Raw genomic sequence first — 137,710 nt, 5'->3', positions numbered from 1 at the left:
GCTGTTTGCCACAAGCTCCAACTAAAATCACATCATTATCATTATTTTTATATTTTTTCCAGTGAAACTAAATAAATCGTGACTCTTATCACAATCGCAATATCTGCCAAAAATAATTGCATTATTATTTTTGTTGCACATCGTTCAGCCCTCGAATAAATTAAAAAATAAAGAACCAACACTGAAAAACATCTATCACTATTTTATCATAGATTTTTTTTTTTAATTTCAAAACACATTTCTTCAAAAGTTAGTTTTTGTGTTACAGTGTTTTCCCGGGTGACACTTTCCATGACGGTGAAATCACATGCTAGCTGCCAGCTAGCTACAGACTCCTTTATCTGGACAGTTATTAAGACTGTGTTTGATTAGCTGCTACCATTAGCACTTGCTCTTTACTTTGACACTGCCACTAATCCAAGTGTAATTATTCTCAGTGGCTGAAATGAGCAGGAAGCTTTGTGCGCTCAGACATGGAGGAAATCATTCAAATGAAATGTCCTTATTGGATCATGAGTTTTACTCCCTGAAGCTACTGAACACAGATAAAAGTCCTTTGTTTTTTATACCACAATAGTTGGGTTGAGGTGGTGGAAACGACCTTCCAAGTGCGCAGATGAACCCTGGACATTTTTAGAAAGCAGTGCTCTGCTGCCTGAAGCCGCCGCTGCAGTGGTTAATATGCAGATTGTTTCTTTCCAGGGATCAAGTGACACCAAAACAGAAAGGTGACAGAAACCCCACAGGAGCCGGAGGGAGGTGAACGCCTCGAGGGAACAAGCACCTGCGATGCGAACCTGAATATCAAGCAGGTCTCAAGTGGATGTTAAATGCAGTTGTGAACATGAAGGTGTGAGTGTTTGTGTCTGTAGACACGGCAACTTCATTCTGTCTGATCATATTTCTTGTACATGCTGAATGAACTGTGTCTGGATTTCATTCTGATCCAGATTCAGCTGAATTAACATTTACCAGAGCAAGGATCGTATCAACATCCACACAGTGAAGTGATAGAATTCAAAATGAACGGTGAAAAAATATTCATTCATTCAGGTGTGTAATGATCATGTGGCTCAATAATCCTATCGTGTGAGACTGATGGATATAAATAAACACCACACTGTTTATGTCAAGATCAGTTTCTATACAAATCCCCAGTTTGGTTGTTTTAATGAAAAAATGTTGTACTGTAAACATTTCATTCCAAGGCTTCCTTGTCAAAATGGTGCAATATAAATTCTAAGGTTAAAGCGACCAGCTGAAATAACAACTCAAAATTCCTTGGAGACATTTTAGTACCTTAGTTATTTTGAATAATTTATCTCTAATTGCATGAATCACCGCTTGTCTCCCTTTAGACGTTTCCGAATCAGCTGAAAACAACTTCTTCACTTAATTAAAAAGCAAAACCTGCACAAATGTCTCTTTTTCTTCTTTTGAAATTCATTTTGTCTTCTTGCTTTTTGGCCTTTTGGTCTTGGCAGCTGCATCCTGTGAAACAAGAGGAAAGGATTAGACAACGAACAGACTCATAATTATCTTACATCAGCGCTAACCTCAATGGTGCCAATGCTTTTTCCATGTTTAATATTTGAGTGGTGTTTTACAACCCCTGACACTTTTTGCCTGAACTCCTGCTGTGTTTTTCTGTGTTAGGGAAATGTGTAATTTATAATGTGCTGATTGGTGCGCTCCAAACTGTTTTTAATGTATTCTAGAATTATAAAAAAGGCGAGTGCAGATGATAATTCTCTAAAATACAGCAGGATAATAAATATTAAAATAAAACGTGAAAACTTTTAATATTCATACAGCTCTTTCATAACTCACATGGTGTTTGCACTCTGGCTGTGGAACAATTACTCTCCAGTCCTGTGTAAAACTGGTGGTTCAGCCCTTATTGTCTCTGTCCATTTTTCTCCTGGATCCGTTCCAAGTTTCCAGAGAGTTTATTAATTTTACATTTACCTGTGGTAAAATAAATATTTAATACTTATACACATACATCAGGAACTGACCTGAATTGTTTTGTTTCTCACTCAGACAATAGAAAGTTCCATGTTTACTAGATGAAGATTTAAACCTAGAGCTGAGGGTGTACCTCAAGGGTCAATTCTGGGTCCTATTTTGTTTCCTTGTAAATACTTCCTCTTTTCCAAGAGTCTAGGTTAGCAGCATTACTCAAGATGGCAGCGTCGGCCATGTCCGTCAGTCCATCACTTCAGGTTACATCCCTGTTTATCCAGAGTCAAATAATATATGAACCATTTTTGTGATTGTGTCATATTTTGTCTCGTCTTAGTAATGGCTAAAAAGTGTTTTCTGAGGTCACCATGACCTTTCACCTTTGACCACCAAAATCTGATCAATTCATCCTTGTGTCCCAGTGAATGCTTGTGCCGAAATTTGAAGAAGTCAAGGCATTTCTGAGATATCGTGTCCAAGAGAATGGGACATACGTACGTCCAACCCGATGGACAACCCGAAAACAATAGCTGGCTCTGACTGTCGCCGGCGCTGAGACATAAAAATCGTGACAACTATAAGACGGATTAAGGAACACTTTAAAACGGCGACCATGAACTGCGACATCCCCGGTTTGTATCCAGCTGGGAACCTTTGCTGTGTGTTGTTCAACTCTCTCCCCTTGTTTTCTCACATCTTCCTACTGTCATAAAACAATTACTTGAAATAGATTAACAGTTAAAACATGGATGGATTCCCACGGCATTCGTGGTTCCCAGTGGATGAATACTAATGACTTTGGTAATCATCTGATTTTGTCATTGGTTTATTTTTGGAATGACTTCCCTTGTGTGTCTTGTGGTTATTTTACTTTCTGTATTTCTCCCTAGTGGGTTTCACCTGTGTTCAGTTACCCTTGCCTCCCATGTGTATTTAGTCTCTGTGCTCCCTGTTCGCCTGTTTCCCTGTGTCTCTCGCTCCAGTGCTTAGATTTTCTGTTTTACTTCTGTTGAGTATCCTCAGTGTCTCCATGTGTTTCTGTTTTTTGGACTTGTGTTTCTGGGGCCTGTGTCTGCATCAAGTGAGACTTTTGAGTGTTTTCTTTGTTTAATAAATCACCTTTTTTCCTCCTTTGGATTCTCTGCATTTGGGTCTTTGACACTACAAAACCCAAAACCAGGAGGTGGACATTTGTAAGATATCTTGACAGCTTTTGGGTGGATTGCCATGAAATGTGGTTTACGTCAGGGTGACATCTGAACATCATCTCAACTTTAAACATCACATCACAATGTCTTTTGAAATGTTTAATCTTCATTTTTGACCCGTCAAATCAAAAGACCCTGGATAGAGTTCAGTCAGCAAAGGCCGACAAAAACTAAACTGTTTGTCTTGGATTTGTTTAAATGGTTATTGCTTATTTTTAAAGAACTTCATGAACTGGAAACAAGCCGTTCTGCAGAGGTTGTAAGTCCCTCCGCCTGCAGGCAGTGGCCTCTAATTCGCTGTCAGGATGGGAATGAAATAAAGTGTGGATTTGTACAGTAAGTTGATGGAGTTTTGAAGTAGGATACGTTTAAGAATAGGTTTGCAGTGCCTTTAATCTATCTGAGGCAGCAGCTCAAGGGTGAATAATGCTATCTACGGAATAACTTCGCAGAACACAAGCTTCAAAGCAGTCTGGACTTAACTTCAGGCTGGTGAACACAAAGAGAAAGTGTTTGATCTCCAGAACAAGTGGCAACCAGACACTTCAAATGAACCAACGTAACATGACAGCTGCTGAGAAGTTACTGTGGAAACACAAAGCGAGGCGAACAGACATTCTATATATCAATATAATACATCTATAACTTACCTGTAACTACACTGTTCAAATACCTCTGACTCTACGGCAAGATTGGGCTGTAAGTCAACTGAACTACAAGATACCAGATGGTTTCCAGCATCAGAAAACTGACACCAGAGTCAAACTTGACAGATGATGTGTCAGAGGAAGATGACAGAGCAATATATATAAGAGTCCCAGAGTGTGTCTCACCGAGGAGGCAGTGTATCCCTCCTCCACCAGGATGTTCCTCGCACAGTTGTTGATGTGTTTGAAGCGGTCAGGACCCAACAAAATACCTCCATACCATCGAGACACCACCACCATGACGTTACGCACGTCCAGGATCTGTGGTGAGAGACAGACGAGCTATATGTGAAATGAGTGTGAATTTGAGGGAGCCAGGAAAGAGACAAGTATATTAAAGTCTGACATAACAACATTCCCTGGCAGCCATTTTCAAGCAGCAAGATATTTCACACCAGATGCGATACAGTGGATGAGTCTTCATTACGTACACCTGGCTCAGCTGCCAGTCTAAAGATTAACAGTTGTGTGTCTCCCACACAGTTTCACTTTCATCTGTGTGTTTAATTTCTAGCTCCGGGACATGTTTAGCTTAAAGAGAAAATTCAAGGTTCAACTTATTCATCTGTAAAATCATATGAAATAAAACCATAACTGTAAACTCAAACAACGTAAGAATATAATCCTCAAACCAATAAGACATGTTCAAAATAGTCAACCATAAAAATACCATTAAAACAATGGAGTAAAAAAAACTGCTAAAACTTCTCTAATCAATATTTTTCTATATCAATAATGGATTAAAAGGCAATTTTAAGATCTTTTTGTTGCTGAGACTTGGGGATGTGCAAGAACTGTTTTTGTAATCACCAGTGGGTCAAATGACTCGATACAGTTAATTATCACCCTCAGCTCTACAGGCTGTTTCAGTGTCGTTTACCTCAGTTATGATTCTCCCGCAGGGAACTTTGCTGTTTTGGTTTGCAGCGTTCTCATAAGTGTTCTTTCCAGATGCAGCAGCCAGCTGTTTTCATCAATAAAGCTCAAACCATTGTACGCTACCTGTCCCACACCGACACCGAACAGCAATCAAACAATCTCTCAGGACGTGGTTCAGAGTACAAACAGAGCAAATAGGAAGGTGAATACTGGGCCTATTCATCAGGTGACTCTAAATGAATGCTAATGTTGCTTTTTATCTGTAAATAAGGCAATTGTGTGCATTTAACAGCAACTAGGTGTCTCCTTTGACTTCCTTGGGCTAATCTTGTCCTCTCTACTGAACATGCAGTGATTCATTGACATTAATCTCATCAAACTGCAAGTAAATAGAAAATAAAGTAATTCCACACATATCAGACTATTCCTTTAAAATAAAAGGGATGATTTGGCTCAAATGACTGATCTGTCATCTCATCTGCATCTGGCTGCCGACACTATTCATCACTATTCATCTTTTATTCATCAACTCACACTTCCACATTCACGAGCAGAGAGCACAAATATCAATGAGGAAACGGGTGTGCAATGAGATTTGAGAAGAATGGATTAAGGAGAAAGCTCTTCATGTAAATTGCTCAGCACACTGAGAGAGTCACAAGTAGAAGATTAATCAGTGTGTTGAGGGAAAAGCAGAAACACAGCGGACCTGATGCTATCACTCCAGTTACAGTTGGTCAGTCAGCTGCAGGAAGCGACCTGAGTGACCAGATAGTACGTCTTTTAATCTGCTCTTATGTCCACGTTTAAAACAAGACAAAGTGAAAACCTAGCATATGGCTAGTTCACATATGGGTGTGGGCAGGATGCCATTTGAGAACCCCCCCAGTCCAGGGCAGAATTTCTTTTCCAGTCTGACCATCTGCCTTGTCCTTTCCTCATGTGGACTCATTGGGGATGTGATCATACACAATAAACAAAAGCTTAAATGCTAATTTAACATACCAGAATTAAATCCCCATTTCAGCACCACGGACAGCACCACACGGCCACGGCCTGCCAAAACAATTATTCATAAACTCCAATATTTATTAGAAAATAATCTCAAAATGCGACAGCACAACGAGCTGTCAACATAGAAATAAAGAGACTATTGTCATAAGAGAACGAGCGCCGACAGTGAGAGTCCATTTCTGATTTTGTTGTTGTTTGCACTATAGACTGTCCCTGAGCGAGTACCTATCATTCATTCATTGAGAGAGACTGGGCTTACATATGTAATCAATCCTCACCAATGCCACCCGAGCTGTCCATATATATAAAACAGGGAAATTAGAAATACGAGGCCTGTTACCTTCTGTAGTTGAGGTAAATAAAGGTCACTATTTGAGGAAATACAGTGGTTGAATACAGTTGTAGATCCACTGATAACACGCCCTGATGAAGTAACTGAAACTGTTTGAATCAAATTGTTTTTAAGAGCAACAGCCAATGGGAAAAGTCCAACATTTGGCCGACCAATGGTGTAACTTCATCACTCACTCACTCAGTCACGGACTTTTGTGCATGCAGCACCCAAAAACAGCATATATGAGGGGATGTGGCTGAGTTTGCATTTGACTGATGTTTTGGTTTAAAACACTAGTTGTGTTGACAGCACCATTATTCAGATAAAAAGGGATAAAATACTAACTTAAACCTGGCCACTTTGGGACAATGCAACAAGCTAGAAACACAACAGTCATATTATCACTTTGTGCAGTTGATCCATATGTGTTAGCAAACTTTTTATCCATCCAGCAGACTCATTTGGACTCATGTTTCTGGCCATCTGACAACTGTGAGTCCAATACTCCCTCTCTTTTAGCTCTCCTCTGGTCTCTACCAACTCCTGGGGGAAACATTTGGCTCTTTACTTTATGTTGACCAGCTAGCCGCTAACTGTGTCTGTCTGCAGATGGGTACATTGTACTTTGGACTTATCAAAGCTTTTTCTTCAAAACAGTTGCCTGCATTTGTCAACAAAACTAATGTGGGTTGTGAGAGCGAGTCAACAGTCAAGTTACTGCCTTAAAACCAAAACAATGAGCTGAAAGACACAACAATGCTGAGTACAGCTGAGGACAACCACAGGGTTGGTGATAATTCTCTATGGTTTCCCCACTACAGACGACAACTTTCACGTTGCACACAGTCATCTGAGCCACTGTTGATATAAGAAAATATTATCAGGGCAGCTTTAATGTGAAGAGCCGTGACATATGCATGAGGCTAAAAATGTTTCCTGGGGCTGAAAAATAGATTAGAGATAGATAAAAGTTGCATACTCCTTTGCAAGCTTCAGCAAGTTTGTAGCATTTTTTATGAAAAATGTGTCTGACTGTTTTGGAGGGAACACTGTATTAGTCAAAGCTTGTTTCATCTGAATTCTGAGCAACAGATTGCTGTTTCTGACACACACCAAGAATCCAATGCAGTATTTCACACAGATTTCTCTCTCTAAAAGGGTCACAGCGGTCGAGCCGACTGCCGCCATCTTATGAATGAGTATGAACTTTAACTTGAGTCATAAATCTCATCTGGAAAAGCGCTGACACGACTCTGGACCCTCCGGTAATGAGGATCACAGAACGACTACAAGTCATCACCGAGCTCCGATTACAGCAAACTTTCTGTTTTGTCACAAACCTTTCACTGGCCTTCATTCAATATCACAGGGACACAAAAAGTGTGTGGACAAGTGCACATTTTCGTGTTGTGTGGGTGTGTGGGTGCGTATGAATCATAGTGTCATCTGACAGCACAAGCCAGTGACAAGTGCCTCTTTGATATGTGAAATGAAAAGATTAATAACTGTGAAGTTACTGTTGTGGGAGTGATTCTCCCTGGAGAGTCACAGAGTGGAAGTTTACACATTATGGAAATACTTGTGTTGTGTGTTTTACTTGTGCAGTCATGTAAAGACTCTGTGTAGTTAGTCATACAGTATGTTTCTCAAGCAGCACACTCACATAAATTAAAGCCTGGCTCTGGCTTCAGGATGAGCCACTCAACATGTTCACACCATGACTCTGATTCAGCAGAGACCATGATAACGATGTGCTACAATAAGATCAACCCTACCCGGCTAATGAACGTAACATGATGTTAATTACTTATCAAATATCGCAATTAAATCTTTCTTAAGCAAAGTGGTTTGACTCGGTGATGTTTTCATGATATAATGAATTTCAACTAATGTGACTAATGTGTGCAATTAGTCAAATAATCACTCAGCCAATCAAAAGATGAATTGGAAACTACTTTGATTGCTTTTGCCTAATTCATTTTTCCAAAACTTTTGCTAAATCCAGTTTTTCAAATACAAGGATTTTCTGCTTCTCTGTGTTATATCAGTTTAAATCAAGGAATTTGGGTCTTTGGACTTTTGGTGGGACAACACTGGGATATTGGCAGTTGGTCTAGCACCATCATTAGGTTAAAGTTTAAATATTGAACACTTTGGTTTATTATGGTTTATGAAAAATTGCAAAACTAATAACATTCCCATCAAATTCGGTTGTACTTTATTTATTATTATTTATGTTTATTGTTAAAGACCCCCTCCGATGAAAAAATACAAACAAATAAACCTGAAACCTTGTCAGTACAGAGAGAGGGAGAGAGAGTCAGCATAGCACAGCTGCTGACACTGTGTCAGCCACTGACAGTTACAAGCTAACAAACAACATAAACAAATAAAAGATGCTAAATATGCTAACCGCTCTGATCCGTCTGGTTCTGGTCTCAGACTCCTCCTCTGAGTCTGGGTCTGACTGAGGCTCAAACATGTGGCTGAGTCTCTCTGATGTTTCCTCCTCTCACCATCTTCATACTCTCTGCTCTTTCACCTGTGACCGAAGCCTTGTCAGTACAGAGAGCGAGAGTTAGCATTAGCACAGCTGCTGACACTGTGTCAGCCACTGACAGTTACAAGCTAACAAACAACATAAACGATTAACTTCGCCAACCGTTCTGATACGTCTTCTAGTCACCGATTTTGGTGCATAACAAACTCCTCAACAAACTCCTGAGTGGCAGGACGCGCTGCTCTTTCTCCTGTCAGTGAGAAAGTCACTTTTTATGAGGGTAAACCAAATTAAAAAATATATGAATCATAGCAGAGAATTTTTACATAGTTTAAAACATGTTATCAAATGCTCGCATGCTAACAAACTAAGATGGTGAACTCCAAACACTCTACTCATACTAACTGTACACAGAATACAGTCAGCTGGCAGTTTATTAGGTACACCTAGCTTATACTTTGCAGTTGTAGATAGTTATAATGTTCAGTGTTTGTTGAGGCAGTAAGTATTTGCTGCTGCAGCAGTAAGTAAGAGAGATGTTGGTTCAACTTTACCACAGACAACATGAGGTTGAAGTTGACTGTCGGAGGCAGTGGGAAGCTCCTGGCTCATAACTACCCCAGTTTAAAAGCCACAGCAGATGCCTCATTATGCAGACTGAAAATGAACGAGTCCGCCTGGAGCAGACACCAATTAAGGATGCAAAAGCCAAAGTAAAGTTGGATGCAGCAAGTAAATTCAGCAATGTTCTTCTGATATTAATTCTGGGAAAAGCTGTGAGTACTGCACTGATTCATCAGCTCTTCTGGCAGTTTTTTCCTTTTTAAGAAAGGCAACAATCAGTTTAGTATGCAGCAGAAAGAGTCATGTGTTTGGTGGAGGTCAGTGTTTGTGTTTTCTGAATAGAATGATAACCTGCAGTAAGTGAAGCAACCTCCCGCCTGCAGCTGTCTCCCCGTCGTCCTCGCAGTCCTGCAGGAAGCTGTGCTTATCCTCGCAGTAAATCCTGTAACACACACAGTCACAGCAACTTGGCATTAAAACATGTCTGGGCAGAAAACGACGCTGTGACACCGGCAGCCTCTTCATCGGAAAAGTTCTTTTTTTTTCTTTTTTTTTTAAAGTGGTCTAAATGTCAACACCCCCCCCCGTGAGTAATGACCACCCAGACAGTGCATCAGCAGCTCCACATCGACTTCATTAGACTATGCTAAAAAACACTTTCCCACACAGGCAGGCATAAGAAAACACACACACACACACACACAGAAAAACATACACTCACGTAATACACAACAGTCAGAAAAAACCTTCATTTCTTTTTGACCTTTAATTGCAGTAATGTGGCCTTTAGAGAGACAGCCAGGCCTTCGATCATCTAAACTTATCTCATGTTTTCTCCACTAATGAGACACGACATGAAAATACCCTGAAGCTGTCAGTATGATTTACATAATACAGTCATGACAGATATATCTACATAGTACCAGTCAAAGGTTCTGGACCCCACTGTGCACATATCTGCCCGTACTGACCTGTATGCATAAATATTATGAGTGGCACTGGCGATCTTCTTGTTCTCGTACAGCTTCTCCAGAACCATTTTCACCTGCATCACACACAACAGGTAGAACGATGAGCAACAGGACACATTCACCTCTTCACTCACACGCACTTCTACGTCAAAACACCTCAGACACTCAGCAGGAGCCATATTGTTTTCAGGTTAGGGCTCTCATTCCCGTGGACACGATATCTCAGTAACAAATTTGGCACAAACATTCACTCGGACTCACGGATGAAATTATTAGATTAGATTCATGTTTTGACTTATGATTAGATTTTGGTGGCTAAAGGTCAAAGGTCACAATAACCTCATCAGTTTTGGCCTTGTGAACACAATATCTCCATAACACCTTGAGGGAAATTCTCGAGATCTGGTCAAACATGTTTACTATATTTGCTTATTTACTGACTCTTCAGTCTAGACGCCTTATTGTATTATTTATTTGTCCTATTAACTTGATCTATTACTTTTCTTTCTTTTGTTTATGGCCATGAACAGCAGGTGTGAGGGCGGGAAGGATGTTTTATTTTTTGTGTTTTTCAGTCTTTACTTCAGACACTGTATCACACCCTACAGCTGCGGTACTGACGCAATATAAAAAAAAGGAAGTTGAAGATGATGCAGTATCTGTGCAAATGACTTCAACGTGCCGTCTGACTCATGCACAAAACAGCCTGTTTATGAGTCACATTTCATACAAACAAAACTGAGTTTGAAAGGCTAAAAATAGATTTTAACAGTAAACTACGATTCTGACTTTCCCTCCTCGGCCTCTCCAGTCATTTTTCATTTGTCTCAGTTAACGATGAATTTCATATTTCCAGTGCTCCTTTAAAAACACAACACCTCTGCAGTGTTTGTATTTGTGTCCCATTGCTTTCTGTTTCTAACTGATCCTCAGAGATCAGTGAAGGCAGAGTGTTTCAAGTGAAGACAGATGCAGTTTAGACATTAAGGTTTTTCTTTGAGAACTGAACACTTCCAGATTATTACAGGACAACATGTAAATCCTGTGCAGGCCTCAGTTTCTTCAGATCTGAATTAACAGCTGCGTCTGTAAATGTTTTAGTCCAAATAGCACTTGACAGCAGGTGGAAGCTTTTAAGACGAGCCGGTACGTTACTGAAAGGTCAGAGTGAGAAGATCACGCAGGAACGAGCCGGACGAGGTTTCAATTAGAGAAAAATCTTCCTCCTCTAACAGCCTCGAGGAATTTCTACTGAAACTTGAACAAGCTGATGAAAATAAAGTAATTTTATAATTTAGAAAAACAACAGTAGCTCATGTGCTGTACCTGTCTGGGAGTCACCACAGGTGCCAGGTGAGGCTGGAAGGTGCTGCGTCGGTCTGTGATGGGATTTCCGTGTTTAATCGGAGGCAGCTCTTCACCTGCACGATGAAAGGTCGGACGTCACACCTGTGAGTTGTGTTTTAATTTACATCTCTGAATCCAACACAACAAAACGAACGGTACCGTTCGTAGGATCCATGAAGAGATGTGCGTTTTCTGTGTTCAGCTTCAGAGTCCTGAAGTCAGGTATGTCTTCATCGTCATCGTCATCGTCAACCTCCTCAGACGTCATGTTCACCTTCTCTGGCTGATTCACTGAAGCACGTCGAGAAGAAAACATTATGTCTTGTTAAAGGAAACCTGGTGCAACCTGAGCAAAGTAATTTACCTTTACATGACCTTAACACTGACACAATGGTCACATGACCTGTTATACCAATCAGACAGTTCACAATGGATGATATAAATTACTAGAACCTAACTAATCTATCTATCTATCATCACATCCAGCCCCATGATATATAATCCAGGGTTACAGGGTGAGGCTGTTACATTTCTGTTACTGTCAATAAATCCTGGGAAAATACCTCAACCAACAATTTGTTAACCCTTTCTTCCAGCACTAGACAACTTCCCCAGCCTGTCTCTGGCTCTCAGCCCTGATGTCAGTGGTTCCTGCTGAAGATGTAAATCTTTGAAAATGTCAAATAAATTGGCTGTGAATCGTTCCCTCCTTCACTCCGCAGTGTCTAACAGAGACTCAGAAGTCAGCAGTGAATTGAGATTTCAGCCACTTGCTAATCATCATCATTCAGCGTCATCACTGACAGCTGCTGAGTCGCACAACTCCAATGTTCATGCCTGTAAAATATGGAGCATTGCATTGTGGGATAATAAGCAGAAAGTAGTGAACATGCCGTGGACATATAGAGGATTCAGTCACACACTCACAATTCAGACATGACAGACATGAATACGGTGCACTATCTGGTTCAGACACAGACGAACTTTCATTTTCAAAAAAGCCTCAGTAATGATCCTCAACCAGGAGGAAAGAGAGAGACATTTACTGCTGTGAGTCTTTGTGGCAGCAGGGTGGTGAACACCACAGCGGCTCACTGCTGCGGTTTGGAAAACAGTCAGGAGAATAACGTCCTCTGGGGACGGGGTCACGTCCTCCACGTTTTCACTGTTTCAGACAGATTTTTTTTCTTCCTAAACTCTCTGAATATTCGTCTGTTACTGTCCGACCACCACAGTCCACATGAGACGAGATCTGATGACAGTGTCGGTACACTCATCAGAGCCGAGTTCAGTTATTATCCTGCACTCACAGCGATGAGATGAAAGAGTTCCAGCTCTCAGGCGACATGGTGAAGGCTGCGGCTGAAACCAACACCACAGCTCTGTACTACGAAGCAGGTTCAACAAACCCAGGATAACGTTGAGTTATCTGGTTTAACTGATCCTAACATTGACCATCCTGGATTACCTGTACTGCAGAGCAGGTTATCACCTTGTTTTAATATGAGAAGAGACGCTGATACCTCAGTTGTATCGACGTCATGAAGTGAGAATCAACAAGGTGAAATGTAAATAATATGATCACATGACTAGATTAGAAAAGAAACAGAAATAATTTTCAATGATTAAAATCAGTGTAAGAATAAACTGTAAATAAGAACAGGTATCATTATTAAGTTATAAGTTATATTTATGTAGTTAATTTATATATATTAAGTTAAATAAAAAGTTAATGTCAGACTGTTTCTGCTGCAGAGAGAAGAAAAGTAGCTGATATCTGATGAGTCAGTCTGACTGAAATGTTCATTTATAATCCTGAAATATTAATTATATATATAATTATCAATTTAACAGTGTGTGGATCGTTGTTGGTTTAGTTTTTATTCTGAGCTGCAGTGATGAAGAAGAGTAAAAGCTTCATCCTGTCCATTAAAGAATCTGTGTTCAGATCAAATGAAGATATAATAGTTATTTTATTTCTATTTTGTGAGATAGAAATAAATATAAACTCTCCTCTGTTTGTTAGAGACCCTGTTTGAAAACCAGAGTGGACACATGGAAAGACTCAACAGGAAAACAAACACTGATTTATATAAATAGCTACTGATCCTATTATTTATCACTTTATTGTAAACTCTCTAGTTCCCATCAGGATCCGGTAGGAATGATGACTCAGTGTTTCCAGCGATCTGATTGGTCAGTAGTTTGGCGGGTTTTGATCTGATCCTCTGAAGTTAACCTGCTCCAGAGCAGGTTAGGAGTTCAGTGTCAGTTACCATGGTGATTTATCCCGGTAACAAGAGAACCACCGTCGTAGGACTGACAAGCCAGAGTTAAACCTGAAGTTACCTCGATAACCTCAGATCCTGCTTCGCAGAACAGACCTCAGAGCTCAACAAAAGCCTTTTTTTTTCTGTGAATATTTTTGTTTACGTCTGATTTTCTACTGAAGTGAATGAATGAATCACCTATCAGGGAAACTAACAGAAGTTAGCAGAGGATTTCACAGACAGTACTTGTTAGTTGGATCAATTCATTCAGTTTTTGATAATGAGAAAAACACCAGACATCATTTCATTTTCTCAACAACAAGTAACGGAGACCTCAGACGACCCAAAGACAGGAAATGGCAAAGTTGAGCTGGTTACAAATCCAGAAAGCTTGCTGTGATAATGTGAAGCTGTGTAATGTCTGCACTGTTTATTCTGTGCATGTACTGACACACGCATGCACGCACGCACGTACGCACGCACGCATGCACACACACACACACACACACACACGCGCTGCCAGAATTAATCTGAAGTACGTGGGCCTTCATATTTATGTGAACAAATCTCTGCTCTCATGTTTTTTTTTTTTTTGCTCTCATTCAACCGAACTTCATCATCAGACCCATTATTTCTCTTTACTTTTCATGTCCTCGCTGTCATGTTTACTCCTCTTTCATTTCCTTTTCTGTGAAATGTGGGTCTTCAGCCTTATCACCCCCCCACACACTTCTCTCTCTCTCCCTCTCTCTCCCTCTCTCTCCACCATGTCTGTGTCATTTGAATGGGAACAAGCCGTCAAACCTGCAGCTCTGCGCTAAAGTGCTGCAAACAGTCACACTTATTACCACATGCTTTGCAGAGAGAGGGCGATTTGTGCTCCACAACAAAGAGAAGGATAGTTAATGTTTTTCAGGCTTCTTGTTGTTGTTATCAAGGAGACCATCTGCCTTAATAATAAAACACTGCTGGTCTTGGCTTTCGGTAACAGACGACGTTACATAGATATCTATCTTAATTCAGTCAGACACAGCAGGGTTTTTTAACGCCCCTACAGGCCTGTTCGTCGAACAGCTTCAGATCACAGCAGATAGCTGGATCACTGAGGCAGGAGCATCTCAGCAGAACCTCCATGGACGACAGTCCATTCATCTGGACTGTTTGTTTTAAAGAAATGATCTAATATTTGACCAGGTGAAGAACAATGTGTTTGATCAGACCTGGAACTGGAAACAAGTCAGCTACAGAGTGTTAGCATTAACATTAGTTCATGCTACTAAGCTACAGCTGCTAAAACTTGCGACAGACAGTCGTCATTATTAGTTATTGGTTAAATATGAGAAGCCTGATCTGTGGACAGTGAATTTTGAGTGGTGCATACGCTGGACAGGCGTAGCAACAGTAACTAAGGGGGACAGGCCTTAACAACCTTTCAAGTAAAACTAATGAGTGCAATAAAAATGCCTGCACTCGCTGCTCTACAGCAAGCTCTGCTGCGCTGATAAGCGTCTTTCAAGTGTCATTTCAAGCCATTATGAACTGCTCATAAAAGTGCGACCTTCAAGCAGGAATTTCATTTTTCACACCTCACCTGTTTCCGAGCTCTGGGATTTCTCCACCAGGAATTCTCTAATTTTCTCCACCCACAGGTAGAGGATGCTCTCCCCCACGTGCTCCCTGTGGAGATTCAAATATTTTGAAATATATGAGGGAGGACCCTCAAAGAGACACAGACTGCCAGGGAAACAATGGTGAAAGGCCTTTGTTGTCACTCTACAGTACGTCCTCATGAAGTCAGACATTATGAGAGGCACTCACACATAGAGGTCTTCCAGGCTGTTTGCCAATTTGGCCCTCTCAGGGCCTCGCAACCACGCCGCACTACAAAAGCCGAGAACAAACAGAGGGTTATTGAGCAGGACGAGGAGTGGGTTTTTGAGTGGCATGTTGTTGTTCCATCAGTTCATCAGATCGCCTCGAGATTACGTTTGAAAGGCAAATTGACTTACTTGATCTGGTAGATGGGAGGGGCTGCGCTCGGATAATCGGGCGGGAGAATTATCTGATCAATTAGGGGGAAAAAAAGCATCATAAACGTGATTAAGAACAAACTGCAGAGACGGACACGTGACTGATATGTAAGGTTTTTTTTCCTCTACCTGTAAACATGCTGTCAGTTTGGGCTCGTCTAAGTCGTTGGATATTTTGATGCAAAATATTCTGGATGCTTCATCAATAACACACCATTCATCACCGTATATGGAAGACAGAGCCTCCACCTCTTCAATCTGAAGAACAGAAAACCATAACAAATACAAAACATCAATGTGGGTCTGTAGACTTCAAGTTTGAATTAATCCATAAAGTCATTTCAGCGTTTGGACCAGTGATGTGCTGAAAGCTTCGACTGCACATACACATCCACAGCACACAATACTACACCACGGCTTTAACGCTTCTGCTTTAATCCTCAAAGTCTTCCACCATCTGGACAATAAAAATATTCCCTCTGCTGCAGGACAAAAAAAAAGACTTTTAACTAATTCCACCAGTTTTGATTCTGTTTCATAAACTCCCCAAAAAAAGGTGGAATAAGGAAATTACATGTTTGTGCTCAGTTTGTACATTATATTTATATTTATATCAGTGTAACCTATTATTCTTTTATATTTTCTTACAAAATAGCATGTTAATATTCTTTTGTCAGACAAAAGGAGCAAAGAGACGTGACACCTCTGGATACCTGGACAGGAAATGTAGTCGAAGCTTTTTATAATGTGCTACAGATAAAATATTTTTTCATCCAAATGGTCAGAAGTGTCCTTGACGGTTGTGGAAATACCTTCAGAACAGCGGTACGTGTTGTTAAACAGCCTCCTGTGATTTTCAATGATTTCCTTTTCCGCTGTGATCTGAATGTAATGTCAGTGCACGAAGAAGCACGAGCTGGAGCTGAACTACACGACAAAGACTCTGGGTGAAAAAGAAGCTCCGTTAAAGCTAAAGGTTTAATGATGTCTCCTTATAATGGTGTTAGTGTGTGTTGTTTTCTCACTCTGTTTTGGCTGCACTGTGCTGATGTGTGGCCTCTGTGCAGCCTCAAACATCACAGGCGTCACTGTTAATGAATCCAAGCACCTTGGGAGAAACCTGCAGTGTGTGTGTGTGTGTGTGTATTCCTCTTTACTTTATGGTCTGTGCACAGTTGCTCATGCATGTGCATTTTAATTATAGCACCATTGTGATTCTCAGACTGATATTGAAAAGGTTTGTTTGTGCCATTCATTTCAGACCTGTCAGCTGCTGGACCTTTGTCACACCTGCCCACAGCTGCTGTGTGTCCAATACGAAAGTAAACAGGCAGTAAACAGGCAGTAAACACAACTTGTCAGCCTGTGTTGAGTCTATGAGAGGTCCTCGGAGGACAGACATCTTACTTGAGACTGAAGATCTCCTTCATTCTCCGGGTTTAAGATGTCGGCCATTTGTTCACTTCATCACCGAGTGTCAGCTGTTAAAACGTGAAGAAAAGAGAACAGATAAAACTTAAAGCACGTGAGCTACATGTATAACTCCAGCCTGCATGTGTGGAAGTATAAACTACTTCCGGGTTTTTGTCTTCCGGTTTCCACCACTCAACAAGAGACGAGGCGCTTTGGAGCGATTTTGCAGCACAACGAACGAAGCAGTTTCCTGTTTTTACGATTCTTCGTTAGAGCGCACGTGACGAGCAGCAGCGCGCGCGACTTCCATTTTTATTCTAATGCTATTCTGCGTTTGAAATAACTTCCCGAGCTTTTATTTTGAAAGACGCGAGCGATCTGCCCGGGTGACTTCCGTCGAGCGGAGATCAGCTGATGTCAGTGTAAACAGAAAACAGAGGTATGCGTGTGTGTGACACAGACAGCTGGATTCCGCCATCGGTCAGATCCGCGTCGGTTGGAGACGGTAAATGAGGAGTGTGTGTGTCAGTGTGTGTGTGTGTGTGTGTGTGTGTGTGTGTGTGTGACGGTGTGATGTCGGTGCTGCAGTAGAGCAGCAGGAAACGGCTCAGAGGGGCTTAAATCATCACATGCAGCTTCACCGGGGGCCTGAGTGAGAGGACTTCACCTCACTGGACTGGACCAGCACAAACAGTAAGTGACTGACTGGCTGTTTTTTTTACAGGCTGCTCATCATTAGGTAATATACTGACACAGCAGCCTGTCTGTGTCACCTGCTCACAGCTGCTGCAGACAAACACCTGGCTTCATTTGTCTGACTGGGAGGAAAATAGTGCTATGAAATATATAGATTACATATGTAATGAGTTCATGTTTATTTGTGATTGTTCCACAGAATCTGGGAAAAACAAATGTAAAATTATCATGTAGCACTGGTGGAGGAAGCAATGTTTTAGTAGAAGTTCCCATACACTGTAAACATGCAACATTACAGTGAAAACCATAATCCTAATCCTGTTTAAGTACAAGTACAAATACTCATTCTGCAGAGAAAGACACTGTGACTGATTTATTATATATCACATCTTAATTGTTAATATTGATGTAAAAATGTTCAAGTAGCATTTTACTGTTGTATGTTTTTTATATGTATATGTGCATATGTTTATATATTTGGTGGTTCATTCCAGTGGTTCCCAATCAGGGTTCTGGGCCCCTCCCAGGGGTCACAAGACAAATCTGAGGGGCCATGATTAATGAGAGAGAAGAAGAAGAAGAAAATTCAACACATTAGTTTGAATTGTTTTGGACTTTTTAACTTTTTCTTGTGTAAAACTTGATACTTTGAGATACGAGGGAACGTTTGCTCCAAATATTATAATTCATTATAATCATCAAAATAGTTGGCAATAATTTTCTGTCAGTTAAGTAATTAATCATTTCAGCCAAATGTCCATTTGTAAACAACAAACAATATGATCTGCCTTTATTGATTTTTTAGAGAAGCACATCGCATTAAAAAGCATTTATAAAGAAACACTTACATTCGTTTATTAAAGATTACAATCATTTTGCAGTTGGAAAATAAAACAGTCAGAACTCAAACACGAGTCAAATTAAACGACAGATCAAACACTTTGATAAATGAATAAAAACACAAGTGAAAAGAGATTTTATATATCGACAGCAGACACTTGTTCTGCTCTGCAGTCACGGTGTGAAGAGGGAGTGTCTGAACGTCTGTTACTCAGACTGAGCTGACAGTAGAAAGACAGGCTGAGTGACCGTTAGTGTCACCTGCTCCACAGTCCCAGGTAAACCTGTTTCAGAGCCAGCAGACGTTTTCTTCCCCGTGCTCTGCAGACGTCACGGTGACGGCGTCTGAAGTGTGTTCTGTGCTCGGTGCGGGTCATGAATCTTCCTCTCAGCCACATGACGGTTCATAACACTGCAGAAAGAAAGTGCTCTCTTCTCTGTCTGTGCAAACCAGTGTTGTGATCCAGAACGTCATGTGGACCGAGGCGGGAGGACTCGTTTCCTTCCTGTAAGGCTGGTGACTGACACCTTTTGTAATAACTTTGATTTCCCTCTTCTCTTTTTACTCAACTCCTGACACAAGAAACTCTTGTGACTTTTTCCTCATGTGTTCTGAAAAGGGAAGGACAGTAAACAATCAAAACTCAGGCGACTTCTCCACACTGAACATGACTGGACGGTTTTCAAAGGTTCAGTCCACTGATTTTACACATCAAGTTCAGTCGACTCATCACAGCCAGCACTAAAACCACTGGTCAGCTGGCTGAGTGTTGGAGTTTCCTCATTGGTTGTTGTTCTTTCAAAATTGATAGTCACAGACTCAGAGTTGCCAACTTAGCGCACTAGTCGCTCGATTTAGAGACTTTTTTTTTCTTTCTTTCTTTTTTAAATAAAATCCCGAGTGACAAATCTACCGACTTTTTGGACAAACTGTTAGAAGAGAGTCTCCAGAGAGGCAGAGCAGCAGTCTGTGACCCAGACGAGACTGTGCTCTGTCTGAGAGACAAAATATACAGAGAGATGTTCTGTCTCTTCTAACTTTCTCTCTGACTGATTTTACTGTGAATCCAGCTGAAATCACAGCTCAGACTTCGTCTTTCATTTATGCGATTGGTGATTTTTGTCGGACGACGTCGTGGTAAAATTTTAGCAGCAGCTGGTTCAACAAGAGAAACAGAAAAACGTGAATGAGAACAGCTTCATTGTGAATTCATCTGTATTAAAATAATGTATATGTGAGCACAAAGAAATGAAAGCAGCTGACACTAGACTGAACGCAGGATATTTACAGCGACTCCACAGCAGTTTCAACTATATCCTCACTTTCTCTTTAAAGCAGCATAAATCTCCCGTAGCTGCTGGATTTCTTGTCAGAGACTCAGAAATGTGTCCTTCTGAAAGAATCTCTTTAATCACTGTTGAGTCACAGAAATAAAAAGCATTTCCTGTGCAGGGGTCCATGGAGGAGCTGGACCCAGAGGAGCAGTTCCTGCGCTGCGCCAGGAACGGAGATCTGCCTGGGATCCAGAAGCTCCTCATGTCCAAGATCAGAGAGGAGACACAGATCAACATCAACTGCAAAGGTACATGATCACCACATGGGAGTAATGTCTCCGTCACAGTCTGTTGGTGTAACGCAGCGTGTAACGTTTCCTCAGGAAAAAGTAAATCCAACCTGGGCTGGACGCCTCTTCACCTGGCCTGTTACTTTGGACACAGAGATGTGGTGGAGGAATTACTCAAGGTAGAGTGGAGGTTTTAAATCCTGCTCCACCATTCTCTAGGTGTTGCATGAGTGCACGGGTAACGAGTGTGTTGTTGCGCTCTGCAGGCGGGGGCAGACGTCAACTTGCCCAATAACATCGGAGACACGGCGCTGCACAAAGCCGCCTTCACAGGAAGAAAGGTACCTGAATGCATCGTCACTTCTCCTTGCAGATTTTAAGTTTCCTTCTAATCTTTGCGTCTCTTTGTTGATAGTATGATTTTGTGCATGCATTTATTCATCCATTCAGTCAATCAATCAATCAATCACTGAATCACGTATTGATCAGGAGGTTGTCATGCTGCTGCTGCACTATGATGCATGCGCTACTGTCATCAATGGGACAGCACAGATTCCCAAAGATGTCACTCAAAATGCAGAAGTCAGAAGCATGTTGGAAGGTGAGAGAGACGTGTCGTCATCTAAGAAATTTCATAAAAGCTTTTTTTATTGTTTATGTTGAATTTTAATATTCATACAATTCGTTTATATAAAGTGTAAATTCTGAAATAGCACATTTTTCCTTGTTCGCCTCTGACGCCAGCGGCTGAAAGAACAGAGGAGAGGAAACTGGAGGAGAAACTTTTGGAAGCTGCACGAGAAGGAGACCTTCCAACTCTGAATCAGCTGGTCAGTGTCACATGTATTTAAATCTCACATTTTGACCAATGAGGACGTGGAATGTCTGGAGCTTGTTTGGGGTTATTCCTGAAGTTAATGTGGTGCAGGAAAAGGAGCAGTGTTAAATTCACTTTAGATTTATTTGTATCTGAAATGACAGTTACACACTCAACTGTCTTCACATGTTCACAAGTCACGACAAGTCCAGGCGGCGACTACGCCCTCGTTAGTCACAACAACAGAACTGGCAATGACAACCTCATTAATAAAAGCTCTGGAAAAAACTAGAATCACCTCCTCGTGGTTGTTTCCCTCCTCCACTCAGACCATCCCTGTTTATCCAGAGTCACATAAAATATTAAACATTTGTGTGAAATTTTGTGATTGATAAATTGATTAATGATTAATGCCTAAAAAGTGTTTTGTGAGGTCACACTGACCTTTGACCTTTGAGCTTTGACCATCAAAATCTAATCAGTTTGTCCTTGAGTCCAAGTGAATGTTAAATTTAAAGAAGTTCCCTCACGGCGTTACTGGGATATTGTGTTCACAAGGCCAAAACTGCTCTCTGTGAGGTCACTGTGACCTTGACCTTTGACCTTTGACCATAAGTTACAAAAATATAATCACTTAATCCTTGAGTCTCAGTGAATGTTTGTGCCAAATTTGAAGAAGTTCCGTGAAGGCGTTACTGAGATATCACGTCCACGAGACTGGGATGTGCTCTGAGGCAGAAAGGGATGCCTGTGGGAGTCAAGTTTTCCCGCCTTTAGTCACAGTGAGAGAAATTAAAGAGTTACGCTTCAGGTCCTACTTTCACTCCTTCATTTCTTAATTGCATGAGAGGAAACCCACAACACTTGTGTCCACACAGCCTGTCGTCTGTTCTCGTCCCGTGTGTTCACTGTAGCTCAGCAGGAAGAAGCTTCCAGACATCAACTGCACAGACCTGCTGGGTAACACGCCGCTGCACTGTGCAGCCTATCGCGGCCAGAGGCAGTGCGCCCTGAAGCTGCTGCGGAGCGGAGCCAGCCCCAACATCAAGAACAAGAACAGTAAGACGCACCAGTCACAGCTGGAGTCAGAGTGTCACAGCGATGTGTTGCTGTGGAAACAATCCAGAATCTGTTTTATAGTTTAATATATGTTTTATGTAGAATATTTTCAGCTCTTTATCTTCATGTGAAAACAGCACTTTCCTTTGGCACTACATTTTTTTCAACCGCTGAACCTACGGCGTGCACTATATCACGCCGCTTTCTGATTCACTCAGCTGACCTGCGGCTGACCTGCGGCTGCCCCGCGTAATACTGTTTTGTACTCAGTAGGTGCGTAGGAATACGTTTGGTTCAGCGGTTGAGAAAATGTAGTCCTGCACGGCGGCTGTGGTGGTGACTGGCAGGATTTATCGTTTGGGGGCGGGGTGTAAAAATTTGAAAAATAATTTTCATTGGACACAAAATTACCAGTAGTTGTACCAAGTATGTATTCATCCTCACTGGAAAATAGTCCCCAATAATTGCACTAATTACTCCTGTTTGAGAAATGTTAGGTGAATACTACAGTGACCAGCTGAAATCAGTTTAATCACTTTTAAACATGAAACTATGATTTACAACTGAAGTAAAGGCAGAGAGAGCACTGAGAGACAGACTGATGTTGTTGGTTTACATCTTTTCTTCTGCAAGAAAAATCTAAGAAAAACATGAAATAACACCAGGCTCATCTTTTCATAAACCATACGTCTTCACATTCCTCAAAGACCAAATAATTAGATTCCTGGTCTTGGTCTGAACTTATTTCACAAGGTCTGTCTCCATTTTTTCTTCACTCAAACAAAAATATCACCTGACTGAGTGAGCGGCTTTCGTTTCTGCAGAAATGGTTTTTAACATTGAATTATTTTTGCCAAAACAAAATGTTATTTCTTTGACTTTTTATCAATGTTAATAACACCTAGACAGTACTGTCCTCACTGTGTGTGTGTGTGTGTGTGTGTGTGTGTGTGTGTGTGTATGTATGTATGTGTTGTGTGTCCATAACGCTCAGACCAGACAGTGTTTGACCTGGCCAGCGATACAGCAATGAGGCAGGTCCTTGAAGGCAGCGTTCATCGAGTGAGTCAGACAGTCGACTTCCTTTGATTCGTTCTTTGATTTGTGTTTTTACTTTCTTCATGTCTCTTATCTTTACATTGCAGGGTATGACCCACCACGTCAAGAAGTTCGAGGGACTCCTGTGGAAGGTGAAGTCAGGGAGAACACAGTCCATCACACAACAAAACAGAGATATTATCTTTATATGTTGCATTTAGAGACGCTCCTTCAGAAAACTTCAGCAAACACACACACGTTGCGATACGTTTCGTAACGTCTCATATTATCCACATGACCAGGTCACAGCACGAGTTTACAATCAGCAACTTTAGCATTAAAAAAACAGGTGAACTAAAATTTTGTCGAAGCTTCATACACAAAGCTACAGTAAATTAACTACACAGTTTATCTACTACTGCTCCTCTACATGTCAACAAATATTTCATTTAACAACACATTAATGTCATCTTTATTGTGATTTTATTATAATTGTACAGTGAGAATATGGCTGAGGGCCTGTCAGTGTGTTTTTAATTAGGATTATAATTATCACATGAGACACTGCACAACCTCCGTGTGAATGTCGTTTTAATTATTTAGTGTTTGTCAAAAGAATCGAGGATAAAACTCTGCCTGTCCCCAGGGGTTTAAATGCTTTTATTCTGAAAAATAACATTTAAAAGAAACCGAATAGTGTCAAGAAAAGCTGAAAATGAGAAGATTGCAGCTGCTGACATCCATTTATTATTATTTATCAGCTGTTGCCTCTGCACATACAACACCTCCACAGCACACATGCCACCCCTTCCACGCGTGAACTCTCTTCTCATGACATTCAGTCTGTGACACTGAGATGCTGCAAAATGTTACACACACTGCAGGTAGTGTAAGTTTTTGACGCGAGTGAGAAAAACACAGGTGTAACTAATAACCTTAAACGGCACTTAACGAATGCAGACATCAGCAGAGTCGTTAAGGACTTTTAGTCTAGTTTATTATATAATGGCTGAGTTTAATTTGGAAAAAGTAAACTAGCAAAGACGGTAGTTTGTATTATTGTTGCGGCTGGTTGACGCGAGGTGCTGGGACGCCACATCTGTCCAGTTATCTATCCACAGAAGAAAGGCTACACAAACATGTTTCATTAATTAATTAATTAATTATATATATATATATTGTAAAAATTATTATGAAATGAAAATAATAATCATGCCATGTGCCTCGTAATCATGTCAGCATTTATTTAAGAAGTGGTACTTTACCTGAGCTGAGCGTTGGTTAACATCACCTTTAGTTACATCCTGTTTTGTTTTCCTGCGTCACTGAAGTTTTTAAGCACCAGCCGCTGATGTTGTCGACATGAACACAAATTTAAACCTGTAATAATATTGTAATATTTATTTCTTTATTTATTTCATTATTTGTTCTGTTTGTGGTTGTAAACACAACACTGACATATTGACACATTTTAGCTGGTAAGGCTAACATGTTAGCAACAGTTACCGGGAGTCATGTTTCTGTCAGATTGGAAAATGTAAGTCCAATATTCATTCTCATTACAGCTGTTTTTAGTCTCCACCAACTCCTGATGGAAATGTTCAGCTGCTAAAAGCTCCACTGCGTTGACAGCTAGTTGCTAACTTTGTCTCTCTGCTGGTGCTGGTGGCGTACACTCAGTTTTATGTGGTAAAATATTGATAATTGCAGCTTTAAGGACGCAAACCAACAATGAACTTATTGTATCCTGATAGCAAATATTGTTGCAGTTGAGAGACAATCCCTCATTACAATGAAAAACAACCACTGTAGTTCATTTTGACTCAGTTGCACTCTCACTGTCCTCATGCTGGAAATACTAGTACACCAAATGTGTAGTAATCCCAGTTGTAATTAGCACTTGGATTCTGTGTGAGTGCCATTTAAAATTCAGAAACAGGCAATTAGGGCGGCTTCCAGGAACCACAGAACTGAAACCCCTAAAAACTGACTTGATTTTCACTTCTTGCTGAGAAATCAGTGTGAGAACGAACCTCGACAAATCTCGCTCGTGTGTGTGTATCAGAGCTGTTCTGTATCTGCTTGTTTTGAGCATTAGCAAAGCCTGTCTGAATGGAGCATAAGGATCATGTGTTCTCTCAAGTTGCTGCGCTCACCATCAGCCACCATTCAAATCAAAAAACACTGAACAGTAACAGAAATCACTGAGAATCAAACCGCTGGTTCTTCTCCTGTGTGTCGTCCTGCAGAGCTCCAGGTTCTTTGGCTGGCGCTCCTACTGGGTCGTCCTTCAGGATGGAGTTTTATCCTGGTACTCAAAACAGTAAGTGCCATATCTCACCTGGTTCTTGAAGCAGACATGTGGAAACACCCCCACTAAAGATAAATGGAAGTACTGCACACTTTTGTCTGGGAGGGTGGTGGAGGTGATTTTATACCTCTGCAATATGTTCCTGCAAAATGAAAAGACCTCATCATAACAGATCGTTCTCTTTCATATTAAGGTCGGATGCAGCTTCTAATGTCAGACGTCAAGGCTGTAAGTCCCTGACACACGCCCACTGCTTGGTAAGCCAACACTGACGGACTGCACGCAAGTTCTTAAACCACTGAGTTGAATTTGTGTGTGTAACTTTCTCACCAGGCGATGTTCTCATTCCCAGATCAGAGCCAAGGATCACTGCTTTTTTACCCTCAAGTGCTTCGATGACAGCGTGCATCACTTCAAGGTGTCGCCTAAAAACGACCCCGAGGCAACAAGGAAAGTGAGTTTCACTCCTGACTGTCTTTGACAAATTATTAACATTTCTTGTAGGTCTGTTTTTACTTGATACATTAATATATATTACCTGGTTAGTGACCATTGATTGTACACCACTTTTCATGATGCATTGTGGGATACTATGACGCCACTAGGATATGTAATTCTCACTGTACATTCAATGGTGAATTCACTATATAGTGGAGTAAATAAGGAGACGTGAGGGATTTCAGACACAGCCTTTATCTCCAAAGTCATTCTCTGACTTTGTTCTAGAAGGTTCCACCTGTGAAGCACCAATCAGAGCTGAGAATGAACACAGGAGAACCAAGAGAACCAATCAGCTTCCTCGTTTTTACCGTGTCAGCTTACTGCTCTGTGACGAAGCATTAAAGGAGCGGGAAGATTATTAAATGTAGCTGGATCTAATGTTGATGATTTATCAAAAACACTGTAAATCGTACTGACAAAAATTAGTAATTTAGTCATATCTGAACAAGCTGATTTTTAACATTACCCGCAGAGCTAGATAGCTAGCTTGCTAAGGAGAAATACATAGCTCATGCTAAAGATTGTTGGCAAGGAGCACTACTATTATTTGTATCTCACAGCAGTGAAGAAAATAAAATTTTAATATGTAATCTGAGATAAGTTCAGTTTCTCGCTGCTGGTTGTTGAACATTTTAGCGCTTTGATGCTAACTGTACAATGCTGCCTAACTTGATTTAGATGTTTAAAACTTCAAGCTAAATTTTACCGTAATGTTTATTCAGGGGGAGAGTAAGATGAGAAAATTCATACTACTCTCATGTCTGTTCAGCCAACAGCCACTTAGTTTAGCTTATTTCAGCTTAGCTTAGGTTAGCATAACAACAGGAAACAGGCAGAAACTCTTTAGTCTTTACTCTTCAGTCTTCGTACGGATTAAACATAACAAACAAACAAACAAAAAACCTTTTAACGTGTCAATTCGTAAACTTTAGAGGTGAGAGAGCCAGGCTGTGTCCCCCTGTTTACTGTCTTTGTGCTAAGCTAAGCTAACAGGCTGCTGGCTAGCTTCATGTTTAATGGACAGATATGAGAGCAGTATCAATCTTCTTGTTTGACTTTTCTCTAAAACGCAAATAAGCATATTTCCCATAATAATACATAGCTAAACTGTTGTCAGTGCCAGTGTCAGAAATATCTTATATCATAACTCCCTTTTAGTTGTTATTAATTTGTTAGATTTTTTTCCTCTTTTTTAAAACTTTGGCAGCTAGCTATAATTATAGTTTCATTATGTTATTGTATCATAACCTCAGTTGTCAGTATTAGGTTCTATCTGTAATCCACCTGATGTAGACAAGCCAATTACACGATTTTATATTCAATATTTAGAATAACTTCTTGTTGCTTGTTACTCAGACTAAATGTTTTGCTCTTTACCTCACCGAGGTCACAATCTGCTGATTAAATCACGAATGTGTTTTAGTTCTCATGACAAAGAAAGAGAAAACTCGGTTGTGGTTTTGCAGGCGTGGCTGGAAGCGCTGGAGGAGCACTCGGCCTACAGCACACACTACTGCTCCCAGGAGCAGGGCAGCGAGGAGGAGGAGGAGGAAGCGGTGTCACTCGGGGAGTTAACAGACTCACTTCAGGTGACTGTAATAAAAAGATCAGTAATAAACATGTCGTAACATAGCATAGCGTAATGAGCTGCAGTGCTTTTGTTGGTCTGTAAATCAGGCAGCGGAGAGCAGCCACAGGAAGCTGGAGAAGGAGGTGGCAGCTTTCCTGTCCATGTTGAAGAATGACAAGCTGCTGGCAGAAAGTAAAACCTCTTATTTTATTGTCTATTAAGTTTTTTAGTTTTTTTAAACACACACTTTGACACATAAACACACACATGAAGTCTGTCATTACAGGTTTGCTGTGTTTGTTTGTAGCTTTTCTGAAAGCATGAAAAAAAAAAAACATTCAACAACCTGAACTTCACATTTGCTTCAGTTTTGCTTTTTAAGTTGCAGAGACGACTTTTTCATTTCAGTCATTACTTTGTGCCAGTGGCCCCTCATCAGTGTGTTTGTCCCCTCAGGCTTTCCGTCCTCCGTGCTGCAGAAGATGGAAGAAATCTGTGAGTTGTCCAGTGAGACCAGCTCCAGTCTCAGTGTCTGTCTCGGCCTCTTCTCCAGACAGGAAGGGGTGAGTGTCTTTGTTTGACGGCCTGTCAGGTTTCTGTCTGCTATACCATTGATGTTGCAATATTATTACATACAGTACCAGTTCCCCATTCATGGGAACGTGCGCTCAAACTTTAGAGTAGCTCTAAAACTTTTTGCTGCCGACCCAGTAAAATGAAGGTGAAATGGATTTTAGCGACATCTGGATTTCATCTTTTTCAAGTGTAGCAATCTTCACAGCTCCCAAGGAAAATATGTGAGTGAACTGACCATTAAAAAAACAAATGGAGACTATAAATACTGTAATCAACAGGATCCTTACTGACTGCAACCTGCAGATATATAATCATGCTGTTTTTAAAGAAAACAAAACATGTTTCATAAGGAAGTGTCGGCTCACGTCACACCTCCTCATGAAAGCAGCTCGATGCAGTGCAGTGATTATAAACTGTCAGACGGGTTTTCTTTATGTGTGATTCAATGCATTTGATTAATGAAAGGTTCAGTGGGCAGATTACATCCCACCACGGACAAAAAAAGAGCTGTGAACATGGAGGAATTGCTGTATTATGAAATTTTACATTGTGATATTGACATAGGTGTGATACTGAACATCTTCTGGAAAATCTATTTAGAAAGTAGGAATGTCTGATCCAGCAATGAAATACCTGCCACATCAAGATGTTTCATTATGTTGATGCAAAAATCATAAAACCAAACTAAAAGTCTACAGCCAAAGCATCATGCTGTACTCTGTCAGAGGTGCTTTCGACTAAATGCTAACATGCTATCAGTCACCATGCTAATACGATGATGTTTAGCAGGTATAATGTTTTAAAACAACCTTAGTTTAGCATGTTAGCATGCTAACAATTCATCACTAAAACATGAACGTCTGAACCAGATTTCATGAGAATCCTTCCAACAGCTGCATTTCACTTAAAACCACAAATGTCAACCTGCTGGTGGCGCTAGACGAAAAAACTGAGGATGACCAAACTCCGAGGGATTTATCCTCTGAGGACCATGAATGTTTGTACAAAACATCATGGAGGTCCATGTGATGGTTGTTGAGATATTTCAGTCTGTACCACTGAGTGTTTAACTGCTTCCATGATCAGTCCTGTATTATATTAAGTAGCTATCACAATATAAACCCCGTCACTGAATCTGACAGCAGACACATTTGTAAAGTCCCTCAGGACATCTTCATATAACCGGCACTAATGCTCAGCGCTGCGTCCACCGCGGGACTCACTGATCAGTGCACGTTGCACGTGCGCGTGGACGTGAGCATGGAGATTGAAAAGAGATTGAAAATTGTCTGAATAACTGAATCTAAAGTAATGTGGTTGATGATGTGTGAAATGTGCGGCGTGTATCAAAGAGGTTATATCTCATCACAATCCTAATGTCTCCTTTTCGGCGTCGCTGTGAGAGCGAGAGCGTCTTCTCTGAACCTGATTTCTATCTGGACGTCACATCAGAATGAGAATGAGACTGAGAAGCAGCGGAGCTGCTGCTTTTGATGCATCGCCACGTGTGAATGCGATGATGAATGCGCACTTCAGTTGTTGAATATGTAAATCGAGGTGTGTTTACCTTCATGTGATAAAGCACAGAGTGAGGCTGTTTTTCCAGGCCATGCCGCCCTCCTGACGCCTGTCATTTCGTGCGTCTAAAACATGACATTTGCATATTAACGCAGACTAAGACCCTGACAGAACTGTTGGACGCCAAAGTCTGAATCTGTCTCAGTCATGATGTGCACATGAACTCATGTTTTCTCCTCCCACTCGCACAACACGGCTTCATCTCACGAACCAGAGAGCTGAATGTCTCCATCTTTAAAGGAGACGGCGCCGCTGGTGTCAGAGAGGCTGCCAAAAACCATCTGACCTTTCTCACTTTAAAAGCCAGTCCAGCGCTTTCAGAGCTCACACCTGGGCCGGGCCTCGATCGCTCAGCTGTGCAGCCTTTTGAACCGTGATCTGCAGAAGCAGACGGGCGATAAAGGGCTCAGAACTCAGTGTGAAAAGGTCTGTGTTCACCAGGAACAACTCGAACATGTACAGCATATCTACACTGTGTGAATGAAGCAGCGGGGCCTGTCCTCATTCTTTCCCCCCTGAGAGGAAAAGGTACTGAATCACTTCCAGCTCCTGCAGCGCTGGTTTGCACTTCAACACCTCCTGTGGGGGGGTCGAGCAGCAGGAACCTTCTCCTTAGAGCTCAGTACAGTGCAACAATGGCAAATGATCTGTGGTCTTTAAAACAGCACTTTCTCCCCACTTCACCTGACGTCCACCTGCTGGATTATAAATAACCATAAATTCTCCTTCTGTTGTGTCTGTGACAGTCCAGAGTGAAACACTCTTTAACTTTGTAGTTGAACAAGAAACAGTGAAGTGTTTTTCAGAAAGGCGCAGCTGCATCTTCACGTCATCATCCCTCATGTCTCCTGTAAAATGGAGGTTTGGTGGATGGTTTATATCTGAGTCTGTTACCTGTCATTTGATCCGCCTCTCCTCCACGGGGAGTCATGTTCTCATCAGGCCATTTGAGACGGCGGCGTCACGGCAGCTGTTCACCGGTTCAGGTAAACATGGCTCCAGCTCCGTCTCTCTCCATGGGACTGGTAATGAGAGGACAGAGCAGAGGGAAGGGTCAGTCAGTCAACATGACCCGCTGCCATCACGGCCCGTCCACTCACACACATTTACCTTCTGTTTGTAATGAGAGTGCGAATAAAACATTTGGGAGAATATTTATTTCTTCTCAAATGTGGAAGATACGATTCATGTTTCTATGGGTGATTAATCTCTGTCTCTTTGACTGTGTGTGTGTGTGTGTGTGTGTGTGTGTGTGTGTGTGTGTGTGTGTGTGTGTGTGTGTGTGTGTGTGTGTGAGCTCAGGTGCGCAGTCTGAAATTGGAGCAGGAGGTGGAGAAGAATAAGATCCTCTCGGAGGCGCTGCAGACTCTGGCCACAGAGCACCACGAACTTGAACAATCCGTCGTCAAGGGATCTTCGCCGCGCAGCGTCCTGAGCGAGGATGAGTTCCACGACGCCGTGTCTGGTGAGTTGACGAGTTCTCAAACACGCTGAGGAGACGCAGGAGATCCTGTGAGCGCTCACACTCACCGCTCTGTCATTCACCTCTAGGACGCCGGAATACTTTTTCCTGCCGGTGAATGTCTCTGGTATGTTTGCCGCTCGTCAGGCGTGACGTAAGCTCCAGTTGCCTGGTTGTGCTGAAAAAAGAATTTCCACATGAATTCTTGTTTGTGGTATGAGACGCCTGCATGGTGGAGTGACATTTAAAAAAGATGCTTAAGGATTTTTTCAGCAAGACGACAAAATGTTGACCTTGCTGGAGTTTGCTCTTGTTTTTTTTAGTTCTGTTTATTTAAACAAAAACTTTTCTCTAATTTGATACTGACGTGTTGACAGCGTGTTTAACCAGCAACACGCATGAAAGGAAGTGAACATGTCAAGACTGAAAGAAATATAAATCCATAGAGCTGCATGCGTGTTGCTGAGCATGATTGTGTTGATCATGATTCTCCGGTGTGAATCATCATTAATTGATTTTGTTTGCGTTATGTGAACAGCAGCCCAGGATCAAATTAAACTGTGACCGTACAGACAAATACAAATGTGATATATTTATACTTAAATAGAGAAACAGAACTAATGTACATTTTGAATATTAATAAAGCAGAAGTGAGAAAAATAATTATTTTTTGTTTTATTTTTCTGATTTCTGTTTTCATGAAATTGATGATGATTATTAAGTAACTCATTTGCATTTGAGCCCAATCAATAAGTGTTTGAGGGTGATACAGATATCAATACTGGGGATCAATAACCAAAACCAATTATAATTTATCAGCTGATATTCTGTGTGGTGACAGTCAAAGGTCAAAGGTCAAGCTCCTGTGAAGTTTTTGACAAGATTATGGCAGAAAAGACAATTATTATTATCATGATGAAGTGATGACATTTTATATCCAAAAGGTCAAAGGTCAACTTCTCTGTGACATCATAATGTTCTGCAGAAACAGTCCAGGCTGTTATTTAACTCAGGAACAGAGACGGAGATTGTGAACATATTTATATTTACATGTGTTTGTGATTCTGGTTGAGGAGAAGAAACACTCATCAAACATGTCAGCTGTTTGACAGATTTTCTCCGTGGTAACAACATAGCAACGTAGCAACATTAAGGCTACAAACAACCCATAATGCAACACTCTATAATAGACCGCGTTACTGATGTTGTGAACATGTGATTGTGTAGTCCACTTATTCAAACCTAATTTCCAGAGAAAACTTTTGTCTTGTTTTCAGCCAATGAGAATTCAGTTGTCAGCGCTCTCTGGTGGACAAACTATGTAACGGAGACACTGCTTATTTTTGGCATTTCGACGCTGCAGTTTCTTGTTACTAATCTCATGTATTTACAGATACAGATATATTTATTTGCAGGAAGCAAAACCAGCCGACACTGTCTGTAATTGCTACCATGCATGTGTTGACCCTGGTTTTACATCAAACTATAAAAAATTGCAGCAGCTACTGGAATAAATCCTTTTAATTATATTCCTCTCTTGAGTTTATGCTCTTTAACAGGTGATTTTTATCCAACCTGAGAGCTGTCTTCACTCTGAAACTGTCTGCGTTGCCTCCTTGTTCTTAGGAATCTTTAAAAACATTTCGTGACTCGTCTCTCTGTGTGTCGCTCTCCGTCAGAGTCGGACTCGGAGCTCTCCCTGAGCGGCTTTGAGACGGTGGCCAGCCATTCGTTTGAGGAGGACGAGGAGGAGGACGAAGGCTCTGTCATGCTAAGCAGCCCTTGCAGCAGCCCCACCAGCATGTTGCAGGAGGATCACCATGGCGACAAGGACGAGACTCAGCCCAATGGGATCACAAAGCACAGGTCAGTGGTGCCGAATGCCCCCGCGGTCTCCTAAATGGACCTCTGACCCCCCAGTGCTTTTATCCTCCTCTCATCAAAAGATGAACAAACTCAACAAAGCGCCGTCTCCTCGTATCGCACTCTTATTGTTGGGTTTTTTTTTTCTTGCTGTAATAAATCTGTGTCAGGCTGTGTGATATTTCACAAACCGTGGTTGTTCAGTGATTTTTCTTTCTTTTTTACATCGTCTCTCAGGTTTTTCCACTTCATACTATGAATAATTTAGAGTCGGAGGCGGCCCCGGTGAAGGCGGGAGAAAGAGTTGTGTTGAAAGAACGCAGCTCTGTGTTGGAGTTGTTAAATATTGATAAGGTCACAGTGTAATGCAATAATCAGTCTGCAGTATGATCCCATGTTGGCTCGTCCCTAAAGCAGCTTTTAAGAGCATTTATAATTTAATTATTATATGAATCACTCATGTTCTTTTCACCTGGTTCATATTCCATGTTCTTGTGATTCTAAATATATTCTCCAACTCTTTTACAACAGTTTGACCTGACACACAGATAAATGCTACTGATGGATGATTCCAAGTCTTTTGATATTGTCTCTCTGGGCTTCGCTCCAGTTCATCACACAATACATCAAAGGCTTTTATATTCATTTGAATTAGAAATGACACTTTGACAAAGCCATTAAACGTCTGGTATATTTGCTCTAATGAAAAATGCCTATTTATAGAGAAATTGCACAAATAACACAAAGTCAATGCGTCATTCACTCCAGATAGAGGTAATACAAGTGTGTGTTAATGTGTTGTTGTTTTAGGACCAGTTTACCTGCACCCATGTTTTCAAGAAACGACTTCAGCATCTGGAGTATCCTGAGGAACTGCATTGGAATGGTGAGAATAAAGATCTATGTTGTTTTTATTAGCCGTGCTAGCAGCACAGCTTCAGTCAGTCAGTCAGTCAGTCAGTCAGTCCCCAAAGCATGAGTGTCATAGTTTTAGTTTTTAGTGAAATGTCTCAACAGCTACTGGATGGATGACCATGAAATTAAACGAAAGAAACATTCATCTTCATCTGAATTAAAACTTTTCATCAAGAACAATAATCAGGTCAAACTTTTAATTTGTTCAATACTTTGGGTTGGGTTTTGCCCCCAAGTGGACAAAAAAAATAAAATTTAAATGGAGAACATGGCACCAGTTATACCTGCCTGACATCAGCACGTTAGCAAGAATTAGCATTTAGCTTAAAGCGACACTGTACCTAAGTATAGCCTCACAGAGTCACTGAACTTTCAATCATGTTCAACATCTTCTCAGAAAATATAACTGTAATGTGTTGTAGCATATGTAGCATGTGTAGCAGTCTGTAGTATGTGTAGCATATGTAGCATGTGTAGCAGTCTCTAGTATATGTAGCATATGTAGCATATGTAGCATGTGTAGCAGTCTGTAGTATGTGTAGCATATGTAGCATGTATAGCATGTGTAGCAGTCTGTAGTATGTGTAGCATATGTACCATGTGTAGCCTATAGCTTGTGTAACATGTGTAGCAGTGTGTAGCATATGTAGCATGTGTAGCATATATAGCAACTGTAGCATTGTGTAGCATGTGTAGCATCTGTAGCCTATACAGCTTGTGTAGCATGTGTAGCATGAGTAGCATGTGTAGCCTATATAGCATGTGTAGCAGTGTGTAGCAATGTGTAGTATATATAGCTTGTGTAGCATGTGTAGCATATGTAAAATGTGTAGCATATATAGCAACTGTAGCAGTGTGTAGCATGTGTAGCATATGTAGCATCTGTAGCCTATACAGCTTGTGTAGCATATGTAGCATGAGTAGCATGTGTAGCCTATATAGCATGTGTAGCAGTGTGTAGCAATGCATAGCATATATAGCTTGTGTAGTATGTGTAGCATATGTAGCATTATTAGCATGTGTAGCAGTGTGTAGCAATGTGAAGCATATATAGCTTGTGTAGTATGTGTAGCAGTGTGTAGTATGTATTACATGTGTAGCAGTCTGCAGTATGTGTAGCATATGTAGCATGTGTGGCATATGTAGCATGTGTAGCATATGTAGCAATGTGAAGCATGTGTAGCAGTGTGTAGTATGTGTAGCAGTGTGTAGCATGTGTAGCAGTATGTAGCATGTGTAGCAGTATGTAGCATGTGTAGCAGTCTACAGTATGTGTAGCAGTGTGTAGTATGTGTAGCATGTGTAGCAGTATGTAGCATGTGTAGCATGTGTAGCAGTCTACAGTATGTGTAGCAGTATGTAGCATGTGTAGCAGTATGTAGCATGTGTGGCATATGTAGCATGTGTAGAGTATTTGCTGTATAGGTTTCTGTGTTTCTGTGTTTTGCGATTGGATGTTGAAAGAGTCCAGGCACCATAATCCTGACAGGAATGTCAGAAACCTGTTACACTCATTAATCTTACATCTGAAAATTATAATTTCTAAAACCGAATCGAATAGATTCAACACAAAACTTACATAGAGATGTTTTTGTCCAAACTGACATACAAATGAGGCACAGACACTGTTACAGGACCTTTGAAGAACATTGAGCCTTTTCAACACTCAGCATGAATGTTAGACTTTCCAAGGATTACTGTGTGCATGTTATGAAACATCGTCCTTCTGTTCTTCCCCATGTGTCTTTCAGGAACTCTCCAAGATTACAATGCCGGTCATTTTTAACGAGCCGCTCAGCTTCCTGCAGCGTCTGACAGAGTACATGGAGCACACGTACCTCATACACCAGGCCAACGCCTCATCAGACTCTATTGAGAGGATGAAGGTAGTTCCTGAACACATCATGTGCAAATGCTTTCAACTGCATCAAATATAACTGGATTTTAACTGTATTATTCCTTCAGCTGTGGAGTTCAGTGCATATGACTGTGTGTGATTGTGTGTTCAGTGTGTGGCTGCGTTCGCCGTGTCAGCTGTGGCCTCCCAGTGGGAGCGCACAGGTAAACCCTTCAACCCGCTGCTGGGAGAAACGTATGAGCTGGTCAGGTAAGTGGGATCATTCAGCTCCTGCACTGATTATATATTAAAGTTAGCAGACACACAACACAGCTGTGACCCCCCCCCCCCCACTCCCCCAGAGACGATCTGGGCTTCAGGCTCATATCGGAGCAGGTGAGCCACCACCCACCAGTCAGCGCCTTCCACGCTGAGGGCCTGAAACAAGACTTTGTGTTTCATGGATCCATCTACCCCAAACTCAAGTTCTGGGGCAAGAGTGTGGAAGCTGAGCCCAAAGGCATCATCACGCTGGAGCTGCCCAAGTAAGAACGTCTGGCTGAGTAAAATAAAAATGTTAATCTTTTACTAACTTTATCACCTCAAGCTGTTGTTGTTGTTGTTTCTCTCCAGGTACAATGAAGCCTACACATGGACAAATCCTACATGTTGTGTTCACAACATCATTGTGGGCCAGCTGTGGATCGAGCAGTATGGAAACGTGGAGGTGATTAACCACAGGTAAGAGTAAAACTGTTGAACACTGTACTCAACTAAAGATCAGATTTTAATGTTCTGAGGAAGTCTGATCAACAAGGAGGGAAAGACAGAACAGATGAGTGTTGACGGTGACGTGCTGTCGTTCTCTCTTCTCACCCAGAACTGGTGAAAGGTGCTTCCTGAATTTCAAACCTTGTGGCCTTTTTGGCAAAGAACTGCACAAGGTTGAAGGATATATTCTGGACAAAAGGTACGGCTCCCAGTGATGTATGATGTTTAAACTTCCTCTCCAGACAAGTTTTAAACTCTGTAAAGATCCTCGGCTATGATTCATATTTAGTTTAAAATATTCACACATTAAATCTGGTTCTGAAGCTCGTCTTCTCTGACTTCCTGATTAAGAAATCAGGATCAGGCCTTGTGCCCCCCCCCCTCATTAGCATGTATAACTTTATAAATAATAATAATAATAATTAACTTTATTTGTATAACACCTTTCATACAAGAGATGTAGCACAAAGTGCATCACATGAAAAGACTTGAATGAACATAAAAACTTTAATGTAAAATGAAAAATGTTTATAACATAACAGCAATAACATAAATAATAAATGACATGAATAATAAAATAAGTAAAAAATAAGATTACATAAAGCATAATATCAGTAAGACATCAATACTTACAACAGCATTTCAAAGACGAGCAACATCAGAGCTGGTTCAAGGCTGAGGTGAAGAGAGAAGTTTTCGAGCTTTCTGTTAAAATAAAAACCTAAAGTAGTGATGATGGAGCAGCAGCTGCTTTGAATTCCTCAGATGTGCTAATGCAGCGAGCAGCCAGAAGAGACTCGACTTGAAGAAAATGACTCGTGAGCATCTCTGCACACACAGGATTACTCACCACGAGTGTCAGAGAAAATACATTCTCCTCAGTGTTAGCTGGATCACAGTCGCTGTCATACAGATATTTTATCAAACTGATGATGAAATATTTTCCTTAATACTCCTCCATTCTGTCAAAGCAAAGATGATTCAATAAGTCTTTTAAATATGTTTCATTTGTAAATCAGGACTTTAAAAATTAAGATCGGGTTCATCACAATGAGCCAATTTATAACTCCCTAAGTGTGACATCAGAGCCCATTATGAAATCAAATCATCATGCAAATGATCAATTACCAATTCACCCAATTAATAATTCATTGCCACCAAAACCGTCTCTTGAGGGACGTGGGCTTGAGTCCAAAAACGAAAAATGAAATGAGAACAAATGGAGAAGGCAGCTAACAGCTAACATGTGACTGAAGCAGACACAGGAACAAACACAGAGCAGCAGATGGTTCAGTCAAACATGGACGACACGCAGTTTTTAACACGACACAGCTAATGACTCAACATGAATGACTGGAAACAAGCCTTCTGCACAACCTCCAGAACAAGGCTGAATATGCAACATGAAGTACAGAGATACACACAGACACACAACGTGACAGTGAGGGAAGTTATGTAGAAACAAGATGCCGATAACGAGATAATCTGATTTAGATTTTTATTTTGGAGATTTCTTATCTGTTGAACGTTTGAGGCTCAAACTGACAGAAGTTCTCATCATGTTATCTGCATGCACGTGTTTGCTCCACAGCAAAAAGAAGCTGTGTGCTCTCTATGGGAAATGGACGGAGTGCCTGTACGTCATCGACTTCGCCGCCTTCGAGGCGCATAAGAAAAATGACAAGAAAGGAGCAGAGGAGAAAAAAGGCAGCAAAGCGGTACGAAGTGTTTTTCTCCTGAACAGCAGGGAATCCCATCATGAGTCATCGTGTGGATAACTGTTTGACCACTGAGCTGATGGAGTCAAGGAGAAGGATCATATCAGAAGATCTTCACTATCATCCACAGTTCATCACTCTGTCAGTGAAGTACAGTATCATTATGCATCTTGCAGAGAACTTATTGCATCGTTGTGTGTGTGTGTGTGTGTGTGTGTGTGTGTGTGTGTGTGTGTGTGTGTGTGTGCAGGGCTGCAGCGAGGGTCAGGAGGAGCTTCCTTCACCTGCTGCAGACACTGTGCAGGTGATTCCTGGCAGCCAGCTGCTGTGGAGAATCGCACCCAGACCGGCCAACTCCGCCCAGGTCCGTCCCACGATAAACATTCACAAGAGCATCGCCTCGACACCAGGAAGTGTTTTTTAACGTGCAAAATCTCCTTTCATTCCAGATGTACAGCTTCACGTCGTTTGCAATGCAGCTGAACGAGCTGCACAAGGAGATGGAGGGAGTCATCCCTCAGACCGACTGCAGGCGGAGGCCGGATATACGAGCCATGGAGAACGGGGACATCGGTAATAATTATTAGTGATGTACTGGAACTTAAAAGTAAATAACACTCTCACTTCAGTCTGAGTATTATTATTATTATTATCATTATTATTATGAAATAGATATGGCCAGTGAGGAGAAGAAGAGGCTCGAGGAAAAACAGAGAGCTGCTCGAAAGAACCGCTCCAAATCTGAAGAGGAGTGGAAAACAAGGTGAGATCAGATGAACGTGTCCTCTCTTTCATCAGCTGATGTCTGCAGTCAGTTCTCATTGTGACACGTGAGTGTTGTCTTTGTTACTGAGAGGAATATTAAGACGACAGCCTTCATCAGTGTCTATAACATGGCAATAATTGATATTTAATATGAATAAATGGTGAACAGTTCTAGTTATCCTTACTTAAATTTCTTAAATATACTTTATATGTAGTTTTCATTGTGGCTGAATCCAGTTTCCTTCCTTGATGCTGGAATTTCATCATCTTGACTTTGTTGCTTTGACGTGTTGGAGCTAAATTTCCATTTTCTCTTCACTTGTCTTTTCTGTTGCGTCCTCGCTCTGCTGTGAAGGAGTCCTGCGCTGGGTCCAAGGTTAGAGCTGCTGGCTGTTTTCACTGTGTGTTTCCAGACACTTCTTACTCTCTTGATGTGAATGTGTGTTCAGATATGACAGAGAACGACTTGTGATTAATCTGCTCTTCCCTCCACCAGCGTGGCAGCTCCACTTAGTGGCACTAGACGGAATTAACTCTTAATGTCACATGACAACCCCCCCCCCCCCCCCCCCCAATGTTTCCCCTCCTTCCTTTTAAATATTTAAAGATTATTTAAAGATATAACAAGACTAAATTCAAACGATCAAACCGTAGATTACCTGTAACCCCATGATGAAGCATGACTGACCTTCCCTCCTCACTTCATCTTATTTGTTTGGGATCTGATTTTGTCACTGAATGTCACTGAATGTGTGTGTGTGTGTGTGTGTGTGTGTTTGTGTGTGTGTGTGTGTGTGTGTTTTCAGGTGGTTTCAACAGGGACAAAACCCCCACAACAGCTCCCAGGACTGGCTCTTCTCTGGTGGGTACTGGGACAGGACGTACAGCGAGCTGCCGGACATTTACTAACGGACACTTCCTGTCCAGTGTCGTCCGTGCCGAGCAGCGTCAACAGTTTTTTAATGGAACAGCTACAGTAACTACAAGCTGTATGCAAACAGTGTACTTCAACTGCGTGGCCTTATTCTACTTTATAATGCTGAAACTGCATCAAAATGTCAATAATCAATATTTAAAAGGTCTGAAATGTAAAGTTGTTTGACAATGTTTTTGAGATGTAGTATTTGTATTTATACTGAGACCAGACTGTTTCTCTCCATCATGTTTTCAGCACAGTGGAGAGGTGCTGATGATGGTTTTAGTGTCCATCTGTCTCTTTTTAAATGTCCATAATAGTGTGTCGACTCTGGCTGTATATCTGTGCACATACTTCACACGAATCCGACCGTCAGTGACCTCATCACGCCGTTCACATTTCCTCTGGACTCGTGTTAAACTCACTAAACCGCTTCCAGTTCACTTCATATGAGATGGATGTGGGTGTCGGCCATTTCTCCTGATACAGTGAAACACACTATATTTTCTGCACCACTGTTACACATGTGATCTGAGTTTAAGAATCATCTGCCACGTGTTTTGTTTGTTTTTATCTCGTCCACTGAATCCTGTGTCTGTTATGTTTCATATATTATAACACACATAAGACTGAGTTCTGTAAAGAGGTTTATTAATAGTTCTGCTGAAACTCTAAAATCTGTGCATCATACAATCTGTCAGACTAAACAAAGCGGGTTGGGGGTTGTAAGGTCACGTGACATGGAAAATGTAGAATTTTAAGGTGTTTTGCCTCCATTATAGTATTTTATTGCAAACCTAAATAAAACACTTCAGTGCATTCATGAATGTTTTTACTGTTTCTGTTGGGTATGCTGGGAGTGCAGCACAAGTGTCAGAGAAATCTGCAGATGAAGTGTGACCTCTAACTCAAGGGCCGGTGGTTCGATTCCTCATGTCGAAGTGTATTCGGGCAAAATACTGAATCCAAATTTCCCCCAATGTGTCACCAGTGTGTGAGTGTGTACATATATATATATATATGTAGAGAAAAGAGCTGTATGACGGTGTGTGTGTGTGTGTGAATGTAAGATACAGTGGGAACATTTGCAGTATTACAGCAGCACAGAGGACAGTACAAAGAAAACTGCAAAATGTCAATATCAACACTTAAACTAGAATCAGCTCCTGGTGGTTTTTCTGCCTCCTTCTTCTTCTTAAACATAAACTCAAAACGTTCGTCTTCAGCTCGGCTTTTAATGAAATATGGTTTTCAGTCATCAGTCACTTATATTGTTGGAATCATGATCTAAATTGTATTTTATTCAGTCTCTCTCTCTTGTTTGCTAATGTTATTATAGCTTTTTAAATCTATTATATTGTATCTCATAGCTTTCTTACTTGGGTGTTTGTTTCCACCTCTGGATACAGATGTTGGTGAGTAAAGGAACGAGGTTTGAAGCTTCTAGACTGGTAAGTAAACAGTCTGTTAATGCTAACGTTAGCTATGTAGCAATAGCAAAACAAACTTCTTAACATTTCTCTTATCATACTAGTACTACACACTACTACTAACTAGTTCTACTCTGTAATACAAGAACAATGTTTTTACTTTAGGTCTGTCTCCCTCATGGACACTTCCACATCAGCTGGTGGCTTCTTGCCTGACCTGTTTCTTTGTCAGGCAACAGAATTTCAAATGTGGGTTTTGTGGGTTTCACGTCATCAGTGTTTAGGGCATCCATCGATGCTCACGGGATCAACCACCCTGGGTTGTGTCTCAGATGCAACAGGCCAGTCATTAACCTTAATGTTTCGCAGGCAGCCCACAAAGGGTGAGGACACGGGGACATGACTGGACTTCGTTGTCCCTGAATGGAGAAAAGGAAAAGCAGAAAAAGAAAGAATCTGGTCAGAATTTATTTCATAAAAAGTTGATTTTCTTTAAAAGACATTCTGTGAAATGTTTGATGGATTTACCTCCGATGTAAAGTGAATCCTGTGACTGTGACATGGACACGAAGGGGACGGCCTTCTGCTCAGACACGGAGTCCACCACTAGTTTGATAACTTCATGTTGTTTGGACACTGATGGACAAGATCACAAGAATTTAAAATTTAGAGCCGCTCACATATGATCAGGTGATGTCAGCGTGTGGAGTCATACCTGTAACCATGTGAAACTTTCCATCACACAGGCTTCCACGAGGCGTCACAGAGACACTGACAGCGCCGCTGCCGTCCTCCACTTTAACACCCACCTGGTAAAAGACTGCAGTCAGTGAACATGGTTGTTTAATTAATGTACTTTTTAATTCTAAGCGCTGAAAGGTTTTACCTTGTTTTCCATTAAGAACACATCAAGGCCGGCCTTGTCACTTCGAACATGGAAGAGAAGACCTGTCCGGTACTGAGGACGCAGCTCGAAGGACAACACAAAGTGGGAGCCAACACTGAAGTAATTATCTATAACACACATATTATTCATTAGACGTGAGCGTTTGTTGTAACCTGTAATACATCAGGATCAAAAGAATGAAACGTCAAACCTAAGACAATGTGACCTCCGCCAAAGTACGTCCCCAATTCTGTGAGACTGTCGGGACACGGTAGAGTTTTGTGGCTCCCCTGCTGTTCCTCCACAGCCACATTATTCATTTTGAAATCCCGTATACAGCCGGTAATGCTGTTCATGGGAACGTTGTGTTCCTGTGGGACGACCAGGAGAGAAGAGAGGGGCTTATGTGGGCGGGGAGATCTCCAAAAAATAAAATCTCAATACAGTCCAACCAGATATCAAGATATACGTGTTTTCACCAGAGGAACATAATTATAATCTTGTAGTTTCAGGTGTTTTTTAATTACATATAATTATAATCTTGTATTTTATGTTTCAGGTATAGGTGATGCTGCCACTAAACAGCACGTTTTATTTGTGAGATGCCAAGTTTCAAAACAGTGAAATGAGGGTCGGACAAAAAAACAAAACAAACAAAACTGTTTTTCTCCATAATTATGAAAAATGTTGTCTATGGCACGAAATCATGATGTTCAATATTATCAAATATTGGCCTAAACCTAGTCGTGTGTGAAAATGTGTGACAGGCTGTTAAATAAATGGTCCAACAGTGACGGAGGTTTGATACAGACCTTGATGGTTCTGTCTGTGGGATCAACTCCCAGGTGCACGGGGCTGAGCAGGTCCAGAGATGATCCCTCATTGTCAGGTAAGTGACCATCAGTCACACGGAATCCATCAACCAGCAGATGAAAAGTGCTCTTCTCCACACTGAGCTCAACCTACACACACACACACACACACACACACACACACACACACACACACACACACACACACACACACACACACACACACACACACACAGGTAAAGTGACAAGTCGTCAGCATAAAGACGTCAGTCAAACAGATTTTAGGTCACTATCACTGTAATGTACAGGAGACTGAAATGATATAACTCTATATGTGCAGTAATTGATCGTTCACAAAACCCCGCCCCCCAAACAGTGATTGGCCAATCACAGCTTACTAACTTGATTTCTCCTATAGACTACCACTAGAGATGTCTGTAAACTTAAACATGACACATTTAGCATTAAATAAGGTCAATTATTACTCTTCAATTTTAAGAATTTTGAATCCATTCCTTTACATTTGAATAACTTCAACCTATCAAAGCAGGAGAAACAGTAAAGCAAGCAAACCTGGAAGCAGTGTTAACTAGCACAGTAACCTAATTTCATTGTTTTCAAATTAAAATAGTTACATCAAAGATCCTTTTGCAGGGTTTTTGTTTTAAAGCAAATGATCTAGAAATACTAAAAATTCAGCTGGAGACCGTCGTCATAGTTAAAGTTAGCATTATCTTAGATTATAACTACTGCTCATCAACAGTCAGTGGCTGGAATTTAAAAACAATCTGCTTCTGTTATCATTGTAAACTACGTGCAAGCAGGCCTAGCAACAGTAACCAAAGGGGGAGGGGCTTAGCGAGCGGTCAGTTACTCTGTGCCAGGTCCCGTCGTTACTCTTCTGCTTGTGCTGGATGATTCTGTTTTGTCCCAGTGACATCTTGATCTTGCCGTTGGCCATGTACAGCGCCAGCACGGGTACGACGCCCCTCCCCGCCACGTGCAGGATCAGCCCATTGGACGACTTGGTCTTAACGTCGAGAGAGAAGTGAGGCCTGAGACGCAAGCGGAGACACAACGGTGAAGTTTCATATGAATGAATATATAGTTGGTTGGCTGAATGAATGAATGAATGAATTTAAAATAACCTGTAATTAAGCTCCTTTTGTGGCAGGGTGTAACTGAGCCAGCTGTCTTCATCGTAGAGCTGGTGTTCAGCACGGTGCGCTCCTCTGTTTCCACACGGGCCGCCTGCAGGGCCGCCTGCAGGAGGCTGAACCTGACAGCAGGTAGAGAAATGACCTGCATCAATAACCCAGCACTAAAAGCAAGAGGAGAATCACGGTGCTGTGGGAAGGGCGGCTTGTTGTGCTCACAGGTTTGTGACTGCGGTGCTCTTGTGGTGCGCTATGGAGACTGGACAGGCCAAGAACTGTGTCTCCCGTTTGTGAGAATGAGCTCAGATCAGCAGGAATAAAGCTCTGCTCCGGTCTGCGGCAGAGATTTCCATAAAACGTTAATTGATGTTAACATTAGGAAAAAGTGACACCACGTTAGAGCAGCTGAACCATTAAAACAACGTTAACAGATTTCCAAACCTCCTTGTATAAAGATTGGAGATCCAGGCTTTGAATTTCTCTCCAGGCGAGTTTTGATGCTGTGGCCTGACGTGATGTGATTGTCCTTGAATCACATTCACATTATCAATGCTGAGCTCCAACCTGAGAAAATCATGACGGCTTCAGTGATGCGCTTTTTCAATTTTAACTGAGGTAAAGGTGCAAGTGTTGGCAGGAGGACTCATCCTACCCTGTGGGCCTCCTCACTGCAGACAGGTAGTGCCAGCTTCCATCGCTGTATCTTCTATCAGACTTCAAGGTAAAATCACTGCTGCTAAATACGACACAGCCGTCAGCCAGGGACAGCCGAAGGTCCTGCGAGAGGATCAGAGAGTAGTAACAGAGTCGTCTCCATCTGTTGATTCTCATTTAAAAGCTGGATCCGGTTTACCTGAGAGCTGCCGCTGAGCAGAACACCGTGTCTGTCCGAGGACCTGAAGCCCAGAGAGACTCTGACCGGCCGTTCATCCTCAACAAGCAGGGAGTCGATGGACAGAGCCGAGGACAACGGAGCTGCACGGACACCCTGCACGAGCCAGGAACACACCTTTACATTCCTCTCTAAATACTGAAGTCTCCATTACTTACTTTTCAGTTTCAATTTAAACTTTGGCTTTTAATTTAAACATTTTCATTTTGAATTTACACTCCAGGATTTTAAATTTCACTTTTTATTTGTACATTACCAATTCACAATAATATTCTTCTTCCGTTTCCCTTTTTCTTTTTTGACATTTCATTATGTTAAATAAGAATAATTTTTTTTTATGCCTCCGTGCCGGCGACAGTCAAAGCTGGAGGCCATTTAGTTTTCGGGTCACCCATTCTCATGGACACGATATCTCAGTTACGCCTTGATGGAACTTCTTCAGATTTTGCACAAACATTCATTTTGACTCAAGCATGAACTGATTAGATTTTGGTGGTCAAAGGCCAAAGGTCAAGGTCAGTGTGACCTCACAAAACACTTTTTAGCTGTTGCTCAAGACTTCACACAGCGACTATTTCACACACATGGTTAATATTTTCTATGACTCTGGATGAACAGGGATGTAACCTGGAACTAGTCTGAGTGGCCGAGGGAAACAACCACAAGGGTTTTTTGACTTTCTATTTTTCTTTTAAATTTGAATTATTCTTATAATAAAATTACGCTTCATACAGTGGTTGCTGTTAAACAAAAGTTACGTAGTGTCACATCCTTTTTTTTAAAGTATTGATCCTGTGATAGACATTTTAAAGCAACGTTAAGTCAAATACATTAAACTTAGCGCAGTCATGTATATCATTGTGTTTTGGCAGTTTACCAGTAGTGAGACGGGACATCCATCTCTGACACCCAGCGTCTTGTTGTACTCCACGATCTCCCCGTCTGCTGTCAGGTGATCCACACATCCTCTCAGCGGTGGAGCTGTGATGTTGTGCCTGACATTCAAATCATAGTACGGACACAAACCAGTGTGTGAGAGGCTAACCTGAGGAGCTAAAGCTGTGACGCTGCACGGGGTGGGGTCACTTCTTGGTAAATGATTTATAAGACCATCAAAAAAGCTTTGCATTAGATTAAGTCTCTTAAATATTTATTTGTTAAAGAAATGTGAAAGGAGTAGAGAGTATAGAGTATCAGCAGGTCCCCTCTCTCACCTGTTCACAACGTTCAGGTAAAATAGGCAAATCAACTGAAATGATTTTAATTTTAACAACAAATTAACACAAACTTTTGTCTTTGGTGGGTCATAGTAACAACACTGGAAATACATTTCATGCAAAGCATTAACATCTCCTGTATGGAGTAGTATGGGCCGGATTTGTTTTGTTACCTCTGCCTGAGCCGTGCTGGGAGACCCCCCACGTAATAACTCCTGTAGTTTGTAGGAATGTGATCTGTGGAGATTTGCTGCGGTCCGTACTGCACAATAAACTTGTCTGCGGTCGTGATCGCAAAGGGTTTGTCCTGAGACAGGAAACATACTTTTAGTAGACGAACACGCATTCAGACAGCTCGCACTGCGTAATGTTCACTATGGAAAGTAACTAATCTTAGATCATCTTACGATGAGAGACACTTTTTCAGCAGTCTGAGCTCGCCGCTCTCGACCGTTTTGTTGTCCCTGAAGCACCAGGAAACCTCTCTTCACATACAGCCAGAAGAAAGACTCCTGTAGCAGAGAGACCACATCAATCATACATCTGTTTGTAGACCGAGTATTTGACTGGTGCTTCTGCAAATCTGTTCAATTCAACTAGAAACCTCATACTTCATTTCCAATGTAGAATAACAAGGCGTCGGTCTCTCTGCTGTTTGTGTGAAATCTGAACAATCTTCTCGTTCTCTTGTCCGGCTCCTTAATGAACGCCAGGCGGTAACCTGTCCCATCGTAGTAATCAGACACCTCTGACTGGGGAATCCTAAACAAATAAAGAATTATTTCTTTATTTCTCTATGTTGTAATTACAACAACAAAGCTATGTACACATAGTGATCTGCTTTAAACCTTACTTAATATGAGGCTGCTTTGCATCCATGTTGACTGCATGTTTGTAGTTGAACAGGCAAACAGGATCGTCATTGATGTAGGAGAGTTTCATTGCTCCTCTGTATTTGGGGTAACGCAGCTCCAACGGAGGCTAAAGGAGTCAAAGGAAGAAAATGCCGACATGTCATGAATGAATGAGTTAGCACTGAACAACCATGTTTTCATCAGTGGTGGGCTGATGATTTGTCAGATTTCTGGTTCATTTGTGATTCTCCAAACTCATTTCAAGGACTCAAACAAAAGACTCAAACAAAACCCCAACTTCATCTTTGCGCTTAATTGCTCAATGGGACTTTATAGTTTGTGCCAGTTACATCCAGAAGTTTACTTCTGCCGAGAGGAGGAAAAAAACGATGAAAAGTTAGACATGATAAAAACTAAAATAAATTAGTATCAGGTATTAAGTCATAGTTATGAGATCGTGAGATATAATTAATTACTAAGTCAAAATAATGAGTTATTAAGTTATAATGAAAATTATTACTTAGTAAATCCAAAGTACGAACTGCAGTACTAACCCTAAATTAAAATTTTAAAACATTTTAAAACAAATTAAAATAATGAGATGAGATCAAACTTATGATTAATAGTAATTAAGAATTTAGATTTAGGAAGTCACAAACATTTGGAGTTTGAGTTATGATATCAAAATTATGAGATAATACGTTAAAATGTTCATATTTTCATCGTTTGTTCTTGTCTTGGTGGGGGTCAGGATTTGGGGTTTTGGATGTTGTATATCTGAGATTTGGTAAAGAACAAGCAGGTTACCGTGAAGTCGTCAGGATAGCCGCCCACGTAGACAACAACACTGTTTACATCCAGGTCGAGGACGCCGGTCGTGGTGTTTGGAAGGTTATGATTAGGAGCGAGACTGACGGGCTTCTGCGATGTGAAGTTCTTCGTGATGTTCACTTCGGCGTCTTGGTAAACTCTGCAGGAGTTGTCAACATGGAGATAATCAACATGGTGATTACACCTGTTGCAGTACATTCCCCTCAGAGAGTCATGCTCACCTGTGAAAGATGACCCTGTCAAAGTCTGACGAGTTCACATTGGTGGTTGTTGTTATTTGGCTGGTTTCCACCTGATGGACGACTCCACCCAACTTGTAGACACAAATCAACACACTGTGTCTGATCGCCATCCCAATGTAGTCTCCGGACGCCTGGAAATTAAAGAGCAATGACAGACATCAACAACAGAAATCTAAACAGGACTGTATGATTCTCTGTATATACGAAGGAGGCAGACTCACGTCCTTGTTGCCCAAGTAGAAAACGAAGAGGTCGACATCTCTGTGTTTGTGTTGCCGTCGCCTTCGTCTGCGGTCGGCTTTGGAGGGACTGTTTCCACGGTGATTGAGAAGCAGATCGACGGCTGTAAACGCTTTAACGTCCTCCAGGTTCCCCGGAGGACGAAGCTCAACATGACCTTTTCCGCTGAAAGTGGTGGCAACGGAGAGCTGTAAGAGGATCAGATGACAAGGGCTTTCATGTCATTTGGTCAAATTAAGTGATTTAAAGTAAGTTGAGTAACAATAAAACCAACTTAAAAACGTGGTTTTACCATCTGTCCATTATCAGCTTCAATGTCACCGTTTTACTCTTGTCCCACATTCAGACTTACAAGGTTTTAACAATTAAAGTTTAAAAATATTGTTTATCTGAAAACTTTTACGGTACCTGAATAAAATCATACTCAAATAATCAAAACACATTTTAGGTTTTGTTGTGAGACGGTTGTCAACATTAATTTTGACACAAAATATAGCGGTCACACAGTATCACCGTTATTTCCACCACAGCCAAGTATTTGACGGAAGTAATTCTAACCTTTTAAGTGTATTTAGCATGTATCACATGTTAGCTGTCAAATCAAAGCTAACAAGTTAAGCTAGCTTGTTTTTTTTTCACAAAATGTCCTTTTGGCCACACGTCCCTCTGTTTTGGAGAAGACAAGATGCCAATTTAAGGGAACAGTGAGACATTAGATTTGTCCTTTAGTCACATTCAGACACTCACACAAACACACAGCTTTTCTTAACTATAAAAGCTGCTCAGTCGTCGCCAAAAAGTATTGATTATAGCTTCTTTAAATCAAAGCTGACAGGTAAGAAACAACAAATTAAAAGCAGTGTCTTACCCTGTTGACAAAGTTTCTCGTCTCCTCTATCAAGTCCTTGATTCTCCTGATGCTTTCTGTCATGTTGGCACTAGGTGGCGCCTTCCTGATGAGAGCCTCAACTTCAGTGAGGGTGTTTGACAACACGGGAAGAGATGCGTTCAAGTTCTCCACTGAAACACAGAAAACAAACCAAACAAATATCAAAAAAAAAAAAAAAAGATGGGTAAAATGATGTAATGTTATATTTTAAGGACACATTCGTACCATTGAATACTCACATGCCCGTTCTGCATCAGTCAACTTATCCTCCATATTCACAATGACATTGGGCAACGTTATTCTTTCCACTTCCTGGCTGATGTTCCTCAGTCTCTCTGTTGTGTTTCTGACGGTGGAGTTCGACGCAGTGGCAGCTGTTTTCACAGACTCTATCAGGACTTTTGTGTCGTCTGAAATCAAAACACCAAGATGACCTGCTGTGTTTGTAGGTACTCTGCATAACCTGATATTTCTTGTCTCCTGTGCAGCAGATTTTGAGTGACCCACCGACCTCCTCTGATGGTTTTGAGGTGATCACTGACGGCTGAGATGACCGTTCTCAGCATTTCTCTTTTTCCCTTCTGCTCCTTGACGTGTCCTTTGTTGGTGTTCACTGTATGTGAAAGCGCTGTTCAAAAGAAAATGGAAAAGCATTTAATCTTTTCAAAATTAATATAATTCTATGTGGCTTGTTATAAGTGATGTTTTTTTTTTACACACTTTCCAGGTCCTTCTGAGTGCTGTTGGCTTCTGCTTGTACATGAGTTGAATTATCTTTGAGTCCTTCAGCCCTGTTGACGTCACCTCCCTCCTTCACATCCTAATTAACAGGAAGACAATCATATCATTATTTTTGATGAACATCATTGACTTAAACTTTCCATATTTTACACTGGTGTTTTATTTGAAGTGTTGATCCATAAGAAGATTTATATCTGTTGTTTTAAGAAAGAAAAACCATCTCAGTGTAGTTTTACATCTCCTCTCTCAGGCAGATTTCAGGTAAAACTCAGATCCTGTAAAGTTGGACGCCTGGTCCAGGTGGGCGGGGCTTCATCGGGACATCTACCTTTATACTACATGCACCTGTACCATTTAGGTGTTCATCGAGCATGATTAATATCACCTGAGTTACCTTTAAGGCTCGATCAGCAGCCTCTCTGGACTGATCTGCTGCCATCTCCGACTCATCTATGACACTGATGATGTTGTTATAAGCTCCTTGATGCGGCACGCGGAGCCGCTCAGTGCTGTTGGTAGCATCATGACGCGCTCTGCGACACACACGATGGTGTATTAATGTCAACATAAACACAAAATAACATGTGTCCCCGTTCTTTCTATCTTTAAACTCACTGTTGAAGTCCTGCTGCAGCTCTGTGAAGCTGCTCTGCACGCTCCTCAGCCTTGGTTACTACATCCACTTTGGCCCTAATGTGGAGGATGATGTTAAGCTTCTTGAAGAGTTCCCGTCTGGCGCCATCTACTGGAGCTGCATGATTCCCAAACTCCTGCAATTCACACACAGGAAACTCAGTTTGCGCGGTTTCAAAACTCGTCCCGTGGAGTCGTGGTGGTGAAAGACGCCAGCTTACTTCTTTAATCTCCTCCAGCATTAAGAAGGTGTCGGTGATATTTTTCAACAGATCTTTTGTCATTACAGTCACAGGAAGGAGCGTGTGTCGCTCTCTCTCCATCTGAGTTTGAAGATGCTGGAGGATGATGAACAAAGACAGTTGAAGACATGGGTTTGATACGACACATTTAGTAAAAGACATGTCAGATGAGGCAGCAAGATCCAGTCAGTGGATTTGGATGAGAAGAAGTAATGGTAGCTGGGGGCCCAGCAGGGGGAGCACTTAGGATAGACAGACTCTTAGGAGAAGCAAGGAAGAAAATCCAGGAAGAGGAAGTGTTTTTAAGTGGGGGGTGTGGCCTGTGTGAGCCTCTTTGAGACCATGCGGTTAGTTCAGGTGAGTTGGTTTGTTTGTATTGCTCTGAATTGGTCTGTGGTGTGTCTCTGACTGTCTAGGCGAGTTTGTTTGTTTTAGGTGAGTTGTTGGAGAGTGGGGGAGTAGGGGGAGGTAGAGCACAGCCTAACCCGGCGGGGGAGAGCTAGCCCAAACAGGCACCTCTCCCTGACTCTACCTCCCTCATTCAAAATGGCCGCCATTTTCTCCAACTGGTTAGGGGAGTTTGTTTGCTGAATCTGCTGGTGTGTTTTGTCCTAGTTGATGATGTTGTGTGTGGTAGCATAGGCAAGGTAAAGGAGAAAATAGTTGTGGTGTGAGGAGCAGTGATGGCTGGCATTAGGGGAGTGACTCTGGGACGCCAGTGATCACTGTCTAGCCTCCTGGAGGTGTCGTGGGACCAACTAGACGAAACACTGGTGAAAGGAGGTTCCCACCTGATGACCCCAAAGACATGTTAGTTATCACTGCTCATTAGTCTGTGTAGCTGAATTAATAGTTATCATAGGGCTTAGGGAGTTATTCACTGAGTCTGGTCCAGTTTTTACAGCACAAGTTTCTTGTGTTTATCCTAAATTAAAAGAGCTGTGTTTCACCTCACCTGCAGATGCTGTAGGGAGGTGTGACTCTTCAGGTTGAGGCCCTGTGTCCTGTAGACTCTGTCCTCTGCCTCTGACAGCAGCTCGGCCAGTTCTCTCAGGGAGGAGTCCGAGGACATCAGAGAGTCTGAGGTCTGGCTCAGGACAGCCGGGACGGTTTCCACAGGAACTGTCATGTTGTCCCTGATTAGGTTCAACACTGAGGAGAAAGTGCAGATTGGAGCCAGTTACTTGTTTAATTAATTTGTCTTATTTTTGATTGTCTTCTCTTTTGTTTGTTTGTTTATTTATATTATTTGCTTCTTTTGCATAGTTATTATTTTTATCTCTTTGGGTATCTGAGGTTAATTAGGAAGGCAGGCAGGTTTAGGACCAGCATGCACCTGGGCCCTTTGTTCTTCTGTTCGCTGCTTGTTTGAATGAATAAATCAAAAGACAAACACGATGGCTTTGTTTGGACAGTGGATTCTTTTGCCTGAGTAATCTTCATCCCATGGTGCATCAGTGGCCTCTTGATTTCATGTTGCATTTGAATTAGTTTGAAGACAAATAGTCACTCCAGTAATTATTGGATATCAATATTGTCAGAGGTTCCTTTTTTCTTCTATTTCTTTAATGTATTCTTAAAGGAATGGAAGAACAGAAGACTTGGTTAAAACTCACTAATAAACATTATATCTTCTTCCTAGAGCCTCTGCTGATTGCCTTGCAACCTCATGGTGACGACAGGATGTCAGACCCCCGGTTGATAGTAGGTGGATTTATTTACCATTAAACAGAGCCATAGATATTTATGTTTGCAGTCTTTCTGCTAAGCTAACTAGCTGCAGGCTGTAGTTTCATATGTACCGTCCAGACATGACAGTGGTATCCATCATCTCATCGAACTCTTGACAAGAAATCATTAAAGAGAATGTCCCAAAATGTCTTTTTAAAATATTGTTATTTTCCTGCATTTCACTTTTGGTGGGAAGGTTGAAAATCTTACGCTTCCAGATCAGCTTTAGTTTTGTTGTTTTTGTTCATCAAACCGAGACGAGAAGCAAAACAAAGAAAAACAAAGCATATGTATTAGTTACGGCGGTCGCAGCTTCAAAAGTTGCAGAATATAATTGTTTGTGAACTGAATTTCGGTTCATGTTCGGACGAGGAGCCAAACAGCAGCGTGACCCGCCTCTGCACCTTTTTATCCATGAACTGAACACAGTCTTTACACCAGAGACAAACCAAGACATAAATGAAAAACTTCTCACAGTTGCGTGCCTCCTCCAGCTCGCTGGCTCTCTGAGCAGTGCAGCCTCTCTCTCTCAATTCCTGCACGATGCGCTGAGCCTCCTCCATCATCCTGACTTTGTCGTTCTCTGAGAGAGTGATGGCTCCTCCGGGTTTCACCTCGGACAGCTGCTTTATCAAATCTGACAAACCGACAGTAAGAGACTCACTGTTGACAGAACTATTCATTCAGTTTCCTGAACAAGTCCCACAAAGTCTGACGTTACTGACCAGAGTTTAGGAAAACTGCTCAATGCTACGAGTTTTTATGAAATCCGTTAATGTGAGATGTGACATCACCTTCAGACAATGCGAACACATACAGTCATATTTGAACGATGTACCTGGTATTACTGTGAAGAGAAATGCAGCTTCATCATCTGCCTCCAATATAGCTCCATTCACATTCTGCAAAACCTTCTCCAGATGTGATTCAGTTTGAAGAATCTGGAAATTTAATGAAAACAGCATCAAGACTTGTCATGTGTTTCCAGATACGTTTCTGTTCACTGTTTACAGAGAAAGAAGACAGATTCTTCATGAAAGAGTTTCATGGTTTCTCATGATTCAAACAATAATTTACATTCGTTAAACTGTTTATTAAAAGCTGTAATTATCCTCCTAAACTCCTGTTTGACTTTCACTTTGATTAGCTGAGGAAAAATCACCTCGTCAATCAGGTGACTCAAGTCCTCTCCAACAACATTCACATCTTCTTCCAGCTGTTTGACCTTTGGGTCCAGGCGTCTCACAGCAGCGCTGTAGCTCTCAACCAGGATCTGGAAAACAGCAGAGGTGAGCAGAAAGAAACAGTGTCATGTGATATAAATATAACAGGAATTGTGATTTTTTTTTAATTTTTTGCCAAGGTCTTTATGGAAAATGTATGTACCTTGGATTCATAGACGTTAACCTCCCGGTTGTTCAGTGTGTGTGAACCAGAGTCAAGACTGATGCTCTGCAGCTGCTGCGTCAGCCAAGCCAGATCATTGTCCATCTTGTCCAAGTCCACCAGTAAAGAATAGGAGCAGCTGTCACAATCTGTCAGTAAATACAAGGAGAGGATGAAACACAGGATATCTCTAATGCAATATTAAATCACTTACCCCTTTAACACATAGTTACTATAAATGTATATTTACCTGCATTTAGAGAGTCACACATGCTGTCCCTCCAGTTGCAGGGCTTGCAGCTGCCTCCCTGCACCATTGGGTTGCCGCAGTAACCGTGTGCACATCTTAAAGAGAGGACAAATGAGAGGGAAAAAGCTGCTTTTAAACTTTTGTACTTTTAGTGACAGACCTACTTACTAAAATAATGTGTGTCGCTGAGCAGTGGACAACAGGGATAAGGATGCACCTGATGACAATAATGCTGAAATGTAAATAATGTACATGGTTGGTTGTGTGTGTCACTCACTGAGCTGCAAACAAACCTCTCACATCTGTCTCCAGTGTAACCACGTTTACACAAGCAGTCAACTTCTCCTGAGCCGACGTCCAGACAGGCCAGAGCGAAACTGAGAAAGAACAAATAAGATGTTCAAACTGATCCAGTAGAAAGATCATCAGAGCTGTTAATAAGAAGAGACTGACTTGTTCCATGTGAAGGGACACGGACAGGCACGGCAGGTCCTGTTGGCTGCGTTTCCATGGTAACCCACTTCACACCGCTCACAGCTGTCACCAATGGTGTTGAACTGACAGTTCTGGAGGTTAGTTGGATGAGACACAACACGAACAACATGCCACAACTTGCTGTCAATCAACAAATGAACATGTGCCACTGTCTTTGTGTGTGTGTGTGTGTGTGTGTGAGTGAGTGTGAGTGTGTGTGAGTGTGTGTGAGTGTGTGTGAGTGACCACCAACCACACAGTTCCCTGTATGCTCATCACACTCATTGGAGAGTCCGTTGCAGCTGCAGGGCACACACTGACCCCTGTACGGTCCAGTCCATTCTCTGTAGAAGCCAGAGCTGCACTTCTGTACGGACACAGAGAGTTAACACAAGCTAACACCTCACCAGAACTCCTATGGTCAGGAGGAATCTGTTATCACAAAGTAATCAAGGTCAGGCATAGAGATATAAACGGGTATAGTTGCATAAAGTGGCATGTACAGTTCAAGGCCATTATGTAGCAGGATGAAAGTTCGAGCATGTAAGGTTGAGCTTTTTTATACCTGTGGTAGAATGAAATGCATGTCTGATGGTGAATGTGGGGTTTGCTATAGATGATATGATCTCTTATCAGAATAAAAAATTCAATCTGAATGATTTCTTGACCTTGTTTTGCACCAACATCATCTAAATGAGAAAAAGTAACAAAGATACAAAAAGCTCTATGAACAACAGAGCTGCATTACCTGAGTAACAGCACCTGCTGGTTGGTTGCTGAAGGAAGGATCACACAACTTTTTCGTGATGTGTGTCTTCTGACGGATCGCAGTTTGTCTCTCACTCCAACACTTTGGCTGTTTCTGAGCAGAGGGGCAAACCACAGCAAAGCAAAGCAAAGCCGACCACACTACAGCCCAAAGTACAGATCTGTTCCAGTGCATTATAAGTTATTCAGTGACCCGTTTGAGTCTAGCAGCAACACAAAGCCTCTGCCTTTCCTCCACCTCAGGTAAACCTTGTAGCAGGTGAACCTTGGAGCTTTTTATATGAGACACATGAAGAAAAGCTGGACTGTGAGAAACAGCTAACGTAAAGGAGTATAGGCTTTCATGCAGGAGGGTTCAAAGTTCAATGAGGTGTGGTTGCTCTTGCAGACATAAAGTGCGGCATGCAACAAGAAACACTTAGAAGAAAATGGTTATCACTTTATTATCAGTCTGTTAAAACACTTCACTTGATCCAGTAAGTAACTGATATTAAATGTATTTATGATGATCAGACAAAACTGAAAAATGTACTTGCATTGAAAATAAACCACAACTGTGGAGTCCTGAAAAACACTTAAGACCTCCAGGCTCAGATTTAATTAATTTATCAGATAGAACAGAGGGGCGGGGCTTACTTGCTAGCATTAGCAGCTACCAATAGATTGCTGATTGCGGGGTCAGCCTTCTGGTTTCCACCTTAACCAGTTCATCCCAGGTACATGCGTGTGTCTCATATCTTGTGATTAAGTATAATGTGTATTATCATTTCATGCAAAAATAAAATTCATTTTTGATCCAAAACCTTTTTCCTCAAGCCAGTGCCAAGTACTTCCAAGCTCCTGGCAACACCTGCCAGACAGAGCAGGAGGAAGAGCGAGTTGTCTTCCCTCCCAGAGACCAGGAGAGGCAGCCCAGGTGACAGTTCAAGGCAGCGACGGGGAAGAACACCTCCTGTCCTGGGAAGGAGAGTCTCCAGAGGTGAGAGTCACTTCAGATATCACTGTTTCCTCTAATGAATATCAGATCTATATTCACACACACTGCTCTCTGATTATCTTTCAGCTGTCTTCTTGGACTGAACTCGGGCCCTGCAAACTGGGCCAGTGTTAGCCGCCTGCTGGAGGCCGTTTGCAACCAGCTCTGCGTCTTCACCCGGTGGCCACGTGGTCCATGATTTGGATTACCTTCAAAGTAAAAGTCTGAACATGGTAAGAGGGAATTATTGGCTCTGTTGTACAAAACCTTATACAATTTATACTGCCTAACACAGAAGCACAGACACTTTCAAAACAAGAGTCTCAAAAAGGTAAGAGGTAAGGTAGGTCATAAACGTTCGATCTTTGAAGCGATCGTCTATATGGGGATATAGTGGTATAGCTTCATTGCAGATCAACTTCTCTAAGTGCATGCACGTGTGTGTGTGCGTGTGTGTGTGTGTGTGTGTGTGTGTGTGTGTATACATGTCTTGCTGTGGTTGTGGGGACACATTTGTTTGAAACCATCAGTGTGAGGTTATTGTGTTCAGTCGTCACAGCTTCAAAAGGCTTTTTGAGGGACAGCTGCAGTGACTGAGGTCAGTGTCAGGATGAATCTCTATGACATGAATGAAACTGAAAGTAACAGACGGATGTGTTCACCTCACACACTCTTTAGTGTGAACTGAAAACTGACAGTTCAGATTGTGAAGCAGTTGTCAGTGTAGTACAGCTCATGTACATTAGTTTTATTCAGAACTTAATTGTCATTGAAAAGATGTTTTCTTTTATGGTAAATGGTGCACAAACACACAGACTAGTAAAGTCCAGGCAGGAAGAGAACAGCAAGAAGCTCCTGGGTTCAGCTTCAACCCTGGTTCTTTCTTGTAGTGTTGCATGTTCTCCTTGTGTTTCCTCCAGGACTCTGATTACTAGAACAAAGACATGCACATTTAATTCACTGAGGACTCTAAGTTGTCCATAGGTCTGAATGTGTGTGTGTGTGTGAGTGTGTGTGTGTGAGTGTGTTGTTGTTGTTGTTGTTGTTGTTGTGTGATAAACCATTTTCCTGCTTTCCTCCCAGTGCATGCTGGGATACATTCCAGTACTTCAAACTTTTTTGTTTGAAGTTTGATGTGATGAAAAAAGTTACATTTCATCCAGAATCACAAAGTTTGAATGTAGAAGTCACATAAATGTAAAACTAATAAGATTCACCTGAAATTACAGAGAAGATCTTTAAATTGTTCATATGGACATTAACTTTTATAATAACAAGCTACATTTTTAATTACAGATAATTTCTGTCATTTTACATAGATTTGTATTTAATTGAAGAAAGCAGAAAAAATACAGTATAAATAAAACAATAATTTTTCTTCACAAAAATGGGAAATAAATGTAATTCATTGTTATTGGCATAATGCTTGAAATAGAAGTTTGTTAATTCACAGATAATTTCTGTAATTTTACAAACTTTTGTACACAATTTTAAAAAACAGAAAATTACTGTAAAATTCTCAGTTATTTTCTTTAAAATTAGGAATTTTTTTACAGTGTAAGACTATAACGTGTATTGAACAAGCTAGATAGAAAGCTACTGCTACGTACATTTACCTACAGCGTCTCAATTGACTCGATTAGCTTGAGTGACGTGGGGGCAGAGCATGGATGTATTATATATCCATGGGGCAGAGACGTTAGGGCAGCTCCACTGATGGAGTGAGGCAGGTAAACTAGACCTTAAGAAATGGTACGGTCCATTTTAGGGGTGTCTGAAATCATATCACAAAATTCTTCCAGGCATGAATATTTCGCACCCTGCATGTCATCACATCAAATATTTGTTTATGGAAACTTGGTGAGTTAACTGCTGACAACCTATCCAGTCAGGAATATGGCAGCACTGGTGCGTGACAATAGTTGAAGGACCTCTTTCTATTTCTTCTGTACTGTGCCTTTCACTGCCCAGTGGCATTTTTGTTCTCAGGATTATTCATTTCATTCAGTGAAGACTTCTATTGAAGAGTTTTGCAGCAAAGAAGAAAATTCACATCCAGTTTGTACCATTGACTCTGTAGCTGTAAGCAAACCATGGCTCAGCTAGCTATAGGCTAACTAGGCAAACCCACATCTCAAAGTTTACTAAAGTTAAAGGACCAGTGTAGGATTTAGGGGCATCCATTGGCAGAAATGGAATACAATATTCATAATTATGTTTTCATTAGTGTATCATCACCTGAAACAAACAATCTCTGTGTTTATGTTAGCTTAGAATTAGCCCTTCATATCTAAAGAAGGAGTGGGCAAAGACCTGTCTCTACCATGCCTTTGGTTGCCTGATATTCCTCCTTTTTCTTCATGCCTAAAACTAACCGAGTACTAGCCAGTCAGAGTCAGGGGCCCTAACCTAACTTAACCTAACCCTTAGGTGGGGAAAAAATAAAGAAGCAGGTCCCCTTCTATGGAGCTTGCCATGTCACACTGTCATGTTTCTACATTAACCCAGAGACAAATCAAACACTGGCTCTATTGAGCCTTTTGTGTTGTTACGTTACCTGAAGGTCCTCCACACTGGATTCAANTGAGTGACCACCAACCACACAGTTCCCTGTATGCTCATCACACTCATTGGAGAGTCCGTTGCAGCTGCAGGGCACACACTGACCCCTGTACGGTCCAGTCCATTCTCTGTAGAAGCCAGAGCTGCACTTCTGTACGGACACAGAGAGTTAACACAAGCTAACACCTCACCAGAACTCCTATGGTCAGGAGGAATCTGTTATCACAAAGTAATCAAGGTCAGGCATAGAGATATAAACGGGTATAGTTGCATAAAGTGGCATGTACAGTTCAAGGCCATTATGTAGCAGGATGAAAGTTCGAGCATGTAAGGTTGAGCTTTTTTATACCTGTGGTAGAATGAAATGCATGTCTGATGGTGAATGTGGGGTTTGCTATAGATGATATGATCTCTTATCAGAATAAAAAATTCAATCTGAATGATTTCTTGACCTTGTTTTGCACCAACATCATCTAAATGAGAAAAAGTAACAAAGATACAAAAAGCTCTATGAACAACAGAGCTGCATTACCTGAGTAACAGCACCTGCTGGTTGGTTGCTGAAGGAAGGATCACACAACTTTTTCGTGATGTGTGTCTTCTGACGGATCGCCGTTTGTCTCTCACTCCAACACTTTGGCTGTTTCTGAGCAGAGGGGCAAACCACAGCAAAGCAAAGCAAAGCCAACCACACTACAGCCCAAAGTACAGATCTGTTCCAGTGCATTATAAGTTATTCAGTGACCCGTTTGAGTCTAGCAGCAACACAAAGCCTCTGCCTTTCCTCCACCTCAGGTAAACCTTGTAGCAGGTGAACCTTGGAGCTTTTTATATGAGACACATGAAGAAAAGCTGGACTGTGAGAAACAGCTAACGTAAAGGAGTATAGGCTTTCATGCAGGAGGGTTCAAAGTTCAATGAGGTGTGGTTGCTCTTGCAGACATAAAGTGCGGCATGCAACAAGAAACACTTAGAAGAAAATGGTTATCACTTTATTATCAGTCTGTTAAAACACTTCACTTGATCCAGTAAGTAACTGATATTAAATGTATTTATGATGATCAGACAAAACTGAAAAATGTACTTGCATTGAAAATAAACCACAACTGTGGAGGCCTGAAAAACACTTAAGACCTCCAGGCTCAGATTTAATTAATTTATCAGATAGAACAGAGGGGCGGGGCTTACTTGCTAGCATTAGCAGCTACCAATAGATTGCTGATTGCGGGGTCAGCCTTCTGGTTTCCACCTTAACCAGTTCATCCCAGGTACATGCGTGTGTCTCAGAGCTTGTGATTAAGTATAATGTGTATTATCGTTTCATGCAAAAATAAAATTCATTTTTGATCCAAAACCTTTTTCCTCAAGCCAGTGCCAAGTACTTCCAAGCTCCTGGCAACACCTGCCAGACAGAGCAGGAGGAAGAGCGAGTTGTCTTCCCTCCCAGAGACCAGGAGAGGCAGCCCAGGTGACAGTTCAAGGCAGCGACGGGGAAGAACACCTCCTGTCCTGGGAAGGAGAGTCTCCAGAGGTGAGAGTCACTTCAGATATCACTGTTTCCTCTAATGAATATCAGATCTATATTCACACACACTGCTCTCTGATTATCTTTCAGCTGTCTTCTTGGACTGAACTCGGGCCCTGCAAACTGGGCCAGTGTTAGCCGCCTGCTGGAGGCCGTTTGCAACCAGCTCTGCGTCTTCACCCGGTGGCCACGTGGTCCATGATTTGGATTACCTTCAAAGTAAAAGTCTGAACATGGTAAGAGGGAATTATTGGCTCTGTTGTACAAAACCTTATACAATTTATACTGCCTAACACAGAAGCACAGACACTTTCAAAACAAGAGTCTCAAAAAGGTAAGAGGTAAGGAAGGTCATAAACGTTCGATCTTTGAAGCGATCGTCTATATGGGGATATAGTGGTATAGCTTCATTGCAGATCAACTTCTCTAAGTGCATGCACGTGTGTGTGTGTGTGTGTGTGTGTGTGTGTGTGTACATGTCTTGCTGTGGTTGTGGGGACACATTTGTTTGAAACCATCAGTGTGAGGTTATTGTGTTCAGTCGTCACAGCTTCAAAAGGCTTTTTGAGGGACAGCTGCAGTGACTGAGGTCAGTGTCAGGATGAATCTCTATGACATGAATGAAACTGAAAGTAACAGACGGATGTGTTCACCTCACACACTCTTTAGTGTGAACTGAAAACTGACAGTTCAGATTGTGAAGCAGTTGTCAGTGTAGTACAGCTCATGTTCATTAGTTTTATTCAGAACTTAATTGTCATTGAAAAGATGTTTTCTTTTATGGTAAATGGTGCACAAACACACAGACTAGTAAAGTCCAGGCAGGAAGAGAACAGCAAGAAGCTCCTGGGTTCAGCTTCAACCCTGGTTCTTTCTTGTAGTGTTGCATGTTCTCCTTGTGTTTCCTCCAGGACTCTGATTACTAGAACAAAGACATGCACATTTAATTCACTGAGGACTCTAAGTTGTCCATAGGTCTGAATGTGTGTGTGTGTGTGAGTGTGTGTGTGTGAGTGTGTTGTTGTTGTTGTTGTTGTTGTTGTGTGATAAACCATTTTCCTGCTTTCCTCCCAGTGCATGCTGGGATACATTCCAGTACTTCAAACTTTTTTGTTTGAAGTTTGATGTGATGAAAAAAGTTACATTTCCATCCAGAATCACAAAGTTTGAATGTAGAAGTCACATAAATGTAAAACTAATAAGATTCACCTGAAATTACAGAGAAGATCTTTAAATTGTTCATATGGACATTAACTTTTATAATAACAAGCTACATTTTTAATTACAGATAATTTCTGTCATTTTACATAGATTTGTATTTAATTGAAGAAAGCAGAAAAAATACAGTATAAATAAAACAATAATTTTTCTTCACAAAAATGGGAAATAAATGTAATTCATTGTTATTGGCATAATGCTTGAAATAGAAGTTTGTTAATTCACAGATAATTTCTGTAATTTTACAAACTTTTGTACACAATTTTAAAAAACAGAAAATTACTGTAAAATTCTCAGTTATTTTCTTTAAAATTAGGAATTTTTTTACAGTGTAAGACTATAACGTGTATTGAACAAGCTAGATAGAAAGCTACTGCTACGTACATTTACCTACAGCGTCTCAATTGACTCGATTAGCTTGAGTGACGTGGGGGCAGAGCATGGATGTATTATATATCCATGGGGCAGAGACGTTAGGGCAGCTCCACTGATGGAGTGAGGCAGGTAAACTAGACCTTAAGAAATGGTACGGTCCATTTTAGGGGTGTCTGAAATCATATCACAAAATTCTTCCAGGCATGAATATTTCGCACCCTGCATGTCATCACATCAAATATTTGTTTATGGAAACTTGGTGAGTTAACTGCTGACAACCTATCCAGTCAGGAATATGGCAGCACTGGTGCGTGACAATAGTTGAAGGACCTCTTTCTATTTCTTCTGTACTGTGCCTTTCACTGCCCAGTGGCATTTTTGTTCTCAGGATTATTCATTTCATTCAGTGAAGACTTCTATTGAAGAGTTTTGCAGCAAAGAAGAAAATTCACATCCAGTTTGTACCATTGACTCTGTAGCTGTAAGCAAACCATGGCTCAGCTAGCTATAGGCTAACTAGGCAAACCCACATCTCAAAGTTTACTAAAGTTAAAGGACCAGTGTAGGATTTAGGGGCATCCATTGGCAGAAATGGAATACAATATTCATAATTATGTTTTCATTAGTGTATCATCACCTGAAACAACAAATCTCTGTGTTTATGTTAGCTTAGAATTAGCCCTTCATATCTAAAGAAGGAGTGGGCAAAGGCCTGTCTCTACCATGCCTTTGGTTGCCTGATATTCCTCCTTTTTCTTCATGCCTAAAACTAACCGAGTACTAGCCAGTCAGAGTCAGGGGCCCTAACCTAACTTAACCTAACCCTTAGGTGGGGAAAAAATAAAGAAGCAGGTCCCCTTCTATGGAGCTTGCCATGTCACACTGTCATGTTTCTACATTAACCCAGAGACAAATCAAACACTGGCTCTATTGAGCCTTTTGTGTTGTTACGTTACCTGAAGGTCCTCCACACTGGATTCAATTGGTTGCAATCTGCAACCTCACCACTAGATGCCACTAAATCCCACAGACTGGTTCTTTAAACTTGACAAAAAACAAAACAACCTTTATAATGCTAAGACTAATGTAAGACTAAGCTACTGTAACAAAGTTTTTGCTGTCAAAAGTCAAAAGTCAAGAGTTTTGATTTTATAAACTCTTAGATAGCATTTTCCATATTTGGTGAGTTTGACTTATTAAAAAAACATTTCAAAGGCTAATTGAATCCTGTGTGTACCACGTCCCTGAGAGAAGAAGTGAGCTCACTGTAAAAGACTGATGTGGGATCTTCCACAAAACATCTTCAGTGTCAGAAAGGTTCAGCAGAAGCTTTAGAGGAGATGTATGACGGGACTCTAGAGATGATATGTAGGAGAAATGATGATGTTGTTCCACTGACAGACCAGAGGAGGAACTTAGTATTAACACTCGACCCTGAAGCATCTTAGCAGAATCATAGGATAGGGTACAGGGCGTAGCTTGCAATGCCACAAGTGTTTCTGCCATCCCGGACCATTCGCATGTAGCCGCCTTCGCCCCAACTGGATCCCCAACTATAAACAAAAGGGCAAAAATTCATATTAAAACAAGAAACACTTGCACATTACATATAATAGAAAATGTAATGTTTGATCACTTATCCAGAGTCATTCTGACCTGTTTTTGATGATCCAGTAGTCTTGGCCTCCTTCAGAGCCGTAGCCAACCAGCAGCACCGCGTGACTCAGGTTGTTGGGGTTACAGTTGGGCTCATCGTATATTCCTGTAAATTAAATATGAACCTGTATTAAGTGATTTCTTAAAGTCCCTTAGGGGCAGTAGAGACTAGCTGTAAAAGAACAGTTGTTACACAGAAACATGATCTTTCTTCTCTCTTTCTTTTATCATGTTTCTGGCCACATGAACCTTCTTGCCTTTTAGCGCTGGTTTGCTCTCCACCTCTACTCATGAGTAAAATGTCCAACCTGTACAGTAAGACTGCGAACCAACACACCAAATCAACTGGTGGAGTCTGCAGAGGTGGGTGATGTCACTCTGAGCAACACCTTCTATATAGATGCATTGACCCCTTGTTAATATAAAAGTATTGGTTATAGCTGCTATAAATATTAGATAACCTTCTTTTCATCGCTGACATGATAATTGTGTGGTGGGAATATTTTTAACCTGAGCTGTAGAACAGAAAGCTTGAGTGATCTGCATCAATGGCTACTGTGATTGGACCAATGGTTGCCACGGCGTCAGCCAGAGCCTGCTCATCCCCTTTGGGTATGAACCTGTAGTCTTTGATATGAGCGGCTGCGAGTCTGCTGTCGTAGTAACAGGGCTGGGTGTCCTGTTCAGAGAAAATCAGGAGTAAGTGTTAAGAGCATGCTGGAAACGGACTGATTTAACTGCTCTGATGGGGGCGGAGCCAGCAGCCTCACCACTGATGTGTAAGGGTAGGTGCTTGTCGACTGCAGCCCGTTGTTCACCACATAGTCGTAGGCGTTGGCCATCCAGGCTCCGCTGCAGCCGTAGGTACCGTACGCCCTCGAGCAGTCCACCAAGTTCTGCTCACTCAAGGACACGAGCTGACCTGTCCTCTTGTATATTTGTCCCTCGATAGCTCCTGTAGTGCTGAAGGCCCAGCATGAGCCACAGTAACCCTGTGAAGAACAGTTAAAACAGTGACTTGAAGGTGGTCACGATTCAGCCTGAATAAAACACACTCAAGTGAATGTGGGAAGTTCTTACCTGGTCTTTCACCTCAGTGACATAACCCAGGTTCCTGTAGTCGACAAACCAGGCATCTAACTTCCTGGCATTGTCACGCAGCCTCCGGGCAGAGACGGTCCTCCCTCTCTTTACAAACTGGGTGTCTATGATGGCACCTTGCAAAACCCGGTACTCTTGTCTGGTCTATGAACAGAGAACATAACGGAGATTGTTTTGCAACGATTCACATTCTGTTGAATCCGTTAATCAACACAACGTGTCCCCACAGATTGATACCACTCTGATGTCGATACGCAGCTACAGCCAGCAGCTTAATGGAGTCCAGGTTGACTTTGACTTTCTATACATTCATTTTCATCTTTGTTAACACCTTTTAAATTGTCCTCACCCACATGATAAGGTGATGTTTTATTTTTTCTTTCAGTTTGTCTTCTCATTTGGTTAATTTGAGTGTACAGCTGGCAACAACCCCCCAAAAATACTTGAAAAATGACATAAGCACCTATAAAAATGTACAAATGTTTAGTGGTAAGCACTCAAAATATCATTACATTATAGTTCAGGGTTGTAAAAAATATTGTTTCACTACTTACACACAAATACAGCAGAAAAATATAAGAAATAAGAGTATGATAAACTCAAATTACATGTAAAGTGATTCTGTCAGGACTAATTTTTGTGCTTGTATGTTTTCAAATCACTGAAAATATTAATAATTCACATTTTTTAATGTATTATGGTCTACAGACATAAATGAGCTACAGTGATATACTATGAATAAAACATGCTCATTGTATTCCCCAGGGAATAGACAGAACCTGGAAACAGGGGAACAGCTGGTCTGGCTCTGTTCATACAGATTAAACAAAGAACATACATAATTAAATAGTGAGAAACAGTTTTTACTTTGGTTTGTGATTGTGAGCAGATGCTTTTACAAACACAGTGAGGGAAATGCCAGTCCTTACCAGGTCTCCATATTTATTCATGGCCATAGTGAACGGCCTCATCCCCATAAAAAACCCTTGATTATTGTCTTCAATCATCCGCATGTTCTCCTCCCAGATGGCCCTCCTCTCCATGTCGTCCTGCAGGACGACACCAAACAACATCAAGACAAACTCACGCACACACACACACCTGTTGTTGGTGGGGATGGAGTCAGTCTCACCATCTCTTCGTGATTGATGCCATGGCTGTTCTTCCAGATCTCCCACTTGGTCGGGACCGCCTCGTCCGAGTCTGACGCTGCACGCCACGGGCCGCACAGCAGCACCGAGAGCAGAGCTGCTCTCAGCAGGAAGCTGCTCTGCTGAGCTACAAGAGCAGGAGTATCACAGTTTGTAGATTTGTTGTGATCACACTGTTTGCAAATTGTTCATGCCATTTACAGTAAACTCAGTGGAGTAACTACTGGGACACTGTAATTGTTGTTTTCGTTGAACACTGAAATTTGGATTTCTGCTCAATGTATAATTAAATACAACTTCTCTGCTTTATTTTCAGTTTCTTCCTTTGACAACATGATGCTCTCCAGCTCTTCCTGGATTAAATGTGCTTTAAACGTTTTAAATTGTAGAGTAACGAGACAGCTCCTTCCTCCTGTAAAACAGCAGGATGTTTGCTCGAACAGTTGAAATCATTTCAGTCATTTCTTAACAGGGTTGATTCTCAATGAAAACCTGAGGCTGATGAGACCCTGCATGTTGAAATGTACAGAAAAAACGTCATTCTTATGACTGGACTCACTTAAATGTAGTTATACATAAAAAAAAATATACACCTGCCATCATATCATAAGTGAGGATTATAGGATTTTAAAGGATCCTGACACAGATTAAAGTGCTGCAGGTTAAGTTAAACTTTTAGACTTTCACTAGTTTAATTTAGAAAAGGTTCATGTTCCTTAAAGCTTCAGTGAAACTTTAACTAACCTAGAAGCCAACTTTATGTGAAACCTTGTCACAGTCTCTCAGGTTTCAGATGAAATAAAAAGCCTTGACCATCTTACCTGCATGGATGTGAGTCTGTTTTATTCCCATGGTCTGACAGCGACTCTGGACAGCGATGCAGCAACAGACACACTGTCAACCTTCCTTATAAAGCTTTGCAGTAAGTACATGCCCCTACTCTACTTTTACCGAATCCCTAAATCAACACTTGTGGCAGCACCTGAGAAGGATATTAGTCAACAAAAATAAGTTGCTTTCGCTGCTCCTCCTCTGTAATACCTCATTATCATTTAGAGAGAGCGAAAGCTGCAATTTCATAAATCCCTCAAATGCTGGTTTATAGTTGAGCACAACACCTGACATATAACTTTCCAAAACCAGGTGTGGAAGAAGTACACAGATCCTTTACTACAGTAGAAACACCAGTACAGTGATGGAAAATATTCCATTATAGCAACAACTTCTGCATCAAAATCCTACTTAGGTTAAAGTGCAGACGGATTACCAGCAGAGGAATTGTTGTAGCTCAGACTGGTTTTAACAACTTTACATGCAGTTCTTGTTCAGTGGTTCCCAACATTGGGGTCAGCCCCCACCCAAGGGTCACAAGATAAATCAGAGGGATCGAGAGATGATTGATTTTTGTTGAGTTTGTTTTTTGTCATTTATGCCTTCACTAAAGCAGGGACAGTGGGAGAGAGACAGGCTGGGGAAGAGAGAGAGGGGATGACATGCAGCAAAGGGCCTGAATGGTATGAACTCTACCAGGGCGCCCTATTGTCTTTGAATTTTTGTCACATAATGTATAATTTGACATCTAACTCTAACCCTGACCCGTTTACAGGGAAACTGCTGACAACATCAACATCCTATAAACCTGACTGTCTAACCACCTGAAACAAAGCAATGCGTTTTATTTAAAAGTTCATCCATTTTTTAGAAATGTTTTTGCATTTTCTTTAAAGCTGAAAATCTTAATCTGTGAAGTAACTAGTAACTGCAGCTGTCAGATAAATGTAGCAGTAAATTTTTAAATAAATGCACCAGAGCAGAGATATAAAGTAAGATTAAAATACTCAAGCACAAGACCCTTAAAATTATAACTAGGTACAGCACTTTGTTAAATGTGTTGACTTGGTTTAGACCAGGTGTTCTCAAAGTGGGGTCCTCGAGGGGGTCCCCAGCAAAGTTGGCGATTTATTTTCACTATATCTCCATCTTTATGAAACACTGACAGAATGTTTGGTCCTGGGTTTCAAACACGGTCTGTAATAAAACATCTAAACATAAGAATCTTATGAAAAGCGGGTCTGTGGTCTGATTTGTGTCAGTGTCGGATCCTCCATGTGAGAAACTTTGATCCATGAAGTTAAACCGTATCCATCCGCCCGGCTCCTGGCTCACAGTGGAGTCCGTGCGTGTGCGGCAGCGCCCCCCGGTGGCCGGCTGGTAACCTCCGTGCAGCAGTGACTGCGGAGGATGAGCTCAGCTGACCGTGTGCCTGTTATTATGTCCCCGGACGGCCGCCGCCAACACCCAAACACAGTGCGGCAAAACAGGCGAGTGGCGCTCAGCTCAGCGCCTCTAATGAACGAGTGCGCAGGAAGAAACATGAGTCACGACTGAGGTCTGCGCCATGTCTTTTAAGGTAAACCAGCTTTTTTCCATGCATCGTGCATCATGCAGGCGGCCGCAGGCCTGGAGGTGCAAGGAGGAGACAGATCACACCTGCTTCCTGTCAGACTGTGGACGCCTTCACTCTCAGGGTTTATTCAACGACGCGATGCATTTACCTGAGATGAAAGTGTCTGTTAACTGACTTCAGTGCAGTCTCACAGTCTAGCTCTGTGTGTGTGTGTGTGTGTGTGTGTGCGTGCGTGCGCGCGCGCGCGCGTGTGTGAGTATAATATGGTATCATATGGCCTGTAGTTCAAACATAAACCTGTGACTGTGCACGTGTGTATTTGTGATCGATGCAACAGCAACTTAATTCAGATCTCCTCAGCTTATTCAGTGTGTGTGTGTGTGTGTGTGTGTCGGGGGGGGGGGTAATATGGTGTCATGTAGTCCTACTTGAATTTCAAACATTTACCTGTGACTGTGCATTTGTGTTTGATGTAACAGCAACTTTATTCAAATCTTTTCTGAGTGTGTGAGTGTGTGTGTGTGTGTGTGTGTGTGTGTTTGGTCAGCTGACACACCTGATTAATGACTTACCTGTCATTCAGTACCAGACACTTTAAACCCTCTGCACTCTCTACTGTTGTCACTGTCAGTGTGTGTAATACTGTAATGGTGGTTTAAGGTCAGCGGTTGTTGTGTGTATTTACTCCCCAGAAGGAAACACCCCTGGCTAATGCCGTGTTTTGGGCGGCGAGGAAGGGGAACTTGGCTCTTCTTCAGCTGCTGCTCAACAGCGGCCGCGTGGACGCAGACTGCAGAGACAGTGTATGAACACTGCATGTCCTGGCTGCTCAGCTGCACGCTTTAACCATAACCCAGCTGTGGTAGGGAGACAGAGGTGTAGTGCATGTGTGTGTGTGTGTGTGTGTGTGTGTGTGTGTGCATCACAGTTTCACATCCATATTATGTTTTCTGTGCCATCATGATAAAGAGTGAGGGTGGAAAATCTGCATAATCTAGTAGTTTCATTGCCACATTTAAAGCAGTTTCCAGGAAGTCGTCCTGATAAATTAAACATATTATTGACACGTTTCTTTTCAGTACGGGACGACAGCGCTGATGGTGGCGTCGTACAGCGGCCATTATGACTGTGTCAAAGAACTCATCATGCAAGGGGCTGACATCAACTATCAGAGAGAGGTATGATGGGAAAATAAATGGCCACCACAAAGAAACAATGAAACCAATGTCACCGAAGTTGCCAGATAGAAAGTTGAAGGTCCCAGGAAGTCACTGCTCCCATTCAAGATATAGTCAAGCACATAACCCCTTTTCCAGTCTGTGTGCTAAGCTAAGCTAAGCTAAGCTAAGCTAAGCTAAGCTATCAGAGACTCGAGGGCTCCTGGACAACAAATAGTAATCGTCTGACACGTGAGCAAAATGATTTTTACACTTTGTGCTGAGTAAACAAAGTTTCCTGTATTTGCGCTAAGCTAAGCTAACTGGCTGTGAGTGGAATCCAGAGGCAAATGAAGCAAATGTTTGGGGGACCCCCAATGGCAAAGGGGTCCATGATGGCCCCTCATACTGGCACATTTTGCAATGACAACTCTAAACCCCTTTAAACCTAAACATGAAGACACTATACAGTCTCTGCTGTTGCCCCAAAGCCCCTCGAAGGGGGGCACCTGACAATGTGTGCTGTAGGATTGTCTGTGTGTGAGGCATTCAGGGAACAGCTGTAAATTGTTGCGTCTGGCAATAGTCTGCATGTGGGGGTGGAGGGTGGGGGGTTCTTTGATGGGCTTCTTTGCCACCAGTGGTATCAGTTTATTGAAGTATTAAAGTCAAACTGTTGCTTTAAATGAAGCGTCTGAAATGTTCGTTTCATGTTTGAAAAGTAGTTTGTAAGAAAACACCTGGTTGAGAACAAGAAAAGATTTGCAAAGATTCTTTCACATTGTCAGCAGAGTGAGATCAAAGAGTCCTGAACTTCATTTTAAAGCTTTTTTTTCTGTTGTGGTTCAAATTTCAAATCCATTTAAAGATGAAACGTTGTTTTCAACATTGTCGTAATGACATCAGCAACTTTTTCTATTCTCCTCTCCAGACTGGTTCCACTGCCCTGTTCTTCGCCTCGCAGCAGGGACACCATGACGTCGTGAAGCTGCTCTTTGAATTCGGTGCCTCCACTGAATTCCAGACAAAGGTATGCTGCAGTGCAGGTCACCGTCCTCGTCACACTGGGTGTGATTGAGAATGCTGCGATTACCTCAGACGGTGGTTCAGAGTGTTTCATGTGGAGATAAATGAAGCGCAGGGTGTTGCTCAGGCTGCAGCGCTCGCTGCTGACTCTCAGCTTTAGTTTAGATTCTGCTGATGGAGACACTTGTTGTTGTTTTCCTCATGTTTCTGTGGCAGGACGGAGGCACAGCTCTCACCGTCGCCTCCCAGTATGGACACTCCAAGGTGGTGGACACCCTGCTGAAGAATGGAGCCAATGTTCATGACCAGCTGAATGTGAGTCTTCAGCTCCCCCCCCCCCACGTGGCCCTGTGCTCAGCCTCTGTGTCTGATGGTTAGTTTCACACAATGTCCCGGCAGCTGGAATCCAGCCTCTCAGGTTTCTGCAGACAGCTGAGTCAGACACGACTGACATTTGGCAGGATCAGTGTTTCACCTGAGGCTGTGGAAAACAACCGACAACAACAAGTATAACTGTACATGAAGTAGTAGTCATGTAGTAATTTGTTATAAATACACTTCAGCTTTTCAGACAGGTACAAGCCAAGTGCAGGAGACAAGTAGGAGTATGAGTATCACCCTGTGTACGAGATGGTTCTCTTTATGTTTCAGGATGGTGCCACCTCTCTGTTCCTCGCCGCTCAGGAGGGTCATGTGACTGTGATCCGTCAGCTGCTTTCATCTGGGGCCAAGGTTAACCAAGCGAGGGAGGTAACGTCCCGGCACAGTTGAAAGGACACAGTCCCACAGTGTCTTCTTTCACATCTCCTGCCTGCATCCACCCTCATATTCTCATTTTTATGTCCTTTTGTCAGATTTTTTTTTTTCTGGAACCCACCCGCCACTGCGCCCAAGGCCCCAACGCCCCACCGCCCCCAACCGCCCCCGCATCCCACGTAATTCTCCAGGACGGCACTGCCCCCCTGTGGATGGCAGCTCAGATGGGTCACAGTGAGGTGGTGAAGGTGCTGCTCTTGCGTGGTGCAGATCGGGATGCTGACAGACAAGTACGCAGTTCATTTATGAAATTACACATTCTTGTCATTTACTCACTTCGTCCCAAACACGACCAAACAGACTGAAGACATCATGTGAAAGAACTGACAGTAGTTGTGGTTATAGCTGGTCAGTGTGTTACCTGCAGATTCAGATCAGCACTCTCTCAGTTTGGAGAAGCAGCAGCAGAAGCACAAAAACAGTGTCAGTTGAACTGCAAACTTTATTGACAATATTCCCTCCACTTTATCAAACAGCCCTTTCCTTTGGAACTACATTTTCTCAATCGTTGAACGACCGTATTACTACACACAATCCCACTTCAAGTAACACCAACTATTCCTTTAAGGTGCATTTATTTATTTGGTCTCAACCCTGTCTCACAGTCTTAATCTCTGGCAATTAAAACAAAGAATCATGTGACTACTTGTATGTTGAAGGAATCACTGACCCTGAAGAACCTCAGAAGAACACAACTCAGAACATATAGAACATATGTCTAGTCGTTTTAATGTGGAAAAGTTACAGATTATAACTTTAATGTTGCCTTTAAAGCTGGATGAGAAATGTAGATGTGTTTGACCATCTACCGTTGACAACTGAGGAAACTTAATAGCTGAATAAAGACCATGGGAAAAGCTATATAGGAAGCCAGTAAGTGGAACTTGAGTGGAGATTATTTAAGAATAATTGCAATGTTTCTGTGTCTTGAGGATGGATCCACGGCGTTATTCAAAGCGGCTTTAAAGGGACACAACAGCGTCATCGAGGAGCTCCTCAAGTTTTCTCCTTCACTCGGCCTTCTCAAGGTAGAGCACACTGTCACAGACATCCACCTTTTCTAAGGAACTTTTGGACTTTCTGGGTGAATAACCGTATTTACTTTGATTGATTTCCCTCTCGTGTCTGCACACTAAATATAAACCTACCATTAGCAGCTGGTTAGCTTAGCTTAGCTTAGTGGAAAGACCAGGAAACAGCTAGCTTAGCTTTGGATGAAGGTAACGAAATCCGTCCAGTTCCTCTGAAGTTTACCAACATTGCATCTCATCAGCTCAACCTGCACAATGGGATAGAGCCAGGCTAGTTGCTTTTACCTATTTCCAGCTTTTGTGCTAAGCTAAGCTAAGCTAACAGTCTGCTGGTGGTAGCTTCATATTTAGTGTATAGAGATGAGTGGTATCAAACTTCTAGTAACCGTCTCGTATTTTCTACAAACTGCTCATTTAATATTTACTAGGGCTTCACAATTATTCGAAACATTATTTTTATAAAGGTAAAATGTGTCACAACAGACCATAAATGAAGCGTTGTGGTGCTATAGAGACGCCTCAGCCTTCAGATCATACTCTCCAGACGTATAGGAACATGTTTGTTTGGTACAAGAACAACAACAATCTCATCATCATCATTTTTATATTTATTTTTCAGTGAAAATGACCATTCCAACTGAAATCGTGACTCATATCACAATCACAACATCTTCAGTGCAGGATAAAGAGCAGATTTATATTTAGCATTGAGTGGAGAATACACCACCTCTCCATAAGCACTGTGAATACATATGCTTATTGTCTCCAGAACGGCTCCACTGCCCTCCATGCTGCTGTTATGGGCGGAGATCAGCGAACTGTTCAGCTGCTGCTCGGGGCCAACGCAGACCCCGCCCTCCCCAACAAGGTGAGACGTATTTTAGATCTGACGGGTCATAAACAAACAAGAAAAGAAGAAACTTCAGCTCATTTGATTTTTCTTGTGTGTGTTTTGCAGAGTAATGAACTCCCTGCAGATCTTACAAAGAGCGATCGCATCCTCAAAGTTTTACATCTAAAACTCTTGAATGGAGACAGCTGATGACAACCCCGGACCCCCGTCCTCCTGCCTGCCTGAACCGCACTGATGTGAGGGGAAAATAAAGCAACAACACACTGTCGAATCTACTCAACCACATGTACTGTACATGGTGCTTGCTTCTGATTGCTGTCATATGTTGAATAAACCTGGACTAAATACTCAGCAACACAATGTGCGACCAAACTGCATCTGTCCTCCACCTGCATCGTCTCCTTTAAGCTGGTGTTCCACAGTATATGCATTTATTTTTCTTCACCCCCCCGGTGTTGTAAGATTTCTAGATATTTTGCACACTATTTATTTGCCTTTTTAATAAATGTAATAAAGTGTAAATTTGTTAATTAACGCAGGAGTGGCAGCGTGCATTTATTTGATGGATGAGGATTGTTTTATTTTGAAAGGTCACAGAAGAATATTATCTAAAATATGCAAATACAACAGAAAAACAATGATATATATTATAAAAACACTATTATTTAGTTCCCACAAATACTCACTAGAGATCAGTATTGTTAAATGTACACCTGTAGGCTATAACTCAGGTGTAACTCACCTGTAGCTTGGTTGAATTTATTTCCGGTTCTTTCTTTAAAGTAAAAGAATTAATTCTAAACATTTACATCCACGTAGTTCCACCTGAATTATTTCACTTGTTTTAAAAGGCTTCACTTTAGTTTGAGTGAAAATACAGAAGAAGAAGACAATAACACTGTCACGTGACCACCGCGGAAGTGACAGTCAACTTTTTCCTGAAGCGGAAGAGAAACAAACGTTTAGGATGTTTTTCGACTGACGTTCTCACAAAATGAAATATAAATAACAAGTGACAGGAAAACGACGGGAGACAGTTTGTTTAAATAGTTTTATTTTGAGCTGCAGACTGAAGTTGGACCGACGTTGGACCGACGTTACCAGAGCTGATGGCCGGAGGTAACTTACAGGTGAGTGACAGACTTTGACAAAGCTGCTGTTACATAAGATCCGATTTTAATCATTTTAAATCAAACTAAAAACTACGTACTTAAACCTCTTTATAGGGGTTTCGATTAATAGCTAATGGTTTTATTAACGATTATTGAATCGCGCTTTATGGATCAGTTAATCGACTAATAATAAGAACAGTATTTGGGGTTGCCAGGTTGTGAAAAATCTCTTTTGTTGTTGTTTAACCTTTTTAAAGTGGTGGAAAGTAACTGAGGACATTTACTCAATTCCTGTAGCGCAGTAAAAGTTTGATGTACATGAGTATTTGTTCAGACCGAACTTCAGCAGCTAAAATTATCTGTCAGCTTTAGTTCCTGGTTTCCGGTCCGCACAGAAATTTAATGACGAAATGTATATCACATGTATGTCCTTATATCTAAAGGGATGTTGCCATATGTGTCACCTATGAGGGGGTATATTATTATCATATATATACATATCCTGTAGATATAAGAAGATGTACATTTATAACATGAAATATGATGATTCTATATGCTGATATATCTTTTTCTTTTTAATTTCATATTCGTTTTAAACATGTTTATCTTCTCATTCAGACTTTTTGAACTTTGTGATGGATGTATATTTACATAACACGTGTTTACAAAGTAAGCCTAGATACATAAACATACATATTTGTATTCATTTGTGTATGGGAGGTTTATGGTTTATATTAAAAAAAACATAACACAACATAACAACATGCGCTGTTGAAAATCAAACCAGTGAACCTCTTAGAAACCTCCTAGAAAAAAACAGGGTGTATTTGAGGCGCCTTTGTCATATTTGAGATGTCTGAGCAGCTCCACCAAACACTGATTTACCTCTCTAAACTCCTCAGGTGGGTTCACTGAAGTAACTGTTCAAATCCTCAAACGTGTCCAATAGTTCACAAAAACGGCGGTTAGAGAAAAGTCCAGAATACTTCACAATATAATATGATCATCTCACGACCCCTCACATCTTTCTGGTGACCTTTTGGAAGAGGCCTGACCCTTAGTTTGGGAACCATCGGACTAAAGCACCGACCTGTACATAACATTCATGTCATGATTGTTAATAATGATGCATATAACAACCATAAAACCATTGATAATGTAATATATGATTTGATTTGATATAGTAATAAATATTTTTCTGCAGAATACTTTTACTTTTGATACTTTAATGATACTTTTATAAGCAGGACTTTTACTTATGATGGATAACTTATACTGTTGTACATATTTTACTTCAGTAAATGAGCTGAGTACTTCTCCTACCACTAAGGCACCTTTTATAAACGCTTTACAAGTTGTACTAATCGTTTTCATCATTAGTCAGTATTATTTAATGGATTACCAACATGTGTAAATAATTCATTAACCATTAATAACAGTGTTTATTACCTCTTCTTAGGAAGTTGTACCCTGAATTCTTCTCCTCCGTCTTGTCTGTTGTTCACAGAAAGCGATAGATCTGGCCAACAAAGCTGCAGAGGAGGACAAAGCCAAGAACTACGAGGAGGCCCTCAGATGTTATCAGCATGCAATACAGTACTTCCTTCACGTTGTCAAGTGTGAGGAACCTGACTTATGACTTATGACTACCAGTGTTTGATTTTTACAGCATTTGTGTGATTTTCTGTTTTTACACTTCACTACCTCCATGATCTAAGTCTCTTAGGGTCGTACTTTCATGGCGGAGCAACGACCAGCCTGAGTTTTGTTCATTTCTCAACCTTGAAATTTACTTTATTTCTGTGGCGAGCGCAGGGCGGGTGCAGAGTGAGATAGAGTTTGCAGAACCACATCTGTTTCCTGCTCTCACTCTGGTGATTTTTATCATTAAAAGAAAACGATAGATGCAGCAAACGTGCAGCAATAATGCAAAAATGATTCTTAAAATGTAAAGAAACCATCATGTAATCACTCCGCAGCCAGTAGTGGCATAAATCAGTCTGCATTCGTCTATAAATGAGTCATTATTGCAGTTGCTTTACACTGTTTGAAAAGCTTCTGCAGCAGGAAACACCCCATGCATCTCCATCTTTATTTTACTTTATTTAAGTAACATGTCATGTTTTATTCTTGAACGCTGTTGTGAGCAGTTCTGAAGCTGTTGCTCTTTGCACTGCTGCAGGTTCAGGAGCAGAAGTCCACACAGTGACACATTAAAGTTAATTGCTGTGTTGTCGCTGCAGATGAGGCCCAGGGCGAGAGAGCGAAGCAGAGCATCAGGGATAAGTGCACCGACTACCTGGACAGAGCCGAGCAGCTGAAGGAATACCTGAGGAAGAAGGAGAAGAGTCCTCCAGCCAAACCCGTCAAAGAGTCCCAGTCTGAGGACAAAGGGTGAGACTGATCAGTAAGAACGTGTGATGAGTCCCAGGTTTTGTTCTGTTGTGACTCTCTTCAGCACTTGTTTAAATCCAGGCTCATGAGGAGCCAGTAAAACTTTAACATTTTGAAAGTTGCATTGTTTACGTCCATGCTAACTATCTTGCAGTCTTCTTCTCTGACTTTGTTGGCGCTTTGTGAAATGTGTGTCACATGCACAAGAAGGAACGAACAAGATGTGGTTCCACTGATAGCTGCACTGCTCTGTGGCACCTTTAAACCCACAAACATCAGTCATTTGATTCATTTATTTAACCTGAATTAGACTTCAGATTTGTTGAAGTTTGTTTCAGTAAATTGTTTAACCAGAAGTATTTTGAACACTGCCTCCATTTTCCCTATAATTAATACTTTGATGAAGGTATTCGCACATCCACCTGTCTCCGGTGCAGGTGTGTTGGAAAGTGTCACTTCAGTCTTGAAAAGAAAAGTATCTCGCACACTGCTCTCGCTCAGCATCACAACTTATTGATCATCCAAACGTTTCGGTCTCTCGACCTTCGTCAGAGATGTTTTAAACAGTTATTACAACCATTAATACTTAAATAGCTCCACCCACCTCATGTCAGGGTGGGTGACAGTTCATCCCTGGTGGGAGTGTCTATCAGTCATTGACAGTGATTTATGATTGGTTATACATGCATCATGTACTGTTTACACTGTATGTATATACAAGGAAGAGAAATATATGTATATATATAAATAAATATACAAAAAACTATATATATAAACCTGGGGCACACAAGATGGGTAAGGTGGAAATGCAAAGTGTGAATAAACATGATGTGATCTGTTTTTATTTAACGCCAGGAGTGAAAGTGATGAAGGCGAGGACAAAGAGAAGAAGAAGTTCCAAAACCAACTCTCAGGTGAATGACGCAGTGTTTTATTAATATGAAGAGAGATGCAGCAGGTGAACAAGGCGTCACAGTTAGACGCTCTAACTTCAGAGTCATTTTCAGTCTTTAAAGTGTTTGTCACGCCCCTCCCTCACAGGTGCCATTGTCATGGAAAAGCCAAACATCAAGTGGGACGATGTCGCTGGACTTGAAGGAGCCAAAGAGGCGTTAAAGGAAGCCGTCATCCTGCCGATCAAATTCCCTCACCTGTTCACAGGTGTGTGAACCTGCAGCTGTTAAGCTCCTGATGTGTGTTGATGTGAACAGGATTTAATGATACAACAACTGCTTGTGTAGGAAAGCGGACTCCTTGGCGGGGGATCCTTCTCTTCGGCCCCCCAGGAACAGGGAAGTCCTACCTGGCCAAGGCGGTGGCCACTGAAGCCAACAACTCCACCTTCTTCTCCATCTCCTCCTCCGATCTCGTGTCCAAGTGGTTGGGGGAGAGTGAAAAGTGAGGTGCTCTCCTACACCATGATGACGTGATGGAAATATGAAACACCTCTCACTTCTCCTCCTCTGTCTCTCTCCAGGTTGGTGAAGAACCTGTTCTGTCTGGCTCGAGAACACAAGCCATCGATCATCTTCATCGACGAGATCGACTCCCTCTGCGGCTCCAGGAGCGAGAACGAGAGCGAGGCGGCGCGCAGGATCAAGACGGAGTTCCTGGTTCAGATGCAGGGTGAGCGAGAAGAGACACCCGACCGTCTGAGCTCAGATCAGAGAGGCTGGACTCTGTTTATAAGTGTTCATATGTCATCCTCCTCTCAGGTGTTGGAAATGATAATGAGGGAATCCTGGTGCTGGGAGCCACAAATATACCGTGGACATTGGACTCCGCCATCAGGAGGAGGTTAGTTTGACTTATATAGAAATGATCCCTACCTACTCACCTGTCAGGTGTGGGTCCAGAACTGTGTTAGTCCAGATTTGAAATATGAGCTGATTGAATCTTTTGTCTGTGTCTTAGGTTTGAAAAGCGGATCTACATCCCTCTGCCTGAGGAGCACGCACGCTCCTTCATGTTCAAGCTGCACCTGGGCTCCACCCCCAACGACCTGACGGAGGCAGACTTCACCACTCTGGGCAAGAAGACAGACGGTTACTCTGGGGCTGACATCAGCATCATCGTCAGGGACGCCCTCATGCAGCCGGTCAGGAGGGTTCAGTCAGCCACTCACTTCAAGAAGGTAAGAACACCTGGGCTTGTTCTCCTACCTGTCCTCGAACCCTGCGGGAATCCAGCTGGAACATGTGGCTCCAAAATAAATCGGATTGTTTTAAGTTGGTGCCACTTTCATTCGACCGTCCAGCTTTTAGTTTTACAGCCTGTAACGTCACAGTTTTGGTTCAGTCTCAGCTTCTCTTGTTTTACAGCTTGTTTCTGCTGCTGCTGCCAAAAAATGAGACTGCAGGTTCACCTATGAATATTTGTACCTGTCAATAATACTGTACTTTAATATAAACCATACACTGAATGTGGACTCTAATATAAGTGGAACTGCATGAACACTGGGAGATATTAAACACACATCATTTGAAAAATATGAATTTTAAAAGTATTTTCGTGCTGAACTCGTCTGTCTGACTCACCCAGTTAACAGTGTGTTTACTGTAAGTGTTCTGTGTTTCTGCTTCCACACACACACACACACACACACACACACACACACACACACATACACACACGTTTAGGTTCGGGGTTCAACTTGGAACAATCCGGGCGTTGTGGTGGAAGACCTCCTGACTCCATGCTCGCCTGGAGATCCCAACGCCGTAGCGATGACGTGGATGGAGGTTCCCGGGGACAAACTTCTGGAGCCAGTCGTGTCCATGGTGAGAAAAGACTCGTTTTAATTCGTCGTATGTGGATGAGTGTTATTAATGAGCGCAGTGATCAGGACGTCTTCCTCCCGACAGGCTGACATGCAGAGGTCGCTGACGAGCACCAAGCCCACGGTGAACGAGCAGGACCTGGACAAGCTGAAGAAGTTTACTGAAGATTTTGGTCAAGAAGGCTAAAACTGTTCATCCTCTACTCATGAGTACGACTGCAAATAACAATCATTTGCTCTGTCAGTTATGCTTTTGATTGATCGATTCATCTTTTGGTCTGTAACAGGAGCCCAAAGTTTCTTAGTCCGGTCGTCAGAAAAGCCCAAAGAAGTCGTGACAGTAAGACGTGGAAAAAACAGAAAAAGCAAGTGGATGTTAAACTGAAACGATTAATCACTGATCAAAATCTTAATTGATCACTTTTTTGTCAGTCTACTAATCAATTAATCAACTGTTTCAGCTCTATTTACGGCTTATATATCAATCCACTTAGGCTCGTGTTTACATCCAAACATTTGTAAGGTTTCATATTTCTTTTATTTACTTGTTGATTCTGTTTTATCGAACCAAAGTTACGATCTTTATTTTTTTGAAGAAAAATTTCTGTCTCTAAATGTAGTTGAACATGAAGTCAGTGGGTAAATGCACCTTTCCAACACTACATACCTCTTCTTAAAGTGATATGAGGGGGAAGAGTTTGTTTCAGGGTTTAGATTTTAGCCAATGGGAAGTCGTACTTTAACATTTTGAAAGCCTGCTCTCTTTAAAACTTGTACGTAACATTTTACTGGTTATTTTTACCCTGAAATTTTTTGGCATATTCATATTTAGGTGGGAGGTTTTTTAAAAAGCTGCATCAATGAACAAACTATGTGCTGCACACAAAACTGTCATTACCAGCGGTAAAGAGGGATTTCTGGGTCTCCATGGTTACTGAACTTTACAGGACACATAACGTAGTATTGTACATTATTGCTTCTAAAAGCATTTCTAAATTTTGATCCATGTGCCTGAACATTGACCCACAGCGTCTCTGCACATATTTCCTAAACTTTCAGACGTCGTGTTCTGAATTATTTATAGATCCTAGATTTATAGATCGAGCTCAAACTGCGTTGCCTTTATTTAAGAGAATATTTGGGGTTTACTGGGGTTACATGAATAAAACTTAAGGTGGTCGTTTGCACTTTTGTTGTATCCTACATGACGTGTTCTGTGAACTCAAGTCTCAGGGTTAAATAAAGGAAACAAGGAAACAGGAGTCATCGTTACCTTTGTGAATATACAGTATTTAATAGTTAAAATACATCTCTTAGTTAAGTGTCATACATTTTTATTTTAAATGCAGGTAAATCATAATTACCAGCCACAACAGCAGGAATATTGTTTTCACCGTGTGTGTGTGTGTGTGTGTGTGTGTGTGTGTGTTACTGTAACGACCCACTAAGGAGGCAGGTTTAGTCCTTTGGCAGGTGTTTATGTCTGTGGACAGACCTTGTCGCCACGTCAGCATCACAGCTGAGCTGGACAGAGGCAGAAAACTTTACAGGTGTGTAGTTGAGATCGAGATGAAATGCCGAGTTTGAAGATGTGTGTGGTCCGACCGTGAGTCTGACCAATAATGTAGTAATGTGTCAGAACGTCAACATGTTGCTGGGCGTCGCGGCTGGTTGATCCCATCACATGATGGTCTCTGGTTTAATTAGTACATTTGATAAGAGAAATTAAACAAGTTTCACATCGATTTACGACCTGTAGAAAAATGACATCAGAGCTAAGCTGCTTGCACAAGATGATCATTTGCAAAACTGAAATAATTTTGAGTCTGAAGAGTCTCAGACTTCCCTTCAGTTAGCGTTGTCAACGAAGATGTGCAGTATCTTAAAACAGACCAACATGTTTTCCATTTAGCAGAAGTTGCTATTTTAAAGTGATTAAATAAACTCATGATTAACGTGAGTCATGGAGATAGAATATCAAATCATTTGGAGTGAAAGTTCAGTCATGGCCAAGTGAAATGCAGCGAAATCTCAGGAGGTCTGTGTGTCGTCGGATAATCCATAATTCATTTGCAATTTAAAAAGGAAAAAAACCTGTTGTTTTAAAACCAAAACAGAAAAAGGTTTGAGGCAATTCCTTTTATCATTATCAAATGAATTCGGTTTTAAACCATTAAACCATTCTCCTGATTTTATTTTTTAATTCAATTTCATTTTTAAACAAAAAACAAAATCACTTGGTCTATTCGTTTTTTGTTTCCAAACAAAAAGCTTTGTTTTTGTTTTTGTTTTTGCAAATTCTTTTTTCCATTTCTCATTTTGCAAAAGACAGACAGGAAGAGGAAGTGAAGCGTTAGTGCTTTTGGTTTTGACATAAACAGATTTACAGGTTTTGTTTTTAAATTACAAATGAATTATGGATTATCCGATGACACCCGGACCTCAGGAGATTAACCTGATCAGTTCTTTGTTCATACCGAAATAAAAAACCTAAACACCAATTCAAACACACTGCAAATGAAATGAAAAGTGTGATTCAACAGCTGCCAATGAAAAATGGACCATAAACCACGCATGCAAATATATGTCAGTCAAGAGGAGTGACGTCCCTTTTCAGTTCAAAGCACATCATGTAAATGCCGCCGTTTCCTCATGCACAGGATTATTTGTGGTGAAGACAACATCAGACCTCCATCACAACCAGATTCCACCGAATAGGTACCTGAAAATGCTACAGTGAAATGATTATTGCTCTGTGTTCTCATTCCTATTTACACAACTCTCATCGCATTGCACTCTGTCGCCACCACAAATAACCCGAGGAAACGCTACATGTTAAAACCAGGCCAGTAAAACATGTAAAACAAAGTCAAATAAGGTCGAGTAAACAAATAAACACAAAACCTGGACTAAAAACAAACAACTCCTGAAAGTTACAGTTCTGCAAATATAAAAGGACAAATGGTCCGTGAAACAGAAACAAACCTGACTGAGACGTTAGCTGAAGTGTACGTACGAGGAGGAGCGTCTTCCTGTCATTTAAATAACTCTTAAACGTGAATAACTTGTATTTTTTGGTTAAGAACATTCATATTCAGACGACACAAAGGGAGTGGGAAAGTGCCGCACAGGGCATATGAGAAAGTGCTAACAGTATTTACTTCATGTACAGGACACAGAGGGAGCAGTTTTCCTGCCCATCACAATCATGCTTCATCGATGGAAGTAGCCCGACAGACACGTTTCTCTCCAACTCATGTGATGGCACAAAGAAGAAGCCGAATGCTGTGAAGACAGAGGGGGGCGCTGTGCTACTACATGTACATTAACCAAGACACTAAAAGACGGAGAAGAGGGAGCCCAGTGCCAGACCGGTCGCCGCTCCGGCGAGCATGCCCAAAGCTACGTCTCCTCCATCGTCGCGCTGGCGCTCCCGAATAATGACATGGTTCACTCCAGGAGCAGCGTATCCACCTAGAGAGAGACACAGACAAATGAGGTCTCGTTTAAATTTGCAATGCTGACATTTAAACTTGCTTTGATGAGCTCTGGATGTACGGAACATGGATGAAACGGTGACAACAAACCACTTATTAATATATTTTCAGGGACGGCAATGTCGGCGCACCGCTTCTGTCTAGACTGAGTTGTCTCACCAGCTACTGGGTGGATAAATTTAATGCTCACATGAGGCTGCGAAACAATGTAAGGTAGAGAACTGTTATGTTTTGAACAGGGTACAAACAATCTAGAAAGTATAATAAGGTTTATCAAAGATTCAATTCAATTCAATTTGAGAAACTTGATGCATTTTTGTAAACGGCTCTTTTCCATGTCACAGAGTTCAGTCTCACTTTCAGTGTGATGGTTTACTTCTGCACAGAAATATTTACCTTGGTACTGATAAGGATACGCAACAGCGTAAGGCTGCCCGTCGGCAGAGTACATGATCTGGGTGGCATGTGGGGGAGGCGCAGCGTAGTCTCCATACGGGCCTGGAGCATAAGCCTGGTGAGAAGTGACAGAAAAGAAAGATGTCAGTACTGACAAACCCTTCACAACACTAAAGAGTCATTTGATTTAGCATTAATTTCACTAATGCTATTTAATGGTGCTTTTAACACTTCTATTAATAGACCAGTAGATGGCAGCAGGCTGTAACACTGTTGTTAAGTAGCTGTTTTTACTTTCTGATTTTACCTCGCTCTATAGCTTCGTTTTCCCTTAAGAAGGATCATGTCAAGCTGAACTGCAAAGTTTAATATTCACAGTATACACAGCACTGAAAAGCCAAATCCTTTTCAGTTACTACCACTTTAAAGAAGTCAATTAAAAGCGTCTATTATTGATATTTCTCCTTTACCTGAGATTTCCGTACCCAAAGTCAGAAATCTAATCATATATCTCCAGTTTTATGCATTTAACACGACGCCTGTCTGCTGTTATGAATGTGAACACTGACTGATTATTATGAAAACAAATTGTTCCTGTAAAATATTAGAAACAATCCTGTTCATAGAGTCACATAAAACTGGGTTTTAACAATTTATTGTAGAAAAAATTATAACATACAGGTATATTGTCTATGCCTTTTACCTGAGGTGGGGTAGCATATTCCGAGTAGGGGGGAGGAGCAGATGCCATCACTTCCTGTGCAAAGCTGATCTGAGGCGTAGCAACCACCTGAAAATAAAAAACAGCACAAATGAGACGGCGGCTCCTGGATTTTGAGTGGGTCACAAATAAAACTGAGCTACATGACGTTAGGACAAACTGTGGAGAATTGTGACAAAATGAGTAAAGACTGTAATTGTGTTGTATTCGGGTTACCATCAGAGAGATATAATAAAAAACAGACTATGAGTGTTGTCTCACACAGACAGAAACAAGATAGAAAAATATCTGTGGCCTCCAGTCTTTTGTTCTGAGTCTGTCTTAGATCACAGACATAATATTTAAGTAAGAGCTATTTGTTTAATAAGACAGATAAAAACAAACAACTTCCTGTTCTTATTTTGGAAAACAAAGCAAAACCCAAGTTGTTTCAGATGTAGCAGAAACTCACTGCATTAATTCGGGCATCCTGAAGTGCCATGGTCCATGCTCTGCAACAAAAAGTAGAAATGTAGACAAAGACCTAAAATTAAAACATTCAACTTCACCAACATGGAAACAAAAAGTTGTGCTGCCTTACAGAGCATCATCTGCACTGTCTGCACACAGGCTGATGACCCGTCCATCTCTGCACACTATCTGGAGCAAGGCATCACGCATCCTCCCCTCTGGTGGGTTCAGCTCTGAGAAGCAATACAGAAGGACAAACAGAAAGTGGGCAGGGTTAAAAGTAAGAGCAAAAGTTGAACTATACTGTGAGTGTGAGCCAATAATGATAAGTACCTTGACATGCAGCAGAGCTGCGGATGTTAATGCAGTCTACCCTCATGTGAATATCATCCTCCATGTCACGCCGTTGTTGATCATTATAGAAAACAAGTCGTCCATCAGCCCACAAGTCAAACCAGTTTCTTTTCCACCGGCGCAGTATGGTACCTTTAAAATGTTAAAGTCAAGTTCCGTACAACCTGAATTCATTTACACTGGATTTCAAACCGAGTGTCACAGAATCTTTACAACTCGACAATAATTGTTAAATGCTGTTAGATCTGTTGTGGCCATGTGTATGTGACTACTCACTTTGTCGATGGAGCCAACCACTCTTCACCATGGCCATCTTGGAGACAACACCTGTAACAATCAAATGTGTGTACATAAGACAGTGTCTGTTTGATAATGACACAAACTGAGGGCTGATGAATGGGCGTGGCTTAGCCACAACCTCGTGACTGTTAGCACTATTAGCATACATCCACAAAGCTATTTTCACAACAATATGTATTATATATATATATATATATATATATATATATTTAAAGATATAAAACTGAGCACAGTAGTGTTGTTTGAAAGCCACTAGAATTGACTGTCAGGAGGGTTGTTTTGTAACTTAATGTGAGCTAGTGAACAGAAACGTTGACACCATATGTTTATTCATCACAACATTAGTAGAAGCTAATGCAAATAATCGTCAGTGGTAGGACTTTACAGTGTTTGTTAAAGTCACGTTAATCAGTTAGTTGGTCACTTATTTTCCGTCTCACGGCACGATAGCTAGCTAACGGTAACTGATATTAGCATCAAGTAGGCCATTTGTGAATAGATTACCTCATTTCTTATTAATAAAATATGGAGTGGTGACAGTGTTGAATAACTGATACTGTAAGCATACTGATTGACCTAGTAATAACATGGGGCAAAGATAACTTTAGCTGATGTTTCTTCTGTGGCAGCCTATAAAACAAAACGTAGCATTAATCGAAGTTAGCTAACGTTGTTTGAATAAACATGTCAGTAGCGAGCAGACCTGCTAGTTCAGTGTTCATAGTTGGCAAATACACTGGAACTACTCTTTGTAAACAAGAGAAATAGTGCTTTAGTTACTTACTGTATTATTTGTATGTTCGAAGAAAAGATGAAATCTGTCGTGAAGATACAGCAGACACGGAAGTGAGATATAAACAAAACACGATGCCCTCCTTGGAGCGGAAAAGCCTGGCCGATAATCCGCGAGGACACAGCCCGCACACTGCCGTTATTTTCTCGACGAAAGTTTCCGTTAGCCCCGCCCACGGAGCATCTTCACGAACGTTCTGTCTCTGTGGAGAGGGGGGCGTTTGTTTTGAATGACGTGACTTATCAGCTGACGGCGTTGGAAAGTGCTAGCAAACGCAGCGTGGGCGCGCTCGTTAAAGTTCCCCCCTAACCTGGCGAGTCAGGTGTAAATTCCTGTTCATGGGGGTTTTTACCGACAGCGAAGGGGCTGTTTGGCCCAATGAAAGTCCTAAAAACATTAAATGATTAGCATATAGTTGTTCTGGGATTGAATCTCTTGTGAAATAGATGTTTTCTCAGCTGAGTGAAGTACACACTTAGATGGAATAAATAACGTGGGTAGGGTGTATAAGATGTAGTAAGTACTCTAACAGTGGAGATAATGAGTGAAAAGTTTTATTTGATTTATGCAGGATGACACTCGCACATAACAGCTGGAGACACCGCTGTGCGGTGCGCATGCGAGTCACAAGCGCACACAAGCAGAGAAGTTGTATCCTGTACGGGTTCTGGGTGCATGTGTCCTGGAGGGAAACTGATTCTGCCTGTCTGCAGTGGTGAGCGCCGTTTCATTCCCACCCGGAGAGCCCAATACTGCTAACAGAATCAAGTAACTCCAAGCCATTGACCGACGGGCGACCCGGGGTTACGAAACAAGCCCAACAGCTCTCCGGCCAACAGTTTGAGACCTAACCAGAATAACGCAGAAGCTAGATAGCTAACCTGAAATGGCGACGGCAATATACTTGGAACATTATCTTGACAGTGAGTATCTGGGGACACAGTGAACTATTATCAACATTTCCCCGCGTTCTTTTCTTTTTGCGGTTTGTTTAGTTTGACAGTATCGAAGAGTTTTCGCTGGGCGGATGACTGACAGCAGTACAGTGCGTTAGCAAGTAGCTGTTAGCCAGCGAGCTAACGGTGGTGACCTAACTAATTAGCATCGCGATATAAATTTCGCTGTAACAAAGTTAGGCAAACTCTCCATGTGTAGTGTTGAATTCAATCAGATGCTAATATAACCGCTAGCTGGACTAGTGTCACACATTAACGGAGTTAACCGTTTGTAGTTAGCAAGTGTCTGTTTGGTGTTCTGTCACATCGATATGGCTAGTGGCTAGGTAACTAGCAGTGGTTATATAAGGTTGTTTAACGTGTTAATGTCATACTCAATTTTATATAACAGTGTCCAGTTTAGTCATCATGTGTGTTTGCTTTACGATAGCAGACACCATGCATTTGATTTGCAACCTGTTGGTAACCGCGTTTCCCCTAACCATTTACGCGCCGGGGCGGGGTGTTTGAAGTGCGTCACATAATGTAAGCACACAAACTGTGACAGTGGGAGATGGGACTATACTCTTCGTACTGTGGTGGGTTTCAGTTGTATTATATAACACATGCTATATTTACCTAATTGCATATTCAGATTTTCTTTGCAAAGCAGCCGGTGCATCTTGAACTCACTGGTACGATTATGAAATCATTAAAAAAACAAAGCTTTAACCCAAATGCATGTTAAATGTAAATGATGGTGAATGCATTGCAAGGCACATATAGAAAATCTTCGCTCGCTGACTTTTATTTTTAATAATTTTATTTCTTAATGTAATTAATCTTTGTATCACAATGGCGTTTTATTTTATTATGTGTATTGATGGTTAATAGTTTGCAATTAATCACATTATATTCTCCCTCCTTAAAATTGCATTATTAGATTTATTTATTTATTTTTGCACATGCTTTTGAAGCATTTCCCTGTGTCTGTGTTTATGAGCTCAACCATATACATCAGCAAATAATTAATTATTGCAGGTTTAACATTCAAAAATCCAGTTCAAGACGAATTGTAGTTATGACACCACATCAGTTGATTGAAAAAATGAGTGTAGTGTATGTCTTCATTGCCTTCATCCTGATGTCTGTCTCTTTCAAGGTATTGAAAATCTACCATGTGAACTACAGAGAAATTTTACTTTAATGCGGGACCTGGACAACAGGACTGAAGGTGATCATTTGTTCTCATAAAGTTATTGTCATTCAAATGCTATCTGGATTTGAAGCACCACTCACACATGGTTTACTTGTACAGGTGTTATCAGTTAACTTGCGTGATTAAACCTCAGGACAGTGTGGGTGTGCACAGACTGAGCTTGTTTTGCATCTGGACAAGCACCTTTATGATTTTTACTAGTTTGTGAAGTTTGGTGACTTCATGGCAGATGTTGTGATTTGTCATTGAAACAGAAGCACAGGTGTCAGTGATAATATGAACAATGTGTCAGTTCCTTTAACTGCCCAAATAAACCAGGCCAGTGAGTCACAATGTACACTACCAGGATCCTGGAACTGGCACACCTAAACAGCTATTAATTACACACAATTACACTGCTACAATAACTGAAAACATCTGTACAGATGTTGGTTTTGCAGGGTCTTTAATTATAGCATTCTTTTGTTGCACCTTTTTTTTTTTTTTTTTAATCAATATCAATCAATTTTGTTTCCCCAACACTATCATAATCATGTTGTTGTGCAGAAAAGAAAGGAGAGATTGACAAACTGGCTGAGGAGTACATAGCGAATGTGAAGAACTTGGCGTCAGAACAGAGAGTGGAACATCTGCAGAAGATCCAAAACGCCTACAGCAAGTGCAAAGAGTTCAGCGACGACAAAGTCCAGCTTGCAATGCAGACATATGAAATGGTCAGTCTGAAACACACATCTGGTCACAAAGTTTTATATGATCAATATGTTAAATATAAATCTTTTGAGTTACACTGTGAATTTTAAGTGACACAGAATGTGTTGAACAGTTTTTGTAAAGTATTTTTGTAATTTGCAAATGAAACCAGTCCCAGTCAGGTTCTAATCTACATGAAATCCTTTTTTCATAGGTGGACAAACACATCCGCAGACTGGATGCAGATCTGGCGCGGTTCGAGAATGAGCTGAAGGAGAAACTGGAAGTGAGCGGCTATGAAAGTACAGACGGAAGAGCACTGAAAAGTAAGTTGGGTGATTGAAAGGTGTTCATAATAAGACATTGCAAAACAGATGTATGCACATCTGTAAATATAAATATTTTTTCACAGAAGGTGATTCGCGGGGGCTGAGAGAGAAACGTGGATCCAGGGGAAGAGGAAGGAAAGGTTCTGATGAAGATTCTCCCAGAAAGAAAAAGATGAAAAACAGGTAACATGCTGGTGGCTCAGTCAGGCCAGGGTTTACTACATATCAGCTTCCAGAATCTGAACCACACTTTTTATTAGACCTGAAACACCCCGTGTTAGTTCAGGCTGCCAGAGATTCACTAATTTTAAGCTTAGTTTAGTCATGTTTAATTCTAATCAAGCTCTGTGTATTGTGTCTGTCTTCCAGTCCAGACTTGAGTGACGCTCTCCTGCCCATGCAGCCGTCGGACGTTTTAGACATGCCAGTCGATCCCAATGAGCCTACGTACTGCCTGTGCCATCAGGTGTCGTATGGGGAGATGATCGGATGTGATAACCCAGATGTAGGCTTACATGTTTTGTTTTTTTTAATTAAATCTGGCGTGTTTCTTAATTATCAGAACCTCTTTCATCGCCTATTTTTGCGGAAGATTCAAAACACTGACGCTGTTTTTCATCTGTGTTTTCAGTGTCCGATCGAGTGGTTTCACTTTGCTTGTGTTGATCTCGCCACAAAACCCAAAGGAAAATGGTAGGAACCCTTTTTTAAGTATTCAAATGATGTTAAACTAGAGTTGTTCATACAAAGATATGGAAATGCATTGCTCATCATTTTAATACAGATGACTCCTGATTGTCCTCTGTGTCCTAACACCTCTTTCCCTCCCCTCTCTCAAATCTCCCAGGTTTTGTCCAAGATGCGTCCAAGACAGGAAGAAGAAATGAGATTTATTTTTCAGAAATACTTAACTGATAATGTACGTACTTTTGGTGTAGTTTAATGGTGTAACATATATGTATTTCAGTTCCTATCACTCTCCATAGAAAGTGTGGGTCATACAGCTTCTCTTCAAAGGCCTAATCCGGATTTGGAGTGTAGCTACACTTGTGGCGACATCATCCTCCCCTCTACTGCCTTTCCTTTGTTTGTGCTATTGGATTTTAAGATCACTCTTTTTTTCCATTAGCTTTCAAATAATTAATCCACCTATATGCTATTTGTGTAAATTTGCCTGCGTAGTGTAGTTTAAATTGCACAAATGATTGCCAATCAGAGAGTCCTTCTCCTCAAGTCATATATTTGTGTATATTGTCATAACTAACGTACTCAGAAATCTTGGATTGTGGCTTTAGTATACTTGAAATATCAATTTTATAAAGAACTATTTTTTAAACAAATTAACAGCCTGCTGAGAAAACAGTTTTAATCACGTAAATCCACCCAAATAATGGTGGTAAAAGGAATTATGTGTCAGATTTTCTGTTACTACCTCCTTAACACATCAGCACTGCATAAATGACTGCAATTGATACCAATGTAAAAAAAAATGTGTTTTGATTAGCTTAAACCAAACAAGCAATGTAAATTAATTCTTTACTGATTTTCAAAAAAACCTGCGACATCTTTGAATGTATTGTGGTACTAATGGTCAGTCAGTCAGTCAGTGTCTCTTGTCAACTGAATGAGGTATTTAAGCACTTTGAATGAAATTTTCCCCTGAAGAGCTTTGATACTGCAGGCTTGGTTTTATAATATAGTTTATCTCATCTAAAACTTGGCCATAGTACATTGCTTCAAACCATATATGGAAATATATATATATTTTGTATGATATGAAATAATATTTTGTGGACACAGTTTTTTTTCCAAAGATATATTTGTTGTATTGCTTACTTATTGGTGAACACTCAAATTTTATTTAATAGGATTTTAGCATCTTCTTTCTTTCATATTCAACTGTGAATGTCACTCATTTAGGTGTAAGCCACAAATAAAAGAGCCAAAGTCTTTGTATTTTGTAAAATTCAGTATTTTATACCAAATAAATATTCACTATTAATCATGAATTATTTCATTCTTTTCTTTCATTGCAGTATGAAATGGAACATAGTTTTACTTAGTGGTGAAACTATCATCATCTACCCAATATTATTAAAATAAATGGTATTTGACTTGCAGCACTCAAAGCATGATCACATTACACATGGAGAATTTGAACACGAACATTTTTTTCCACAACAACATTCCAGATACTTTTACAGTCCACAGACTTCGGATTTCACTGAGAACTGTTATTTTCCAACGAAGAACAAAAACTGTTTAAACTACTTCTCAATGAAAACTATTATAGCAAGGTGTGTGGATAATTCAGAAAAACAGAAACAGTGATTCTGGAGAGTCTGTCCTGTTTGGGAATGTTTGAGTGCCGTCTGTTAAATTCCATTGTTTTGGGATTGAACAAAACAAACTGTAACTAGAAGAAGCAAGTTTTGGAAAGGACTGGAGAACAGTTAGTTAAAATTCATCATCAGACTCATCATCCCAGCTGCACTTTTCCTGTGTGGGCTTGCTGAAGTCCACTTCCAGGTCATAAACAAAGTCTGGATCGTCTTTGAGCCTGCGGTTCTTCTCAAACACTTCATCCATTTGGCCCTTTTTGCGAGCCAGCTCCTCATCGTCCAGTTTGTTCAGGTCTTCATCAGGGTCCACGTGGAAGGAGGCCAGACTGTGCTCCAGGCTGAAACCCTGCATGTGATCTCGCAGGATGATGTGAAGCTTCTCTAGCTGGCTCTGAGAAACACCCTCCAAGTAGTCCCTGTGTCGAGGATTGTTCTTCAGCCTTTCAGCTGCCATGCTGTAGTCTGGAGGTTAGGAGAAGAAAGAAATAGATTATAGCATTATGTACATATTCTGCTGATTCTGTTGCCGCACAGCTTCCTGTACAATGTCCTCCAAAGTGATAGGAACCAAGTACTTTTGCACTGGAAGTCTTCCTGCCCAGTTAGTTTGTTATAACTTGATCAGGCAGAATTGTATTTGGGAGTATGCATCATGTACCGGCAGCATGTAGCACAATATCAACTCAAAGAATAAAAATTATGATTACAGGCCTCAGGATAAGATTCAAAAAATGAAGGGGCCTCCTTAGAGTCTTATCCTCATAATTTTCATGTGGTCTCATTGGTGCATATTCCCACTAAATTGCAGTAATTCAGGTCACCAGAGTAACTGGCAAAGAGTAAATCTGGGGTCTTGAGGGTCGCTGGGGTCTTGAGCTCAGTAGTACTCGTCCACTGCGCCTGTGGCTCTTTTTCACCGAGCATCTAAACTGAACTAAATGTGGTGATATAGCGAGATAATAAACAATAACTGTGTCAGAGGGCATTGGCACCCACATCCATGTCTACCTCTATTCTGATATGTCCTGACTTATTACATGGGGCTGGGAGATTGCTGTGGTTTAGGTCGTGTTATGTGTATAAAAAAAACAAAACAATCATCTTTTTTCTTACCAGAATACTTTGAGAAGTTCCGCACAGGTATGATTCTTTTTCGCACCTTCTTGGTTTCGGCGTGTTGATAAATTAAAACTATGGACGGAGGGGAAAACTGCACTCCACATCGCTTTGCCTCGAAAAGCATCTTCTCTTTTTGTCTCCAGCAGACCTGGTTTCAGCTGGGGGGGGGGGTTAAACCTTTTCATTCATGATAATAATCAATAGTTCATATGAACATTTAACACTTTAATTTGAAAAAAGAAACTGTCTAAAATTAGCGGCTTCAGAAATGATCAACCTCCGTCTGAGTGTTGAACGTTAAACCTTTCAGTCTTCAATGAAGCCTGCCTACATTTACAGTAAATATTTTATACACTATTGTTTCACTTACAGTGACCGTTATTATTAACTTCCAATTGTTTGATCGGCACATTTTATGTTTAATGATTGCCTTAAAGCATTTCCACAGATTGTTTTTTTTTCTATTTCTAGTCAGGCACGACCGCGGCTTCCCTAGAACAGGGGTCCTTCAGATTCCTTTTCCGTAAACAATTCAAAAGAGTGTATCGTAGCTGCTATCAGTAGTTGTAGCTAGCTAAATGCTATAAATAGACTGTAAAGAGATTAAAGCTCGACTTTATCATATTGATGTATTTAATATTGCTCACTGTATCGACCTGCTTAGCAACATGTCATTGTTTAATCCAAGAGGGTAAGGTATATTGTTACACTTCCTGGTTAAAATCGATAGTCACTGATTAGTTTCTGTCCGGTTAGAGTAAACACACTGATGAGGGGAAATCAGTCTCTTCCCTTTCTATGCATAAAGAAAGAAGGACAAAATGACATTTAGGATTAAGTTTCAATTTGAGGATATTACAGTATCTTGGATGAAACATTATGGTTTTGCTGTTTAGTCAAAACTCATTTATTCCCTGTTTGGTCTTCCAGTAATGACTAGTTGGATATTCAACATTAATTTCCGTCTTCAAAACCCTAACATCTTGGTATTTTATGTTTTGATTTTAGTTTTTGTAGCTGGCTGCTTCCTATGAACCTACTTTTCCTGTTGCCTTGTATTATTCAATGCTCTTAAGTCAGTCATAAATACATTATTACAGTTTTAATAACCGTCGTCTGCTCCGTCTATTCTTGTGGTCTTGATCGATGCATCCTGCACATTTTTACAGATGAGAAGACTGAGAATCATTGTGATCTCCTGAAGCAGTGGCTTGAATCCACGTCAGTGTCAGTGGAGATCAGTAAAAAGGGTTTCCACAGGTATCGGTTGAGTAGTTTTACAGCTGACAGAACAATCTTCAAAGTTTATTGTGAGTGAAATGTGTGAGTGATTTTTGTCACGTTTTAGGGAACTGATAACCACTGTTGACCTCAGCCCTGATGTGCTCAGTGGTGTCAGAGTTTTGCTGGTTCATCAATGGCCCAGAGGTGTCTACATTGATCCATACCAACTTGCATCCCTGAGAGATCAAAGTGATTGGCAGGTGACACTGATGTGTACAAATCTTGTTATCTTTGATTATTACCATGCAGTGGAAAAGAAAAACATAACAAAGTCTATTTGTTTAAATGAATATCACTGATCACTTTCACTATATATGTATTTGATAATTTATACATTTGTCTTTGTTAGATATTACTAGATTCAGCCATTGACCTAGAGGTGCCTGCTCATAAGACTTCAGGATTTGTCACCTATGTGTATCCCAACCATGATGATCCAAGCCCCAGGCGGCTAAAAGTAACAATTCCAATACATGGCCGCTACCATGAGCCTTCTTCTGTTGGGAAAACATGTACATCTGTTGACATACAACCTCCAGAGCTGCTGCTGCGGACTGAAAAATGTAAGCGGGTCATCTTTATACTGTGGTCATGTGTGTCCCTCTTTTCAGAAAGAAGCGACCAAAATCTTTTATCTTATAACTCTTTAGTGTCCAGCTGGGAAACCAGTATTTTGGCTCCTTCACAATGTACTGGGATGCTTGCATCAGCAATGATTGATGCAGAAGTATGGAGTCAGATTCTGATAACATGACTGTGAAGCTAGAAGACCTTTTGATTCTTCTGATCAGGATTTACTTAAACAGCTTTTTACATGTATTTATCAGGTGACTGAATATGTGAATATATCCATAACTTGACTAATAAAGTCTTCACGTTGGTTGTTGGAAACACAGCAAAGAAAATGTAGCTAATGGAAACAGAAAATGACAAAGTGTATGCCTTTAATCTAAAAGTCTTTTTTTTTCTAGGTACGCAGCTCAACAACTTAGAGCCTCACACTGTCGTGGATGCCCCCTGCACGGTCCACAACTCAAGCACATGTCCATGGGTTAAAATCCAGCATCAGCAGGTGGCTCTCAGTAAAGCTCTCAAAATCTTCAGTGGAAATTTATTAAACGTTTGTTTTATCACACTAATTATCTGTTGTTCATTTTCCTTTTTTTCAACCAAAATTATCCTGTATCTTGTAGGAGCATGGCCCCATGAGTTTACAGTTCCCAGTCGGTGATGGGTCTTTGGTGATACCTGTATGCAGTGGAACTCTTCTGGTGACAATGATCTGCTGTGTGGCACTGTCCAAGTACATGTGGAAACATCAGATTATTTCATGATGGTCAGCAAACCTTGATCTAAACAATTCATGATCTTATATTTGTACAGTTTTGTCTGATACAAGGATCATTCTGGTATCATTATGATCCAAGGATTTTAAGATACACTATCAAAAGAACATAAAAAATAAAATCACACATTAATAGACATAGATAGAAAAAGTCAGGTGTATAAGAATAATTTAAAATGAGAAATGCATTGAACATCTTATCTTCTGAGGTGACACAACGAGGTTCCAGGTGTGACTGTAAATTTATCCAGATAATTAACCTGCTTTTTGAAACAGGCCTCAGTTACAGTAAGTATTTAACATGTTATTTAACAGAGATTTCCTCCTATTGTAATCTTGGCTCACAAAGAGGAACACAGCTCAGGGCATAATGGAAGATGACATTTGTTTATTTATTCACTTTGAAACACTTATCTCAAGAATGTGGTGTGGCCACAAGTCATGTTCATAGGAAGCTCTTTATCTCAACTGCAAACAATATTTTGAACTCCAAATGATAAAAAGCAAAGATCTTTCTCAACTTTCTCTGTTTTGCGTGCTCTTTGTGAACTTGCTGTGTGTTGACAATAAAGTTTGTTTGTTGAATTTTTTCTACCTCTTTTTTTATCAACAAAGGTCAGATTGGTCAGTTATAATTGCAGTGTCATAATACTGTAGTGCATATTCAGGTTAGTTATAAAATACTTTTCTTATAAAATTCTTTAATTTAAGCTTCTGAAATGGAAAATATATATTATGAGTGACATTTAGATCTACATAATTAAATATAGAGCTTCATATTCATATATAGACAGTTATAGACAGATACAAGTATCTATACCATATATGGGCAAGGCAAACCACGTTAACTTGTTATCACATTGATCTGGGTGATAAGACATCAGACTCTGAGCTGGTTCTATTTCAATCTCTATTTCAGAGATAACAGAGAAATCTGCCACAGTATTGTTTTTATTTATGCAATAAGTGTGTATCATGATTCAAAATCTTTCACCAGAAAAAAAAACACAGTGTTGATGGACCATAACTGAATTAAAACGTGTATATTAAAAAAAAAAGTGTATACTTATCAGCATCTTCTTGACAGACTTTTAAATGTTGAACTACATTACCTAAAATGCTTTTCGACTTAATTTAATTTCTGATTTAGTTTCAGCATGTTTCTCACGTGTAGAGTTATTACAGCTTTAATTATTAACAGAGCAGTTTTACACACGGGCTGTAATTTCTGGACTCAGTCAAACTTCACACACCATTCATTTGAAACAGTTACTGAATAGTCAAGGGCTGGGTCGGTAGTTCCGCTTCCCCTTCGCCATAGCGGAATTATCCAAGGGCTGAAAAGATAGAAGAAAAGTTGAATTGTAAATAGTTGTAGTCACATTTTTTGTTTTTTTGTAAAGTTATTTGTACGCGGCGTGCACCATCAAGGCCCCATGTTACAGGAGAACTACTTTTAACGGGATTTACAGACGTTTTTTGAGACCGTCGAGGATCGTCCGGGAGTCAAGTTCTATTCAAGTTTAACTGGTGTGGAATCTCCGGTGAGCTCCGCTGCTCCTGCGTCGCCTTCGTTAGCCTGAAATTAAAGCACATCTGCACCGGCTGGTTTGCTACTTCACTGCCTCTCTGGTGTTGTCTGAGTCGCAATCTTGGCGATGTTATTTTCTTAAGGGGAAACCCATAACTTTGGTCGTCAGGCTAGTTAGCGTTAGCTGAACGCTTAGCGCTCATCTGTTAGGATTGCAAACGCTAAGTATAGCTTACCATGCTAACGGTAGCGTATAGCTAGCACACTTGTTGGCCAAGTAGTCGATGCTAGCGTTAGCTTGCTAGCCGCCCCGGTTGTTACACATTTGAAGGGCACTTTTGAGCAGGCATTAGGGGAGAAAAACCGTTATATGGGGGAAATAATGGGCTAAAAGTCGATATGTGGACATATTTTATTTTAGCAAGAAGCTACGAAGTGTCAGCTTTTCATATGTGTATGAAGTGCACCGGGTGGAAAAGCAACTTGCATTATTCTTTTATCTCATCTGGGCTCCTCTGTTAGTCTCCTCCAGACACCACAAAAGAAAGTACGTAGCTTAAAAATGCTGTCAGCACTTCTCAGACTAATACAGGAGTCTCAGAGGGGACAACGTTGTTTATCTCTGTCAACTTTAAACGTTTTAGTCTCTGCTCTCGCCCCCACCGTTAGTTAGATATTAACCTAATGTGTTTGTTGGTACAGGCATTTCCACTATGCTTCAGTCCAGTCACCCTCTTGGACACATTTTTCAATTTTAATCGCTAGTAGTTGGTAATTATCCATCACCCTGCTCTGTTTGTGACCTATTTACATTATGTTTATGGTCTAATGAATGTCTGGTTTTCTTCCAGGTACGACCTAGTGCTTCCTGTCTCCTCTGGTGCCATCATCCTCCTGTAGTGCATGAGCGCACCTGTGCCTCATGCTGATGTGAGCGCTGCCTCGCTCCCTCTCTGTTTTCCACCCTGTCCATCCTCGCCCGCTGTGTTCCCCTGATCCCTGTCAGCCCCGTGAGTGACTCACAAAAAACATTATAGGCAATGTGTGATAACGGAGACCCTGAGGATAAACCCCCTGCCCCTCCAGTCAGAATGAGCAGCACCATCTTCAGCACCAGCTCTGGAAAAGACTCACTCTCAGCCAACCACAGCTCCAAGCCGCTGCCTTCTGTGCCTGAAGAGAGGAAACCTCGCAACAAGATCATCTCAATCTTCTCTGGGGCTGAAAAGGGTGAGATGAAGATTCTGGCACCACAAAGAGAAAAATATTTGACTTTGAAGTTGTTATCAGTCTAAATGTTGTCGTGTAATTTCAGGTGGCAGAAAGAAAGACAAAGACAAAGAGCGACCAGAGATCTCACCACCTTCAGATTTCGAACACACCATACACGTTGGGTTTGATGCTGTCACGGGGGAGTTCACTGTGAGTTCTCACATATGTAGTTTCCTGCTTTTTGACACTTGACTGTAGACACATTTACATCACATCTTGCCCTGCACCATTTTGTTAAATATCTGTCATACACAGGGTATGCCAGAGCAATGGGCTCGACTACTCCAGACCTCAAACATCACCAAGTCAGAGCAGAAGAAAAACCCACAGGCCGTGCTTGACGTTCTTAAGTTCTACGACTCTACGGGCAACGGTCGTCAGAAGTACCTCAGCTTCTCATCTTCTGGTGAGTTGGACAGTGGATTTAAGTTCTGCATTGTTACGTACGTTGTATTATGAATTGATGTTAATTTGTTAAATTCAGAGTTGCGAGGTTGTGCCATTAAAAATGGAAAACTCCACCATTTTTGCAAATATAAGTTAATTATTGCCTAAAATTAATTTCCCCTTTTGTCGGGAGGAATTTGATCAATATTACCTCATGTATTACAGTGACAGGACAATACAGTTGTCAATACAGACATGTGTTAGCCCTGAAATGCAGCCCTTTATGAACACCTGCTTTACTCTGTGACTAGATGTAGGTATACACTTCTTTTTTTTTTTTAAAAACTCTTCCTCTTTTTTTTCATTCACAGAAAAAGATGCATTCACTCCAGGACCTCAGTCTGTAAGTATTTCAAGACTTTTTAAAAAAGTTTTATTCGTACTATGTTTTGTCTTAACATTGTACTAACTTTTCCTCTATTCTGAATTAGCCTGTTAAAAAAGGCACCGAACCCTCATCTCCAAATATCAAAGACATTGATGACGATGACGATGATGAAGCTCCTCCTCCCATTGTGGCACCACGACCAGAACACACAAAGAGTGTAAGTGACCTTTCACGTTGACATCATAATAATTATGTTTGGGATTCATTGTAAAATGATCAGCCGAGCTTCATACTGACTTACGTCTTATTGTTTTGGTGTGTTGCACAGGTGTATACTCGCTCTGTCATCGACCCCATCCCTGCTCCAAGCACCTGTCCAGACGGAGATGTTGCCTCCAAAGCTGCAGACAGACAGAAGAAGAAGGGAAAGATGTCTGACGAGGAGATCATGGACAAACTGAGTAAAACTCATTCATCTTATAAAACCATTGACTAAACGATACATTCATTTCTGTCACATTCATGTGCTGTTTCCTCATAACTCCCTGTGTGATTGTTTGTGGTTCACAGGAACCATCGTCAGCATCGGAGATCCCAAGAAGAAGTACACACGATATGAAAAGATTGGTCAGGGGTGAGTGAAGGTTTGTCTGTAGACCATGTGAAAGGATTTAAGTTTATATGTGTGTGATCCAATGTTGCCTTCATAATAACGTTAAAACCTAGTTGCTCACCAAGTCCAACCACAGTGTTCTCACGATGAGTTTTTGAGCAGGTGGATGCAAATCAGAACTTTTACTGAATGTTAATGACAGTGGCAAGAAAAACAATGTGAATCCTCTGGACTTATCTGGTTTTCTGCATTGATTAATGATAAAATCTGATCTTCATCTAAGTCACAACTAAAGACAAACACAACAATTATAATCTTTTCTGCCTTTATCCTTATTGAACACACCCATTGAACATTCACAGTGCTGGTGGAAAAAGTAAGTTAATAACTGGTCGAACCTCCTTTAGCTCCAATAACCTGAAACCAGCTCTTCCAGTAGCTGCTGATCAGAGCTGCACACTTTTCAGGAAGTTTGGGCCGTTGTTCATTATAGAGCTGCTTCAGCTCAGACGGATTCTCAGGATGTCTGTGTGAGCGGTTTCTCTTCAGCTCAGTCCACAGCGTCTCTACTGGACTGAGGTCTGTGCTCGGACTGGGCCACTGCAGAAGGTGGATTTTCTTCATCTGTCGTAGCTTTACTTTGAAGTTTTTGGCCATTGCTCTGATGCATCACACAGTTTCTACCGAGCTTCAGCAGGTGATGGACACCCTGACATCATGTTGGTATGTAAACAAGTCAGCCTCAGTTTCATCAGTCCACAGAACATTTTCTTAGTTGTGGTGTGGAGTGTCAAGGTGCTTTTTGGCCTGAACTTCAGGGACTTCAGGGATTTTTATTTTTCCTTTTTTGGAGAACAGCAGCTTCAGCTGTGGTGAACAACGTGCTCTGTGATGTCTGTATGTTTGACTCACCAACAGAGATGTTAACCAGCTTCGATGATTCCTTTAAGCCTTTAGCTGTGACTCTGAGCTTCTTTCCTTTTTTTTTTTTGGAGTCATCTTAGCTGCACGTCCACTTCTAGGGAGAGCAGCCACAGAACTGAATCATCTCCATTCACAGACAGTTTGTCTGACTGGTCTGATAAAGATCCAAACTCTGAGATCACTCTGTAGGCCTTTCAGCTTTATGCTCAGGTTCACATCAGCAGATGTGTTTTGTAAAACTCAAAATGTTTAAGTGTTTTTTTTATAAGTCAAGGAAGCTCTAACCCACACCTCCAATCTGGTGTCATTGACTGGCCTCCAGCTGTGATAACTCCTGACTCTGGTTAGCTTTTGTTGATGTCGCTGGGAGTTCACAAACGTTTTCCAACCTGCGCTTTGAATGTTTGAATGGTTTCTATAAGGAGAAGAAGTGTTATAAGTGTTATAACTTAGATGAAGATCTGGCCACTGGTCAAACCACATTTAAACATAAATACAGATCATTCCAAGGGGTTCACTTACTTTTCTTGCCATTATATTATGTTATAGCTGATTTGGAGAAATCGTAATAGTTGGAGAGACAAGAGCGACATGAAAACCAGCTTTGTGAGAAGGATTTTCCAGCGCTGGTTTTACTCACAAAAGCTTCAACGAGACACTGACTGTGGGGTTTCCTAGGTCTCTGTGGTGACACTGTTTTTCTAGTGTTTCTCAGCCAGTTATACAGCGTACAGCAACACTGAGTACACCTCTAAATGTTTTCAGAGGATTTGCCTCCATTCTTCTTTGGCTAAAAACAAATAAAATTGTATTAAAGTAACATTGTTTAACATTTTAGTGATGTTGACCAGGAATGCGCTCATTTGTTTTTGGTTTACTGCACAAAAACAACGTGTTATGTCACACCTCCAACGTGAATCATAGCAGTGAAGTGTTTTCAGTGCGAACATGACAACATATTATAACAGTTAGCAGCCACAGCACTCGTATTGTTTTCAACTTGTGTCTGTGTGTCTGTGTGTCTGTGGGTCTGTGTGTCTGTGAGGCTGTGTGTCTGTGTGTGTGTGTGTGTGTGTCTGTGTGTCTGTGTGTCTGTGTGTCTGTGTGTCTGTGTGTCTGTGTGTCTGTGTGTCTGTGTCTGTGTGTGTGTGTGTGTGTGTCATCATGGCAAAAAGTGCTGGAGACACCTACTGTAGCAAGAACTACCACAGAGAACTTTAGCAGGTGTTTTATATGTCTCACCACAATAGCAACACGACCTGCAAGATACAGTCACTGTTGTGTAGTTGAGATCAACATGAAGGCTAAGTTTGTGAGTACTTAGAATAATAATAATGATTACTGAGGACTTATGGGTTGAGATGATCTCTAGTTTGATTGGACTGTTGGTTTAAACGTGCGTTGAAGTAACCTGGTGATGTCGTGGTTCTGACAGGGCGTCGGGAACAGTATTCACAGCCATTGATGTCGCCACAGGACAAGAGGTGAGTGATGACACTAACCAGGGACACGGTGAAGTGAAGTAGTGGACCTCATTGTGAAACACGGGTCATTGGGAACACTAACATACGGATGTTATTTCACCCACATACTTTCCACCAGGGCTGCACAATACACAAAAAATATATATATATTGTGTTTATTTTGGCAGATATTTTGATTTCAGTTGGAATGATTGTTTTTGCATTTAATTTCCTGAAACATTTAAAAAATAATGAGAAAATGTGATTTTTGTTTTGTCTTGTACTAAACAGACATGTTTACATGTTTCAATACGTCGGGGGAATCTGATTTTTAGGCCGGGGTGTCGTAGCTGCACCAGAACGCTTATGGTGCTAACAATACACAACTATTATGATTTCCATTGTTTGATTGTGCAGCCCAACTTTAAACAGAAATGTTTGTATCTTAAGGTCACTTTGATGCTACAGAAAAAAGTTGGGACACAATAAATGGCTGTTTACTCACTGATTGTTTACCACAAAGCTAATTTACATAGCAACAAGTAAAAGAGTACACAAGAGTTAGACAAGAAGTGCTTCATCATACAGGCAGAGGAAGAGTCGGAGGAAGCAGACGACTTACAGTTCTGCTCACACACACATACAGTCACATCAAAGACGAAGAGAAAGATTGAAAAATGAATTATGGTCCCTTGAGTATAAATGGTTCATTTAATAATTAAGAATATGTGAATATGTGGCCTCTTGTACTGTCTTTCTACAGGTCGCCATCAAACAGATCAACCTACAAAAGCAGCCGAAGAAGGAGCTGATCATCAATGAGATTCTAGTGATGAAGGAGTTGAAGAACCCCAACATTGTCAACTTTTTAGACAGGTAGGAGTGAAGGCACACCTGCAGTCTGACAGCATGTAATAACACTTACCATACATTTCACAAGTAATCACAAAATCCTGGTTGGATCTGACGTGGAGCGTCTTCCTCTGTACCTCCTTGAATATTTCACGTTGTCAGTTTCCTGATGGGGGAGGAGCTGTTTGTGGTGATGGAGTATCTGGCCGGTGGCTCGCTGACAGATGTGGTTACAGAGACTTGTATGGATGAGGCCCAGATAGCTGCTGTCTGCCGAGAGGTAAACTCCACACTTTACAGCAGTGGTTCATACGAGAGGAATCTTTACCTGAAGTCCCACAAAAAAATAAATGCTCAACAACTTTTCCCCATTTCCTCCCATTTATCTCCACATGTGCAGTGTTTACAAGCTTTGGATTTCCTACATGCGAACCAAGTCATCCACAGAGACATTAAAAGTGACAACGTGCTACTCGGGATGGATGGCTCTGTCAAGCTGAGTAAGTCCTTGTGCGGCTGTTGTTAGCAGCCTGATGAATGTAGATGACTGTGGTCTTTTACTGTAACTGTGTATTTACTCTCCTCCGTCTCCTCGACAGCCGATTTTGGCTTCTGTGCCCAGATCACTCCAGAGCAGAGCAAACGTAGCACCATGGTAGGAACGCCTTACTGGATGGCTCCTGAGGTGGTGACCAGGAAGGCTTATGGGCCTAAAGTAGACATTTGGTCACTGGGTATTATGGCCATTGAGATGGTTGAAGGAGAGCCTCCCTACCTGAACGAGAACCCACTACGAGTGAGTACAGAGTATTTTCAATCCTCTCTGTGGAGCATGATGTGGCTGCCAGGATGTGTTTTTCATTTCCAACACTTACACTGACCGAACCTCTCCCAGATAAATCATCTGAGGCTTTGGTTCAAAGTTCTGTCAGAAGCTAATGTACATAATTGCTTGGGGTGTAACTTGATGCAAAAATAATTAGTGACTCATGGGATCATTGATTTGTTTGTGTAAGACTTCTGTCTGCAGTCCCTCCACTCATGAGTCAACACAAAGTGGGACAAACACTCGAGTGTCTCACGAGTTTGTCCTTCTCTCCCCATGCGGTAACAAGATGCAGGGAATGAGTCAGGCACTAAAGAGTTAAATGGTTGTTGTTATCTGAAGTTGCCAGGACACAAATAATCTGTCAAGTTTCTTTTCCTGTTTTACTGTCTGCGGCTGCTTTTGCTGTTTAATATTCAAGTGGTGTGCGGATACTGTTGAGTTCTGTCCATTGAATCCTGCCATAATGAAGTGTGTGTGTGTGTGTGTGTGTGTGTGTGTGTGTGTGTGTGTGTGTGTGTGTGTGTGTGTGTGTGTGTGTGTGTGTGTGTGTGTCCTCATGGAAAACACATCAAGTTTTAAAAAGCATTGAATTCAGTTTCCTCAAAAAATGGCTTCATGAGGTTTTAAAAAGTCTTACATTAATTAACAAAACTCTTAGATATTTTCTTTTGGCTGCTTCAGGCGACAGTGTGAGTACATGTGTGTGATTGCAGGCTGCTGGGAGACGGGACACGCATGTAAACTAAAACTAAGACAGTGGTGCGACAGTGATTTGTGTCCAGGAGGCTGTTTAATCCTCTTTTGTGTAGTTCCAGTCAGAACCATCAGACCTGTAGCAGATACTATATACTGCTAGATACTGCTGCTACGGTAACGAGGAAGCTCGTTGTCTCGTACTGGGTCATTTAACATGGTGAACCCTGCAGACAGCCAGTGTTGAATTACCTGCTCTTAATCTGTTTATACTCCATCTCACAGACCTTCAATGTAAACACAGTCAAAACCTGTTAGTCCTATCAGTTACAGTATGTTATTGGTTTTTGTAAAGGAGGAAAAGGCCTTAAAGTATCTGTGTGAATGATGGGTTAGAAAATGTTAAAGATTTTCCTTGTAATGTTTTTGTGTAACACTTAAATATCATGTATTAAAAACAGAACAGATTGTTAAATTTTCCTGTTTTTACCAGATTAACCCGATGCACCTTCACGTCATGAGAAGTGAGTTATGACCTTGTAGTAGATGTCACAGTGTGTTGTCCTTTCTCTCGTCTCTTCCCCTGATGCAGGCGTTATACCTGATTGCCACGAACGGCACACCTGAGCTTCAGAATCCTGAGAAGCTGTCTCCAGTTTTCAGAGATTTCCTCAACCGTTGTCTGGAAATGGATGTGGAGAAAAGAGGCGGAGGCAAAGAGCTGCTGCAGGTTAATTACTTTTCATTGTTCAATATTTCCTTTTCATTGAACTCTTCAGTGGTTTAACTGAAGTAACACTTTAACTTTAACTCCTCTTCCTTGTTCATTTAATCCTGTCGTGCAGCATCCGTTCCTGAAGCTGGCGAAGCCGCTCTCCAGCCTCACACCTCTCATCCTGGCAGCCAAGGAGGCCATGAAGGGCAATCGTTAGCTGATGAAACTCGCTACCCTGCCTTCCCATGCTGTGCACAGATATGTGCCAACCATTTAGATTTCGTGCCAGACAATAGGCTGAGAGTGACATGCCACTCTTGATGCACCAGCCTTATAAGCCCTGACAAACCTCACTGTGAAGAAGACCAAAAATATAGAGCACAACCCCACCGCTGTCCACGTGAACTCTATTCTCACTCAGACGTCAGAAGACAAGTCAAACTAAAGTGCTTAGTTTCAGAGTCAGTCGTAGTTGTTTTGTACAACAGATCTCCTGGTGACAAGTTAGGGCTAGGCTTGTATTTAACTTGGAATGAAGAAGATGCCTAGTTCTGTTTAGTTTTTTTAATCAACTGCCTTAAACAAATGCAAAATGTTGCCTAATGTATTGTTGATTGTGTCAGTGTCTCTTTTCCCATGATTTTTACTACCTTTGTAATTTACCTTTTCAGCTTGTCAGTGTCTTAGTTATTTTGATACTTGAATTTCATATTTGTCCCCCTTCTTGTGATGTAATGGGTCTCATTCATTGAACACTCTTTGCTATTTCCACATCGACTCGTGTTTTATGGACGTTTTCTCTCACAGATTTTTATAGGAAACATTTCAGTGCATTTGTCATCATGAGCATGTGCTGTGATTGTGTAGTTCTTCGATTGCCACACCCAACAGACTTACTGTACCAGTTCTTCCCCTGTATCATTAGACTCCGGATACCAGAGGTGCACCTTACAGGCAAATTAAGATGTTAGATTGACAGGGTTTATACTTTCTTCTCTATTGTTATTAAAAATGAGTATTGTATGTTGAAATCTGTCCTTTGTGTTCTTCTGGACTAAACAAATGCGCTTTTCCCATGTGTATATTATGTACTTAATAAGTAGTTTGACAAAAAAAAGTGGCCATATCATTCTGGTTAGCTGTTGAAGGCTGGTAAAGACAATTTGTTGACTGTTTCTTTTTCTTTTCTGGACAACTAACAACCTTGTCTGCGCACTCGAAATAAATGCAACTGTTCTTGCTTTTGTGATTTGGGTGTGAAAGTGATTGGTGTGCAGTCATCACCTTTTTTTTCTAATGTCACACAGTAGAGCATTAACAACCTGCTCTACCTATACTGTATGTTTGTGGAACTAATGGTGACTTTCATTTATCATTGTTAGTTTTTATATAAGGATAAGTGGATTCTATACAGGTAATATGTGTGATCTCAAAGTGTCTTTATTTTGAAGTAGTCTCATTTAGATTTTTTTCTTTTTTTTTTGTCGGTAATTTTGTTGGGCGCTTTTATTGTGAAGGGGTGGCACGGAAGTGCAACGGTTGTTACCGGCGGAGCTCAGGCTGTAGCAGCTCAAAGTTTACTCGCATCAAGACGGAGCTGAGAGTCTGTTTCTTTCTGACCTTTATATGTAATGGCGCAAAACCTGAAAGACAAAGAAGCTTATCAACGACTGAACTATTTATACCAGGTACGGAACCAACACTTAGGTTTAAAGCTAACCGCTAATCACGTGGCTAACATGCTAGCAAGTAGCCACCTCGCTCAGCGGTAACTAACGAGTTAACGAACAGTTTTATTCCTCCACAGGCTGCACATCATGTTTTATCTGAAAACCCAGAAAACGTCGAGCTGGCTCGTTTCTACTGCTTCACACAGAAGACCATTGCAAGACGATTAGTTCTCAGACAGTAAGTTAAATCTATCATCCAGAGCTGCTGGTCTGTCGTTACTTTTATTTTGAAGGTAGGATTGTGAGCAATGTTACGTCACTTGCTCCAATTAAGTAAAGCAGCATGGTTTATGTGTTGTTTTTGTTTTTGTTTTATTTATACGGTTTAATAGGCAGGGAAAATGTGCCCATTAATGGAAACTCGCGTTATTTATCTATGTTTCAGGCTCCACAGTTGATTTTATATTTTTATATTTATATTTTGTTTTATTTAATTTTATACATCAGTTGATTTTTTTATCTAACTTTGCTAATTTGACGCTCTTTTTTAATGGATAAGGCAGTTGATATTCTAATATATATTTTTGTCCCATTAAAAGACCAAAACCAATCATGAACTGATCATAGAGACAAATGTTGTCCTTGTACTCAAAGTCTGATATAAAACAATATATTCCTCTGTGCAAATAACTATTAAAGAGCCACATCATTGCACTTGGTGGCATATTACTTCAGTGTAGTTTATTTTTTGTCAGTTCCACATGCTGTTGTTAATACTCATTAGTGCACCAAATATGTATTAATTCACCAGTAAATATTAATTCATACTTGTGGAATGTTTATTGGAAATTACTGCACCTTTTATTAAACTGAAAGTATATATTTGTAACCCATTTTAAAAGATAAGCATCCTTAGTAGGAACCAATGGACTCTGGGATGAGAGCCACAGCCACACATTGTTGGTTTTTCAGAGGTGTGGTGAATTTGAAAAAAATGAAAACTTCAGACACAACCATCCTTAACTTGAATGAAGTTCCACCTCTCAGGGCATGAATGTGTTTTTCAGTGTCAGTTAATGGTTCGTTTTATTGCAGAGACCCATCAGTGAAGAGAACATTATGCAAGAAGTGCTGCTCATTGCTCATCCCTGGTGTAACTGCTACAACAAGACAACGAAGTAAGTTTGCCATTTAGAGGCACAGCATAAACACTGCTGTTTATTTTTCCCATGTTACCATGCACTGTGTACTGAGTGATAGATATTCCAGAAGATTACTGAGCTAGTTTATTTATGCATTTCAGAGATAAACATTCTGTCAGTTTGAATCACTAACCTTCTTTTTGTTTTCTCAGGAAAAAAGAGAAAGACTCGCTTCACTGTGGTGAGGTGTCTCAGCTGTGGGCAGAGCAAGGCGCTTCTGAATAATCCAGATTATTGTTTATGGGCCGATCGTCCCGAGGCACAGCTGGAGCAGCAGAAGCAACCAGGTGACAAACCTTTAAATAACACTGCACCTCAGCTTCTCAGAGGATGGTGTGAAGAAGCATCAAGTATGTGGTGTGAAATCTTTGTAGCTGTGCTAAATTTAATGTTAAAACAGACTGTGAGATTAAAATAGTTATAAGACTGTAAATTGGCTGCCAAAGTAGAATTAGAAACAAGCAGCAAATTCATATTTTTCAACTCCCACTGAGGCAGTAAAGACTTGAAAAGGGCCAACACCATAGACTGTAAATAAAGATGGATGTAGCCTCCTACCTTTTCAATCTCAGAGTGAGCTGCTACACCATCACCATCTTGGCAGTGTCTGACTCCGCCCCTAACTCCCAGCTAATGCAAAAATGGGCAAAGAGGAGGGGTGTTTAAGGCCAAGACTTTGTTTGTGGCAGATTTGCTCACCCACCTGTCACTCAAATAGGCCACGCCCTCAATCCTCCATAACTTTAGTCCTTAATAAAATGTAAACAGGTGAGTTTTATAAACAGGTGTCATGAAGGAGGAAATCAGCTCTAGAGACCAAAACCATTTTTGTACCAGGCTGTAAACATGTTTATTTCTGCTGGACATTTTAACATGGGAGTCTATGGGGACCGACTCACTGTTGGAGCCAGACTCTAGTGGTCTCTAGAGGAACTGCAGGTTTCAGCACGACTGTTTGCTTCATGTTTCAGCCCGGGAGGTTGCCTCTTGGCAAACGCTTTGTACTGAACATTATGATTTCTTCCTTGTTGTCTACAGATCCAGGCCGCTCTGCTAAAAACCAGCCAAAACAGACCAAGGAAAAAGTTCCAGAACCTTGTGGGTCACGATCCTGTAAACCCGGCGCCACACAGAGCACTGCCAGCACGTAGCAGCAGTCCCTGTCTTCTGACTGTGGAAGATCTTTGACTTATGTTTCTCTTTAGTTTATTTTATTTTTTGTATGTAATATGTGCTGCTGTGTTGTGTCACATATATGCAGAATCAGAGGAAGTAGTATGATATTAACTAAATGCCATTTCTTCACATCTGTATTTAATTCTTTTCATTTGGTTCATTTAGTACATTCTTGGCCTCTGAACATTTTCAATAATCGTGTGTAGCTTGTATTGCTGTACATCAAGTGTCATTCTTAGTGATGCCACCAGATGACCCTCATGTAGCAAAGAAGTGCTGCTGAAAGTGGTTTTGTTACAAATGAAAAACTTTATTGATCATTTAAAACAGCAGACAAGGATGGAAAAGGTACATTCATTTCAGTTAGGATTACTTTGGTCGAATGTTTTAGGTTGTCTACACAGACTTATTAAGTTGACGTAAACGTCTCTTTGCCGTTTGTTGTCAAGTACTTAGCTAAAAGGGAAGATTCTAGTAGTTTCTCTCACTGCTTCTTCTTCTCTGCTTTGTCTGCTTTTGGCACTCTGAATCGTGTCTTCTGGAAATAAAGCAGGTTCTTGGCGAAAATCCTCGGGATGTGTCCCATGTACAAGAGAAGAGCCAGAGTCATTCCTGGAAAACAGACAGTCGCTGTGAACAGTGTGTTCACTCTCAAGGAGCTGTCAGCTAATGCATGTATATTTGATTTATTTAATAACTTACCCGTGAGAGAACCCAGCCAGTAGACCACTGCATACTCTGTGAAGGTGAATCCAGGACAGTGGAAGGTGAGGCCGTAGGCCAGAGATGGATTCATGTACGCTGAGGTGTAGCCTCTGGCTGGAAAATGGAACAGGAAAAATAAGATTTATGTCTGTTGCTCTATGTTTTAGTGATCAAACTGGGGAAGCAGACACAAAAATCTCTGAAATGACATTGTGTTGTCTTTGAAACATCTGCAATAAAAACAGAAAAACTGAACTGAGAGAAAATCTTTGCATGACAAGAAAAGAGTATGGTCACATGAAAACATGGGCTTCTTCATGGGGTCTGGGAGGAAGCAGATGATGATATGCATGACTTACATTAAGATGGAGGTCAAGGAACTAATTTAATGTTGATACAAACAAGTGTACTGAAGGAAAAGCATAAATTGGGGCACAACCCTGATCCAGACATGATTGGTTAATAAGAATGTGAACAGTGGAAGGAAAGGTTGCAGCTGATTCAGGCTAAATAACTAAAACTGTTTGAATTCTCTGTGGGTGCACAGACTGATCTCTGATGCACTGAGCCATGACAGAGAGAAGAGTGTGTGTTACACTGATTTTCCAGTGGGATCCCATGTTTTCTTGATATTTAGTTTTCAAATGTTCTAAAATTTCATTTCGTTCCTGTTCTTTTTCTTGCTCTCATTTCTTCATATTTACAAATATAAAGTTTTGTTGTAAGAATTTAGAAGCTTTTTTATGCAGGGATGAGAAAGGTGGGATCAGGTTGAGCTCAGACTTACCTGTATGGGACAGGAATGTGAGGAGGACAGCGATCAGAGGAACCCTGATCAAAGCAGACCTGCGTCGCAGGTTTAGATGGACCAGGTGAAAGATGAGCGCACAAACACACTCTGTGAAAAAACCCTGAAGCAAAGAGACCAGCAGAGATGTGCTGCACTCTCTAGCCATCAGGTTTTTGATCATGTGCATGTCTGTCAGCTCCAGGCCCCAGTAGTATACAGCCACAAGGAGGGCCAGATGGGCCCCGAGAAACTGGGCTACAACAGCGAGCAGAGTGAGCAGGGTGGTGGCCTCCAGCTGCAGGAATCCCTGCACAGCCAGGGTGGGATTCCCTGACGTGCCACCACAGATCACACCGTGGGTCAGCAGCAACACAAACAGCATGGTCACAGTCACATCAGGACCCAAGCCCCCAGCCCACTCTCCCACCTCTACAATGGTCTGCACCTCCAGCCAGCATGCCACCAGCATGAAGGATGAGGCAAACTCCAAGATGAAGGTAAAACGAGGCCATTTTCTAACGAGCGTTCGAACTGAGGCTGCAAAAATCACAACAGCCACAAAGTATCCTAGGGATGCGTTCAGTCCAGACATGGCTCAGATCAGATGTCCCCTGCTGTTGCTCCTCAAAAAGGAAACAAATGTGGGTTTGATTCAACAACTGTTAGACAACGTGGCACATGCAGGGACACATTTCTTATCATGGACACGTCAGGTTGTTATCCCACAACCACCTGCCAAAATACACATGTGTCGTTGCAAGGTCAGGTCAGGAAGCTGGCCCTCATTCACTGATATTTTATAATTAGATCAAAGCTTTGAAGCTTAAATGCCTCCTCCCTCTCTCTAGAGGATAATTTCTTCCGCAAATGTTTTATTTTTTCCCCCATTACAAAATAGCAGAGGAAAAATGACAATGCAAATGCCACATATCCCCATTGGATTCATAAATGTGGGGGATGGTGGTTCAGTTAATGATAAAAACATGCTGCAGATCGCACTTCAACAGTGTGTGCAGCTGAATCAGCAGCAGTACACATGTGGCTCTAATCTTAAATAACAGATCCCATGTGAAATCTCTTATAGCGTGAAAACACAGGTAAAGTCACGAGGAGCATGTAACAATAATTCAAGTTATTTAAAATAATAAATTACAGTATATTGCTTTTCAGTGGTAATTGACGGGAAGACTGGGATAAACTGTTAAATCCAGGTGTGGAGCTGTGCCCAGAGTTACCTGCTGCCAGAAGAGGTTCTCCTTCTCCTACTCTATCATTATTGATTATTGAGAGTAGATTGATTGGCCAAAATGGCACCAGCATTGTCATTTAAAATAAAATCCGCAGCAAAATAAAGTGTGCAAAAAAGTGAAGGACACTAAATACTTAATGGAGTAACAGTATGTTGAAGGCTTTTTGTGTGGTTGCTGTATTCATGCAAATACACTACTCCTGCAGAAAAGTAATAAACGAGATATTTCCTTATGTATATATGTCCACTACATCCTCTGGATATATGAAGATATAAGTTATATATATATGAAATAAACATAGCAAAGTTTGTATATGTACATATATTCAAAATATCTATAAAATGCATTTATCTTTAAATTGTATAACATGTTGCAACCATAATTTTCTTATTAATTCCTCATTAATTTTAAACATCTTAACATTCTGGGAAAGTGGTCACAGACTTTTGGTCCCTTCTGTATAAAATATCAACATATACTGACAGACTTTGGGATGGACATATATCTACGTAACATATGTCTACAATAAACATACAGTACATATTTGTATGGGCTGGACATGTGTCAATAAATGAAACTGTTCCAATTTCTAATAGGAACAAAACTTGAATATGTTATGAATGAGTAATTAAAATGAGAAAACAATCACTAAAGCCCGATTTTTGTGACTTATTTCCAACACTGAGGCAAATGAAGCGTCATCTTCAAACTAGAGACCTGATGATACTGTGAATATAAAAAACTTACTGATTATGGTCCAATCCTTAAACAACTATTTGCCACCATCTTGTGGTTGAACACTTTTATACAACTGCTGCAACTCCAACCTTATTTTTCAATATGACAAATAATGCACACAATGTAAATATGATAATAATTGTGGGTTTTTAGTTTTTTGTAATCCAAATTGAGTTTAGGTCCAATAATCAATGGACCTGTTAACTTGTGATTGGTTAAACACCAGGAAGTGCTGCAGTTGTCAATCCAACACGGGTGAAAATGTGGGACTAAAACTACAGCTGCGGAGAAGATAAACATCTCCGCCCAGCTCCTGCTTTAAATGTGTTTCCCAAATGTAATAAATAAGCAGAGTGTGTTGTTTTCAGCTCCATGTGTGACTCGGGTTAGATAATCCGGTAAACCGCAGTGTCCTGGTGTTAATTACAGAGGCGGAAAATTAACCGAAAAATGTTGTATGTGCCCTGTGAGGTTCAGACTTGAGGCGGCGGAAGTTGTGGTGTGTGTGTGTGTGTGTGTGTGTGTGTGTGTGTGTGTGTGTGTGTGTGTGTGTGAGTGTGAGAGAGAGAGAGAGAGAGAGAGAGAGAGAGAGAGAGAGAGAGAGAGAGAGAGACAAGCGGAGCAGCGATGGCAGGGGTAGAGCCGACACCGACGCTCAGAGAGGAATGAGAACTTGTCGGGGATGGCGGACAAACCTCTGACGGTGTTCGTGAAGCTGTTCGCCGCGGGGTTTTACGGTCTGAGCTCGTTTCTCATCGTCGTGGTGAATAAAAGCGTCCTCACTAACTACAGGTAACGGTTTTCGCTAACGGCTCTGACGGTTGTAGTAGAAAAAACCTACCGTGTTAGCTAACCTAGCTACTGGAAGTTGTGTTGGCCGGGTCGCGGAGGCGAACGCGGCGGAGCTTATTAGCTAACGGCAACTTTTGGCTAGCGAGGGCAGCTAGTGACTGGAGACAGGAGAGCTTCACTCACGTTAGCATTTAGCAAGACTGTTATATTTTAAATATTAAATACGAGGTGACTGAGCTCAGCCTGTAGAGTTCACTGGGACTAACGGGGGTCAACTCTGCTGTTTCAGGTTCCCTTCTTCAATATGTGTCGGAATTGGACAAGTAAGTTGAAGGATTTTGCCTTATTTTTACGTTACCAAACACTATCCTGAGCTAAGACTAGTGTTCAATTGAATGCGCGCGCGTGTGTGTGTGTGTGTGCAGATGTTGGCCACTGTGCTTGTGCTGTGGGTGGGCAAGGCTGCGAGGGTGATCAGCTTCCCGGACTTTGATGAGACTATACCTCGCAAGGTGAGACCCCTTGTTTTTGAATGAAAATGGCCATCAACCGTCTTGTTTTACAAACTCAAATATGTTCAGTTTACTGTCATTTAAGTAAGGTGGCCAGATCTCTGAAATGAAAACCGGGGACATTTCCAGTTCAGCGGTCAATATATCATTAAAATATCCAATGTTTTTACCTATGAAATAAAAAGGGGGACAGTCATGTATTGTGACCATGGTAACTGTTGCACTGTAATAAACTATTGTGTAGGGCGACTGATAAAATGAGGACTCCCTACCTCTGAAGTAGTTTGAAGTTTGTTTGAAGTATGTTTGTTTTTGTTTACTGCCTGGTTATAAACCCCTAACCAATGGGTGAGCAGCTAACCTTTTCTCTACCCTAGAGACAACAACAACAAAAAAGAATTAGAAACATCTGATTGGATAACTCTATTTTGATGGTTTTAGCTTCGCTTCTGAAGCTGCTATAGCTAGCAGCCAGCCCCCCCTTGTTGGCTGAAACAAGCGCAACGTTAGACTTCTGTTTTTAATTACAAAAGTTGAAAACAGTGACATTTCCGGGGACAACTCCAACCAGGGAGAGGCCACAAAAAACAGGGACTGTCCCTAGAAATCAGGAACGTCTGGTCACACTACATTTAAGACAAGCATAAATCAGAAAATTTAAACACCTGAGACACTGGAGCAAAGGGAATTGACGTTGACATGTTTTCCTGGTTCAGTTTTATGTGCGTGGTTTAATCTACTAGTCTGGTCAGTCCTTTCTGCTCTCAATGCCTAAATATGTTTTTTTTCTAGACGTTTCCTCTACCTCTTCTTTATGTGGGAAATCAAATCACTGGTCTGTTTGGAACCAAAAGGCTTAAGTAAGTCCACATTGCCCCGGCTGAATGATGATGAAAGTTCATCCAGTGTCATCATGAGCTCATTGGGCATGGCTGTTGATGTTTTGCCAAGTAAAAGACTATTTCCCATCACAATTTATGTTCTCTTCCACCAGCCTGCCAATGTTCACTGTCCTCAGGAGGTTCTCCATTTTATTCACAATGCTGGCTGAGGGACTTCTGCTCAAGTAAGATCGCACATGACAGATAACCCACTTTTTTTGGTGATTTACTGGTCCTTGAATGTAGCGGGGAATGGCTTCAGTAGAAGAAAACCAAGCCTTTCTCTTTGTACTGTATTGGTGGCTTTTATTTGCAGCTCAAAGTACTCAGATTGAATTTCATTGCTCTGCTATTCTTTGACCTTTGGCAGGAAGAAATTCTCCAGGCCAGTCCAACTGACAGTATTTACAATGATCCTCGGGGCGTTCATAGCCGCAAGGTAAGTTCTGCTCCATCCAGGTGTCCCCGCTGTTAACCAAAGCAGAATTACCCTTACTACAAAGGGTGGTCTCGTCCTGATATATGTGCCCACTCAAGTGATATGGTCTTCAGGGTCATTAGACACATGTTGTATATCTGTAGTTGAACAGAGCATGCCTGCAGCTAACTGAACACTTTCTATCTTGTCTCTGTTCGTAGTGCTGACTTGTCCTTTGACCTGCAAGGCTACGTGTTCATCCTCCTGAACGATGTGCTGACTGCAGCCAACGGAGCCTATGTGAAACAAAAATTAGATGCGAAGGTATGGGGCTGAACCACCTGATGAATAGTTGCCATTGTTGGGTAGGAGCTGTTTTTGGCCTTGAGCTGATGTTGGTGAATTTAGAGAACCCAAACTGTCCTTCAGAGTCCGGCTCAAAGGAACATGTGTCGAGTCAGTTCTTTTCACTCCCCACTAAGTGGATTTAATTATCACTGTTTAAGCAGTTGTGCTGCTGTGCTATATTATTTTTAAACACCTTCTTGCATAATTTTTTTAGCAGTCTGGTTAATAACTGCCTGACTGTCCAGTTAGAAATGGCCCGTAGCTTGCTTTAGTTGGTTTTGATGTCACATGAGTAGACTGCTCAGCTCTCACATTACATCAGAGGCAGAACTGGATCCAGATTTAGTCTGTGATGTCTGTGGAGCACCATCTGCTAGCACCGAGCTAAACAGAGAGGTGTGTGACTGATATTGCGAGATAGTGAAAGATGAAGACACGTGAAACAGAATCAGACGGATGCTAACAAGAGGTTCTAGGTTGTGCAGTGTGCCGGCCATGCATGACATCTGTGTGCTAGTTAGTGAGGAATGCACTGAAAGACTTGTGAATAACCCTCTCTGTTCTGGCTCTGCTTATTTTTCATGTTCCTGTTGCTCCCTGCCCATCTATTCCTGTGTTCTCTCTCACAGGAGTTGGGGAAGTATGGATTATTGTATTATAATGCATTATTTATGATAATTCCCACGCTGCTGTTGGCTCATGTGACTGGAGATATGCAGAAGGTAAGCTGTTTGACTCTTCCTCTGTTTGTTCTGTCCTGTCTATAAGATCTATTTCTACTTATCCTCATTAAAAAAATAAGATTTTATAGGTGTCACCTTCTGACAATGATTGATTGGACTGTGGCTAAACTATAAAATGAAGTCATTGTAGTGAGCTCATGGCCTTGGTAGTGATCAGTTATTACAGGGTTTAATGCTAAATTGAAGTGACTGCACATATGTGAAGGCTTGGGCGTATGCTGTAAATATGAGCAGTCTGTTTGTTGGTCAGTGTTGGCAGAGACCTTCTGGTTTGCCCAGCTGGGGCCCAGCAGCCAGAGAGGCACAAAGCTGCTATTATGCACCTAGTAGAGTTATTACAGCAGCGCCTACAACTCCCCTCCACTGACTAACCACAGCACAGATACAGACTACTACCTTTTAAAGCTCAGTGCTGAATTTGTATTAGTATGTACATGGGCTACAAAAGTCTGAGGACACTTTCTCCTTCGTGGTCTCAGACTTTTGGACCCTACTGTAAAGTGTTAGTTGCAACAACTCCCTAAAATGTGTTGAACTCCTCCTCCACGCTCAGTCAATCTTAATTTTCTTTCTTCCACTGAATGCCACATCAGACTCGACTTGAATTCACAATCTATCTAGTTTTAATCCTGTTTTTCTCTTTGCTTTTCATATGCATGTGTCTGTTTTCACTGGTACTTCTTTCTGTTTCTCATGATGTTCCTCTCTCGTCAGGCGGTGGAATATGACGGATGGTCTGATATGATTTTCCTCAGCCAGTTCATCCTCTCATGTATCATGGGGTAAGACGGAAGCTGAAGTTTATGTGTGACGTGCATGCTTGCGTGCAAGTAAACAGGATTGTGTTTTGTGCCAGAATTGAACATCTGGATTACAACAACTTTCTATTCCATCAATGGCTGAAATCTCAACTGTGTTTATTTTGTTGCATTAACATTGTGAAATCTGATTTCATGCTCGCTCAAGTTTTGAGCTGTGAGTAATATGGCATATTGTGTTGCAGGTTTGTTCTGATGTATTCCACAGTGCTCTGCACACAGTACAACTCTGCTTTAACAACCACCATCGTGGGCTGCATCAAGGTGAGCTGCACAGCTGTGTGAAGAAACAGTCAAACACTAAAACACACAAACCTAATTCATATTCCCTCCGTCTTGCAGAACGTCCTGGTCACATACATCGGGATGGTGTTCAGTGGAGACTACATTTTCTCTTGGACCAACTTCATAGGTTTGAATATCAGGTAGGAAAGAATAGTTTATTTTGGAACATGTACTCAAATGTGACAGTTGTCTTCATAGATTCTTTTTAAATAGTTGTTTCTGGGGCCGAAGCAGAAACTTCCTCCTCATTCATCAGGCTTTACACCATGTAGACTTGAATACTCACACAACAGATTGAGTCAGTTAAATAAAAACATAAAGGGGAAGTGTAAATACAGTGTTGTTTCCCTCTGTGAAGGGTACGTTTGTACAGACATTCAAGGTTCCCAGGGGATTTATCTGAATGACTGTTCATCCACTGACTTTTGTGACAATGATTTAATATGTCCAATACTTTGGTTTATGACCTGATCCCTGTGAAACTAATGACCTCTGGATCAGCCTCACTCTGATAAAATTAGTTGGAAAAGGAAAAGGTCCATGCCGACACAGATAGTGTAGAGCTGACATTAATGTGTCACACAGCTGCAGGAATTCATATTTACATGCTGAAACTTGCTGGGAAATTTCACGATCGGTGATTTGCTGCAACACGTTCACCTCAACACTGATGTGACAAATAACAACATCTTTTTCAATTTCTCATTTTGCCTTCAACAGTCATGAAGGTTTTCTCCCTAACGTTAATCTTAACACCAGGCGTCGTTTCACAGAGACTTCCTATCTCAAGTCTTAAGAGAGGGAGAGTAGAAAATGGGATTTTGAGCTTCAACTGAAGCTACATTTCTTATTGAAACAAATAATGAAAAAGAACAAAAACAAAGCACATCTGAGCCTCATGTTGCCAGGTCGGCCTCTCCACAGCTGGTCCTAGCTGCTCGGCTAACTGCAGCATCATGGTCTGTACCTACTAACATGTGTTTTGTCATCAAACTGAAACACATCGTTAGTGTGTGTCATCAGACAAGTCTCAATAAGTTCAGCCTGTTGACATTTCACTGGTTGTGTAACAGCAATAAAAGAGCAGCGATATGTATGACACAAGTTAGCTATGTGGTGGAAAGTGAAAGTCAAACAGTTCCCCGTAAAGTTTGTGTAAAACACTTTTCCTATTTGAAATTAGCATAAACAATGATTTAGAAACTACTCATCTATAAAGGCTTTTTTCCTAAATCAGGTGCTAACCCCAATTACCACGGTTACCAATCAATTAAGATAGGATCTGTAATTTAGGAGGTTTCTGTAAAATGGCCCCAGTCTCATATTGTTCAGTGTTCTACAAAGAAAAACATCTCATCAGTTTTTTAGCTTAAATACTGCCATTCATTTACATTGTGTTTTGCTTGTCGTCTGGTTTGTGACTGTGACACGGCTGCTCTCTGTGTTGTTGCAGTATTGCGGGCAGCTTGATCTACTCCTACATCACTTTCACAGAGGAGCAGACCAGCAAAACAAGTGACAACAACAAGCTGGACATCAAGGGCAAGGTGGTTGTATGACAGACACTGGATTTAAGTATTTTTATGCTGATGAAAAGGAAAACTCTATTTTTAGTACGACTTTTATTTATGGAGTATTTTAGTAGCAAAGGTGAGGAATTGTTGGGGATGGTGTCAAGGCGAAAGCCATGCCTGCACCATGACTCTCCTGTTGCTGCCATGGTTACGAAACCCTCCAGAGGGATTGTGGGTTGACTTTTAGATGGTGTTTTCTTTTTAAATATTTGTATTTTGATACTGTACTTGTGAGTATTGAGAAGGGAAACATGGAAGCCGTGTTATTTATATTAGAACATTTCCTGACATTTACACAAAGTGAGCGTTTAAATGTTGGGATGACGTCACGTTTCCTGGACAGGAGTGTAAGAGAGATATGATCAATCGTTTGAAGCGTGGGTGTGTACTGACGAATCATGGGAATACTACATGATTATTTTAAAGGCACAATCCTTACTTTTTAATGCCTTTTCTGTTTTGCTGTTTACAAGGAATGTAACTTTAGATGCCTTCTAAGCACAGTGAGATGCACTGACACTGTCATTATCTGTTTCACTCTTCAGTACATTTCTTTACATTTTTGCGCATACACTGTTATAAGCTTGTTACAGACGGACGGTAATGACAGTGATCTAACCTCATCCTTTAAACAACCAAAGTGAATGGGCAGTGGGCTGTCGATCCCCATCGAGGATTGTGGCTTTAAATAATGTTGCTGCCTCCTTTTCGGAGAAAATTTAAAGTTGACAGTTTACATTTACTCCCTCAGTATTACAGAACGTTTGTTGTGGATACTCCAAGGCTGCAGCTGGTTCTCTCTATGCAGAATTAACAAACAAGGGGACCCAGTACTTTTTTTCACACAATGTAATCGCACTTTTAACTGAGGTCGGTCCTGCAAAAGGGTGAAACTGAGTTGCTTCACCTCCTGTTACATTCATGTGTTGAATGAGATTATTGAACCTTCCTGAAACGTACATTTCAGGTTTTTTAAGTATTACAAGAGAAACTTGGTTGTCTAAACTTTAATAGTCAGGTACATGTTTTTTTTTTTTTTTTTTTTACATTTTTATCTACATCATTTTATATTTATTACTTTTTTAGACTAATATTCATTTTGTAGGTGGAGTGGGTTGTAAATTGTTGATGCTGATCTCATATCGAACAGTAACCATGGATTTGTAGCTGAAACCTGATCATGTATTTTTACATTAAAAATAACTCTGACATGATGGATTCCTTGGGGTTTGTTGGTCAGGTGTTAAGATGGAGTAGTTTCATGATGTTCACTCTGTGTTTGCAGCTGATCCTAAACTACAGTAGGTCGATGATTCCCTCTTGTCATATTTGGCAGAACGTGGCGTCCCACAGGAACCACAGGATTGAATTACATTTGAGTCAGTCTGGCTTCTGAACCGAGGCTCCATTCAGACTTCCACCGATCTTCTGCCAGATTTGTTTTAAAACAAACAAAAATGATTTTAGCAGTTCTCAAAGTATTCGGAGACTGTCCCCTGTGAAAACTGGATGCTTTTCAGCTCATTAGTCTTTTCTATTTCCACCACTAGGAGTCATCAAAATCAAACATTTTCAAATCTTACACAAGTGATTTTTTTGTCCACTTTACAAATCACACCAGATATAAACACTGATTACAGTATAGAGCTACATACCCCCACAGTTCATCCAAAACTTATAGCTTTAAAGCTAAAAGTCAATCAGTCTCAGTTGTTTCCTTGTTTCCTCCACTGCATGAAGCACAGAGCCAGAACAACAGGAAATAGGTTGCACAGTAAAGATATAGTCTCTCAAAAAGGAATAAAACAGGCTGAAGATCAGGTAGAGAATGATGAAACATGTTTTTATACAAAAAAAATAGACCACACATGTCAAAACATCTTTGATACAAACCCACTACCATTAACAGCTCATGACCTCTGACCTCATTGTTCTTCAGCTAATATGATGATAACCTGTAATATCAAACATATCATGAAGGAACAAATCAATGTGGGTAAGAGGTCCTCGAGAAAAATTCATATCCAGATACAGATTTCATGTTGATACACAAAACTGTCAAAAAACTTGCATTCAGTTTTTACAGAACTTTAAACTGGCCAAGCTTCACGGCAACGTCATAGAAAAACTGTGTAGAATTTATAACAGCCAAGTAATATTGCATTGTTTCTGCCGGTATCAGGCTTATAATAAACACCTTCATCAGTCCAGTTAGAACAAACTATTAGAAAGAGGAGTTTCAGAATCTGTCCTCTGCTGCCATCGCTCTGTTGGTGTTTTGTCTTTGGTTTAATGTACAGGTATTACAGACAGGAGGCACAGTCGTAGCACGGAGTGGTTAATTAACATGATTAATGTGCAAAAAGACAACAGAAAAATAACGAACCACAGATTCAAGAAAAACATACTATGACCAAAAAAAAAAAAAGCTCACAACTCAAAAATAATTTTGCTTCAATTCTCCTAATGGCTGCTTTTTTTTCCTACAGCCAGATGATAATGTTCCAACACATTGAGACTGATGTGGAGCAAATGGAGGTTTTATAAAATAAAGCACAAAACACTTGAGGAGTTCAAGCTCCAGACCTGATCACTGTTTAAAATCCTACACCAATATACACAAGATCTGATGTGGTTTTTCCTGCGTGGCACAATGAAAGGTAGCAACATGTACGGAGATCGTCCTGGGATGTTAAGTGAAGGGAAGGAGTGCGGAGGTGACATTCAAGTCAGATTCAAAGGTCACAGTTGATTATCTGTGTGTTGCATTCCCTCTTATCCACAGAGGAAGGCTGAGCTCTGACAGTTACATATATCATTGATGTATGATGATATTAATTTATGAATGTTACAGCCTGGCTCAGCTGCAAGTCTGTTTACTGCAGTTAATATAAACATAACTAGGTTAACTAGTTAACTATCTCTACTCTGTATTATGAATGCCTGCTGCTGTGGCTATGCTTATGACTGTATGGGATGTTTACAGCTGTGGCTTTTGCTGTAGCATTGGTTGTTATGGTTACTATGAAGCCACCCATGCACTCCTGTGTGTGTGTGTGTGTGTGTGTGTATTGGCATCTCAAATGTCCTATCTGATGGTAAAGCAGGGGTGACAGGTGCTTCATGAGGCTAATGTTAATACATGAGGAGATGTGAAGAATAGTCACAGTGCACACACAGCCATGCTGCCTGTCCATGTACCGTTGGAGCTCAGCCTTTCACAATAAATGCAGTACAGGAAGTGTCGCGACATAATGTAAAAGTTACTGTGAGATGATGCAAAAAAGTAGTTCCAAAGAAATAAAATCTTTACTGGGGGCTCTGTATTATTATTATTATTATTATTATTATTACTATTATTACTATTATTACAGGCATTTAGTCAACACAGACCATTTGTACCATCCCAAAAAAACTTCTGTGCTACTCCAATACAATCCACTTTAATATGTTCCGTTAAATGGGTATTTCCCATCCCCAGAATAGCAAGTGTCTCCATCCAGAGCACACTGATAATAGTGGGACTAGAGCAAAGGTCTACCTGCTGGAGGACTCTCATAACTACACTGAGCTGCTGTGCAACAACGCAAAACAAATACCAATAAAATCTGTTTCCAATACAACAGAATCAGTGGTGCAGGTGTGTTTTAGACTAAATCAGATCGTGTATCACACCAGCAGCAGCCAGGAGAGAGAAAGATAGCACAACCTTTCCCTCTGATGGGAGGTGAAGCACAGCCTCACAGGTGCCCTTACAGTAACATAAGTAAAGCCAGACAAACCTGTGACACCGCACTGTCAACAAGGTATTAAAGCTCCACCCAAACAGAGAGAGCAGGGCAGAACAGCAAGGAAACACTTTCCTTACTAAAGGTTTCCTCCTGTTGCCTACACATAAAAACAGTGCAGTGCATTGAGCCATTTTCTATTGCAAGTGCAAAGATTTAAAAACATTCCTCATGTTTTATTTTACTGTAAGGTACCATAATGTAAAAGTAAAGGTAACAGTGTGGGGAAATCTCAAGGCACCAACCTGAGGCAGCCGCCAGCCTCAGCCACACTGGGTGAAAGGTGAAGCATTACTCAGATTGCAGGAACTGATTCGTCTCCCTGCAGCAGTTCAGAGAAATTCAGCTTCACTGACCGTGAACCAGAGGCTGAAATCTATGCATGAGACTATATCCTATCATTGTTCCCCAATGAGAGCATCATCCGACCTTTTAATCTCATTTCTAATTAAGGCAGAGATAGAAAGAAAGACTTTATGTATTAAATATATAATTTACTGCTTTGATATCAAAAGTTTCTAGATTTGTAAAGGACTGACTATGTTTCAACAATTTTACAGTCCAGCTGCTGAGTGTCAGTTTTACAGCGTGACAAGGTTTTCAGCCATGTAACAGAGACTGTAGAAATTGCAGCCGATGCAGCAGAGGTTACAGAGGGACGACAGCAGTCTGTACAACCACAGGCGACTACTGAGGTGCCTGTATTTTACATCCGTCTCACACAGCTTGGCGTAAGCCTCACGGTTAGACGACAGGCCGATGTCCTGACCCAATCCGCACGCCTGTTCGATGAGGTGCATGTCTGCCATGATCTCCGACGTCATTTGGCCAAACCACTGCGCGTTGACGGCCGCGACCGTCACCGACACAAAGAAGATGAAGATCTGGTGAGGGAAGCAGAGACAAGAGATTAAGATAATACTCTGTAACAGGTTTTGTGCAGTGCAATGATGTGGAACAAACGACACACCTGAAAAGCTTCCCGGTCATCCAGCATGTCGCTGGGGTGATACACGGCGTAGATGGTGAGGTTGAAGAAGGCACAAGCTGAACCCAGGTGGAGGTAGAACGGGACGAGACGACTCTGAATAAACCCATATGTGTGTCTGTTCAGGTGGTTGTCCATCACAAAGCCTGTGCAGAAATCAGGACAACTGATTAGCACAACCTTATTTTCATAGAGACACTAATTCATTAAGGTCTGACAGTTACATGGACAATAATATTCTAAAAAGAACAAGATTAAGAAGCAGTTTTCTGACCTTGCTTCTCGCCTCTAAGGTTGCACAGGGTCACAGTGGTATACCACAGTACCAACATGACAGAAATACGAGGTTTGTGGTTGAATAGTGGCAGGAAGCTCAGATGTTGCTATGTGCTGGAGGCTAAGGAGTAGTTTACAATTAATTCTATAACTGCTGCAAAGCATGTTAACGAGAGTGTAAATGGCACGGCTCTATAAACAACATACAGACACACCTTGGTTTCCCATGTAAGCGTTGTCACTGAACTGCAAGAAAAGCAAACCAAGGTCTGGATGTAGGCATAAAGGTGGCCATGAAAAAAGTAGAGATGATACAGAGGTGCTTCACTGAGGTCCTATTCACATTCTGTGTGAGCCAATCAGAAATATAAATACATGTACTGTGATCCAAACACTTGAGCCACATTGGGTGGCGGCTGGGAACCAAACTAGGACCACTTCAGTCACGACTGCGTTGTGCAAACAGCATAAAAACAAATGTCCTACATGCATTCTGTATCTTAAATGAGTTACCATCTCTCTCTCTCTCTACCTCTACCCTCACTTGTGTTTCCAACTTTTCTGTATACATGTACGAGTGTGTGTGTGTGTGTGTGTGTGTGTGTGTGGCACCAACTTGAAATGAAGGTGACCCAAATTTGCATTCCCCAGTAGGTGGAGAGAAGCAGCAGCTGCAGCAGCTTCACTGTGAACGTGGGCTCCTCGTCAGTGGACATGTTTTCTTTGCAGCAGGTAAGGCCAGTAACGCTTCTTTGGCTTTCACCCCCCGGGTCTTTGCCTTTTTGTCTGGAGGGCACCTGATGCTTCTTCACTTTAGAGTCTCTGTAAACAGAATCGATGCATAAATACGGACTTGACAATATGCAACATATTATAACATATTATATATTCAGACTGTATAACACCTCAGCCAAAGGAAGTGACTCATGAGCTAGACTAATTAAACTACTATTGTTTATTATTTATTAATAACTTGTTATTATTATTATTGTTATTACTGATGAGTTGCTGGACATCTGAATTTCCCCTAGGTGATGAATAAAGTCTCTATCTACATCTATAAGCTAACTAGTAAAAGCTGATAGCGTGCAGGTCTCTGATAAGAAAGTCATCCACACCTTTAAATAACAACAATACACCTTCTGTTCCTGAGAAACAGCTTTTTCCTAATGAATCAGCTTCCTAAATGAATAAAACAACCGGACGGCTGGTGTTTCTGAGTCAACGTTATAATCTGTGCAGGACACAGCGTTCGCAGAAACTTCCGCACTGTTGTCAAGGAAACTGGATGGCTGTTTGGACGTTACCCCAGTGAGTAGACGTCAAAAAAGAAACGGCTAATTTCAGCTAACTTAGACTAGCTAAAACTCAAAAGTGTGCGGGCTAATTCGCTGATTCCACTGCTAACAAACACTGACAGCAGCTAACGACTCACCGACGGGGCGTCAACAAATCTTCAAAGTCACCTTTTGTAAACTAACACCGGCTGTTAGCTTGTTGTAACGTATCGCCGTGTTCGTGCAGCTAGCTAAAGTTAACTTCGCGTAAAGTTAGCTTCACTTAGAAAAGTATTGCTCACTTACACCTCACTCTCCTTTAAGTTAGCAGCCGTCTTCCTGATCATCTACAACGAGAGCACAGAGCAAATACTGTAACTTTACCAGTGAGAGCTCCGGGTACAGACCTACCTGTGTTGCCTAAAGCTCCGGGCAGGTTTGTTGCAGACCACGGAACTTCCTCACCTGCTGTCAGTGGCTGCTCTGCTAGCTCAGTCAGAGAGCGAGAGAGAGGAGGAGAAGGCGGAACAGCAAGTGTCAGTATGTGCGCTGGAAAAAGTTTTCCCCTACAGCTTTTAGCAGCAGACACCACTGGTTCCCCCACTCCCTGACGTCTCTCAGGTGAACCCTCCCCTCAGGCCTCTGGTGAAACACACTCTGCTTTTATGTAACTGTGTCAATAAGGTAGCGTGACAGCTCTGGGAGTGTTGGTGGGGGGGAGATGCGGTGTAGTGGTGTGCAGGCTGAGAGTTCAACGTGCAGTAAAGGTGACCAGATATCTGAAATGAAAACCGGGGACATTTCCAGTTCGGCGGTCAGTATATCATTAAAATATCCAATGTTTTTACCTATGAAATAAAAAGGATGACAGTCATGTATTTTGACCATGATAGCTGTTGTACTGTGATAAACTATTGTGGAGGTCAAGTCAAGTTAAGCCAGCTGATAAAATGATGACTCTCTACCTTTGAAGCAGTCGTGCAGTTTGTTTAAAGTATATTTGTGTTTGTTAGTTTACTGCATGTTATGAACTCCTAACCAATGAGTAAGCATGCTAACCCTTTCTCTGTCTAGAGACAACAACAAAAAGGAAAAAAGGAAAATCTGATTGGATAACTCTATTTTGATGGTTTTAGTTTCACATCTGAAGATGCTATAGCTAGCAGCTAGCCACATCTGTTGGCCAAAACAAGTGCAACACAAGATGTTTGTTTTCTATTACAAACGTTAAAAACAGGGACATTTCTGGGGGCAGCTCCAATCGCAGTCAAGCCACCAAAAACAGGGACTGTCCCCTGGACATCTGGTCACCCTAACATGCAGGCCAGGTATGTTTTTACACTGTAGGCTAAATAACAACACCACAGTGTAGAAATACTCTGTTAATAAGTAAAAGTCCTGTATTCAAAACTTTACTTAAAGTACAAAAGTATTGGCATCAAAATATATCCTAAAGTACCACATGTAAAAGCACAAGGACCCTTTTAAGAATAATACACGGTTCATTATATCATTGAATTATGACTCATGTTGCAGCTGGTTAAGGTGGAGTGATATTAACTAATGTACTGCACTTAATCCATAATAATACATAAAGTGAATCTACAAAGTAACTAATAACTAAAGGTGTCAAATAAATGTAGAGGAGTGAATAGCAGATTATTTTACTCCAAAATATAGTGGAGTAGGAGTATAAAGTAAAAATATGAGTACATCAGAACTGTACTTAAGTACAGTACATTCAATGACTGGTTTTATACAACATTCAGATCGTCTTATTCTTAATCCGGCAGCGACAAACACAAAGAGTCAGGTTTACACTGGGGAGTTATTCAAATACATTGATATAATTGCTCAGTTTGCTTTGACTGCATGCCAACACATTTAAAAAAAAAGAGGGATACACAAGGACAAACAAAAGAAAGTGACATTATGTTTGCATTGTGCTGTGATTCATATAAAGCCAAATTAATCTGTTCAGAGCAAATACATTAGCTTTGACTATGTGTGTGTGATGGCTGACCCGTATTACAACACTGCAACCAACAACTTTATAATGTATATTTTAAAAATAAAGAAACTGATATCTATTGTAGAACAGTTTTTAATTAAGCCGTCCAACCCGTACACAGTCCAGGTGATATTTTCTCATTTCAATATCAAAATATTTGCAATATTGTTTTGTTAGTTTGCTTTTTTTCAGACTCAAAATTCACAGAGATTTATCAAAAAAAGCATGTATTTCAAAATGTCTGATGCTAATTTGGAGGTCATGTTTATGTATGGCACTTCAGTAGTTAGGTAGTTAAACAGGGAAAAGTTGCCTAACACATTTCTAAAAAAAGGAAATCAAAAAGACATTTGGGGCAAAAGGCTCTTAACAAGCACACGTTACACAAAAGGTTTTGAGTCAAACTGCACGAGATCAGAGCATGAATGTTAAAATAATTGTGTACAGAAAAAAGAAAAAGAGAAAAGCGTTATGATACTTGTGCTCCTGTTTCACATCAATGGGAAGGCTGTCTTAAGACACAGACTGATTGCTTTTTTTAATATGTGCAAAGATGAATTCCTCCATAGAATATTCTGAGATGTAAATCAGTTTTTTTGTTTTAAACATCCCAGAACTAGTATAAGTCACCAGGTGTGAGTTGCAGACAGAGCCTCTGTGTATCTGTGACACGGGGCCGAGGTCAGGTACCACTGATGGGGGTCAGTGTCGAGCAGATTTACAGATTTTGTCGTACACCTCGGGGAAGGCGTCCTTACAGCCCAGCTCCTCTCTCAGTCTGTGATACAGCTGTCCATCGAACATCTCCCAAAACTCCTCTCGGTCCATGTACACGTCTGCATACAGCATCTGGAAGCTGTGGGAGGCAAATGGCAGTTAGACGGCAGATGGGTCGTGCAACAGCGTGTAAATAAGAAAAGAGTCGTTTCAGGTTAGCTACAGGTGCTAAATGTCATGTATCATTTGAGACTTACCCGTGCACATCTCTGACAAACTTCTCCAGTTGACGTGTTGATGCTTTAGCTTCAAAGTGTTTGACTTTGGGTTCTCCGTAAGCCCCAATGTCCACATACAGTTCCTCCTCTTGGCCTTTGGGATGAACCATCCCTCTGCCCGCTGGCAACAGGAATGGACACAGCCACAGAGGGTAAACCTGAAATAACAAATGATAATTGAAGAATGAACAGTCGGCTCGTGCTGTAAATAGTGAGTATTTAGTGGGTTTACCCGTGTCTGAGTCTTACATCAATGTCCTGGTGAAAGCGCGTTATTGCGGCCTGCAGATGCTTCATGGGGACCAGCATGTCCTGCACCACGTGGTGCTGCTCGTAAAGCCGTCTGATGGTCTCTCCCTGTGTGAGCTTCAGCAGGGAGATCTTAGGAGGAACCATCCATCCAAAAAGCCAGCGGAACAGCAGGTTGTTGCCAAATGGGATGATGTCCTGGAGAAAAGACACAAATATACTCACCCAGTTACATAAACAGGTTAAAGAAGATGCTAAAAGTGGCTTTCTGTGATGGACTGTGGTCTGAATAGTCCTAAAACAAATGATCAGTTAGTGGAACAATCATAACAATTAATTGTTTAAGTTATTAATCGAGCAGGAGAGCCAAAGATCTACTGATTTCAGAATCACCAACGATGCTGTTCTGTTTTTCTATAACTAATAAAATAATAAAATATTTTGTTTTTGTCATGTGATACCTAAAAAAAGGAGACAACTTAAAATCTTAATTTTTTTATTTTTAATTGCACCACCTGAGATGACTGGAAATTCAAAATAGGGGAATTCAAACCTCATACATACAGATTGGTGGTTTTCAAAATAAAATATTTCAATACTATTTATTTAGTTGTATTGAAATTTAACAATGTTAAATATCTAACATCCCAAACCCTAACCCTAACCCTATCTATATATTTAGTTACTGATAAAAATTATGATCTTTCTTTGCTTCCAAACATGTGACAAACGTTTTTTTAATCTCTCTTTTGTCAACAACACTCACTACTTTTTTTCTGCTTTTTCATTTAAGGATGAGCAATGTGAATATTTTAAGACCAAATATAATTGTCCCTATTTGCTCAGCTAATAAATAAGTAATGATAACATGTAAAAACATCATATCTTTTTGCAACTTACTAACATTTAATGTAACAGTTACATGAATGATAATATAATTTTGATGTTGAGAGACATTGATCCACCAGAGGGCAGCCACAACTCACCAACCAGTGCCAAACACTTCGTCACACCGGCCAACAACACATCAGAGACGTCAACGACAAATCGTCAATGAGCAATTTAATCAAACATCAGTCGGCCCTCCTCGTGTCTGCACCGTCTTCAAAAACAAAAGCCTTTCAAAAAGCAGGGAGCTCCCAAAAGCTTAGAGCTCCTTTAGGTCTCCGTCAAACCAATACTATGCATAATTCATTACACCATTTACTGTTACAGAAAATAAAGGATGCCAAGCCCTTCTTACTAATGGCTAATGGTGTGTGTACGTGTGTGTGTGTGTGTGAGAGAGAAAGAAAGAGCATTAGAGTGTAATAAAGAGTAGTGAGCAAGCAGTTGGTAAGATGATGACGAGCTAGAATCTGGCAGATATATTCCTTCTTTTAATGTAATCCTAAAGCTCATGGACACGCAGCCTCTGTCAGTGTAAGTACCTGAAGCTCCCAGAAGATGCTGCGTGTGTGTCTGTGGTAGTACTGTCTCAGAGGAACGTACTCCACCCCCGCATGGTCTCCTGTCAGGTAGCCCTCCACGTGTTTAAAGAACCAGGGTTTAAAGTGCAGGCCGATTCTGTTGATCTGAGAGGGAAAAGCTAAATATGATATTTAAACCATTCAACATTTAAAACACGTGAAACCAAATCACGCACACCTTACCTTATCAGGCTCTGCGTGGTCAGTCATGGTTCCCGTCATGATGACAGCGGTGTCGAGAGTGTACTGGATGCCCTCGACGAATGTGTTCTGCTTGTTCTCCGATGCTTCAGTGAAGCGTTTACAGATGTTCTCCAGCCCTCGGACCGGCTCGTAGTGCAGCTTCACCCACGGCTTGGCGGGGACTATTTTAATCTCAGCTGCAACCAGGAATCCCAGAGTGCCGCAGGACCACGGGACGGCGTGGAACAGGTCTGAGTTTTCCTCCTGTGTGACAGAGAAAATTCATTTCTTGTTTGAACAAGAACAAACAGATGTGCAGAACACTTGTGCTGATGAATGTGGTCTCGCTCTTTGGGGATCCACGTTAGGCTGTAATCTGTCTCACACGTTGGCTTTCACAACGAAACCATTATATCACATCATGGCATCGATCACTTTGTCTTCTCACAAACAGGCCACTCCTTTTACTGTACTTGGTGTGACAGTTGGATGTTGCTGCTGAAGACCACTCTGGAACTCTGGGGCCTGCATCAGGAGTTTAATTTAGTTTGGCTCTGTTTGGATTAGGGGCTGTATGAAAGTTAATAGCGGGAACAGATTTTTTTTTTCTGGATAAAGCAGGGTTGGTCTTTAATTTGTCATGCCCCCCTACGAACAAATATCAAGATAATTACATCAAAACATGCTTCTTTTTCAGGCACCATCTAAATTAGTTCTGCCATCAATCATGTCTGTGTAACAGGGCTTTATTTTCTACTTGCTACTGAGACCAGTGTGCACGTTCTGGATTATTATAGTTAGTAGAGACTGAACATTATCTCTCTAAAGAGCTTGACATGTTTTCACTGGACAATATTCACCTTAACTTTATTCTGCTTATAACTTATAACATTCACATTTACATTTATTCATTTATCAGACGCTTTTATCCAAAGTGACTTACACCTGAAGGACATCAGTAAAGCTTGAGAGCAGTAGGAGACCTTGGTGTAAAAACTTAGTTCTACATCCGTTTAATAAATGAAGGAGATCAGGTGAAGAAGTGCAGTGGAAGTAGTAAAGGACAGTTAGACATGTTAGTGTGTTAGAGGTGTTAGGAGAGGAGGTGCTCTCTGAAGAGAGAGACGCTCCTGCTCTGATAGCTTCAGTAGCTTGTTCCTCCATCAGGGAAGCACAGAGCAGAACAGGCTGGACTGAGACTGTCTTGTGTGCAGGGATGATGATGACAATGACAGATCACATTCATTGGAGGAGCACGGTGGCTGAGAAAGGGCTTAAGGCTGAATGATTGAGTTCAGACCCAGAAGTCTCTCTGAAGGCGGCATCAGAGACTGAATTTGATGGGTAGCAGAGTGACGTGTGACCTTTTAGTCTGATCAAAGACCAGCCGGGCTGCTGCATTCAGGGACCATCTGTGAGGGTTTGACTGTGCGTGAAGGGAGCTCTGCCAGAAGAGCTTTGCAGTAGTAATACATATTTAGCACGATGCAATCTGTGTTACTAATGGGTGAAACTAAAATATGACGGTGGTGCTGTCTGAGCCATGTCTTCTTTTCCAGTTTTCCCTCAGTAAGTTTCATACAGTCCCTTACCTGAGCCTGAGATGCTGGACAACCAGTATCATAAAGCTGCTTTCCTCATTCAGCTCATTCAGCATCAGAACCATGAGTGGAGTACTTAATATGATATGATGTGAAATGGTGATACCCACAGGGACATTAGGTTACTGCAGCAGAGACAATGATGCAAGGTGAAATAAATACAATACAGTGTAATCACTTGACAAGAGCAGAGTAAGAGGCGACAGAGAGGAAGGAGTAATGTGCTCAAACTGAAGCTACGGCTTTAAATGTGATTGCATTTACTCTTGACAGACTCTGCAGTATCACATCCTGCTGCTTTTTACAGTTACAAGTTCCTGCTGCCAAGGCAGAGAGGTTAAAGTACAGGTTTGTGATGGTGGAGATGATGTTACCATGGTGATCCCTGCTGTCAAGCCACAACATAGCTGGTAACCCACAAGTCTCAGGCCGGTGGACTCACATTACATTACACACACTCAATACTTACCTCAGTGCAGCGAACTAAACTGCCGTCAGCGAGGACCAGTTCATACGCCACACAGATGTGCTGAAACAGCCCGTAAATGTGAGAGGACGACTCAATGCCTGTACCCATCACCAAACCACCTGAGAGAGGAGAAAGAATAAAAGATCTGTTCTTAGAAATTCAATTTATTTTCCAGGTGAGACCAACAGAGCGCAAACACATGAGCAGAAAGCAGCGTTTGCCTGCTGGGGAGCGTATCTGTGCCTGCGTGGACATCAGGATAAATGAATGTTCCGCGGCCTGATGGGAAAACATTAGATTGTTGATGCGCAGTTTATGGCATCAGGAAATCCATTATGAAACCCAATACAGGGGTGCTTCCAACACTGCAGCCATTTCCTCCCAGTTTCATCTTTTGAGCTACAACATCAATCCTCTAACACAATTAGAGAAGTCGCTGAGGCTCTAAACAGGATGCAGTGATTGATGGAGAAAATGCATCTACATCACTGAACAATGAGCTGTGGAAATCATCAGCGCATCTGTCTATTTCTAGAAACCAGACGATGCCGCTCCAGGATGATTCCCCAGGAAACAATCCCCATTGATTGTTATATGAAACACGTACCCACAGTGAGATCATCCAGCTCGGGCAGCACTGGCAGTGTCCAGCCAATTGAATTGAGGAGAGCTGTCACCTGACCCATGTTGGCCAGTGGCTCAACTCTCACAACCTAAAAAACAAAGTATAAATGTTGTGATGTCAGAACACGGCAACTTCGCTAAAAAGTCAGATCTTCACATAGATGCTAAACAAACCCCCAGGTTATCCACGAAACAAAAAAGTCAATGGTAAAATTATTGACCAAAGTGTCCCTTCAAATAAATTGGTTGAGGCTGTTGACTTGTTTACGTCCTGTCTGATCTTCTGTCTTCTTGTCCCTGCAGTGTCCCTGTGATTCCAGATGTCAGCAGTTACGTTGGTGAGTACAACGTTATCATGAGCAAACTAAATGATGGACTTTAACTACATCAAGAGAGTCTCCAGCTGTGCTAGCAACTCTGCGAGGCCATAGGCACAGCAGTTGTTTGAGCTAAATGCTAACATTAGCATGGTAATTAGCTCACAATCACATGCCGATGTGTAGTAGGTAAATGTTTACCATGTTCACTGTTTTATTTTAGGAAGTTAGCATGTTAACGAATGCTTGTTAGCATGTTCACTGTTGCTAATTGTTGACGAGAATGTAATTTGTTTTGCGGGTATTTGTTCATAAATCAAAGTATTGGAATAAGTGAAGAGGAAAAAATTAAAAGTCAAGGCATCACCGAAGTCATTAACGAGCTATTTTGCTAGTGCTACATAGCTAACGTTAGCATTAACAGCTGTTTACGTACATGTCTTGCCAAGAGCCTCAGCCATCGCTGCGTTTACAATACAAGAGGTTATAGTTTGTCCTCTGAGCAGCTACTTCTTCATGGGAGATTGGAGGCTACGATGACTCACTATCCGAAAGTGACAAGACAGGCAGGCCTGGCTGGAGCTAGCTGTTTAGCATGCTAACTTCAGTAGAAGTGATAGAAATATTACCAAGGGTTGCTTTCCACCTCTGGATACAGTGATTAAATGAATGAAGTTTGAAGTTAAAAACATAACATTTCTTCTAGACTTGTAAGTAAACAGCTGCTAATGCTAACGCTGGTTTTGTAGTAATAGCAAAACTTACAAATAGCTCTAAAGATTCATCCTCTGCTCACCATGAATATCCAAATGGACCAAATTTTGTGCCAATTAATCTGGTAGATGTTGAGAAATTTCATAGGATAAGTGAAAATTGAACTGTTGGTGGCGCTAGATGTAAAGTCAGGGGATCACCAAAGTTAGTGGAGTTCCTCCTCTGGGGACCATGAATGTCTGCACAAAATTTGATGCCAATCCAGCTGATTGTTGTTGAGATATTTCAGTCTTGATCACTGCCATCCCTCGAGCTTTGCAGCTAGCATGGCTAAAAATACGACCCCGGCTGTATTAAACCAGAATCATTGTTTTAGCTCTAGATATGAAGATTATGTTGTTGGAGTTGTTCTTGCGATACACATTTGGACATGTCATAATGCACAGGTGTAATAAATAACACTGGCTAACGATGGCTGCGTTCCCTTTAGCTTTCATTGCACAAATTTACAAAACGTCTGGAAGCAGAGCTTGTGTGCGTTCTCCTACCTGCTTGTTTGTGTCCACCTCCAGGATGTCCATCATATTGATCATGATGTTTTTGTGGGTTTTCTTGTATTTCCCCACTCTGAGAGACACAGTGAGCCAGCCGGGTCGACCCGTACACATGTAGGTCTTACCCCCATCCTTCCTCCACTCACGTACCTGAAATGTGTCAGACGCACGATACAGGACAGATGATACACAGCACACCTGACTCTTCACCTGAACTGCTCAGCCATCGCCCAGACTCGCTGACTACACCTTCCTGGTCTGAGGTCAAAAGCCTCGACAGCTCGTTTGAACTGTTCAAAGTGTGTTGAATAAACACTAATAAATATATTCTTCACTTTAGAGAGAGTCTGTGTCTGTGCTTCATTATTCCCTCAGAGTCCAAATAATGTGCTGAAGTCCTCTCAGGCCTGTGGCTACATTTATTTATGCAGGAAAAATACAGTTCAATCGTACTGGGGGTGAATGGAACTTAAAATATCTCCATGGCTCGAGATAAATGAGAAATTAAAATTAAAGTGAACTGCCCCCCCTCCCCGCGCCATGGGGTGGATTCTTCCATTTGGCAGAACTTGGAAAAGACAGTTACAGGTGAAAACCACAAAGAGCTGTAATAATATAAGTGAAACACTGTTCTCTCATTAACAAATAATAAATATATCATGATCAAATTATGTGTTTTCATCTTAACACATAATGAAAGTGATTATTCAACGTAATGACAGTTATATAGAACTGATATGAAAGAGTAACCTCCCATTCACTCTGTTACATAACCACTGCATGGTGTTTATTTGTCTTTTGAAAGTTACTTTACTTATTATTATTATTGTTTATTTATTATTAACTCTTATTATTCTTATTATTCTTATTACCAATGAGCTACTGGACACATGAATTTCCCCTAGGAGATACATAAAGTATCTATCCATCTTTTCTTTTAGAGGAGTATATGAGGGTGGAGATCAGACTGAGATCAGAGTACACACACACACACACACCTGAGCGAACACACACACCTGAGCGAACACACGCACACACACACACACACACCGGAGCGAACACACACACACACACACACACACACGCGCGCACACACACACACACACACACACACCCGAGCGAACACACACACACACACACACACACACGCGCGCACACACACACACACACACACACACCCGAGCGAACACACACACACACACACACACACACGCGCGCACACACACACACACACACACACACACACACTGACAGAGGACGGTGTGCTCACCTGTCGCTGGATGTCTCGCACGCGCTGGTCGTGCAGTTTGGGCGCGGAGCACATCTTGAATATGAGCCAGGCCCTCACGTAGTAATACACATCAAATATGACGGAGAGCGGCAGCAGGAACAGACACACAAATATCCACCTCTGGTGAACGATCACGTAATCTAGACCTTTGACTCTGATCCACAGCAGGAACATGACGACCAGACCTCCTAAATACAGCAGCGGACCCATCGTGTCTGCAAGGATCAGATCCGAACGTGCACGGACTCCAAACTAAAAGAATCTGGTTCGGTTCTTAGTGACGCTTCCGCTGACCGCTGCGGTTAAACCAGAGCATCGATTATCCCAACCCCAAAACCCGACTCCCGATCACCCCTTCCCTGCGATAGGTGAGCGGTGCTAGGTGGTCCGTCGGCCACTCCCCTGCTTCACAGCGATTGGTCAGAAGTGCCGAGGAGGCGGGTTCGCGCGCAGAGGCTTCACGCTGATTGGGTGAGCGCGTGACTGTAGGGAATCCTGGAGCAGTAGCCTTTCTAATGTTTAACCAATCAGAAAGCAGAGAGGCTGTCACACCATGTGCCCTGTGCTCATGGTTCTGTTACAACACTGAGTCCCTACCAGCCATGGAGGGACAGTGGAGCAGAGCAGAGTCTGACTGCTGCACAAGCAGCTGTGCATCATCAGTTACACAGTCTGTCTGTTCATCCTCTGGTCCAACATTCATGATTCCCAGAGGATGAATCCCTCTGACTCTTAACAAATTCCCCTCAGCCTCAGGTGTTGCCTACTTTGTGTTTAATGGTAATCAGCAAATGTTAGCGTTCTAACATACTAAACTAAAATGGTGAACACAGTAAAAATTACACCTGCCAATTAGCAAGTCGTTGTGAACACACTAGGATGCTGGTGTTAGCATTTAGCTCAAACCTGTCACCAGCTGTTTATTTTATACTACGTTTTTATTCATTGTGTTTATTTATATATTATTACCCTATATTTAGTTTTGTTTAGTTTTATTAATATTTCATATTTGATTTATTTTGGTCTAAAAAGCTCAAAATTAAAAAAAGAAAAATCGAAATATAAATAAATCCACCAGTTTAAAAATAATAATAATGATAATTTTTTATTCCATGTAAACTGTCCACAGAGTAAAACTACAGAGGACATGACCTCAGTGTTTTCAGTGTTGGCTGTAGATCCTGATTTATAGCCTTCAACGTCGTGTGAAAAGCCCCAGCAGTGTCAGACTTTCAACTCTACATAACGTTATAGGTTAGTAAAATAGTAATTATACTGCATCACCCCATTAGGGCAGCATTAAAGGACCAAATTATATTAAATAACACTGGAAGGATTCTGTTTCAAGTGACTGTTGACAACTGAGCCTCTGACCTTTAAGACAAAAAGGCCAAACATTCAGCTCTTTATTTGGATTTTGTAACCTGACACAATTATGTTATAAAACGCCTTATTTTATTAAAGTATGCAGCTCTGAATTTCCCTTTATTTCTTGTCCAACAGGACAATTTATGTTTAAAGAAATTGCAAGGTCCTGAGCCACACACACACACACACACACACACACACACACACACACACACACACACACACACACACACACAGGGCTAAAGTGGTACCCTTCAGACACATTAGACAGAGGGAGGGTGGGGCACCAGTAAAGATTTCTTAATGGGCTCTGCCGCCCTCTCGTCCATCTGCCCTGATGATAAACACACAGCTTCTCCACATTAGCCTGACGCGCATC

General features: G+C 41.2%; 15 protein-coding genes and 1 long non-coding RNA gene across 22 annotated transcripts; 9 read left to right on the top strand and 7 right to left on the bottom strand.

The window, feature by feature from the left end:
* Positions 1-1,135: 1,135 nt before the first annotated feature.
* On the bottom strand, positions 1,136-17,407 carry impact (impact RWD domain protein). The gene is made up of 11 exons (XM_022751460.1): positions 17,197-17,407; positions 15,919-16,047; positions 15,769-15,821; positions 15,578-15,640; positions 15,351-15,436; positions 11,649-11,780; positions 11,469-11,563; positions 10,143-10,216; positions 9,523-9,613; positions 4,007-4,141; positions 1,136-1,491 (listed from the first exon to the last, which is right to left on the bottom strand). The coding sequence occupies exons 1-11, from the start codon at positions 17,242-17,244 to the stop codon at positions 1,444-1,446; spliced, it is 954 nt and encodes a 317-aa protein (XP_022607181.1). The 5' UTR covers positions 17,245-17,407; the 3' UTR covers positions 1,136-1,443.
* A 258-nt stretch (positions 17,408-17,665) lies between these two features.
* LOC111226334 (oxysterol-binding protein-related protein 1-like) lies at positions 17,666-40,810 on the top strand. 4 transcript variants are annotated; one of them, XM_022751419.1, is made up of 29 exons: positions 17,666-17,895; positions 20,192-20,321; positions 20,397-20,482; positions 20,570-20,644; positions 20,793-20,904; positions 21,048-21,133; positions 22,035-22,179; positions 23,174-23,241; positions 23,325-23,369; positions 25,467-25,540; positions 25,722-25,785; positions 25,881-25,982; positions 27,496-27,618; positions 27,707-27,791; positions 28,056-28,162; positions 31,056-31,218; positions 32,895-33,081; positions 33,889-33,964; positions 35,745-35,879; positions 36,003-36,100; positions 36,193-36,375; positions 36,464-36,571; positions 36,711-36,800; positions 38,193-38,319; positions 38,570-38,683; positions 38,769-38,892; positions 38,992-39,082; positions 39,440-39,460; positions 39,891-40,810. In XM_022751419.1, exons 2-29 carry the CDS (start codon positions 20,198-20,200, stop codon positions 39,991-39,993), a joined length of 2,916 nt encoding a protein of 971 aa, XP_022607140.1. In that variant the 5' UTR covers positions 17,666-17,895; positions 20,192-20,197; the 3' UTR covers positions 39,994-40,810. The 4 variants fall into 4 exon arrangements, with proteins under 4 accessions (XP_022607140.1, XP_022607138.1, XP_022607141.1 ...); XM_022751417.1 differs by having other exon boundaries at positions 20,754-20,904; XM_022751420.1 differs by lacking the exon at positions 39,440-39,460.
* A 10,574-nt stretch (positions 40,811-51,384) lies between these two features.
* Positions 51,385-56,518, top strand: LOC111226393. Its single transcript, XR_002665302.1, has 5 exons — positions 51,385-51,423; positions 52,709-52,770; positions 53,945-54,086; positions 54,746-55,005; positions 56,492-56,518. It is a non-coding gene; the product is annotated as an uncharacterized LOC111226393 (long non-coding RNA).
* A 7,266-nt stretch (positions 56,519-63,784) lies between these two features.
* LOC111226333 (cathepsin L1-like) lies at positions 63,785-67,091 on the bottom strand. The gene is made up of 8 exons (XM_022751416.1): positions 67,061-67,091; positions 66,221-66,366; positions 66,018-66,137; positions 65,068-65,232; positions 64,758-64,979; positions 64,498-64,666; positions 63,988-64,093; positions 63,785-63,884 (listed from the first exon to the last, which is right to left on the bottom strand). Exons 1-8 carry the CDS (start codon positions 67,089-67,091, stop codon positions 63,785-63,787), a joined length of 1,059 nt encoding a protein of 352 aa, XP_022607137.1.
* A 1,400-nt stretch (positions 67,092-68,491) lies between these two features.
* ankrd29 (ankyrin repeat domain 29) lies at positions 68,492-74,007 on the top strand. The gene is made up of 10 exons (XM_022751390.1): positions 68,492-68,649; positions 69,339-69,449; positions 69,726-69,824; positions 70,735-70,833; positions 71,046-71,144; positions 71,481-71,579; positions 71,777-71,875; positions 72,578-72,673; positions 73,446-73,544; positions 73,635-74,007. Exons 1-10 carry the CDS (start codon positions 68,638-68,640, stop codon positions 73,716-73,718), a joined length of 897 nt encoding a protein of 298 aa, XP_022607111.1. The 5' UTR covers positions 68,492-68,637; the 3' UTR covers positions 73,719-74,007.
* Positions 74,008-74,467: 460 nt separating this feature from the next.
* LOC111226315 (vacuolar protein sorting-associated protein 4B-like) lies at positions 74,468-82,064 on the top strand. The gene is made up of 11 exons (XM_022751388.1): positions 74,468-74,659; positions 76,149-76,260; positions 76,885-77,035; positions 77,891-77,949; positions 78,077-78,196; positions 78,277-78,433; positions 78,513-78,661; positions 78,751-78,832; positions 78,950-79,169; positions 79,675-79,815; positions 79,900-82,064. The coding sequence occupies exons 1-11, from the start codon at positions 74,639-74,641 to the stop codon at positions 79,999-80,001; spliced, it is 1,314 nt and encodes a 437-aa protein (XP_022607109.1). The 5' UTR covers positions 74,468-74,638; the 3' UTR covers positions 80,002-82,064.
* A 31-nt stretch (positions 82,065-82,095) lies between these two features.
* Positions 82,096-86,434, bottom strand: plekhb2 (pleckstrin homology domain containing B2). Its single transcript, XM_022751387.1, has 8 exons — positions 86,317-86,434; positions 85,509-85,559; positions 85,212-85,364; positions 85,009-85,111; positions 84,880-84,919; positions 84,411-84,497; positions 83,708-83,822; positions 82,096-83,288 (listed from the first exon to the last, which is right to left on the bottom strand). The coding sequence occupies exons 2-8, from the start codon at positions 85,543-85,545 to the stop codon at positions 83,152-83,154; spliced, it is 672 nt and encodes a 223-aa protein (XP_022607108.1). The 5' UTR covers positions 85,546-85,559; positions 86,317-86,434; the 3' UTR covers positions 82,096-83,151.
* A 267-nt stretch (positions 86,435-86,701) lies between these two features.
* On the top strand, positions 86,702-91,450 carry ing5 (inhibitor of growth family member 5). 2 transcript variants are annotated; one of them, XM_022751478.1, is made up of 8 exons: positions 86,710-87,248; positions 88,423-88,494; positions 89,026-89,192; positions 89,384-89,495; positions 89,582-89,681; positions 89,868-90,003; positions 90,130-90,191; positions 90,346-91,450. In XM_022751478.1, exons 1-8 carry the CDS (start codon positions 87,212-87,214, stop codon positions 90,383-90,385), a joined length of 726 nt encoding a protein of 241 aa, XP_022607199.1. In that variant the 5' UTR covers positions 86,710-87,211; the 3' UTR covers positions 90,386-91,450. The 2 variants fall into 2 exon arrangements, with proteins under 2 accessions (XP_022607200.1, XP_022607199.1); XM_022751479.1 differs by lacking the exon at positions 88,423-88,494 and having other exon boundaries at positions 86,702-87,248.
* Positions 91,451-91,587: 137 nt separating this feature from the next.
* Positions 91,588-93,241, bottom strand: cep19 (centrosomal protein 19). Its single transcript, XM_022751480.1, has 2 exons — positions 92,954-93,241; positions 91,588-92,302 (listed from the first exon to the last, which is right to left on the bottom strand). Exons 1-2 carry the CDS (start codon positions 93,081-93,083, stop codon positions 91,956-91,958), a joined length of 477 nt encoding a protein of 158 aa, XP_022607201.1. The 5' UTR covers positions 93,084-93,241; the 3' UTR covers positions 91,588-91,955.
* A 256-nt stretch (positions 93,242-93,497) lies between these two features.
* Positions 93,498-95,888, top strand: pigx (phosphatidylinositol glycan anchor biosynthesis class X). The gene is made up of 6 exons (XM_022751431.1): positions 93,498-93,650; positions 94,129-94,219; positions 94,308-94,443; positions 94,593-94,806; positions 95,215-95,315; positions 95,437-95,888. Exons 1-6 carry the CDS (start codon positions 93,587-93,589, stop codon positions 95,575-95,577), a joined length of 747 nt encoding a protein of 248 aa, XP_022607152.1. The 5' UTR covers positions 93,498-93,586; the 3' UTR covers positions 95,578-95,888.
* Positions 95,889-96,907: 1,019 nt separating this feature from the next.
* pak2 (p21 (RAC1) activated kinase 2) lies at positions 96,908-106,286 on the top strand. The gene is made up of 15 exons (XM_022751430.1): positions 96,908-97,132; positions 97,971-98,349; positions 98,435-98,541; positions 98,647-98,797; positions 99,150-99,181; positions 99,270-99,383; positions 99,495-99,627; positions 99,737-99,800; positions 102,139-102,187; positions 102,930-103,042; positions 103,181-103,298; positions 103,419-103,518; positions 103,618-103,814; positions 105,133-105,270; positions 105,386-106,286. The coding sequence occupies exons 2-15, from the start codon at positions 98,160-98,162 to the stop codon at positions 105,470-105,472; spliced, it is 1,593 nt and encodes a 530-aa protein (XP_022607151.1). The 5' UTR covers positions 96,908-97,132; positions 97,971-98,159; the 3' UTR covers positions 105,473-106,286.
* A 500-nt stretch (positions 106,287-106,786) lies between these two features.
* Positions 106,787-109,507, top strand: LOC111226348 (ribonuclease P protein subunit p21-like). Its single transcript, XM_022751444.1, has 5 exons — positions 106,787-106,943; positions 107,063-107,163; positions 108,021-108,103; positions 108,280-108,414; positions 109,166-109,507. The coding sequence occupies exons 1-5, from the start codon at positions 106,887-106,889 to the stop codon at positions 109,276-109,278; spliced, it is 489 nt and encodes a 162-aa protein (XP_022607165.1). The 5' UTR covers positions 106,787-106,886; the 3' UTR covers positions 109,279-109,507.
* An 82-nt stretch (positions 109,508-109,589) lies between these two features.
* On the bottom strand, positions 109,590-111,480 carry LOC111226347 (aquaporin-12-like). The gene is made up of 3 exons (XM_022751443.1): positions 110,796-111,480; positions 110,006-110,122; positions 109,590-109,915 (listed from the first exon to the last, which is right to left on the bottom strand). The coding sequence occupies exons 1-3, from the start codon at positions 111,388-111,390 to the stop codon at positions 109,788-109,790; spliced, it is 840 nt and encodes a 279-aa protein (XP_022607164.1). The 5' UTR covers positions 111,391-111,480; the 3' UTR covers positions 109,590-109,787.
* A 1,922-nt stretch (positions 111,481-113,402) lies between these two features.
* Positions 113,403-120,368, top strand: slc35d1 (solute carrier family 35 member D1). Its single transcript, XM_022751435.1, has 12 exons — positions 113,403-113,578; positions 113,868-113,901; positions 114,004-114,090; positions 114,883-114,950; positions 115,085-115,156; positions 115,342-115,410; positions 115,611-115,713; positions 116,367-116,459; positions 117,195-117,262; positions 117,484-117,562; positions 117,641-117,723; positions 119,037-120,368. The coding sequence occupies exons 1-12, from the start codon at positions 113,469-113,471 to the stop codon at positions 119,140-119,142; spliced, it is 972 nt and encodes a 323-aa protein (XP_022607156.1). The 5' UTR covers positions 113,403-113,468; the 3' UTR covers positions 119,143-120,368.
* Positions 120,369-120,986: 618 nt separating this feature from the next.
* Positions 120,987-126,073, bottom strand: LOC111226342 (transmembrane protein 205-like). Of its 3 annotated transcripts, none has more exons than XM_022751434.1 (4): positions 125,894-126,073; positions 124,826-125,031; positions 123,916-124,079; positions 120,987-123,829 (listed from the first exon to the last, which is right to left on the bottom strand). In XM_022751434.1, the coding sequence occupies exons 2-4, from the start codon at positions 124,923-124,925 to the stop codon at positions 123,527-123,529; spliced, it is 567 nt and encodes a 188-aa protein (XP_022607155.1). In that variant the 5' UTR covers positions 124,926-125,031; positions 125,894-126,073; the 3' UTR covers positions 120,987-123,526. The 3 variants fall into 3 exon arrangements, with proteins under 3 accessions (XP_022607155.1, XP_022607154.1, XP_022607153.1); XM_022751433.1 differs by having other exon boundaries at positions 125,898-126,073; XM_022751432.1 differs by lacking the exon at positions 125,894-126,073 and adding an exon at positions 125,793-125,885.
* Positions 126,074-127,572: 1,499 nt separating this feature from the next.
* On the bottom strand, positions 127,573-136,304 carry dhcr24 (24-dehydrocholesterol reductase). Its single transcript, XM_022751547.1, has 9 exons — positions 135,943-136,304; positions 134,667-134,822; positions 133,071-133,176; positions 132,464-132,582; positions 130,394-130,657; positions 130,172-130,315; positions 128,742-128,939; positions 128,472-128,650; positions 127,573-128,353 (listed from the first exon to the last, which is right to left on the bottom strand). Exons 1-9 carry the CDS (start codon positions 136,171-136,173, stop codon positions 128,200-128,202), a joined length of 1,551 nt encoding a protein of 516 aa, XP_022607268.1. The 5' UTR covers positions 136,174-136,304; the 3' UTR covers positions 127,573-128,199.
* Positions 136,305-137,710: the final 1,406 nt, after the last annotated feature.

The sequence above is a fragment of the Seriola dumerili genome, unplaced genomic scaffold (assembly GCF_002260705.1).
Source record: "Seriola dumerili isolate Sdu_G_001 unplaced genomic scaffold, Sdu_1.0 BDQW01000155.1, whole genome shotgun sequence".
NCBI classification, from domain to species: Eukaryota; Metazoa; Chordata; class Actinopteri; order Carangiformes; family Carangidae; genus Seriola; species Seriola dumerili.
Note: the sequence above shows the minus strand (reverse complement) of the source record. Positions and strands in the feature narration are given on the sequence as shown.

Excerpts from the sequence above, each read along its gene's own strand:
- ankrd29 (XM_022751390.1), top strand. Across the intron at positions 70,834-71,045 it reads CCACTGAATTCCAGACAAAG|GACGGAGGCACAGCTCTCAC; the intron begins GTATGCTGCAGT and ends TTTCTGTGGCAG. Across the intron at positions 71,876-72,577 it reads ATCGGGATGCTGACAGACAA|GATGGATCCACGGCGTTATT; the intron begins GTACGCAGTTCA and ends CTGTGTCTTGAG.
- slc35d1 (XM_022751435.1), top strand. The coding sequence starts at position 113,469 with ATGGCGGACAAACCTCTGACGGTGTTCGTGAAGCTGTTCGCCGCGGGG. Across the intron at positions 114,091-114,882 it reads ATGAGACTATACCTCGCAAG|ACGTTTCCTCTACCTCTTCT; the intron begins GTGAGACCCCTT and ends TTTTTTTTCTAG. Across the intron at positions 117,563-117,640 it reads CCATCGTGGGCTGCATCAAG|AACGTCCTGGTCACATACAT; the intron begins GTGAGCTGCACA and ends TCCGTCTTGCAG.
- cep19 (XM_022751480.1), bottom strand. The coding sequence starts at position 93,083 with ATGCTTTTCGAGGCAAAGCGATGTGGAGTGCAGTTTTCCCCTCCGTCC. Across the intron at positions 92,303-92,953 it reads GAACTTCTCAAAGTATTCTG|ACTACAGCATGGCAGCTGAA; the intron begins GTAAGAAAAAAG and ends CCTAACCTCCAG.
- LOC111226342 (XM_022751432.1), bottom strand. The coding sequence starts at position 125,833 with ATGATCAGGAAGACGGCTGCTAACTTAAAGGAGAGTGAGGT. Across the intron at positions 125,032-125,792 it reads AACTTAAAGGAGAGTGAGGT|AGACTCTAAAGTGAAGAAGC; the intron begins GTAAGTGAGCAA and ends TTCTGTTTACAG. Across the intron at positions 123,830-123,915 it reads ATGACCGGGAAGCTTTTCAG|ATCTTCATCTTCTTTGTGTC; the intron begins GTGTGTCGTTTG and ends TTCCCTCACCAG.
- ing5 (XM_022751478.1), top strand. The coding sequence starts at position 87,212 with ATGGCGACGGCAATATACTTGGAACATTATCTTGACA. Across the intron at positions 87,249-88,422 it reads CTTGGAACATTATCTTGACA|GTATTGAAAATCTACCATGT; the intron begins GTGAGTATCTGG and ends GTCTCTTTCAAG. Across the intron at positions 88,495-89,025 it reads CCTGGACAACAGGACTGAAG|AAAAGAAAGGAGAGATTGAC; the intron begins GTGATCATTTGT and ends GTTGTTGTGCAG.
- LOC111226347 (XM_022751443.1), bottom strand. The coding sequence starts at position 111,390 with ATGTCTGGACTGAACGCATCCCTAGGATACTTTGTGGCTGTTGTGATT. Across the intron at positions 110,123-110,795 it reads CACATTCCTGTCCCATACAG|CCAGAGGCTACACCTCAGCG; the intron begins GTAAGTCTGAGC and ends TCCATTTTCCAG. Across the intron at positions 109,916-110,005 it reads CTGGCTGGGTTCTCTCACGG|GAATGACTCTGGCTCTTCTC; the intron begins GTAAGTTATTAA and ends TCTGTTTTCCAG.
- pak2 (XM_022751430.1), top strand. The coding sequence starts at position 98,160 with ATGTGTGATAACGGAGACCCTGAGGATAAACCCCCTGCCCCTCCAGTC. Across the intron at positions 99,182-99,269 it reads TCACTCCAGGACCTCAGTCT|CCTGTTAAAAAAGGCACCGA; the intron begins GTAAGTATTTCA and ends ATTCTGAATTAG. Across the intron at positions 103,815-105,132 it reads TGAACGAGAACCCACTACGA|GCGTTATACCTGATTGCCAC; the intron begins GTGAGTACAGAG and ends CCCCTGATGCAG.
- impact (XM_022751460.1), bottom strand. The coding sequence starts at position 17,244 with ATGGCCGACATCTTAAACCCGGAGAATGAAGGAGATCTTCAGTCTCAA. Across the intron at positions 16,048-17,196 it reads AAGGAGATCTTCAGTCTCAA|ATTGAAGAGGTGGAGGCTCT; the intron begins GTAAGATGTCTG and ends TCTGTTCTTCAG. Across the intron at positions 15,822-15,918 it reads AACTGACAGCATGTTTACAG|ATAATTCTCCCGCCCGATTA; the intron begins GTAGAGGAAAAA and ends CTAATTGATCAG.
- LOC111226315 (XM_022751388.1), top strand. The coding sequence starts at position 74,639 with ATGGCCGGAGGTAACTTACAG. Across the intron at positions 77,950-78,076 it reads GTTCCAAAACCAACTCTCAG|GTGCCATTGTCATGGAAAAG; the intron begins GTGAATGACGCA and ends CCTCCCTCACAG. Across the intron at positions 79,170-79,674 it reads CAGCCACTCACTTCAAGAAG|GTTCGGGGTTCAACTTGGAA; the intron begins GTAAGAACACCT and ends ACACACGTTTAG.
- LOC111226348 (XM_022751444.1), top strand. The coding sequence starts at position 106,887 with ATGGCGCAAAACCTGAAAGACAAAGAAGCTTATCAACGACTGAACTAT. Across the intron at positions 107,164-108,020 it reads AGACGATTAGTTCTCAGACA|AGACCCATCAGTGAAGAGAA; the intron begins GTAAGTTAAATC and ends GTTTTATTGCAG. Across the intron at positions 108,415-109,165 it reads GGAGCAGCAGAAGCAACCAG|ATCCAGGCCGCTCTGCTAAA; the intron begins GTGACAAACCTT and ends TGTTGTCTACAG.
- plekhb2 (XM_022751387.1), bottom strand. The coding sequence starts at position 85,545 with ATGGCCATGGTGAAGAGTGGTTGGCTCCATCGACAAA. Across the intron at positions 84,498-84,879 it reads AGGATGCCCGAATTAATGCA|GTGGTTGCTACGCCTCAGAT; the intron begins GTGAGTTTCTGC and ends TTTTATTTTCAG. Across the intron at positions 83,289-83,707 it reads GTATCCTTATCAGTACCAAG|GTGGATACGCTGCTCCTGGA; the intron begins GTAAATATTTCT and ends GTCTCTCTCTAG.
- pigx (XM_022751431.1), top strand. The coding sequence starts at position 93,587 with ATGTATTTAATATTGCTCACTGTATCGACCTGCTTAGCAACATGTCAT. Across the intron at positions 94,220-94,307 it reads AGTAAAAAGGGTTTCCACAG|GGAACTGATAACCACTGTTG; the intron begins GTATCGGTTGAG and ends GTCACGTTTTAG. Across the intron at positions 94,807-95,214 it reads GCTGCTGCGGACTGAAAAAT|GTACGCAGCTCAACAACTTA; the intron begins GTAAGCGGGTCA and ends TTTTTTTTCTAG.
- dhcr24 (XM_022751547.1), bottom strand. The coding sequence starts at position 136,173 with ATGGGTCCGCTGCTGTATTTAGGAGGTCTGGTCGTCATGTTCCTGCTG. Across the intron at positions 130,316-130,393 it reads ACCACGCAGAGCCTGATAAG|ATCAACAGAATCGGCCTGCA; the intron begins GTAAGGTGTGCG and ends TTTCCCTCTCAG. Across the intron at positions 128,354-128,471 it reads TTTGTCAGAGATGTGCACGG|CTTCCAGATGCTGTATGCAG; the intron begins GTAAGTCTCAAA and ends TGCCTCCCACAG.
- LOC111226334 (XM_022751417.1), top strand. The coding sequence starts at position 20,198 with ATGGAGGAGCTGGACCCAGAGGAGCAGTTCCTGCGCTGCGCCAGGAAC. Across the intron at positions 20,905-21,047 it reads AGTCAGAAGCATGTTGGAAG|CGGCTGAAAGAACAGAGGAG; the intron begins GTGAGAGAGACG and ends CTCTGACGCCAG. Across the intron at positions 27,619-27,706 it reads AGTTAACAGACTCACTTCAG|GCAGCGGAGAGCAGCCACAG; the intron begins GTGACTGTAATA and ends TCTGTAAATCAG.
- LOC111226333 (XM_022751416.1), bottom strand. The coding sequence starts at position 67,091 with ATGGGAATAAAACAGACTCACATCCATGCAG. Across the intron at positions 64,094-64,497 it reads CTTTCTGTTCTACAGCTCAG|GAATATACGATGAGCCCAAC; the intron begins GTTAAAAATATT and ends TTTAATTTACAG. Across the intron at positions 63,885-63,987 it reads TACTGGATCATCAAAAACAG|TTGGGGATCCAGTTGGGGCG; the intron begins GTCAGAATGACT and ends TTTTGTTTATAG.